The sequence below is a fragment of the Coccinella septempunctata genome, chromosome 8 (assembly GCF_907165205.1).
Source record: "Coccinella septempunctata chromosome 8, icCocSept1.1, whole genome shotgun sequence".
NCBI classification, from domain to species: domain Eukaryota; kingdom Metazoa; phylum Arthropoda; class Insecta; order Coleoptera; family Coccinellidae; genus Coccinella; species Coccinella septempunctata.
In genome coordinates this window covers 19554312-19677859 of record NC_058196.1, presented here as the reverse complement: position 1 = coordinate 19677859, position 123548 = coordinate 19554312, and the positions used below count along the sequence as shown (strand labels likewise).

Genomic DNA, 123548 nt, shown 5'->3' with positions numbered 1-123548 from the left:
ACAGGCACTTATGCTTTCATCAAATTCTGTATTCACATAATTGATTCAATTGCCTCGGGATCTAGTATATTGCTTAGTGACGATAGCCGGACTAAAAGTAAATCAGTACGAAAAGTGAATCAGTACGAAAACTACTTGCCTCCAAAAATAACCGACTTCTCGTTTGGAAATTAGTACGTAAAATGTAATTTTTTGTTCAGGTCGACGAAAAATGCTTTTATTTCACAAAACGTTCAAATATTTTTTAAATAGCATCAAACTTGGTTTCAACAGTTGGTTTTTTTTTTAATTTTTGTTATTTTTATGGTACGTAATGGTGATTATGAGAAAACTTGGAAACGTGGGATCTTGTCTTCGAAAAAGATTAATCAAATAAACGAAAAACTGTACTCGAAATTCATTTCATTCGATAAGAATGAAAAGGGGGTTACAGATTTCTTTAAAACAATAACAACTATAATATAACAGTCTTCTTCATGTTACCGGTCTCGCAGAAATTACAACGGTCAAGGAAAATTATATCGTTTGTAGCTCGCAAAAATATGGCTCATATTGTGAAACTCTATAAAAGCTCGCTACTGAAAGTCGAATCATAGGTATCATATAGTACCAAATTTGTCATAGAAATTCGAGGTGAATCCTTTCAAATCAATTGCAATGTTTTGTCTAATAGCTTCATTCGTTACGGTCCGTGGTCTTCCATTATTTGGATAATTTTGAACCAGTGCAAGACGTTGTGATCTTTTAGTAGTATACAGGGTTCTTCAAAATTCAGTGTAATAATTTCAGGAGTAGAAGTTTTTATAAACATATTTCCGCGGAGCGGAATGATGTGTTGAAAATTCGATTTTTTCTAGATTTTTCTAGTTCCCGCAGTTTTGAAAACGTGCATTAAGCTGAAGGTTTTAAATCATCGGACATGCCAAATAAAATTTAATGAGTATTCACAGGTTAATATTTTTTCCGCGGTCGTTTTCCCTTCAACTCCCCAGGATTTTTTTGACGTGAGCTACTTGTTTATTTATTCTCCAATTTTTTTTTCGATATGAATTTCTTGTTTGTTGTTTATGTGACATTTTTTCTTTTCTCTAACCGATTTCAAAACGAAAACGGAAGGTATGAATCTGCATTATTTTGTTTTCGATAATATGAATTTACAATTGAAGAAACCTATTGTAGTTTTCAACTAAAAATCCATGTCAACATTCGATAGTATTTGATCTACTCTATCGTGGTGTGACGTTTGATTCATTAGTGTTGGGACACCCTCGATATATGAATTAATCGAATCAAATGGACGAGTTCAGGAACATTTGCCAACCTTGTGAAAAACAAGAAAAACGCTTTCAATGGACGCGTATGTTTTTTTATTATACATTTTGTATTTGTGCCTTTCGGTTGCTTTCATCATTTTACAATTCATAGAATGTCCCCGGCTCTCAAATCCAACTGGTATAAAATAAAATTTATATTGAATTTTCAAGGTGAGTTTTGACAATATTCAGGAGTTTTTTTCGTGTTTTGTGGATTATATTTAAGGTTTCATCCGTAGACTAATAATTCAATCATTATTAGATTATGGGTTCATCACAGAACGCCTCAACTACTATTGTGTTCTGTGATGAAATGATAGTCTAATAATGATTAAATTATTAGTCCGTGGATGAGACCATAAATATAATCCACAAAACACGAAAAAAACGCCTGAATAATGTCAAAATTCACCTGGAAAATTCAATACGAATTTTCTTTTATATCACTTGAATTTGAGTGCCGGGGACCTTTCAAGGATTGTAAAATTATGAAAGCAACCGAAAGGCACAAATATAATTTTAAATAAATACGTTTCCATTGAAAGAGTTTTTTCTATAACCTATTTACAAGGTTGGCAAACGTTCCTGAACATTGGCTATTTTATAAAAAAGGAGAAAAATGATCGTCAGGCCAATACCTGCCTCTTTTCTGTTGACATAGACGTGAGTGTGCACCAATCAAACATCAACAGTATTCTTCTCTCATAGGATCTCTATTTCGATATAATTATTAGCAAAAAAGTCTTCAATCAACCCTGCCTCAAAAATAGTATCTTTTAAAAATTTAAATCAGGTTGGCCTTCTAGAGCCATGGTTGTGTCCTCCTTTGTAGATTCATTCTACCTTACAAATTTACCGGCCTATCCCAGTTGACGTTTATTATTTATTTATTCATTATTTTCGAATGAAATTTTCCCTGTGCTCCATTCGTGATGCCGCGTCATGACTTCTAATACCATAACCGATCATTTTTTCGAACGAAGTGTTACGGAGAAAAACTTTCTTCGGTTGATAACAAGAGATTGCCTGTGGACTTCGTGGAACGCAACTCTGCCATGAAATATATATGCCTTGACTCCGAAGACTCCTAAAGCCATGATTGTGTCTTCCCCTGTAGGTATGCTGCATTATAAAAAAATGTACCTTCCTATCCCAGTGGACATTTAAACTGTTTTAGGTCAACAACTAATATTTCCGTATACGACCTTCACTCTAACATACCATTTATCATCTTACTTTATATTTCTGTCTTTTAGGTTTGCAATAGTTACCTTGTTGTTGAAAATCCTCACTTCTTTACTAGTCGGTTAGATTGGTTTCACAATATTGAAAGCAAAATATAATTTCACTGTCAGAATGATTTACTCTGCAACAACTGGAAATATTCATTATATATAGTTATTGCCATAATGCCATATAAAAGTATCAGTTATAATACTGCTGATAATGCTGAGTCAGGATATGTGTAGATGCTTGCCTTCGTGCCATTTTGGCAGTGTCTGGTAAAGGTATTATATGCCAAGTCTTTACCTTGTGTAATTTTATAACATGAGTTTAAAAAAATTCGTCGTCAAGTAGGCTATGGAATTTTGTTGATGTTGATGTTCGATGACTGAACGTATGTCTTTCCTCGAATTACTCCTCCCAAATTGTGAACGATGACGACATTAACCTACACCTTTTGTATGGAAAGTGGAAAGGCATTTTTTAGGAAAAGTTACCTGAAATTTTCACCTATCGGCGGAAAAGCATTTCTTTCATTGAGTCAGATCACAAGTATCCGAACAATCTGAGGCGATAAAAATTTTAACCATATTTACATACACAAGACATGAATCTTGAATGGATCTTGCCGACCGTAGTATTATATTTTTTTTCTCTTAAAACTACCTATTTCAGTAATATGAACAAATCACAATAAGAATCTCAATATGTTTATTAATTCTACATAAATATCTAATAGATATGGTCATTACTGACATCCATGACTAAACTGAAGAACTGAATTACATGAAAATAACTTCTGCACAATTCATCAAAATTTAATTTAGCTATAAAAAGGCATGATGCTTTCTCCTTCAATACTTTCTACTGTTAAAGTTCTATGCAAGAAAATAGGTCCCACATTTTTTCTTTGACCGCATAACAAACAATTTTTTTTTTTATGCTACAAGGGTAGGTAAACAACCTTTTCAATTTTGTGATAACATGTCAATCTTTAAGGAAACAAAATGATGTTTCTTCGAAATCTTGTGCCATATGCAAACAGATACTTCAGCCATTTGAAATAAAACCTGAACAAAGGTTCGTGGAGCTTTCTGTCATCATATTTATTTGCTGAATAACTGGGGGGGAAACATGGCGTTCAGACAAGGAAATTCGATAGTCAACTACCGCGTGTGGAAACAGCGACATTCGTGCGTTTTGTTGCCAGATTGTGCAAAAACCATATCTTTAGAATCGATGTTATAAAAAAAAGTCCAGCTGCGTTTAGGAATTGGAATAGTACTTTTATCAGCGATTCAACGGTGGGTTGAAAACTTTCCTGTCATAACATCAATGGAAAACGACACAATAATAATAAGTGGTTCATTTTGGAACTTTTGGACTTGCTTACATTGGAGATTTAAAACAGTAGGTACATCTGTACTAGACTCACCTCAATTGAATTTGGATTCGAACTGCACTGAACTCTAAAATCTAAGGGAGATCGGCCACCGAATGCGAAGTTGAGCGAAGCTGAGAGTTTTCAATGCTAATATAATCGACAAGCTACGAATCGAGTGACGTAGCTCATCATTTAGCATTGAAAACTCTCAGCTTCGCTCAACTTCGCATTCGGTGGCCGATCTCCCTTAGAGTTCTTTACCTGTTGTAAAATTGCGAAGCAAACGACGCAATAATAAGTGGTTTATTTTTGTAATAACTTACAGTATTATAGTAGTACTTGCTTACATCGATGATTTACTATACTAGACTTAACTCAATTAAAATTGGGTTCGAAGGGAATTGAATTCCAAAATTTAGGAGTTTACTATTCTTTTCACTAACAAATAATGGAAAGACACAGTAATTGGTGTTGATAACAAAGAATAACGAGATTCAGGGATGAATCATGGTAATAGGGAGTTACATATTTAAGTTTAATATTGGCAAACTCAGATTACAGAGTTATATAATTAAGTTTAATATTGAACTATCTATTATGGGAATGCAGATAGCGAAGTTTTGATTAGGGATGACTATTCTAACGGAAACTTTACAAAAAACTTTGATTGTCCGATCAACGACTTGACAGTCACTCGATTTCTAAAACGAAATCACTGAAACCTGTTCATTTCTGAATATATTGAAGAAGTAGCAATTGAGAATATTTGAATGGACGTATGAATATCATAATTTAATGCGAGGAAGATATTCTGGATTATGACTGAATTATCGATTGAAATCAAATTGACGTCTATTCGCCAATCAAACGTTGATTCCCGGATCAAGCTTTATGAAACTTGGGGTAAGAGTTCACGTATATTCAACATAAGATCATTAATCTTTTAATTGAGCAATCCTGGGACTTCTTTTAAGCGGAACTTCCTCGGTTGCTATGTTTTATTCATCATGCTCAACTATGACAGGAGATTTTGATCGGCTGTTTATGTTGAATGTTAGGCAATTTGTTATCTTTTGCCAACAATTTCCTAAAAATTCCTCTTCAGAACTTTTATGGTTTTTTATTTGACTGTATTCCATATTCCTTGTATACAAGTATTTTATCAGTTTATATACTAATATAAATTCAATGACTGTACATTGGTTCTTCGTCCAACTTTGTCGCCTCTACATTCACCTCGTCCAATTTTTGGCTCGCGATATTTAATCCATTATAATCTAGGCCAATCGATTGAATTAGAATTATTTGAAGAGTTTCATTTGGAATCTTCGGTTTATCGTTTAATTTTTCACAACAATCTTGTAATAAATAGAAATTCGGAAAGATAGGGTTCCTTGAAGATGGTTTGTTTAACTATGAAAGGATCTGATGCTATGGTTGTTGTACTAGTGTATAACTTACAACCTCCATCTAAAGTTATTATACCAGTACCGTTGATAAACAACGATAAAGGTGAGTTTGGCAAACAGTTCAGTGTTATTGAGGTTTGCTGCGGTAGCGCAAATATCCAATTATTATTTGATGTGAGTTTATTCCATATTTCGTAGGAGGCTGGATGGACTCAAGTGTCGCAAGAAATATCTAACCTTCCATTTGCGCTATCAGCAGTAAGAAGCTGGGTTTCACAAATTGTCCTAGACTGAGTTAAATAAATAGGTTCTTCAGGAATACACATAATTTCATTTTCATCTGAAGATTTACAAAGTTTTATATCGTTGAATGTAGTATATGTGTTACGAAGAGCTAGATATTTGATTGATGGTGAAATAAAAATGAATCTTTCTTTCGAAGAATGCAGAATTGGAAGAGGAACGAGGTTATATAGTGAATATCTCATGCGTTTTACTAAGGGTATGCAAATTACGTAAAGGATTATATTACTTGACGCATGGTATTGGACTTCGATTATGTCCAGAAATCTATTAGCGTTATCATTGGACGGAGAGAAGGGGTAGACATTAGAGTCAGTGGCGGCCCGTCAGGGACGGCAGGGTCGGCACTGCCGACCCAAAATTTCGGAGCAGCAAAAATGCGAATACTCACTTGTGTAAAATAATAATGTATTAGAAATTCTCGAAACATTACATAGCTCTCAATAAATTTTATAAAAATATTAGGTATATGATATCTGATATCAATGGAATATGGAACTTCTTTGAAATACGCTGTTTCAATTTAAATCCCACATCTACTCGGTCCGTAGACAAAATACGCTCATCTCCAATCGAGCTATGAAGACAGCGCCGCAGATGCCTTCTCTAGCGACCGAGTGACCGACCGTTCGTTCTGTTCATTCAGGTACGGCATGCCGGATCTAGATTGTAAACATATCGAGAAGCGCTAATATCAATTAGTCAAATTGCTTCAAACTTGAATAATTTGTGTTGGAATTTCATTCGGATAACAATTAAAATTAGATAAGCCTCTTATTTAATGTTTTTTCCGCCAATATCCGATAGTTTCAGTTTCACATAATAAATTACAAGAGATCGCTGTTATTTAAAACGAATTTTTATCGTATTTGTTAATTTTTATAAACGTGAGTGCTGGATATATATAACTAATGAAATTCCGACAATTTTTTAAGAACTTTTCAAAGAATAAAGACCAAAACTATGATGAAAGTTGATATTGTTGGCTCAATACTTCGCACGGTGTAGGACATGTAGGTCCGGCAGACAGCGACCCTGCCGACCCTAGAATGCAGTGTTGCCAATGGTAATTTACGGAATAATCCGAAATATCTGACAAAAAATCCGAAAAAATCCGATGCTTCCGTAACTCAATCCGAAAAAAATCCGCTCGTTCATCGAACAATTAAATAATTAAGAAAACAGATAACACAATTTTCTATTCTCAATATTCCAATCATTTTTTCAATGTGAAAAATCTTCACTAGCCTTTTTGAGCTGCGAATATGTGTGGTAGCTGAATTTTGTTCCAGTAACGAATACGTTATTTATTTCGTTACCTAAACATAAACAAAGTAAAAACAACAACAAAGTAAAGTTGATTAAACAACCTAAATTTCAAAAAAATTCGTAATAGTTCCTGTAATCTGTTTATGTAGATATCGATATAAGTTTGTTCTAGCCACATAGTCATCCACGTATTGATGTTTTTTTGATTTCTTTTATCATTGTAGCCTGAGGAAGGCGGAATATAACGCCGAAACGTCGCTCTAGGAATCCAAAGTGTTTTCATCCAGTTCCTTAAACCGAGAAGTTATCAATTACTAAATTCTGGAAGGAACGAGAACTATCCACAAACATAAACAAAAATTTTTTCAAAAATCCCCATCGATCCCGCTTGTACAGTTTTTTATTTGAGGTCAAAGCTCGCACATTTTTGTAAACCTCAAGATTTTTTGCAGATCGTACAATTCTTTACAAAAAAATATTCTATTCGTGAGACGTATTTCAAATTACATGCTCACATTTTCGCTCCTTGTAGTGTACTTGACGTTTTTTTTAACGTGGTTTCTCCAGTTCCCAATAGGAATATTCCACGAAGCCTCTACTATTGATTTGAATTATTCAATCATCTAGTGGCCAAAGCCTCAATAATTGATTTGAATAATTCAATTCCTTCAGAAATTCTTTGAAACTGTATAATATAAAAAAAATCCGAAAATATCCGAAATATTTTTAAATCCGAAAAAAATCCGCGAGAGCTAGAAAAATCCGCAATTCGGATAAAAATCCGCCGATTGGCAACACTGCTAGAATGCCTCTCTTCGGTAACTCGAAGAATGATCGTTCGGGATATCTCGATTCTATCGTTTGCGCTCGAGGTGATATTAATTTCTCGCAATTCTCAATTTCGTTAGAATGCACTTTTGTTTTTCCAATTTTATTTTATGGATAAGCATTTTTAGAATATTTTTATTTGTTATATATATTTTCGGTTCTTATTTTCATATTTGTTCCGAAATGATGTTTATTTTTCAAGTGGTATGCAGGGCTAAAATAGTTATTTCTCAATCATTTTTTATTTTCCGGATAATCTTCAGAGATTATTGAAACAGAAACAAAAATTTTGGCGAAACTCCACTATGAAAAACTAACGCACCGAGTGCAGTACCCCATGGTGATGTGGAAACCTGCATTATACATAGGTATGGAAAATATTGAAAAAAATATATATATATATATATCTGCCGACCCACGACAAAAATGCTCGAGCCGCCACTGATTAGAGTATTTTATGTACGGGATTGTTTTTGACAATTCTGTCACTAACTGATATGGAGTCATCATTACAGGGTGTAATACATTTGATTTGGCGAACAATAATGAATTGATCAATGTGGAGAGTTCATTGTCTAATTCTGTGGTTAGGAGCATAAGTAGTTCAAAATGATCTTCAATTATTTGCTGAAGTTCTATTGTAAGTTCTGCGTAAAATTCTTTCTAAATTGATATTGAAGATATCTTTGGTAGCATTTAAATTATTGATAGTATGATTGAAATTCCACACCATAACCAACTAAAATCTTCTTGATAGATCATTAATTAACTGGTAAAGTAAGACACACTTGTTTTTATAATAATATACTTTTACTATCGATTTCGGCACTAGGCCATCATCAGGTCAGCTGAAATATAAATAATACATAGATAATAAAGTTAACAAGACGTCAAATAACGTAAAATTTTACAAGTGTTTTGTTCACATTAATATTCTCTGATAGACACGAAGCAATATATCACAAACTCACCGTCAATGAAACATGTACAATTAAAAGACATTAGATGTAATATAAAATTATAGTTTTCCTTTGAATATTCGTTTTCTACCCTTTCTTAGATGTTCTAGGTTAAGTCGGTATAATCTCTAATTCCCTAAGAACAACACCTCGACAGTTTTCAATTCTTCTTCTTGGTTTTATGTATTCACGTACACATGAACGCGTATATGGAGGCAGGTGGAAAAGACTATAAAGCAGGAGGGTGAATCATCTTGAATAGATTGACCGTCGGGAAATCTTTAATATAATTGAGGAGATATGCGTCTTTCTTGCATTTTAGAATTTCCAGTTATTCCAGGAGTGTTAATTTATGGAAATCACTATGCTGATGAAGTAAAGTTAGTTTATCTACTCCTATTGAACTATATATTCATTATTCAACTGCTTTTGAGCAATTAATAGTATTTGTAAACCAACAACGTGAGTTATAATAACTCACTACTATAACTCACTATAATAAATCGGAAAAGATTCTTGGAATTATTTACGAACCGAATATCAGGGTGGCTCTCTGCTTCTTCTACAAGCCGATTGGCCGAAAGGGAACAGTCCATTATTGTTATTGAGGGGAGGAATGTCACTTGAATAATTTTGACGTTTCGAATTTTAGTTGATACCTAATTATTGTGAGTATTTTGCTGGAAAGAATTAATTCAGATAATGAAGATGAAGAAGAATTATGTGCACCTCCAGAAATAAGACAAGCTGCTAATGTTGCCATACAATTTATTGCCCTAAAATTTGAACTAAAATTTTTATATGTTTTAGGTAAGTATTGAGATTTGTCAATAGAGTTCTTTCTCTGTACTTGTATCTCAGTATTTATTATTAAAGTCGTAGATAAAGTATAGTATTCAACTTGCGGTAATGGTCATAACTCACTTGATGAATTACAGCACTCGCCTACGGCTCGCGCTGCAAACTTCATCTGCGTGAGTTATGACCTACATTACCGCACGTTAAATAATATACTATTATCGAGAGAAGTAGAGTGTTTGCTCTCAAATAGATGGTTACCCATGGCCGAAGCAGGTCTATTCTTGATATGTTCGTTGAATCTGATCTTTGAAGCTCTAGTTGTCATACCGATATAGAAAGCAGGGCAGTTACCGCAGGTTATTTTATATATTCCGCTTTTTTGGGTTTTGTCTTTTTTGGGCTTATTATTGATAAGTACTCTTTCTAGTGTCCCATGTGAAGTATTAACTAGATTTAAGTTGAAGCCCTTTAGTAATGATTGTAGTTCTTGATAGATTTTTTTGTCCCATTTACCTCGCCTTTCTCTTGGTACATGAACCATGGCAAAACTGCCAAATATTCTCAGATAACTGATATCTGGCTTCCTGTTGAACCACATTCCATGTGGCGTTTTTTCACACTGTACTTCTATTTCTTATTTGAACTGCAGCGTTAACTGCCTCTGCCCAAAATCTTTTGTGTAGACCAGCGTCGTACAACATGCATCTGGCCTTTTCAACAATACTTCTGTTCATTCGCTCTGTCATCCCATTTTGTTCTGGTGTGTAGGCATTTGTTCTTTGGTGAATTATACCATTTGCTTCTAAAAAATTGTCAAAACATTCATTTACAAATTCACCTCCATTATCAGTTCTAAAAGTTTTTATTCTCAAATTCATTTGATTCTCAACTCGAGACTTGAAGATTCTGGAATACTTGAAAACTTCATTTTTGTTTTTTAAGAAATAAACAAATGACATTCTTGTGTAATCATCCATTAAAAGGAAAAATACTTGGATCCACCTATGGATATTGTATCCATCGGACCACACACATCTGCATGAACAACCTCCAAAGGAATTCTGGCTCTAGTTCCTACATGTTTAAGTGGTAGACGTGTCTGCTTACCTTCACAGCAAATCTTTGCTGTGGCAACAATTCCCTAAAGATTCTTCTTCAAAACATATGGCATATGCCCAATGGTTTTTTATTTGACTGTATTCCATATTTCTTATACAAGTATTTTATCAGTTTATATATTAAGTAAACTAAAATAAATTTAATGACTGTACATACAAGGTAGCTCACAAAACTATTTTTCATAATTAAGGATAATAGGGGTTCTTCCTCCAACTTTGTCACTTCTACATTCGTCTCGTCCAATTTTTGGCTCGTGATATTCAATTCATTAAAATCTAGGCTGAGTTAAATAAATAGGTTCTTCAGGAGTACACATAATTTCATTTTCATCTGAAGATTTACAAAAATTTATATCGTTGAATGTAGTATATGTGTTGCGAATTTCGAAAAGAGCTAGATATTTGATTGATGGTAAAATAAAAATGAAGCTTTCATTTGAAAAATGTAGAATTGGTAGAGGAACGAGGTTACATAGTGGATATCTCATGCTATTTACTAAGGGTATGCAAATTACGTAAACGATTCTATTACTTGACACATGGTATTTGACTTCGATTATGTCTAGAAATCTATTAGCGTTATCATTGGACAGAGAGAAGAGGTAGACGTTAGAGTTTTTCATGTAAGAGATTTTTTGACACTTCTGTTACTAATTGATATGGAGTCATTATTACAGGGTGTAATACATGTGATTTGGCGACCAATATTGAATTGATCAATGTGGAGAGTTCATGGTCTAATTCTGTGGTTAGGAGCATAAGTAGTTCAAAATGATCTTCAATTATTTGCTTCTATTGTAAGTTCTGCGTAAAATTCGTTATTCTTTCTAAATTGATATTAAAGATATCTTTGGTAGCATTTAAATTATTGATAGTATGATTGAAATTTGTTACAGTTGTTTTAACTATTTGGATTTGTTGTTTTGATAAATGAGCTATGTGATTCTCGTCAATATTTATGTTATTTATCGCTTCGTTATAAACTTTTGCATCGTCTTCGTTTAGTGTTTCGAATGCAGTTTTGAATGCTGACCCGATAATTTTGAACCAAGCTCTTTTCACGCGATGTCGGCGATTTTACAAATCTTTCAAAATTTGATCTTTTCTATACAAAGATGGTATCATATAATTTAACAGAACTAATTAGGTTTAACAGGCGATCGATCTTAAAAATTGATTTTTCGAACATAGAGTTTGTGTTTCCCTTTGAGAGTTGCTTAATTAATTCCAATTTTTCTTCGAATGTTTTCAAGTCTATACAGGGTGTGGCGTAATGAATGGATAATATGGAGCCTGCAGGTAGAGGACTCTATGGCGGTTCAGAAAAATATATTTTACGTTTAGTAAAAGTGCCTTGGTTTTCGAGATATTCGAGATTTTCGAAAATTCAAGAAAATCACACCCTTCGCCACTCTTTTTGCAGGCAAGACTCCAAATGAAGGAATTTTTTCAAACTGTTTTTTGGATAGTATTCCTGGATAGATGCGCTATCGAATGTAAATTATTATTTTTGAGGCGCATGAATAGTTTTTCATGAATAAAAGAATTAACTCAAATTTTCCGTTTTGCTTATTTTTTTTTCCCAAGTTCAACCCAGCGTGGTGTGAAAAATAATATGGTTACCTGAGTGCCAAAGCAAGAGAAAACATGCCTGTTTCACTGAGATTCTGAAATGGTATAACTCACTCTATTTTCAGCATTAAATACAAAATAAATTTCTATTACAATGAGTCAAGGCAGAGTTTGACGTAAGCCTTTTTCTTTAATTTTTAGCAACTGAAATGAGACTTGCAAGCAGAATAAAGCAATTATTCATAAGAAGTTGTAGAGCATCTAGTACAGCTCCTGATGCACACTTTGAACACTTTTTGTAAAACTCGATTCAATTAAACAATATTTTAAAATTGGTTTTTTCCCCCGTATTCTTTCATTATTAAGCCCTATAGTTATAAAGTTAATAGTTGTTAAGCGAATTTCAAGTAACGAAGTGAATTTTAGCACTTTTGTTAATTGAGAAAAAAAGCTGAAAATAAGGTAATTTTTATTACATTGAGTCCAGACCCTTGTTACAAAAATCCTGAAATTTAATGCATAACTTGAAATTAACTTGAAAATATTGATTTCACAACGTTGGGGTTCAATAATAAAAGAAAACGAGAAAAAATATCAATTTTAAAATATCGTTTCATTAAATAAAGTTTCACAAATCACAAATGATGCTTAAATTGGCCACCATGAGTTCTGGTACATGCTCTATAGTCTACACTTTCTAATGAATCATAGCTTTATTGCATAGATATCATTTTAAAATGAGTATCGTTTCATTGAATTAAATATTACATAAGATTCTCTAAGAGGCCACCATGAGCTTCAGTAAATGCTCTATACCTTCTCATGGACGATTGTTTCATTCTGCTTGCATTTCTCATTTTAGCTGATAAAAATTTCAGAAACACTGTTTACATTAAACTAGGCCTCAACTGATTGCAATAGGAATTTATTTTGTATTAAATGCTGAGAATTCAGAGAGTTATACCATTTCGGAATCTCAATGAAACTGGCATGTTTTTTCTTGCATTGGCTCTCAGGTAACCATATTATTTTTTACACCGCGCTAGGTTGGACTTATGAAAAAAAATTAGCAAAACGGAAAAGTTGAGTTAGATCTTTTTTTCATGAAGAACCATTCATGCGCCTCAAAAATAATGAATTACATTCGATAGGTCATCTATCCAGGAATACTATCCAAAAAACAGTTTGAAAAAATTCCTTCATTTGGAGTCTTGCCTGCAAAACGAGTGGCGAAGGGTGTAATTCGCTTGAATTTTCGAAAATCTCCAATATCTCGAAAACCAAGGCACTTTTACTAAACGTAAAATATATTTTTCTGAACCGCCATAGAGTCCTCTACCCCCAGGCTCAATATTATCCATTCATTACGCCACACCCTGTATATGTTACAAGATTCCATTTTGATTCGATGAAACGCCAATCCTTTATATGTTCGTAATAAATACCAGAGGACTTATGGATCTGTTGGATATGGACATGGTGCGTTCCCGTTTGGATTAAAACCAAACTATTATCCATCTGAAACAAAATGTTTAAGTCTATTAGTATGTACTTTTACTTTTCTTTTCCTTATTTGAATTATGACATTTACTGGATAATATACTTCTATTATTTTATAAGGATCAGTGTATTGTAATAATATTATGATAAATTAGTAGATAATAATATGAAAGATGTACTGTAGAGGTTCACAAAAATGTTTTGACTCACACTATCGCTATGATGAATCCTAGATGGCTCATACTTGTTTCCTTGGCTTCTAGTTTTCCTTCCTCTTGATCTCATAGCTATCAGTAGCTATACAATGAGTTCCTCGAAGAATGTTGGTTCGGCAGCAGAGAACTCTAGCTCCTCTTAAGGGCGACGCTGCAGCTGCTCTATCCATTCTGTCCCTCATGATGATTGGGATCTTTCGGGTCAGGGAGAACAGACCCAGGCCACCTAAGGATGTTGGGGTGTACAAGGCTTCGTCTACTATAGAGATAGGCAGCTTGAGAATCTTTTTGGCAGCTCTCTTGATCATTTGGTCTGCTTTCTTATACACGGCGGTAGACTGGAGGGAGTGAATATACCTTGGAATCAGGAAGCTTCGGAGTATGTCCCATTTCTGCTCGGGGAACAACAAGAAATTTGTCTGAAGAATGTAAACCTTAGCCTACGGAATGAAACATTTCCTGTATAGAATCATAGATTTTACTGTTTATCTCAAAAGTTAAGATAATTTATATTGTCTATTCTCTTCATGAATGATGCACCTTGACGAGCAATAGATCGTGATAGATCTTCTCTAGATTTACTCCTTTGCCGGGAAGGAGGTCTGTGTGATTCCGTGGATTTCTTGACCTGACGAGATTCAATACCTGGCTTCCTCCCTCTCCCTCTTGATACTGGATTGACTCTTTTATCTCCTGGATGAGAAGCATCTACAGAATCTTTTGAAGCAGCTGTCTTAGGTGTGGAACTATATCTATTATGATGTCTATGAGAGGTGCTGTCGTATGAGATACTGCATTCTTGAGGACAGCAATGAGTTGTAGTGGCCATCGGACTGGATCCTCCTTGCTCCACATGTCTTTGTATCTGACATAGATAACCTAGGATTACATCCTGTCTTCTGGATATTGACTCTAAGGTAGCTATTTCATGAGGGTGATCTCCAACGGTGCAAAAAGATCCAAAAAGGCAGATATCGTTGAAAAAGTGAGAGCATATCTCTCGACCGTTAAATAATGGCACCCCTTCTGTATTCTTTATTAGGATAGTTCCGCGTTTCTTGCCAGGTTCACATGTGCTGTATCGGGGAATTGCTCCTTGATACTTTTTCGCATCCAACTCTGCACACTGCTCTATTTGAGGACATCGAATAGAAGTGGCATCTTCATCTTGGATACTATGCGTAGTTTGTGGATTATCCATGTTGTGTTTGAGGTTACCTTTTGGTAACAGGATACTGGACTTCAACTTCTGCCTTCTGGTCGTATCACATTTGAACATTTTGAATCTCTTCGAAGTAATGGTTTTCAGATTTCATTAATATCAACGAAAATATCCCTTACTTAGAGATGTCCCACTTTTGACACCAGTTTTATGTTGTGGAACAGCGAAGAAAACGACAAAATAACAATAAGTGCTTTATTTTTGTGATAACTTACAGTATTATAGTAAGACTTGCTTATATCGATGATTTACTATACTAGACTTAACTCAATTGAAATTGGGTTCGAACTGACTCGAATTCTAAAGTTTAGGAGTTACATAGGTACTATTCTTAAATTAACTAACAAATAATGGAAAGACACAAAAATTGATTGTTGAAAAGTTTACAATGACTAAAAGTTTACGTATATTCAACATGTAAGGTAGGGTATAGGTACATAACAGAACTACCATTCTTAAATTTACTTAGATTGAAATTAACAGATAATAGAAAGACACAATGGTTGATGTTAATAGTAGAGAATAACGAGATTCGGGGATGAATCACGATAACAGGAAATTACGTATTTAGGTTAGATATTGGGAATCTCAGGTTACAGAGTTACATATTGAATTATTATGGGAAAAATGGATATCTTCTATTGTTCTCAAGTTATAAGTGAAAACTCATTTTTCGGCTGTATTTCGTAAAGTATCAGTGATATCGAAACACAAATGTTACATTCTCAGACACTTTTTCATGTAGAGTGCAGTGGCGTAGCAAAAAATTTTTTTCAGTCCGCCAATCCATAATACAAACCCTGTGTTATTCTTACTTATTCCAGTCCCATATTTCTTCTGATTCAGAATATATAACTTACGTCTTGTCTCTGATTGTTCTTCCAATAAAAAAACTCAAAAACTATACTCCATTCACTTTTATTGTAGCACTCGGTTGGCCATGGAAATTTGACACATTTCACTCTGTATTGTGGATTTTAGAATATCAGGGTATAACTATTTGAACGAGCGGACCTAAATTCTAAATAGCACTTCCTGAAACCTTGTTTTTTTTTCAATCACATTCGGCATTTTCGTAATAAAAATTGATATTAGTTGTGGCAACGGCAATATGACATTAACGACATTTCATGAGTGCCAACCTTACTCCGTTCTAGTTACAAAAACTTGAGAAAATTTTTTCATGGCCAACCGACTGCTAAAATAAATTTGAATGGAGTATAGATCAGTCTAGTTGGCAGGTCATTTCATTGATAATATGATAATGAGCGTTATGCTCCTAAATTGTGCCAGGTTATTGAATGAACAGGTTTTGCCTTCAGTGGATTTCCTTAGGTTCAATATTCAGATTTTCCAACAGCATTGTAGACTCCAATGAATAAACCTCATTGTTATTACTGATATAAGATTTTGGAGATCATTTTCATTCCGGATATTTGAAGAGATGAAAAATTTCCCAATATGAAATGAAATTTTATAAATCTGGATTCAACTGAAACTTTTCCAACTAGTAGATAATCTAAATACTATAACAGCCTCTTCAAACACTTTCACAAATAAGGCTGTGCCAGTTCTAGTATAGATAAATTGGTAAATATGAAGTATTCATGGAAATTCTCATAATTTCCTCATTTCCGAGCATCTTCTCGAATATCCGGAATGAAAGTGATGTCCAAAATCTGTCGTAACCTGACACAACATAGTTTGAAATTCATTATATATTATTTATCAATGAACATGACCTGCCAACTTTTTTTATTGGAATAACACTTAAAGATACTACATAGATATTAAATATTCTGAATCAGTACAAAATATGGGACTGGAATTTGTAAAAATAAAAATTAAAGTTACCACTATATGACTGAAGTGGCAGAATGAAAGAAATCTTTGACTCTGATTTATAGAATAATTCAAAATGAGTCTCTCCTGGGCCAAACCTCCTGAAGTTATTTAGGATAATGGAGCTTGGCCGGTAGCTGTATTCGTTATGCTGAAAATTGACACGAAGTTCACCATTCGCAATAAACTTCGGACAAAACACTCAAATGAATTAAACATGTACCTGATCAAACCATAAGCAATAGCATGATTCATAGCAGACACAAAATTCCTTGCAGCAACTTGCAAGAAATTTTGCCGACTTCGAATTCCGTGCTAGACTTGAATTTCATAACGAATTGTAACAGAGGACGCCATCTGTTCAGCTTCCGTGCCAAAGTTCACTTCGACCCGCTAATTGATCACGAATTAACTTTACTCGGGAAGCTTTTCTTCAGTATTGAATATAGTTTTAGTATTCTACTTTTCTCGGCTTCTTCAATTCGAATTTTAGTGCAGATAATGCTTCTTGAACATCATTTCGAGATATCATTCATAATGAACGAAAAAATTTCTTCGAATTTCAATATTTTTCTGTACGATCCAGTTGATTCCATGGGTCTGAAATTGATTTCATCAACACAAGGCAACTTCTTTCAAATAGATGTGTAAGTGAAATATGAAGAAGAAAACAAAAAAAGTACCAGTTGCTTCAATTCTCTGTAAGTTTTTCATTTCTGTCATCATATTTTAATTTTGTGGCCTTACAGGATTCTTCAAGTCTTGGTTCATTCAAAATGCTCAAATAAATGGTGTTATGGCATTAACTGACCATATCTACGAAAATCTGCCTAGGTGTTCGTCATCAGGTGTAGATTTATGCCACCCACCAAATTACCATGAGTGGTTCGAAGTACTAGTCATAAAAAATTGACATTAAATAGGCCACCATGATGTTTTTCGTTGTCATATCAATCATATCAGAAGCTTTAATAAAAGGGGCATTAATATGGTGAAGTTAGTGACCAATACCGAACAAGAATATTCCTTTTTAAAAGCATTGTCGAAATATAGGCCACTGAAGTATCTTGTAGGGTAATTATGGTTGAATAAAATCCTTAACTTTACTAGACATGCATTGAATCATTTGAAATGGTTTCAGAATCAGTTATTCTTACAGAGATCGAGCAATTTTCTGGACTGTTGGTTAGCCATCGAAAATTTCCATCTTGATATCCGTCAGCTGTTGGTGGGTCCAATAATGATCAAATTCAGAACTCCCGGAATTGATTCAAAGTGATCTTTTTTATTTTGGTGAAACTATAGTTTTCGATTCATTATGCTGCTGTCTTACATACTATTATGATCTTATTACTGAATATAAAACACAATATTGAAATGTTTCCAAATTCTGTCGAATTGTTGAAACCGAGAAAGTACCATATACTAATTTTAATTTATATGCTAGTGAAAGAGTATGAAGCAGTTTTCGAGTTATATTTAATAATCGATCTGATATCTGATTTCAAATCTGCTCTATACCTTTTTCAATTGTAATTGTAATCAAGAAAGTAGAAGATATATTTCAGAAAGTACAATTTTCGATTCAGATTAATAAATCCAAAATTCGGAAAAGTAATATACAGAATGATGAAATGATATTCAGAAACTCTAACTTGTTATTCAGATTACCATGCTTCAGCTTAACATTTCAAGGCATGCCCATTGGCCGATTAATACTACATACAATATATTGATGGCACTATGTAATGAAGAATTCGTTGTTCTGGTATTTCTTTCTCTCACTAGTCTCACTTATCAAAGCCTTCTTTGTTTCTGAACTACAAATGAAGCTTTCTGAAGAACAATTCACTAATCTGAATCTTGAGTTGCACTTTCACTGATCTGAATGCCATGTAGTAGTTTCTGAAATGCAATTAACAAACCTGAATTTGAACTTTTACATTTCATTAATATGCATTTCGAGTTATGCTTCCTGAATTACTTGTGAAGAAGGTGTAGAAATCCCCTATATTATCCGGTTCCAAATTATGGTTTTTCTAGTTGTGTTGAAATCGACAGATTCATTAAAACGAAATTTTATATCATTCAGTGTCTTCCGGTTCATTTCGTTTTTTTCATCTTTTGAGACCATGAATAATTGTCTCTTTCAGAAATAATTCAGCTCAAGTTATGCTTCAGCAATATCTATAATTGCCTTCGAATTATTTTTCAGTTGTTGATTGGTAGGTAACTTATTTTACTATTCCATTTATTCGATTACATTTTTTTTTATATTAACAAATGTTAATGAATGCTCATCATTCATTTTCGGAAGCATAATCATAATTGTTGGTTTATTAGGTTTGAGAAATAAGATTTTAATTAGAATTAACTAGTTTTATTCTTCTCTTACACCATACATCTACCATTTTTTACTATTACTACTGCGCAGACCTGATGGCTGTCTCAGGCCGGCAACATAAACATAAAAAATATATTTTTCTTCTTATTTATGTACTTCATTGTTTATAACAATAATTTCATCTATGTCATCTCCAATCTTTCGATTTCAATATCGTTCGTCCTAGCCAAATTTGAATACGATAATGAGCTTGCCTAGTATGTTCCATATAGGTTGACGCATTTGCTAGGGATGAAATCTTTATAGTTTCTTATACTGGGGTTGTGAATATTTTTTTATCCCAGTTCGTTAATTTCCAATTTTATCCACTTGTATTGTAGAGATTTCTCACTAATATTTCGGAAAAGGATAGTCAGTGGTACTTTTATTTTCTTGGTAGAAAATCTGCACTGATTCTTGTAGATCAGGATTCCTCTGTAGCAACACAATTATCTTTTTTTTTTCATTATTGTGCGTGGGATTAGTTGAATAACATCCGGCAAATGCGTATGCAAATAGAATGAATGGAAACACATATTGCTGTGATCTGGCGTTGAAGCAATTTAATAGTGTAATGAAAAGTCATTGCCAACTACAGCAATCAATTCCTATAGATTATTCAGTCGAATACCTTTTATTACCATGTCTACCTCAGCATCTTTCGCTGAATTCACCTCGACGTTATGATTATGATTAAAGGGCAGTCAGAACTTTCAACCTGTCTGATGGAACCTCTTGGATTTCCGTGAATATGTCCTAGAATATTTATTTGATTTTCTTCATTACCTGTTACTGTTTTCACACGATTCCCTTTTGGGTTAATGCTTCCACTACGGAGAAAATTGTTTTGATACCTCCTGAACTTTGATTTTGTTAAAGGTGGTAAATGTGGGTTTCTTTCGTTGAAAGTTCTGACTGCCCTTTCTGATATTTTGTTACATTCACCGAAAATGAAGAACATATTTAATACATCACTGTTACTGTAATTCTGATTTTGCATAGTGCCCGATTAATCAAACAAGTATAAATGACAGTTCTCAAAAATGCATTATAAATGAACAGACATAGCCTTCTTGAAAATTTCTATCCTAATAAATCTATGGTTAGACTAAGAAACCTTGATTTATTCCCGAAATTCGAATTTTATTCAATTACGGCGAAATTATTGATTTTAGAGGCATAGAATGTTGGGGACACTCTAAGTAGTTTTTGACGGGCAATCGATTGGAATTACAAAATTATAGGGTTGCCATTTGAAAAAAGTAAGATTTCATAGTTTTATTGAGGCTCAATTTGGGGCCCTTTTTCAGACACCCTGTATAATATTTCCTCATAAGCTATACAAGAAACAGTATCAGCGTACTTTCTTTTGTTCTACTTTCGCAAAAAGAAATTCTTATAATGAGGGATTTTGAAGATATGGACACTAATCTGTGACAACCTTTTTTTCAAAAAATTTGATAATCAGGTTATAATTCAAAAACCGCTTGAATGGTTGCACATATCATACATCAAATCAGTGTAAAATTAAACGAAGAATTCGAATATGTAATAATATACAGGGTGTTGCATTTGAAATAACGAAGTTACATTCGTTTCCGGTGAAACCGGAAGTAGATTCCGCTTGAAAATATTTTGCAATTAAAGTTCATGTTCTCTAAAACGAAAATCCAAAATCTTGAATCTGTATTACAATTCCTTCCTCGAAAACTTCTAATGAAACACTTAAAAAAATCACCCTGTATATATCTCTTAGCATCCATATTCTATTACATAAATCATATTGGCTAGAAATGATTGGTGTGGAGGACTTACATCCTTAGCTGTATTATTCTCAGAAACGCAAATTTTATTCTGGCCATCGAATAAACTTTTCACTTTGAATTTCGATGACAAGGTAATATACATTAAACTCTCTCCTATCATTGTTTCCATTTCCTTTTGTCCTGTTGAAAGGAACATTAATGAATCTTTTCGTTTATTTCGAAATTTTCCTATATCTTCTTAATCTCTTCTCAATAGGTGTTCTCAAATAATGAAATTATTACTATCCTAAGATATTGAAGAAATAACTTCGCCCGTGTCCATGTTTCTCCAAATTAAGAAGTTTTTCCGCGAATCACCAAGTTACATGAATCACCATTGAATCAATCATCGACAAGATATAGACATCAGCACTTTCAAGAAACTTCCTCAATTTTCAACTTTTTTTTCCTCCCTTAATTGCACGATACAACAAAAATGATTCTCTCAAAAGTGACCTGATGCATCTAATCCGATGAAATTGGTACTGAACCATTCGTTATCCAGCCATGTGTTTATGTTGAACTTGAAAATTCAATGAAATTTTGTCGAACGTTTTGGGTTGTATCTCAGCCATCTTGGAAATTTTATATACACAATAATCTCCCAGTATCCTGTTTATTTGTTTCGTCAACGGATCATCCTTTGTTGGAGGAAAGAGGAAAGAAACTTAAAGAGTCAGTATTATAAATAAAATACGATAGTTATCTATAATTTTAATTTTCAAAAAGTAAGATGATGAAAAATAGGTACTTCTGTCAACATTGTTTGCTCTCGGTTGCGCAGAATATACACGGTATATGCGGGGGCGATCAAAACCTTATTCCCCTGGTATATAAGTTCTTCACCTTGCCATAATCTCCCAGTATCCTGTTTATTTTTTTTTTTGTCAACGGATCATCCTTCGTTGGAGGAACCTGTGGAAATTATAAAAAATTAATAAATTCGGTTGAAAGTAGACCAAAGCGAAGTTATGATAATTTCCACAAATCACACTTATGCCAATACTTCTTAGTTAGTATCTTCGAAAAATGTTATAATATGATATTAACTGCCTCTACTATTCTATTGAGTTGTTGTTGGAAAAATTGAGGGAATAGGTTGAAGCGCATGTCAGAAATATTTCAATCAAACTGTGAAGGTAAGAGCGGGAACAAATATTGAATGACATATCAAGATTTTTTTATTGAACACAAAATGTTATGATATTATAAACTACGAGCTTTAACTCTCAGCTTTGTTCTTGCAATATGTCCAATGATTACGCTAGTTGAGATACTAGAAGAATAATAATTCATGACAGAAAATGAAGAGAAAATCAACAAACCAGACTATATAGAAAAAATAAAAATTCATAATTAAAATCACCTCGTTACGAAAACCGCCACGATGAGGTTTGAATGTTCTAATTATTAACGAGAGATTCGCGAAACCTTCCTGAAAAAATTGTACAATCGAAATGATCGTGTCCGTTTTATATAAACTCGCCTCAAATGACCAGTTCGTTGCTATTTAACCGATTATATCTCGCGATGTATCTGTTAGAAACTATGCTGTAAAGAGAATTCTCCATTCAAATCTATAATGTAATAATGTTACCGTAAGTAACCCCCAGCTCTGTTGAGGGGCACAATATACCTTGAGGTCGAAGTGGAATGCCCTACCAAACTATACGACTAAGAACCGTGAGTATTCATTCTTTCAAATGAAAATATTTTTATGAGTTCTACCTTCTTCGAAAAAAAGCCTCACCTTTGCAAAAACCCTATATTTAAATTCCAAAATTCAAAGGCGAATGTCGATTTTTTTGATAAAAGTAACTTTAAATAACATAAAATATTTTCGAATTATAAAAGTATGAATAAACGTGCAATAATGTTTGTCGCACCTACTAATCACAGTTGACAATTTATGCACAAGTAAGTAGCTGTACTGTGAGGCTTACACGCATGATTTTCACATTTATAACAAACTGCATGATATTTATTGTCATTGTTTGATCGACATATGTATTACCTACGGCATTTTCTCCAAGATTTTGTCGGTCTAAGATTCGGCAGAAGCAACTCCGAATTAGATGTGGTCATCTGAGTTGAATTCCTTTCCTTGGAGTGTCGTCGCATTTTAGACTTCGTTGATGAACAGAACTTGAAACTAACGTAACTAGTATCCTCAGGTCAAAGTTAAACAGACACTTCTTATGCTCGAACTGAGCTATGGATTCGTGTGTTTATCGTATGAAAAGTCACGGAGACCCCAACCTCTATTCGCACTGGCTGCAATTTAGCCATGAAATATTGATCCGATTCAATCCCCTCCAGGCGGGCAATTCTCGAATCAGGCGACTCGACAAAGTATACGCTAGTTACATCGTAACGCACAGAATTATCAAATAGCTATTAGAGAGTTGAAGTGCTGCCATGAACGTAAACGTTAACGTTATAATTGACATCTACGCATGCTCATTCGTCAGTTTTTAACGTTAACGTTAGCGTCAGCTTTACGGCCTACGTAAACTAGCGGTCTCCCACGTATCCCTTAAACATCGACGTACGTTAACCGAACGTTAAACGAGTAGCACCGATGACTTGCGAATGGCCGAATTTTGACTGTTGAATGCAATTCTCAACAACCTCAAACAGTCATTGTTTATATTTCCCATGTATTTTCTCATAATGAATGAAAGTTATAGGAAATCAGCATTGATTTCAAAGTTATCAAAAGGATTTAGTTATGAAACTTCGTTATCAGATTACATTCAGTAAGGAGATGGCTGAAACTCAACTGCGATTCTCTTTTCTCTAACACTTAAACATTTCATTGATAATAAAATACTTTCAAGTTGAAAATTCTCTTTATTATGCATATAATCATTAGAACATCAATATTTCAAATATTATTCCAGCTGTCGAGGCTCAATATTATAGATATTAGATAAAAGAGAGTTCCAGCAAAATGAAATCAAAATCCAAATTGATAGGTTATGTTTAACGTCTGACGTTTCATGATGGCAGCACTTCAACTCAAATTTCATTACAACACGTAAACTTTATATTTGACGTTATTTGTCACGTTAACGTTTACGTTCAGGCTAACGTTCTGTGCGCACTTCAACTCTCTAATCCCATATTTTCTTTAATTCAGTACGCCGCATAAAGTAAGTCAACGGATGTGTTCTGTGGTACGCCGATTCGCTTTGCGAACAACAGACGTGTGATGATGTGATGAATTGAGAAGTCTGGGAACACGTTCAGATCCCGTCAGAAATGATGCCAGCGGTACAATAATAATAAATAAATCCTTATTATTGTATTCATTGCCCCACCGTTTAGGTGTAATCATTCCTATTATGGTTATACATATGTTGTGGAACAGCGAAGAAACGGCACATAGTAATATAAGTGGTTTATTTTGTGGTAACTTACAGTATTTGGGTAAGACTTGCTTACATCGAAGATTTACAGTAGTAGACTTTAACTCAATCGAAATTGGGTTCGAACTGACTTGGTTTATAAAATCTAACAATTATATACTATTCTTAAATTTACTTAGGTTGAAACTACAAATAATGGAAAAGCACAGTAATTGACATTGATAATGGAGAGTAACGAGATTCGGGGATGAATCACGATAACAGGGAGTTACATATTTGAGTTTAATATTGGCAATCTTAGATTACAAGGTTATATCTCTAATTATTATATTGAACTATCTATTATGGGAATTGGGAATGCAGATAGTGAAGATTTGATTAGGGATGACTGTATCCTAATGGAAAGATTACAAGAATTTGGAATTCAACATGTAAGATAGAGTAGGTACATAACACCTCCCTCCATAAATTTAAAAGATCACTGATCTTTTAATTGAGCAATCCTTGGACTTCTTCTAAGTGGAATTTCCTCGGTTGCAATGTTTTCTTCGTCATATTGAACTCTGACAGGGGATTTTGATCTACTTTTTATGTTGAATGTTAGGCAATTTGTTATTTTTTGGCAACAATTCCCTAAAGATTCCTCTTCGAAGCTTTTATGACATATGCCCAATGGTTTTTTATCTGACTGTGTTCCATATTTTTTATATAAATATTTTATCAACTTATACATTAAATAAGCCAAAATACATTTGATGGCTGTACATACAAGGTAACTAATAACAGTACTTTTCATAACAATGATCCTTGTTGCTTCTACATTCATCTCGTCTAGTTTTTGGCTCGCGATATTTAATTCGTTGTAATCTAGACCGATTGATTGGATTGGGATTATATGAAGGGTTTCATTTGGAATTTTAGGTTTATCATTAAATTTTTCGCAACAATCTTGTAACAAATCGAAATTCGGAAAGATTGGTTCCTTGAAGATAGTTTGTTTAACCGTGATAGGATCTGACGCTATGGTTGTTGTACTAGTGTATAACTTACAACCTCCATCTAAAGTTATTATGCCAGTACCGTTGATAAACAACGATAAAGGTGAGTTCGGCAAACAGTTAAGCGTTATTGAGGTTTGCTGCGGTAGCGCAAAAATCCAACTATTATTTGACGTGAGTTTGTGCCATATTTCATAAGAGGCTGGAAGTACTCGGGTGTCGCAAGAAGGATCTAACTTTCCACTTGTGCTATCGGCTGTAAGAAGCTGGGTTTCACAAATTTTCCTGGACTGAGTTAAGTAAATGGGTTCCTCAGGAATACACATGATTTCATTTTCGTCTAAGGATTTACAATGGTTTACATCGTTAAATGTGGTATAGGTGTTGAGAATTTCGGAAAGAGCTAGAAATTTTATTGCCGGTAAAATAAAAACGAAACTTTCTTTTGAGGAATGTAGAATTGGCAGAGGAACGAGATTGTATAACGAATATTTCATGCTATTTACTAGGGGTATGGAAATTACATAAACGATTCTATTATCTGACACATGGTACTTAATTTCGATAATGTCTAGAAATCGGTTGGCGTTGTCTTTGGACAGAGAGTAGGGGTAGACATTAGCATTTTTTATGTACGTGATTGTTTTTGACAATTCCGCTACTAACTGGTACGGAGTCATTATTACGGGTGTAGTAAAATGTTTGAGTCTGTTAGTATGCACCTTGACCTTTCTTCTCTTTATCTGAATAGTGACATTAACTGGAGAATTTATTTCTATTATTTCATAAGGACCGGTGTACTGTTGACTTAATTTTTTAGATTTTCCTTTTTCACTTTTTTCATTTAATAATAGTACCTTTTCGCCTAGCTTGAATTCGGTATTTCTAGATTTTTTATCATAATATATTTTACTAGTTTCTTTGGATTTGAGTATATTATTCCTTGCGATTTCTTGAGATTTCTGAAGCTTTAATTTTAATTCGTCTACATAATTTTCATAAGTGTATTTGAAATCTACTGAGTTTGTGAGACTAGTTGGAATTTGGGGTTGTTTACCGAATAGTAATTCGTGTGGTGAAAATTTTGTTGATGAATGTGTGGTTGTATTGTATGAAAACATAGCGAAGTCAATCCAACAATCCCAGTCGGATTGATTCTCATTAATATAATGACGTAGATAATCTGCTAATGTTTGATGACTTCTTTCAAGAGCTCCGTTGCTTTGGGGGTGATAAGCTGTGCAATTTATTTGTTTTATTTTGAACAATTTTGAAACTTCGTTAAGGATATTCGACATGAAATCTTGGCCTTGATCAGTAACAATATATTTTGGAATACCAAATTTGCAAATGAAGTTTCTCACAAAGGTATCAGCGATGGTTTTTGCTTCATGATTGGCGATAGCATATGCTTGGGAATATTTTGATAGATCGTCTTGTAAGGTGAGTATGTATTTATTACCGTACTCTCAATGGAAGTGGACCAACAATATCTAAAAATATTTTTTCGATAGGATGAGAACTCGTTGTTGTTATTTCCATTGGCTTAATATTCTTTTTCTGCACTAATTTATTCTTTTGGCAAGATTCACAAGTTTTTACAAAGTTTTTGATATCAGTCTTCATACCATTCCATTTAAATTTTTGTTTTATTCTATTGTACGTCCTATGGAAACCTGAGTGTCCAGATGACGGGTTTGAATGATTTTCGATTAGAATTTGATGAATTTCTTCTTTATTTGGTTCATATAAGATATCGTGATGGATTATGAGGTGAATGTTGGTATTTCTAAAAACGTATCTAAGCATAGATCTGAGTTTGTTCCAACTTAGTTTATCATATGCAAAAGAGAGTCGTGGTAAGCTAATTTCTGTGATATTATTTTCAACGAGATATGATTTCAAGATATTTAAAGTATTGAATATGGTTTCATATGATATTGTTTCCCAATAGTTATCTTTGAAGAAGATATAAATTATTTTGTCAATTTGTACGATTTGATTGAATTTAGGTTCTTTGATTTTTAATTTATTTAAGTGAGAATATTTAGTTTCGATTTGAGATTGAAAATTTTCTTTAAATTGCAAATCCGTTGGAATGAATACACATATGGTGGATGATGAATCAGTGATTTTGTCATTTTTCTCTTCTATATTATTATTCGTTATTAAAGTTGTTTGAAATTTTTGAAGGAAATCCTGGTAATTTTCTGATTCTTGTTTGATATTCTGTACAACTGCGGTTGAATCGTTATGATAATTGTCGATAGGGTGTCTACTGAAAAAATCTGCGTTGTTGTTAACTTTTCCTGGCTTATACCTTATTTCGTATTCATACTCTTCGAGAGCGAGTCTCCATCTTACGAGTCGCGATCCTGGATCTTTAACATTGAATAACCAAGTAAGAGGTCTGTGATCAGTCAAAATAATAAATTTTCTTCCATAGAGGTAAGGTCGAAAATGTTTTATACTCCAAACGATGGCTAGTAGCTCTTTTTCTGTCGTGTTATAGTTTGATTCCGCCTTATTTAGTGACCTACTGGCGTAAGCGATTGGTAAATCATCCGGAATTTCTCCTTGGGATAGAACTGAACCTATTGCGTAATTACTTGCGTCTGTAGAGAGAATGAAGGTTTTGGAAAAATCAGGATACTGAAGTAGGGGTTCAGAGCACAACATATTTTTCAATGTCTCAAATGCAGATTGTTGTGTGCTAGTCCAATTGAATGTTTCATTTTTTCGTAATAGTTTCGTTAATGGAAGAGATAAATTACTGAAATTTTGAATGAATCTACGATAATAACCTGCTAGACCTAAGAAACTTTTTATTTCCTTTTCGTTTTTCGGAGTTTTGAATTCTGTGACAGCTTTTACCTTTTCGGGATCTGGTTTGACTCCGTTTTCTGTTATAACATGACCTAAGTACATTACTTCTTTCTTTCTTCTCTTTTTCTTTTTTTTCTTTCTTTTCTCTTTTCGAATTCTTAAGAATTCGCACTTGTCTGGTTGGATTTTTAAGTTAAATTTGTCTAGTCTGTCGAGTACTTCTCTGAGTCTTTTATCGTGATTTTCTAGAGTGTCTGCAAATATGATGATGTTATCAAGATAAACTAAACATCTAATGCCTTTAATGCCAACCAAAACGGTGTTCATCATTCGTTGAAATGATGCTGGCGCGTTTTTTAAACCAAATGGCATTCGCCTGAACTGATAATGACCGTTTTCCGTAGAAAATGCTGTTTTTTCTGCGTCTTCCTCTGAGATTTCAATTTGGTGAAAACCTGACGTAAGGTCAAGAGTTGTGAAGTATTTCGAATGTCCTAACTGATCTAAAGTATCCGCTATATTGGAAAGAGGGTATGAATCGCCTATGGTGATATCGTTGAGTTGGCGGTAATCTATGACAAGTCGCCATTTCTTTTCTTTCGATGCGTCTATTTTCTTTGGGACTATCCAAATAGGTGCGTTCCATGGGGAGTTTGAAGGTTCTATTATTTCTTGCTCGAGCATTTTAGTGATTTGTCGATTAACTTCTTCTTTATGAATTTGAGGATACCTGTATGTTTTAGCGTTTACTGGTTTATTTGAAGTAGTTTGAATTGAATGCTTTACAGCATTTGTACTAGATAATACGTCTCCTGGTAAATGGAAAAGGTGGTTATATTCATGACATATTTCGATAATTGATTCTTTCTCTTCTGAATTTAAGTGATCAAGTCTGAGAGATTCTGTGATTTTTGAAAGACGATTAGATTCGTGATTTTGTGTATTAGGCTCATGAGAGAGATGGAAAATATTTGAATCGTTCATTGTTTTATCAATAGGATCAAGGGTTATATCTAATTGTGAAATCTCGATAGAATGTTCGGTAGTGTTAAGTATAGAAGTAATGGCTTTATTATTTTCAACTTTAACGATGCTTGGACAGAGATAAACTCCTTCCAATATTTTGATTTTAGGAACGATGCCTTCAGAAATATTTTCGTTTGTTACGTTTATTTGAACTATGGTTTCGCATCTTGGTTTGATTATTAAGATATTGTTTTCTTTTGTTGGACATGGAGTTTGAAGATTTCGAGGTTTGGTTATGTGATTTAGTGGAATTTGAGAGTTTCCGAGAATAAGTGAATTAGCATGATAGTCGATTGCACATCGATTCTTCAAGTTAAAATCGTTCCCTAATATACCATCGAATTCTATAGGGAATGAATCTGGTATGATGTGAAAAACGTGTTCGTAGACTTTGTTATCGATATGGATGTTCATAAAGCAATATCCTAGAGTTTTCGTAGGGTTTGGTACTTCCCGATCAATACCTTTTAATAAAATTGGAGAATCTTCAAAAACGTTTACATGAGGTTTTAACTTTGATAATTTGATTAAGGAAATGTCTGCGCCGTTGTCAAGTAAGAAAGAGTTTTGATCTTGAATTAATTCTTCTATTGAAATTAGAACATAAGTTGTCGCAGAACAATTTATTGAGAGTACACGGCTCGAATTGTTTGGGCTTCTCTCGTTTGCCGCATCCCGAGAGCCCTGGGAGTTTAAAGAATTTTGGGAGTTCGCTGGATGAGTTCCGTTTTGAAAAGAGTTAGGTTGATTTTGTCTCTTGTTATTATATTGTCTTTTCCTACATTCACTTATAAGATGACCTGTATTCTTGCAATAAGCACAAATTTTTGTGGGGAAATTATTTGTATTCCTGAAACCTTGTGGATTAGGATTTTGTATATGTTTAACGGATGAAAATTGGTTTCGTTGATTATTAGCTTTATGTCTGCAGTTAAATGAAGTGTGACCAGGCTTATTACAGTAATCGCAGTGGCGAACCGATGCATTGTGTATATTTTGATACTTGGTAATTTCGATTTTTGATTTGAGTTCCTGTTCTTCTTGAAGAGCAGTGGCAATTGCCTTTTCTAAACTTTCAGGACGCTGTGATTTTACTAATAATGACAAGTTCGGTTGGAGACCTGTTAAGAAAACGCTTAAAGCAAGTGGTTTATTTTGTGGTAACTTACAGTATTTGGGTAAGACTTGCTTACATCGAAGATTTACAGTAGTAGACTTTAACTCAATCGAAATTGGGTTTAATATTGGCAATCTTAGATTACAAGGTTATATCTCTAATTATTATATTGAACTATCTATTATGGGAATTGGGAATGCAGATAGTGAAGATTTGATTAGGGATGACTGTATCCTAATGGAAAGATTACAAGAATTTGGAATTCAACATGTAAGATAGAGTAGGTACATAACACATAAGTTTCTATAGCTTACTGACATTTGGAAATGGGGGATTTTGGACGAACAACTGAAACTAGAGAATGTGCAATTGTATCAAGCTTCACATGTTTCTCTGCATTAATTTTGATGCGTTTCCAAACTTTCCGGATTCTCAGACACAATGCTTGCCATCTGGAAATATACTGAGTACAATTTTCACAACCTTAATCTTGCTTCTGTATGTCAGCTACGACTGTTTCATCAGCTACCCATAAAATATTAATTGATCGTTACTAAGAGAATCTGGATCGGAAATCCAATCGTTACTGAGTTCCATCATGCTCAATGACTCGTGGAGAAAAACTGGTTGCTTTCCACTATGTTGTTCTATGAAAATATCATCTTCATATCTTCATTTCTATTCGTTGATTGAAGTGTTGTTTTCCACCCATTACCTCCAGCAATTCTGTTGAATGTTTTAGCATTGTCCAACTATTCTCGATTCTCGCCTTCTCAATTTCTTCTATTCTATAGTTATATTTCTGGTTCTTTTCACAAAGTTCCTAAAATGATTATTCGAAGAAATAACTTTTCAAAAAGATTTATTTCAACACTTAAGTACAACAACTGAGCATTCTCTAGTCCAAGACCAAGAAGAAGACCGATTATGATTTCACAATATTTCCTATTTATACTGTGATGTTATTATAGTTATTTGGACTTTTATAGTTATTGGAATATGATATTGTCACATTAAACATTGAAAATGAAAGTATAATTATTATCTAGTAGAAATGTTGATAATTAGATATTAAGGGTCTGAAAGTACGTTGTAATCACTATCAGGTTTGGATATCGATGACTGGCGATAATGAAGTCGTTTGAAAGTTCATGACATTATGTGATGTCTCGATGTAATTCTTCCCCCTTTAAGACAAGAAATCCTCGTCTTGTGGAGCTGTTGGTAATTTTGGGTACACCGCTCTAAGCGTGAAGAGTTCTGCAATGGTTTCAACATCGTCATCCTTTAGGCCTAGAGTTTTTTCTCCATAGGGAAATGAGATATTTTCTCTTCATTTAATGAAAAATTCACCGGATACAGACAAGAATTGTATTCTGAAAAAAATACCTCGTAGAGCAGGACTTGAACCTACGACTCCACCAATTGAGCTACCTAGGGAGACATGAGGATCCATCTGCAATGTCTGGAAACCACTATCTTCAGAATGCATATGTTAATATTATTACTTCCGAAACGTGGCGTTCGAAAGCGATTGGAAATATTAGATAGGTGGAGGGGAGCAACATTCGTTTTTCAATGATCTTCGGGATTTACTATATCCATTACCAGGAGCGTCATCGACTATAGGATGTTGACCTCCAATCACTGAACAAATTAAGCCGATATTGTAAATGAAGATTGTTGAATGTCTGAAGATATTAATAGAATGAAAAAGTCACGGCGTACAGACAAGAATTGAATTATGAAAAAAGTATCTAACCGAGCAGGACTGGAACCTACGACCATGACCAATATGATATGAATATGATACCTGTCAGGGTAACTATAAATATAGAATTGTTGTTAGAAATGAGTGAATTTTTTGAAAGTATTAGAATACATTTTTGTAAACCTAAAATTTCTCTAATTATGGTCAGGTTGAACAAGTTCAATGTTGTAATCATGTTTCACATAAATTGTACTTCCAGGTCTGAGTGTTTTCAACATTGAACAACCTGACAATAATTATAAATATTTGCCAAAATTTAATCAAAATAGTATACTTTCCATATCAATAATGTATATTTATTCTTTCAGGTGCAAGTTGCTTGTCACAATAAGAAGAAAATACGAGATGTTTTTATAGGGTATCCAGGACATGTTCACGATGCTAGAGTTTTCAGGACTAGCCCTCTCGGTCAAAATTTGGCTGAGAATTGTAAGGATTATGTTCTCTTAGGTGATAGTGCCTACCCTTGTCTGAGAAATTTATAAACTCCTTACAAAGATAATGGAAATTTGACAAATGTTCAAAAATATATAATAAAAAACTTTGTCACTGCAGGGTTTTCATTGAACATACAATAGGGCTTCTCGAGCAAAAATTTCGTCAACTGTACCACCTGAAGAGCAGAAAAATTTCATTTGCCATTTTGCTAGAGCATGCTGCGTCCTGCATTATATGTGCATGGATGATCAGAACTTCAACCTTTGCCTCAACCAGTACCGAACAGTACAGAACACAAAAATTTCACATTAAAAAAAACTATATACATATATACAAACAAATTCAGCCTAATCCTTATTTTTTTAAAACTTTTCCTCTTCCCTCTGCTCCCTTCTAGTGTAAAATGACTTCAGGTCATTTTTGAGCTCTACCGGGATGTCATTCCTTTTCTGGTAGGAGCAGCTGGGAACACGCCTGCTCCTAGAAGTTTCAGCCAGTTGTGGGGCAGTTGGTAGTGAAGAAGTGGAGCGCTGATCGATAACAACATGTCTGTCTTTTTCAATCGAGAGGCAGGGAACTGCATCTGGATTACCATACTGTGCAGGAGGTTCCGTGAAGATTGTATCACTGGAGAGTAGAACGATTGGCCTGATATTCCTTCTTCTATGGAATATTTCATCCATCTCACTTTCAAACTCAAACGGCCTATTCCTCCCCCTGCCTGTTTAATTGTTGTTATCTTTGTTTATCACTTTGAATTCATTTTCACATTTGCTGCCGGTGATTATGATGTTATAATGATTAGGTACTCATTTCCCGGCCAACCAACTCCCACAACTTCTTCATTGACTTCTTCATGAATGACACAAATAATGTCTTGTGAAAATTAATACTTATGTTCGATTTTGGCCCAGAGTTGGATTATTTTCAACCTTAATTCCCTAATATTCGTCGCTCTTTCAATTTCTTGCCCATACACCATACTTTTCAGATATCCTCAAAGAAAGAAATCATTGGGAGATCTGGGAGGCCATTTGTAGGAAGGACACGGTCAGAAAATGTCGTCCTTAGATATTGTGTGACTACTCTTGCGTTGTGACTGGGACAGCCATCACAAATCATCGAAGTTAATTGGTAGCTGTCGGATTGACGGAATAATTTGATTGCGTAAAAGCTCCAAATATGAATGAATGAAACGATGACTCATCAGTGAATAAAATCTTTTTCAGAAATGAACTACTCTCATTCCCTTTTTCCATCATTCTTTCACAAAATTGCATTCTTTTGAAATGGTCTTCTAGAAAAATCTCTTGAGAAGTTTGCACCTTAAAGTATCGGTTACCATTTCTTTTCAAAATATTCAGAACATTTCTATCGCCCAAATCGACTCGTTAGGTAATTTTTCTACTAGAACAAGGTGCACTGGTTTCAACAGCAGCACACACATTCACTTATCTTGCTAGCCGATTTTCATTGATGGTCGTCTATAAATCTTGCAATGACGGCATCTTCTTAAACACCCACATTGCCCGAATTTCTTAACTAGTTTGGAAATAGCCGAAGCTACGGAAGGAATATCCGGTTCAATGCACTCATTTCATCAAATTTTCTGGTTATGTATAGTCGTGAATGACAGAAGTAATGGTTATGTGAGCAGCTCGAAGATTCCAACACGCATCCACTAATAAAACGAGCTACGTCTTTTTCCAGAGGAATGTATACGGCGGTTTCACAGTGTATGTGGATGCCCTACCTATATTTATAGCCAAGCTGCCTAGATAATCCGCAAACTTTCATTTCAATGCACTCATTTCATCATATTTTCTGGTTAGATATCGTTTAGAATGACGTAAAGTGATGGTTATACAAGAAGGCAAAGTTAATTCCCGCAATCTTCTGTGGGAAAAATTATTGTTTTTAATCTTCCAGGCTGCCTTCCACTCATGATCTTGTTGAGTTCAACACCTGCACTACTAGTACGGCATTCTCTTCAGAAGATACTTCCAGATTTCCACCAAACACTTCTGGTGTGGTTTTGCTCGTACACTATCTTCTTCCGCCACCCTGTATATAAATATACATCCGAAAAAAGTAGCACTATGAGATTTCGCATATTATAAAACTCCTGTGTGCCAAATTCAGCAATTCTCATATGACAGTATTCTGAGACAAAAGGAAGAGAATATTTTAATTCCACAATGATTCATAACCTAATTGAAATGAAAGAGACTCCACAAACAATACAACATATTCTACTATTTTGAAAACTGTTGAGAGGGTCCTTGTTGGTCTGGGTTAAAGAGACTCAATTCAACAAAATGCCGACGTTTCGATTTATTTAAAATCGTCTTCAGGGCTCTACAATAGATGGTACACATTAAGACGCTATTTAAAGAAGGAAGCATTAAAAATCAACAAGAAAAATATTAGAACAATTTGGAAGGAAACATATATAGAATGTTTTGTATACGAACAATCCACTAAAGCAAGCAAACATTAAGGAAGGGTAAGGGAAAAAAAAAGATCGAACAAATTAACATGTAGCTGTTAATTTGTTCGATCTTTTTTTTCCCCCTTGATGTTTGCTTGCTTTAGTGGATTGTTCGTATACAAAACTTTCTATATATGTTTCCTTCCAAATTGTTCTAATATTTTTCTTGTTGATTTTTAATGCTACCTTCTTTAAATAGCGTCTTAATGTGTACCATCTATTGTAGAGCCCTGAAGACGATTTGAAATAAATTCCACAAACATTTATCAGTTCATTTTAGGTGGTTTTACTGACATAAGTTGCACGAGAATTGGGTGTTTCCAAATGAGCTTTCAGGATTGAATCTCCACTGGCTACTCTAAAACGCAACAATTTTGTGAAATTACCTTCGTTATGGGTTTCATGAAAGATTTTCAATATTCCATAATCGTTGTGGCCACGAAAAGGAATATTCTGTCTCCCCAAAAAGATTATAGATTCGATAGGTTTCAACCTCTCTCTGTTTTCTCGTATTTGATCTCTTCTTCGGGAGTCCATAACATTCATTATATTTTTTTGTGGATTTTCGAATGCTTCAATAAAATCCGAAGCAAATTGGATCGAACTTTTATGATATCTGTGAGAATCGTGCATTGTCAAATCTCCATCCTTACCAAAAAGTTTGGAATATTTGTCGAGTGGAGAGGTGACCAATTTTTTCAAAGGTGTCGCTTTATTCATGCCACCAAACTTTGCAAAAACTGTGCAGTATTTACAGAATAATCCTTTCATTGATACAGAGTATGTGAGCCATTTGAACGTGTCGGAGTGCTTCTGTGAGAGATAACACTTGACTTCTGAACGTATCTAATGTGAACTGTGTGTGCTAATACCACTTGGCTCTTATGTGATTCACAGCTAATATACAATTTCAGAGAAACCATGAATACAAATAAGCGCAAGCAGTTCACATTATCTTCAGTGCTGTGTTGCACAATATGTGTATAGAAAGGAATATTCCAGAGCCAGAGTAGAAGATTCCGATGAAGATATTGATTTTGGGTTGAGTATCAATGGGACTCAAAATATCACTTCAAATAGTAGGGTGAATACTGATTTAGTAACAGGCCGTCGACTGCAACAGCAACTAATTAGAAATTATTTCAGAGTCAATAATCGATATGCAGTGTTATTATAAAATTTTATAGTGGAAAAAGAAATAAAAAAACTTTATTTTTAAATGTTATTTATTTTATTTGAGACGTTGCTCAACAGAGGCAGCAATTTTTTCGATGCTAGCTCCGAGTTGTTCGATGCTGGTTCCCATTTTTGCCATGTCTGCTCCCATCTGTTCCATGGCAGTTGTCTGTCGTTCCATGATACTTGTCTGTCGTTCAATGATTTCAACAGTTTTCTCATAGAACCACTGCTGCATTTTGGCTTGGTCTTGGCCAATCTGTATCAAGTTTTTGGTGGCCTCCACACTAGCTCTCAAATTTTTTCTCTCCCTCCTGGTTTTTCTGGTAACCGAAAAATATGAAAATAAATGAAATAATAATTGATCAATTTTATTATATAATCAGCACTATTGTTTCGAAAGTATGAATACCTGAGTCAAAACTGCTATTGTCTTCCGTCTCCACACTAATAGTTGTTTCACTATTAATGCCGCAATCCCCAGGTGAAATTGTGGGCACATCAGGGTCGACTGAAATCTATATGATTTGATATAAATATAATGCTAACACACACCCAATAGATTAAGATTCATAGAATACTGTGACAATTTGTATACACAATGTTCAAATATACTTACATTTACCACCTCCGACTCTAACGTATCCTGATGGCCCGCAATGGAAGTGGGGCACATCAATTCCACAATTTTCTCCTCCGTTGCAGTGAGACATTCTTTGAAAGCTTCACTGCCTCCTGTGCCCTGTCTGTGAGCCTTTATAGCAGCACTTTTAGATTTTGTTTTCGTGCGCAAATCATGCCATGTCTAGAATAGTGTGAATATGTAAATTAATAATTTCTTTTATACACATATGAATCTCTGATCTACAACTAAATATCTATATGTGAAACATTGTGTTTCTCTTCTCACCTTCCTCCATTGGCGCCAATCTTTTTCAGCACCACCAGGAATTGCATTGAGTATTATCGCCAGTTCCTTCCAGCAATTTTGAGCTTTTTTATACGTGAATTCTTGAGTGAATTTGCCACTCTTTAATTGCTCATTTTGTGTGATGTAATTCATGTAATCGATAAGAGCCGCTTTCTGCTGCTCGCTTATTTTACCTGTGCGTAATGGAGTCGTCATTTTAAAATCGTACTTGTTCACCCTTCACTACACAGTACACAAATAATTCTAACTATTCTCACCTTAGAATGTTATATTCAGAAATTCTCAGCAATACACGTGACGAGAAGTAATTAAAATGATTTTGCTCTTATTCTTCCCAAACCAAAGTTTTCTTAGCTTAAAGTGAACCATTTTTAATTCAAAATATAACCTGAGCGACATGCGCAGCTTCATTCAATTCAGAACAACCCACAATTTTGCGATGTTGCCAAAGTGTATCGTGCGAGTCGCCCATTTCCGTAACGTATACGTTGCCGATGGTTTCGAGAATAGATCCAATGGGTTCTATGCGCCATCATCCATGCGCCGCGGCTCGTATACTTTACGCAGCGCATGGACTCGAGAATCGAGCCCCTGGGATCTTGGTCTAGTCGAATATACACCTGCGCGGCGTTGGCAGAAACTGCCACAGTGCCACATTCGCTGTGCGGCTGCTCGGCTTGGCTCCCGGCGGATTTAAATAGTAGTCAGGCTTGTGCACGATAAGGATGCATACACGTACGGTTCCATAGGATTCGATTCAGAGATACATTGTTGTTAATCTATGTGCTATCGTTACACAGGTTTTTTTTCTGTTAACTAAATACAAATGAATTTGGTAGAAGCAATCACTTATTCCTGAATCAGAATATACAGGGTGTTCCTAAATTGAACGTACAAACGAAAAGGGGAGACTCCTTAAGTGAGTTTTAGAAAAAAAAGTCCCATAAACATGGGGTCGCAAACGTTTCGTTTTCGAGATACAGAGTGTTGAAGTTTGAATTTTTTTCAAGTTTTTTCTCATAGTATCTACACTTCAATTTAGGAACATCCTGTAAATATTAGTTTAGTTATATTTTCTCTTGTATAAATAGGAACATTTTAATTTTACTCTATAATCAGATCGTAGTGAAGGTTTTCATTTTTGCTACACCTATGACATCGGCATCTCAGATTGTTGTGAAGCTATTTTTTGTAGCATATGTTCGTTTCTACTCTGGTTTGTCTGAAGCTCCTTGAACAACTTTTTCACTTTCTGTGTCCAATGCTGAAGTGGCTTGTAGGAAAATAATTTTCCTTGCTTCTTTTTTCATTAGCTTCTACATTTTTAGCCATAACATACATATATAAATGGTTAGGCGTTACATATTATATTTCAATATAATCAAATAACAACAGTATACACAGTTTTTACAAGAATTTCCTTTACTTTCACTGCATATACTTTTTTGGTTCTCATTCTCTTCATCCCCGATTAAATGCTCGAATTCATTCGACAAATTTTTGAACGAGTCTTGAGGGATCATTTTGTACACATTACAATTGCTAACAAAATTATTCACTTCCTTCCTAATTTTAGCAGGAGTCGCATCCGATTTTACTTTATAATTTTGTTCGATATATAAATTGAACCTCCGTCAGGTAAACCATTACTTTGTATATCATTGAAAGATAAGGGTTGGAAAATAGCCATATCTGCACATAATTTTGAAGCTTTTTCGTAACGACTTTCCATAGAAGAAACGGAAGTATGCGTTATAGTGTAAACAGTTTCAATTTTTAATATTTCCTTTTCATCTTGAACTGCTTCATCAAAATACTTTTTGTCAAAAAACCTTTTCACCCTATGTTTTCTGACGATGGGAAAGTGGTCCTGAATATCAAAATTTAACCCTCGTTTTTCCATTTCACCATCAGCCCAAGATAAGGATTTTTCAAAAAAATTTCAAAGTCTCGCTATAGCTCTTTTAATTCAGTAATAGAAGTTCTAATCATGACAGAAGCTTTCAATAAATCTAAACCTACAGTCTGTAAATATTTCGAGAGGAAACCAGTTACAAAAAATATTTGTATGTAAACTTGAGCAGTAAAAATTGTTCCGTGTTTCAGAAATTGCGTCTTTAGATTTTCAGCAATTTTCAAGAATTGATTTCGGTATTTTTAGAAATGAAGACTAGGGTCTCAAGAACATCTGAATATAAAGGATAATAATAAAACATTTTCAGCAGCTGATGTTCCTTCGACCACCATCTTATTTGCCCAATGATACTCAATTTGCTTTTTTTACTGTCTTCAGAAATAGAATGCCATAATTATATCCATGCTCTTGTAGCTTTCACGGAAAAGAACTGCTTTTTAATTCAATGTGGTGAACCACAATGGAGTTTTAAATGAGGGTAACACCAAACATGGACATGTTGATCTTTTTCTCCTTCCATTTTTGTTGTAAATCACCGATACCATCCTTTTATATTTGCCGCTCCGTCCGTTGCGTCAGCATCTGCAGTGCAGAGCCTGTTTTCATGACATCATCTCATTGCTTCTGGAAATCGATTAAAGTTTCGAATCTCGTATATCTTGTGAGAATCCTAAAAAATATAATGTAGATCATAAACTGCAAGGTTCTCAAGACATTGCTCACAATTTTTATAACACTATACAGTGAGCAACCCTTTTAGGGATTTTGACCACTGCTTGAGCACTTCAGGCTTTTTTAGAGGCGGTAGATTTGGCATAGCTGACTTTGGACGAAGACTTCGATGAGGATACTTGAGGTGATCATGTAGAGCAATGTGGTATCTACTGGGGCATAATATAGGCAACGCTACATCGTAGCATCGATTTCGGAATCGGGGTCAACTGGCGATGAAATGCTCACCATTACAAAAGTCTCAGTTTTACGAAAACAGGTTATTAGAACGTATATCTTGTGAGAATCCTAAGAAATATAATGCAGATCATAAACGGCGAGGTTCTCAAGGCATTGCTCACAATTTTCATAACACTAATAGAGTGAGCTGTCTTTTAGTGCCTGCAACCCTTTTAGGGACTTTGACGACTGCTCGAGCACTTCAGGCTTTCTTAGAGGCGGTAGATTTGGTATCGCTGACTTTGGACGATCATATAGAGCAATGTGGTATCTACTGGGCAAAATATAGGCAACGCTACATCGTAGCATCGATTTCGTTATCGGGGTCAACTGGCGATGAAATGCTCACCATTACAAACGTCTCAGTTTTACGAAAATAGGTTATTAGAACGCACGGGTTGCTGGATAGATCTTCGGGCCGGTTTAGTAGCTCAAATAGGTGAGACAACATTGGAAGAGGCATCAGAAGAAACGACATTGGAGTAGGCGGCGTTTAAGTAAGTAACTCTTGATCGAAAAGGGGGCATCTTTGTCGCATCCTCGGGTAATTCCAACCACTCTGAAGAGCGACCGTGAGAATGAAGGAATTTCAGCATTTTCGACAACGGGATAGACTGAGAGAAGGAACCTATTAGATACTGCCACTTTTCACGAGTAGATTCATCTTGTTTTTTCGTGTTGCCATACAAAAAATTGAAATCGCAATACTGAACGGATTGTCCAAGAGTATTCAAGGTCTGCAACGCCTGGAGAGGATTGTCTTATAGTATAGACCGGGTCGTAGGGATGGTATGTCCCTAACTCTCCACTAAGTTCTCCAGCGGTCCCCTAAAGAAGCAGAAGAGCCTAAGAACATTGAAGGAGAAACCTTGCCTTCCCTAATCCAGGGCTCCCAAATAATTGTTGCATGTTTACTCGGGTGACGTATGTGTCATCAGCCATGAGAATTGGCTATTGCCCTCAGTAAGCAGATTGTCACGTCATACCAGCAGATATTCGTGGATCTGCTAATATTTTGGACAATGCGGAACACTACTCTGGTGCTCCCCACTTGTGACCATCGGTCTCTTTTTCCACTTGCTGATAATTCATACATTTCAACCGACTTGCTCCTTCAACGATAACATCTTCTAGGAATTATGTCTGTTACCTGGTAGAAAACCCTTATTTTAACCCTCGTATGGTTTGCAACTAAGTAAACATGGCCTAGAAATCCAAACTGAAGAAAACCAATATTATACTGTCCGACGTTTCGTTTATTTATAAGCTTCATCATGTCACGACGTTTCGTTTATTTATAAGCTTCATCATGTCACTAGAAAAGAACAAGAATAGGGTGGAGACAAACTGCAACTTTCTACTTACCCATTTAACTAACTTACTTAACATTTAACTAATAGCTTCAACTCGACTTGATTTTCTTAGTCTGTACTACTGCTAGTTCAAGTCGAGAGTTGAAACATTATCGAAATAAAAATACCTTTCATTCAAATTCTCAGGTTGATAGCCCATAGCAGCTGCAAAAAAAGTAAGGCGGTTGCATTCGGTGCGGTTATGCTGTTTTAACTTGCACCTTCAGCACTGGCGGGTGCCTAACTAAAACCCTATTGTAAACGGTTCGTACTGTGAGTACAGCAGCACCACTGTAATGCCCATCATCCAAAAGGTTCCTTCGGTCGCTAACGGATTTATTGATAAACTATCAGCTACACATTTCGAAGTCGTATTGCTGCAGAAATGTGGTCATGTGCAAAATCATCACAGGTGTAGCTGGGCATCGAAGTGGCTTTATTAGAGATTGGAGTGTTTGAGGAGGCTGATTTATTTGAGGTGAGTGAAGGAGAAGGTTTAGTTTGAGCAGTAACCTTCTGAGAGATTGTGTGCACTGTTGTGTGAGAGCGAGAGGTTTCTTGAGATGTCTCTGGTTGGACTCAGTCCATTCTAGAGCTCTGGAGCGAGATTGGAGGAACTCCATCAACTGAGCGAAGGAGGGAAATTCAGTATTAGAGGAGATGAGAGTTTTCCAATGAGTTCGAGAGGCGTGATCCGTATGGTTGATGATATGGAACACCAAGAGATTGTTGTTCTGCTCTAGATCTTCACCTAGAGCTTTTAAACTTTGAAGAGGATTAAATGTTGTCAATAAATTGACGAAGAGATAAAGCGGTGGAATTTTTCTGATTCGCCAATGAGAAAGAGAGCAGTTTGGCGTATTGAGAAGAGAGGAGCAACCTTTCATTCTCATATTTGTTCATTCTTCCAAGCTATGGGGAACGAGACTTCCGAAGGGAATACTAGAGATGGTGTCGAGAGGTTCATGAGAGAGACACGTCTGAAGGCAATGTAACCTTTCAATGTCAGAAATTGAGGTGCTATTAATTAAGAGAGATTGAAAAAGGTTTCGGAATGCAGGCTATTTTAAGAAAAATTGAAATAGAGAGTATTCCTCGAAGAAAATTGAGGATGCGAAATATTCGTGGTCGAGACAAGACTCGGGCCACGCTGACTCAAAATAAGAGTGTGTCTTTGAGAAGATCTTATGTAGTTCCTGGAGTAGAGTTGCTCTTGAGTGTGGGACAAGTCTTGCAAAGTCCATTTTGAGACGTAGGACAACTTGAAGAGGTGGAGGATCTGGATGATCGAGCAGGTGGGACCTTGAGTTGAGAATCATCCTCCTATGGAGATGGTGAAGATCTTCCTGGCTTTTGGGACATGACCTTTTGAGATGAATGTGATGTGAATGAATAATTATTCCAACTCAACCATTCGGCTCGAAGGACCAAATGTACAAATATTTCTCTGTTATTATCAAGCACTCAAGCACACAGCCAAAATATCCACAAATTTAAGTTGGCTACCTACGTCTGCAGAGAAAAAGGCTATGGAGATGCAGCAATATATATTAAGGAGGGAATTATATTCTAGGGGGCATATAACATCAACAAAATATCAAAAAGTGGTATACATACTAGAATGTGCGGAAACGAAATGTAAAATGAATGTAGTGAACCTTATTATTATAGATGTCTACAGGCCACCTTACAAGGAGAACATGAAAGAATTTTACGCAAGGTTCAAATTTAAAATCTACTACAAGTCAATCAAAAACTACTGTCAATCATATACTACCCTACACTATAGTAAGCTTCCGTTAAAAACATTTCTTTCACCATGTTCCCATACTCTCGTCTATTCAGTGCTCTCACTCTGTGGTAAATGATCACAGAATATTATGTCTTTATACATAATAGATTACTTGAATTTTGTGGTTCTATGCACTGAAATAGAGAGTGCCAGTATTTCTGGTGGAATAATTTTGATAATTTGACGGTTTGGTGAATCTATCTATATTATCCTTCATATAAATCAAAGCACTACACAGGGTGCAGTAAGAATGTTGTTCTCTTTAAAAATTGGTCGGCAGGAAGTGCGTATACACACTTCTCTGTGTTTAGAGAAGATTGACTTCTCTCAACCGCCTATGGGAAAGGAGAATTCCCCCATCAGAAGCCCAGTCACTTCCTCTTTGACACAGAGTGTATACGACAAAAAGGAAGAAAAAAAGAAAAATACAATATATACGATTCAAAAAACAAATTTTAGATCTTCAATAAGTCAATCATATACTACTCTACACTTTAGTAAGCTTCCTTCACAAACATTTTTTTTTCGCCATTTTCCCATACTGTCTATTCAGTGCCTTCACTCTGTGGTAAATGATTACAGAGTATTATGTCTTTATACATAATAGATGACTAAAATTTGGTGGCTCTATGCACTGAAATAGAGAGAGTGTCAGTATTTCTGGTGGAATAATTGTGATAATTTGACAGTTTGGTAAATCTATCTATATTATCTTTCATACAAAGCACTACACAGGGTGCAGTAAGAATGTTGTTATCTTTAGAAATTGGTCGGCATGAAGTGCGTGGGTGTATATGCAATACACACTTGTCTGTGTTTAGAGAAGATTGACTTCTCTCAACCGCCTATGGAAAAGGAGAATTCCCCCTCCTTTTTCATTTACTCTCTATTCATCAACTTTTCATCAGATGCCCAGTCACGTGACAAAAATGATTCAATAAACCCGATCTTCCAAAATCTTTTCAACAGAAGAAATTATAGTGTAGGCGATCTATAGTCGGTGGTAGGAATGATACGGCTGTCTTTCTTGTGTGCGTTGGCCAACGGCAGGTTGCGTAGCCCTTTAGACGTCACTGACACTTAGGTACCTCACATATTAATTTTTTTTTTTTTTCAATTCGGTTGTACACACATTTTCTTCAAGTGACAGGATTCTTGGCAGGCTAAGCCTTGAATCAACACACCCTTACGCCTCTATTTCAATAATTGGCTCCTCTTTGCACGAGGCTGCACAGGTTATCCTCTCCTCCATCCAAGGCTACCTGATCGCCGTGGATATAGTTCAGGAGTGAATTCACGACATTGGGGTGGTTCAATATTCCGAGTAGGTCTCGATCGGTAATGACACTCTCGTCGATGAGAGCGTGCGAAGTTATGGCATGGCGTCCGTTCTCTATGGCCACCGCATATATCTAGTAGAATGCTCCTCCTCCCAACTTCACTCCACTCCGAAATCGGCCAAAATTGGTCCAATTTCCACGGCACGTTTACGATCTTCAGATCTCGGTGGACCACGTGCTGATAGTAACATTCTGTGTCAGGCCTGTTGAGACATGCCTTATCACTAGGTAGAAGAACGAGTGTTCTTCCTTCGGACCCTCCATGTGGGAAAGCTCCCTAAATATTTGTCACACAGGGGCATCACCAGGTAGATGCGTCGAAGTTCCATCAGTGCCTCCACGACCAGCAGAATGTTGTAATGTTGAACGGCCAAGTGATTTCCGCCACCCTAGCGGTATCTTGGTTCATTTGGACCTCCTTGACGGACCACTGACCGCGCTTCTTTTGGCGCTTTCTTGCACGGTCGACGTGAAGTCTCCTTCCTCCAGGACGGCAACACCAACAGACGGGACAGGGTCATCAATGGTGGAGGTAGGGACACCAACGGAGGAGGCAGGAGCGGGCTTCTCAAGGCTTATTCAGTGCTTCGTCAGCAGCAGCTCTGCACAGGAGTGTTGGTCTTTCGGTTGTGGGGCCAGGCCGGTGGCGACATATCGTGCCACCAACCCTAGTGCTTACAGGTCCATCCCTTCACACTAAGACTCTACACGATGCTGTTCTGGCGCCCAATAAATGCTGGTTCCGACCAGATCGGTTAAGAGCTCTCGTCCTGGCTCCAGTGTACAGGCCAGTCCTAAATCGTCCACCGCTCCCGGTGACAGGCAGCTATTCCCTTCGCCACCTGACGCAATACGCGATAGAAGTCTGACACCGTCGCCTTTGGCCCTTTTTCCCAGATCAGGTCCAACAGGTCTCCTTGATATAGTGGCATCACCATATGCAGGTGCGGGGTTGACACCAAGGCCTCGGTCAGTCTCACCACATTTGGGTGGGTAATGCCCTCCAGGAGCTGTACCTCCCGAACCGCTTCCACGCTGAAGGGCACCATCTTTACGGCGACGGTCTGTTCCAAGCCCCTCTTCTGATTCTGGAAAATCTGGCTATCAGTGCCTCCATGCCGGGCAGAATGTTGGATATGTTGAACGGTCATGTAAAATCTTCCTCTCTAACGGTATCTCGGTTCATTTGGACCTTCTTGACGAACCATTGACCGCCCTCCTTGTTGCGCTTCCTTGCACTGTCGACGTGAAGTCTCCTTTCTCCAGGACTGCAACACCAATAGGCGGGACAAGGTCATCAATGGTGGAGGTAGGGACACCAACGGAGGAGGCAGGAGCGGGCTTCTCAAGGCTTATTCAGTGCTTCGTCAGCAGCAGCTCTGCACAGGAGTGTTGGTCTTTCGGTTGTGGGGCCAGGCCGGTGGCGACATATCGTGCCACCAACCCTAGTGCTTACAGGTCCATCCCTTCACACTAAGACTCTACACGATGCTGTTCTGGCGCCCAATAAATGCTGGTTCCGACCAGATCGGTTAGGAGCTCTCGTCCTGGCTCCAGTGTACAGGCCAGTCCTAAATCGTCCACCGCTCCCGGTGACAGGCAGCTATTCCCTTCGCCACCTGACGCAATACGCGATAGAAGTCTGACACCGTCGCCTTTGGCCCTTTTTCCCAGATCAGGTCCAACAGGTCTCCTTGATATAGTGGCATCACCATATGCAGGTGCGGGGTTGACACCAAGGCCTCGGTCAGTCTCACCACATTTGGGTGGGTAATGCCCTCAAGGAGCTGTACCTCCCGAACCGCTTCCACGCTGAAGGGCACCATCTTTACGGCGACAGTCTGTTCCAAGCCCCGCTTCTGATTCTGGAAAATCTGGCCATCAGTGCCTCCATGCCGGGCAGAATGTTGAATGTGTTGAACGGTCATGTAAAATCTTCCTCCCTAACGGTATCTCGGTTCATTTGGACCTTCTTGACGAACCATTGACCGCCCTCCTTGTTGCGCTTCCTTGCACGGTCGACGTGAAGTCTCCTTTCTCCAGGACGGCAACACCAACAGACGGGACAGGGTCATCAATGGTGGAGGTAGGGACACCAACGGAGGAGGCAGGAGCGGGCTTCTCAAGTCTTACTCAGTGTTGCGTCGGCAGCAGCTCCGCACCGGAGTGTTGGTATTGAGCTACTCAAGGTTTAATATCTTTGATGGCCACTAGCCATTCGCTTGACCGTTTTACCCTTTCGTCCTGCAATATTGACTCCCTGTGACAAACAGTAAATGGTCCAGAGACAATTTCGCAGTATAATCATTGATAGCGCTTGAGTTGAGAAAGAGAGATAAGAAGTTGTGGCTTCATCACACTGTGCGCTACATGGTAGTGGCATTTCCGGCGTCGAAGGTCTTAGAATTTCTTTCGCTGGGAGAATGCTTGGGTAGATGTTGCCACACCAGCGAAGAATTTTCCTGCAGTCGGCGAAGGTATCTCGGTTCTTTTGGACCTTTCTGTAGGTCCATTAACTGCCGTTTTGGTCTTATGAATTTCTTATTTTTAGGGAGAGAATCGACTGGTAAGAGTCTTATCATATTATGAATAGGTGTAGATTCTTTAGTGTCCTTTGAATTTGGATTGTTCTTCTTTTTTTTTTGAAGCAGGAAATCGAATATGCCAATATTCATTCCTGATCCTTCAGAACAGAGGATATGAATAGGAGTACTCCCATTATCCTTTGAGTTTACATCCGCACCATTTCCGACTAGTATTTTGGCTTGATCAATGGAAGTATTAAATCTGACTGTCCAATGGAGTGGAGTTTGCTCAGCTTCATCTTTAGACTCTACGTCTTTCCCATTTTCCAGGAGAGTTTTGATGATATCTATATTTATCCTTTGAAATTACATCCGCACCATTTCCGACTAGTATTTTGGCTTGATCAATGGAACTATTAAATCTGACTGTCCAATGCAGTGGAGTTTGCCCAGCTTCATCTTTAGACTCTACGTGTTTCCCATTTTCCAGGAGGGTTTTGATGATATATTTTCAAGTCAGCAAGTCAACTTCGTATAATTTCCATTCGACCTCAAATTTATATCTAACTCCGATCTACCGATAATATACTCTACGACGTGTTTCAATCTTCTACTGATGGCTACATGCAAGGCAGTACTTCCTCCTATTAATAGCTTCCACAAACATAAGGAAATTGATTATCAAGGCAGAATCTGTAACAAAATAATGTTAAGAAAACATTGAATTGATTTGGCCCACAATTAAACTAAAAAGAGATTTATGTGATTTTTACCTTTTACTTTCACCCATCTGAAGATGATATTGTGAGAGTGAAATCTAAAAAAAATTGATAATTACAATTTTTTCCGATGAAGCTTATTAAAATATTTTTTGTTTCATTATTTGTCACTGAGGGTATAAAGATTTCCGCAAAAAAGCCAAGATAGAAGATGGAGTACCTTTGAATCATTTTATATTCTACTACAAGATCTGGCCAAAGAAATCGGCAAGAGTTTATAATGGCTCATAATAAAATATGAGTTATTATTGCGTCAGCACCCATTCGTAATGTAGTAAAACACCTGGCGGCGACGAGCTTCGATGTCTGTAGTACTCTTCTTCTTCTACGTGCAGTGCCCCACTGGGCTGAAGTGAGGCCTAGTGACCCATTTTTAATCCGCTTCTAGTTGGAGCGACTAAAACTCTGAGACAAGCTGACAAAAATGTCACAAGTCGACAGAGAGGAGTCTCTCTCACCTTAGGAATCGTGGGTGTTGTGTTTCCTAGGTGTGTCATCCTTAGCTCTTCAAGGTTGCTACAGATGAACAGAATATGTTCAACCCTTTCATCAGTGCTCCTGTACCAACGGCACAGAGAACACCCAGTCAGTCCCATTCTATTTAAGTGTTTATTAAACGAATGGATATTCATTGCTCCAGTCACTAGACTCAGCTGTTTCCTCTCAAGAACCAAGAGTTTTTTGACCTCAGGTACAGAGGACGGTCTCTCAATGAGAAACCTTGACTGCCTGACTCGAGACCACTTCCCATATCCCCATTCAAAAGAAAATTTCCTGTCTAGACATCTATTAAAGAAGTTCTTGACAGATGTACGACAGATGGGCAGCGCCGGTACCGGACCAACAAGGGCTGAATGGGCTCCCAGCTCAGCAAGTTTTTCTGCCTTCTCGTTTCCGCGTTAGTCGGACACCAAGATAACTATCAAAATGTTCTAGAGCCCAGCTCTCGCAGAGCCTCTCTGCATTCTAACTAACCCTTTCCTCAGAAAGAGATTTCAGGGTTTCCCGACTGTCACAGCAAATATAGACAACCATGGCTGCCGTAGGGATGGATCTCAGAGTGCATGTAATGGTTAGACATGCGTACCTCTGACATCTAGTCAAAATGGTGCGGCTACAGTTATTCCCCATGAAAGTTCACCATACCAGAGATGCGTAAGAAGGACAGGCCTCACCGCTACAGCGTACAACCAGTGCATAATGTGTGGTTTGAAGCCCCATCCCTTACCAAGTATTCTACGAGTAGACTAAAAAATTACATTAGCCTTGCTAGATTGAGTTCAAATGTGTTTTTTCCACAATAGTTTGTGGTCCAGTGTCACACACCGAGATATCGGAGATGAAGTGAGCTCATTCCCAAACAAGCTTGATGTCGAGTGACACTCTCCTTCTAGTAAAAAGGGTCATCTCTGTTTTTACTTGGCTGTGACACTACAGTTTGTATGATACTAATATTTAATTTTTAAATTTTCTCTCAGTCCTAGTAGAAAAAGAGTCTGAATACCTCATGGTGTTACGGTTTTGGCGAAGTCCGACGGTACTCGGATTAGGCGGATAGTGCCGAACGGGAACCTGAAGCCGTAGCGGACTCGACAATAGCCCTTCGACGTACCAGATCACCACAGCCCATGAATGGCGGCTTCCAGATCTAGGCGAATCTTTTTGACTGCCCGTCGTTGGCCCTCTTGGCCACATTCCCTGGCACTGTTAACGCGGCCAAAGCCACCCTCCCCAGAATGGCCTCGAAACGGTACCTCTCCATCTTTAACGGTAATAAACATATCCCAGATAGTAACGGAAAACATTGTTCTGACTGGTCAGGGTGCCGCATCTCATAATCCGGTTTAGGGGTCCGGACATCCTGCGACGCACCGATAAACGGATTCATAACCCGTCGTGGGGCCGCGGACTGTACGCCTAGAGTAGGAATAAATATTGTGGGAAAAGTACCTACGAAACGGGGAGTAGAAAGATAAAACGTTAAAGCAGTTAAGGTGATGATCAGTTTCCGTATACTTTGTAATGAACCCCAGTTTTCTGAGGAAAATTAGAGTTCATTTTAGTGCATTCCTTTCGTTTTCATATTTCCGCCTCTGAAAATATTTAATTCTCAAATATTCAGTACGTTCATTCCGATAGGCAGAGTAAATGTAAAAAACCGTTTATCTGCGTTTAACGTTGTTTTTCTTGCATGCCGTTGAAGATTTCGACGTTTTTCATATGTTGATATGCGATAAACCGGAGCTGACGACGTTTTTCATTCTTGTCGCATTCTGGAATTTACAGATTTTTACCGTGAGGGGGGGATTTGCCTATAAAAGCAAATTTTCCCCCGCGACGGTCACTTTTGCTCTTTTACTTCAGTCTTTCACGTGGTGATTTCTACTTTTGATTCTGTTACTTCAGTCGTTTTTACTTCAGTTAGTTTAATGCTCCGTGCTTTCTACGATTCGCCGTTTAAGAATAATTTTTTGTTGCATCAGTGATATTATGAATTGATTTTTAGTTTTTTTTTCTTCCCTTTGATTATCCGCGAGTGCCTGAAACAAAGGAGGTAGGTCCCCGTCTGTACCGTTCAGTTTCTTTGTTAGACCTACACCGGTTACTTCTTTGACTTTAACACTGCTGTACTGTATCGCTTTCTGTTATATTTTATCGTTCTTTACCCTGTTTCGCGAGGCTGACTTTTCCCTTCGCTATCAGTCATGGCGCGCAAGCCGTTGGGGTACTGAAGGGAAAGTCCCGTCAACCCCCCTGTCCGCGTCATAAGTGTTGAATCCGAAATCCCTTCTTTTCTATCAGTCATGGCGCGTTATAGCCCTTGGGGTAGAGAATAAAAGATATTGCTCGTCGTCAGTGAAATCCCGTAGTTGCGCTAAAAATTGACCTTTTCTTCGCTTCGTCATGGTGCGTTATAGCCCTTGGGGTAGCGAATAAAAGTCTTGAATAGATCCGCCCTGGTTGTGTTTCATTTCTGGAGAAATACAATTACATCCCGATACCGTATAGCAAGTCCTTAGTATTCTTTTCGTCAGTTCTGGTTGGCGCATTTTATTGAACCTTTGATTTTTTTTTTTTTCACTGCACCCTGTATAAACTTTATAAAGTGCTCGTGACCGGATAGAATTTCCCGAATGTATGTTCGCTTATAGATCCGCTCATATTTCATGCCTAAACATATCTCCCTTGTACATAAAATCAGTTTCCGAAGGTGTGAATAAACTTTTACATAATTTGATTTTGACTACTTCGTTATCGCTACCACCCTAGATAACAGCGAACTCTGTCTCCGACTAGCAGCTACTCTGGTAGGTTTGCTATTCTTCCTAGTGAAAAGAATAGCTGGCGCTCGAGATAAGTATTCTCCGAGGTGACCACTTTACATACAACTTTTTCATTTCAACTGTTAACACGGTTCTTTCTGTTTGTTAATTTACCAAGTGGGGGTGCTGCAAGTCCGTCGAGCACAACGGGCATGCACTCTTCACTCGTCAGCATCCTGAGCGGTCAAGGAGTAGCCATCTTATTAAGTTGAGCTCCATATTGCAATCTGGCTCACACAATCACACAATTCGCTTTTAGCCATTGCTTTCGCTTCTGCCATTGAATTAATTTTACGATTATAATTTTGTCTCTGGAAAGATTCAATTGATTCAGATGGTAGTCATTTGCGACGAAATAAAGGCATTTTTTGACAGAATTAACTTTGGTGGTGATGAATTTAACATTTTCAACGAGTATTTATGAAAAAATTAGAAGAAACCTAGGCTAAGGCAATAATTGTTCTATTCTCGTTCAGTGTATAATATGTGTATATATTTTTCAACTTATATTATGTATTATGTATCTTATATTAATATCATGTCATATCATTGACTATGCAATTGTATGCGCGGAATGGTCTACCTCGATTTTTGCATATTATATTCTGACTCGGCGCAATGAAGTCAATATTGCCAGACTTAAGCCAGTCCAGGGAGAAGAAGAGTGCCGAGGACACGCCCCCTTTTGAACCACAGAATCTAAGTGATCACGGCCGTGAAAGGGATCAAGGGTGTCAGTTCGTTCCTGACCAGCCTTGTGAAATCAGTCATACCTGTACGTTGCAAGCACGCGCTTACGGTTCTCTACGAATCTTCCACACACTACAAGTGCTTCCTACACTACTCTACTGGTAAGTCTACTTGCAGTAGTGATACTTGAAGTGTTTTGTCAGTGATTTGATTTGACCATTACTAAATATTTGTAGTTCTCAGTGCATAGATCTCGATTGTTTTAATTAACCATAGGGTAGGTGCAAGCAAGATGGCTTACAATCTTTTGAAACCTGATAGTCATTCGGGGTAACTGTGCGCAATGCTTATATCTCGACTATGAAATGTATGAAAGAAGGGTTCATTTGGGTGAAGCAAGGGCGCAGAATCACCAAATTAGTTTTTTCATAGAACTGCGCCGTGTGACGTTTTGTTAACTTTTCATTTACAATCAATCAAATTTACTAGTTTTCTTATTAATTTTTAGCATCTCTGCAACTTCTGCAGGTCCAAGTGCCGACTCTGATAGTGTTAAACACTATTTTATTCGATCATGCGCATATTAATCTAAATCTATATTAATAAAAGAGGATCTATGGTTTACTTCAAAATGCTTTATTGTTCAAACGATCGCACCAAATTGGACAATTCTTTTTTTGTTGTGTTTATTATTGTTAGGGCAAGGTTTATATAACAAAATATTCCCAAAAAAAAATTGTACAGAACAGAAAAAAAGGCATTCCTTTTTCTTACGACCAATCGAGAAATCACGATGAGTTAGTTATTATTATCTACCCTAGAAATAATTTAAATGGCAAAACTAGGTTTGCCGGGTCAGCTAGTATATAATAAAATATTTTAGGTTCTGTTAGCTGCTCAACTCTATACGAACGTGAATTCACATTTTGGCTTACTGGGGAAAGTGTGCGCATAGATTCATTGTTGACATTGTTGATTTTATTGGTTGAAACTCGATCATTATTCTCCTATTTGCACAGAAAAACATGAAGAGCTACCAACAGAGAAATGTATCAAGTGTTGTGTTTACCGGAAATGATGTCACGAACAATAGGCTTGTTCGTAGAGTGGTTCAAAACGGTTGTGAACTGTACAGAACAAGCGCAAATGGATTTTCGTCCCCCTAAAATGAAATTGCGCTTGCTCTGTACGGTTCCCAACCGTTGTGATCCACTCTACGAACAAACATAAAGCACTGCTTGTAAAAAGGCGCTTCTGTATTGACAATAGGCAACATTTCTCTAATATTGTAACATTTTGATGACATTATTCTGTAATTTGTTTTGATTGTGTGTTTCATTAAGCGTTCACTCACCCCGTGAGGGTGCGCACGCTTAGCCACAATATATGGGGCATGCGAATGCATTCCGACCTCAATACCACCGACTTTCACTATTAAATTTTTTCCAGAAAAAAAACGTTTTTGTTTGTTCACTTTCCGATTTTTTTATAGATTAGAAAATGCTCTATATTATGAATATGTTTTAATTTTCCTAGCTTCAACATTTGAAGCAGGGTATGGTTTGAAAGTCAAAAGTGCTCACAGTTGCCTCGAATGACTCTATATCTTAACAGAAAAAGAATAAAGAGAACTTTTTATGTTGAATCTTCAGTCCATTAGGTTGACTACCAATTTCTGAAGATAGATATAAATAAAAGCAAATTGTAGACAAGAAAAAATTACGATAATCTGAAACATGCAAAGACCATCTTTTCCTACAGTGTACAGTGTACAGTGTAATATTTTTTGTAGTAAAAAAAACAGAAAAATTGATCCATCTTCCTAAAAAAACCACATAATATAAGAAATAAAACTTTTCATTCAATGCAACGAAAATATATTTTCAATATACTTAAGTTAACGAAGTGAAAACATATTCTAATGCAAACAATAACAGGAAAACTAATTTAGACAGATCAGAAAAAAAATCATCACATAATAAATTCTTGCATGATTAGATACTGACTTCGGTCTACACATAATTCACTAATAAATTGCTTGGCTTTTTTGGTGAACCCGAACACTCTCTCGGATTCAGATAGAACATAAAAAATGAAGATGACAAGTTTCCATATTTTTTTTTTCTTAGCGGAATAAGTTTCAAACTACTCGAAATAATTTGATGAAAATTTGATATGATTAATAGTATTGAGGACCTCTTATATCACCACACTCAAATTTCAATTAGCTTGTTCAGTTTACCAGGGGTGAACTGGGTTGTACATTTTAATGCTTACTTCTTTCATTATTTTTTTTTCGAAAACGGTTCATTTTATCGACACTGAACAAGAGTACCTTTTCTTCAGCTTAATGTTCAATGTATCCAAATTTGTTTTTTTTTAGCATTTTATCATAAAGGGTGTTAAAAGTGTAAGCATTAAAATGTACAACCTAGTCCGCCCCTGGTAAACTGAACAAGCAAATTTAAATTTGAGTACGGTAATTTAAGAAGTCCTCACTACTTTTAATCATATCAAATTTTCATTGAATTATATCTAGTAGTTTGAAATTAATTCCACTAAAATGAATACGATTTTTTTCACCGACCTAGCACAGGTCTTTCAAATCTGCATGATTACCCAATTTAAACATTCTTAATTTAACAGTTCGATATTCAAGATGACCGTTGACGCTTCCTTTCGAATCAGAAAATTGCCTCCTAGTCACGTCAATCAGTTGGCTCTGATTTTGGAGTTCTCGGAACAATGGAAGAAATTAATGGCTGTAATACCGACCAAATTGCAGGATGGTTTCGAATGTCATATATCTTGTGACAATCCTGCGAGATATAATGCAGATCACATACGGTAAGGTTTTCAATGTATTTTTTACAATCCGTATAACAAAAGATGTTTGAAGGTTGATTGAAGCTGCCTCTCAGAGGTTGAAAAAGACGCCAACTGAAATTCTTTTGGATGAGTGGGGATGTTCCGGAAAAGTACTTCCTTCTGTAGGGCATCTTCTACATTTACTTTTGAGTGTAGAGTTGTATAGAGCTGCAGATTATGTTTCTGTTAAAATTTTAAACAGAAGTTCAATAAAGAGGCCATTACTTGGTCCGGCTGCTAAGGTACCTCTTAGTATAAATGGAAATATTTCATATAGTATGACCAGATGTCATATGGATGAATCTGAGCCTGAAATTCCACTTATAAGCTGTTTGCTTGAATAATCAACTCAAGATTGTCAAGAATCTGTGATTTTGAACACTCAAGAAATAATGATAACGCATCTACTATATTATAATGATAATCAAGATGTTCCTTTACCAGATTTAAGCAGTTTAAATCGATCAGAAAATTCAGACACCTACCATATATGGGATCAGACTATCCTGACTATAATTTAGATGATTGATTTTTCTAGCAAACAGAGTATTAGTGGAATTTCAGACACAGATTCATTTATATCCCTTCTGGCTATACTATATCGAATATTTCCATCTTTAATGAAAAGTGCCTTGAAATAGTAATCAGCAGCTCTATATATCACTCAAAAATAAATGAAGAAGAACTCCTACTTGGCTCTGATTTTGGAATTTTCTGAGCAATGGAAGACCAATACCGGACTAATTGCAGGATAGTTTGGAATGTCGTATATTTTGTGAGAATCCTGCGGAATATAATGCAGATCTTTATATGGTAAGGTTTTCAATATATTTGTTACAATTCATTTCACATAAGACTTTTGAAGGTTGATCAAGACTGGCTCTCAGAAGTTGAAAAAGGCAGGGACAGAAATTCTTATGAATGAATGGGGTAGTTCAGGAAGAGTACTTTCTTCTGTCGGACATCTTCTACATTTACGCTCAAGTGCTGAGTTGTATAGAGCTACAGATTGTGCTTCTGTAAAAAAATTGAGTAGAAATTCAATTGGAAACTTAATTGTCCAATGTGTAATGTGTCCGTCACTTAAGCTGCTGCTCTTAGTATAAACGAAAAACCAGAACGAGAAGAAATATCCAACCCAAAGAAAATATGAACTTTAGCTCATTGAACAATAACCTGAATTGTGATTATGAATTGCCTTGTTTAACGTCAATAGTCATTACTCCAGATGTCAACAGATTAATACAGAATCCAATTAGCATTACTAACAATGCAGCTGTGAGCCTACCAGATCTCATAGCATTCTATGCCTGAAAAATCAATATATGACTGTCAAGAATCTAAGATTTTGATTACTTCAAGTATTCAAATCAACAAATAAAGACAAAGCATCATGTAAATAATAGTTAGGATGGTATGATACCAGATTTATGCAGTTGAAGTCGAACAAAAATCTCAGATATCATTGGCGATAATTGCTCAACTCATCTATCGGATATTAGCGGTCTAGTAAACAACACAAAGCAGAACATTGTCTTATTATGAATGTGCAGAAATAGCCAACACCAATTCAACATACTGGTCAAAAATTGCTAGTTGAATTCTGCTCAAAGTCGTGAGAATAAGGACAATTGCTAGTTTGGATGTATTATGCAGTTATTGGGATGAGGTAATGTATTTCTGAATGTAACATCAGGTGTTGTCAGGTTGGTTTCCTGTCACTCCCTAGATATCTTGAAAAGGAAGAGTTCTTTCTAATGTAGCTTAATTAAATATGATATTTATTAATTTATATGCTAATATACATAACATTCTTTCACATTTCAGGATGGATATAACGGGTAGGCTGACACATATATGGCACTACCACTGCATATGATTTTTAGTTGGCCCTAACCAGAGATATTACACACCAAGATAGAGCATAGTGAGAGAGAAAACGTCCTCGAAATATGATAGCTATATGTTTATAAATTTGATCAAAACCAAAGCAATAAACCACATGCAACGATTGATAGAAAGAATCGTGTTTTCCGAAGCTATCCGAATGATGATCAAAACCAAAACAGTAAACCACATGCAACGATTGGTTGAAAGCAGAATTGTGTTTTCCGATGCTATCCGAATTGAATGGTCGACATATTTAGATATTATTTAATCTAAATAAACAGACGTTTTTATTAGGCGATTTCTGTGAGAATGGTGGTAGACAATTATTATTGAACTGCAAAAATGGTGAATTGCTGTGTGGTTTGCAAAAAAATCGTCAGTAAAGGCAGTGGGAAATTCATTCACTGGTAAGTAAACAATAAACAAACTATGTTTGCATAGGAGTAGCTTGGGATATTGGTATTGTTCAACTCATCAACAAATAATTTTCCTCTCATTAGAATGCCCTGCTCGAAAAAGATTGTGGATGGACCAGTTAAAACTGAAAATTACAAAATCTTTCAAATGGGTATATGTTTGCCCTGACCATTTCTATGATGCAGATTTCATCCTTATATTAGGAACAAAATGTTTGAAAACTGAAGCTATTCAATCCAGGATTTCATCGCCTGATCCTGGTGAGTGTACTGAATATTTTGAATGTATTAAGTAAAATCAATCGTTCAAATAATGTTACTATAATGAATCTTGGATAATAAGAACACTAATATCTAATGTTTTGATTTCAGTTTCAGCTTCAGACAAAAGGCCTATGACTCCCAGGACTCATCAGATGTTGGTAGAGTTGGGGAGTTCTCAAAACTGAGTGGTTCTGAATTATCGAAAACTTCAAATACATAATGATACCAAGCCTGATAAGAAAAATACATTACAGAGTAAAAGGTTGGTCAAACGTCAGTACTTCAAATGGAAACATTAACCCTCTAATGCTTCTTTTTTAAAATTATTTCCGTATAGTTTCAAATTAGCTTATGTATAATCTACATCTTTTTTTCGCAAATAGTTACCTGATTTACATTAACACCTGTACTCACAAAATGAACCTATACTGAAGGCGGACATGGGCAGAATAATTTTTTATCCACTTATATGCAACCAGTCTAAAGGCGGACTTGGGTATTGGAGGGTTAATTATATTCTGAGCAAATTTTGAAATAAAACTTTGAATTTGTTGAATCTGACACTACGATTTTCAGCATCGGGAATAGACTTATATCCTATTCCACTGGAATAAAAAGGCAGCTGAATATGAAATGATGTGATTCATTGGCAGATAATGCAAACAAACTGTAGAGAAGATATTTTGAGGAATGTTACCTTTTTCTTGCATAAGATCAAACTGAATGAAATGATGCTGCAAGGTCATTTATTCTATTTCATATTTAAATACAACAAAATAGTGGTGATGATTATTTTGAGACTTATGGATTGTTATTACATTATTTTCTTTCAAAATTTCAATGATTAATATAATAATTTTTCTCTTGTAATAGTGTGATACCTCATATTCAATTGTGCAATATGGTTGAAAACAGAATAAATACTCGATTCAAATTCAGCAATGAATTTAGTAATGTTCAACGAAATAAAAGAATTATGCTTTCTAATCAGTCCCTATTGTTACTAATATTGCATATAAATGTTGAGCTACATGATTATTGTGATATGTTTTTATAGAGCTAGTATTAAGTTTTCAATCATTTAATAGAACATTAAAATTTAAGTATAATTTTAATCAAGATGCATTATTTATTTTGAGAATTGTCTAATACCGGGCATCAGATTTCCTCTGAAAATTCACTTTCATTACTTCTTACACTTGTGGCAGTCGGCTTTGTTTCACCCACATTGAAAGTTTGGCATATTAAAGTAACGCCACTGACATTGCCCTGTTTCCAAATCGCATATCTTATCTATGTTTACTCATATAATTTTTATTTCTAGGTATAATTTGGGAAGAGTTCTAAAGGCACTGGGAGAATACGACAAAGCAAGTAGTGCAATGGCGACGGCGCTTATTATGGAAGAAAAATCCAATCCAATTCCTTTATGTTTAGAATGAATACTTAAAATACAAAAGATAACTCCTATTTAAAAATAAATTAAATTTTTATTTTAAGTGACTTTGACTTTGATTATCTTTATTTTGAACCTGATAGATTTTACTCAATAACATCCATTATATTGAAAAATGTTAATCTTTATTCACATATTATATAAATTGATATCTATATTATATGACATGTAATGATAAATTTCATTGTCTGAATGAAATATAATTGTTGAACAGAATTTCTTTCAATCTCAAACAAACTCGCTGCAGTGACACGAATTTATAAATTTTCCTCCTTTCCATATCTTCTTGTTCCAAACGTATGAAAATATTGAATTTTTTCTACGTAAATATAGCTATAAAAATGGGTTAACATCACTTTGACGAAAGTGAGGTTGGCACTGATAGCTGACAGGAGTGAGTTGCAAGAATATATGAAAATGATGCGCAATTTAAGCTTGACGGAAATGTGTGGAAGGTCGCCAAAGTTGCAAAAAAAAACGTCACGTGTACATTCTAAATCTGAAGAATTCAAGAATAACGGAAAAAATATAATCTGACAGTTTCAGCAAGCCAAATTGGCCATAAAGGTAACTAATCAGTTTTTGTTATTTACCTCCTTTCCTGGGTTTTAGAATTGTTTTCGCATTTATAATAAACGTTGTAGAGCATAACATTTTCTACAAAAATGAGGATTAACTCAGATGCATACCACCCTCTGATATGAATTTCAACTAGTGTTACGATATGAATTGAACTAAATGGAGTACACTCCATCGAAGAAAAGCAGATGCTGACCATGGTTTCTGTCGCATTTGACCCCATCAGAGCAACATAACTTCTTCTCCGATGGAGAACGTTTAGAATTGATGGACTCTTATTCAATACTGGCAAGCGCTACTGAGTACTTACTATACATTAACCCGGAGCACCACGCAGTATGAAGCGATATCCGATTCAATCCCCTCCAGATAGAAAACGGATGGTATGTATGTGAATTAATCCTTATTATTATTGTATTCATTGCGTTTAGGCGTGATCTTTCTTGATTATTTTCTACAAATTTTGTCCGAAGCAATTTTTTTTACGTTTGAACGTTTTTAAGATATATGGCGATGAATGTACAGGATGGGCAAAATTGGTGATACCTGAACTACAACTTTTTAACCCAACGAGATAGAATGTACCATTCATGTTGTCTTTTTTCGATAAACTAATAATGCTATCAACTGCATTCCTCTTTTGTTATTGAGTTATAGGCCAAATTTGAATTTGGGCTATTTCAACATTGGTTATTATCTCCGTTTCTGTTGATGTTGAAATGAAGACACAATACAGACACTTTTTTGATAGCAGTCCTGTGGAGTACTATGATTTTTTCTTACAGGTTTATTTGCTGAGCTATAACATCAAGTTGTATTTTTTCTTAACCGTATTTTAAAATGACTTAGAAAGAATCGCCATTTTTTTACCGTTTCAGAAATATATTATACATCACCCTCAGTCTTTCTAAGTCATTTTAAACTACTGTTTTCATAAGAAAAAATACATCTTTATGTTATAGTTCAGCAAATATAACTGTTGGAAAAAGTCGTAGTACGCTACTGGATTGCTATCAAAAAAGTGCCTGTATAATGTTTTCATTTGAACATCCTATCTTAAACAACAACGGAGATAATGAACAAAGTTGAAATTTTAATTTTGATCGAAATCATAAGAAGATAGAGGAATGTATAGTTGATGGCATCACAAGTCTGTCGAAAATAAACGACCACAATGTGCCATGCATTTTCCTCTATCTTTTTGGGTTGAAAAAGTTGTAGTTCAGGTATCACCAATTTTGCCCACCCTGTACATATATAGAAAACTGCCAAAATCAATCAATTTGGGTTCAGTTGTAGAAAATGTATATTATTTTACTTGCGTTTTATCGATACTACAACCAAATCGGTCAGTTAAAGGTTGAAGAAAGGTACAAGTCCAAAAATAGCAATTTTCATCTGAGATGGTCAAAACGCTCTTATTTTGTAGCTCTATCGATTCAGCAAGAGAAGAGTATTTAGAGTATCATTAAGAAAGACACTACGGCTGTACGACCCGCCCACCACTTCCATTGCTCTAAACAATGTACCTATAACTACGAATGAGAAACTTCAATGTTTTTTGTGATTATCTCTTAATAGTTATTTTGGACTAGTACTGTTCATCAACTGACCGATTCAACCTTAATTATTCACAAAACTTGAATTCACTTTTTCTATATGAACTTCTCGTATGAGTAATACCATATTTTATGATTTTTTTCAGAGTGGTGTTACGTTCATAGGAAGTCCGGCAGGTTCCACTAAAGGTAAGCGCACATACAACGGCATCGGACGGACGGCATGGAAGGAACGGCACGGCAGCGGCGGAATTTTTATGAAGGTATCGCACATATAACATCGGAATCGCCGGACTCCGGAGGAATAGATTAGTTGCGGTGAGGAACCAGCGTTCGTTCTGGAGGAAGAAGAGTTTCAAAAGCGAAGGAATCGTAGACGAATGTGGATACATGACATATGTAAAAAAGGAAGGATTTTGGAGAATATGTTCATTTATTTCCGGACTTGATGAAGGACGAAAAAAAAATGGTTGCTATAATTTCTGTCACTTAAATTGTACAGGGTGGGCAAATTTCGATGTTTTTGCACTACAGCTTTTAAACCAGAGGAGATAGACAAAATCGGATACCCCATTCTCGTTCTCTTTTTCTGAGAAACTTACAATAGTTACTAGTGATTTTTAGCCACTTTCTTTTGTTTTTGAGTTATAAGCAAAAATTGGAAAAATGGCGATATCGAAATAAATTTATATCTCCGCTAATACTGATGATAGAGCTCTGAAATCGAAACATTATACAGGCACTTTTTTACGTAGAATCCAGTGGCGTGCTCGCCTTTTTAGCAGGATTTTTAATTACGAAGCTATGATCCAAAGTTTTGTTTTTTTAAATGGGAACACTAGTTTTCTGTGCAATTTTTTGAAAGCTTAATTTTTACTGATTTCAAAAATATATAACATCTTATGGTTTGTATCAATATAAATAATAGAAAATGGTCAAAAACCTTTTTTCTCAATATTTCTATGGTTTTAAATTTAGACGAGCACAGAAAAATAGAGTTTCCTATAACAAAAGCCGTCTCCTTCCAGCAATGTCATTCTTTCTATGCAGTTTACCAATTTTCACAAAATTTGAATCAGATATATTTAATAAATTTTCATAATAATGAAAAGACTTAAAGAAGGAGACAGTGGTAATCATACGATGCTATATGTTTCTGTGCTCATCAAAAGTTGAAACCATAGAAATATTGAGAAAAAAGGTTTTTGACCATTTTTTATCATTTATATTGATACAAACCATATGATGTTATATATTTTTGAAATCAGTAAAAATTAAGCTTTCCAAAAATTGCACAGAAAACTAGGGTTCCCATTTAAAAAACCATACTTTGGATCATAGCTTCGTAATTAAAATTCCTGCTAAAAAGGCGAGCACGCCACTGGATTCTACGTAAAAAAGTGCCTGTATAATGTTTCGATTTCAGAGCTCTATCATCAGTATAAGCGGAGATATAAATTTATTTCGATATCGCCATTTTTCCAATTTTTGCTTATAACTCGAAAACAAAAGAAAGTGGCCAAAAATCACTACTACTATTGTAAGTTTCTCGGAAAAAGAGAACGAGAATGGGGTATCAGATTTTGTCTATTTCCTCTGGTTTACTTTTAAATGGGTAATTTCGATGTTTTAGCAGCTTTCTGTAGTGCTAAAACATCGAAATTTGCCCACCCTCTACAATTCATTATAATTTTGTACGCGCAGTATTAAGTTCTCCTGAAAACTCATGCTTTTGCCGTGAATTCGTATTTCGTATGACTACCCGTACAAGCCGCTGCATGTAGAGACTTGTAAAATGACGCAGATGCCGCGGCAATCTCCGATTGGTATCGCACATATGTCGGGATCGGCCGGCACAGCAAGCATCGGTCGGAATTTAATTCTCGTTCCTCAATTCCGTCGGATGCGATGCGATGCGATGCCTGCCGTCCGCCCATATGTGCGTTGCTCCATTCAGTTCCATTGAAAGTAATTTATTCCGATCCATGCCGTCCGTCCGATGCCGTTGTATGTGCGCTTGCCTTAAGGATGAAGCCGTCATTGAAGCTTGCAATGATCATAAAATCGTCTTAGCTCACACCATCCTAAGGCTATTTCATCACTGATTTATTCGAAAATAAAATGAGACATTTATGTAGCATTTATCGTTTTGTCTTTCATTTCATAATAATGAATATGTGTGTATATTACATATAATTTTAATTATATTCTAATTAAAAGATAATTCTTCGTTATTATATCTTGAATCAATTATTATTAGAACCTACTGGTATGAAATGTATCTTCTTCCATATTGGCGCATCCAAAAAGCTAAACGCTTAAGGCCCGGGGGAACTGTCAGCAAGGGCCCTGACTCTCCGCTAGGAGACCGATCCTCACAAGATGAGGTGATGACAGGCCTGTGTGTGTTGAACCCAGGCCTAGAACCAGAGAACTGGGCGGTATTACACCACCAGGTTTCAGGGCCGGGCCGGACATAGACTTTCTCTGTTGATGAGAGCTCCATGTCTAGGCTAAAAGCCCTGGACATGATGCCCTATCATGGATTTGGAAGGGTCACCTTCCGGACCAGAGAGAAGGGCATGGGTGTCGACAAAGAGTCGGACACCCAAACCAAGAAAGAGGAAGGAGGGGTTAATCCCTCCTCCTCCACAGGAAGCCCTTTCCACCAAGGCTCTTCCCAAAGCTTATAAAACGGCTAGGAAAGGGCCAGTGGTGGGGAGGAAGAAGAAGAAGAAGAGAGTTGTGACATCCAGCGTTGGCGCAGCTCTATAGATGCCTGCAAGCTTATGTTCAGCATTCCAAGGCTGGATCCTACCTCCTTGGAAAACGCATCCTGGATGAAAGGATAGATATCGCCCTCATCCAGGAACCTTCGGTTACTTCCCAAGGCAGAATTTACGGCCTTAGTAACCTTACTGGCAAGGTAATATCACTTGGATCTGGGGAATTACCCAGACCCTGTATCTTTGTCAGGAACACTATTGACATTTTTGTCCTTACAGGATTCTGTTCCAGAGATGTTACTTCCATCCTGGTAAAACTGCCCATGGAAACGGGCACTAAAGAACTGGTTATCTGTTCTGCCCATTTCCCTGGTGGTACCATGATCTCCCGCCAAACGAAGTTCGAAAATTATAGTTGCCAGTAATATGTTTCTCGTTCCAACAATAATATTAAAGGTGAATATCGGCACAAGGAGCATGAAACTAAAACACCTATTCTCTCAGCGACGTTTCGGAAATTTTATTTCCTTCATCAGGCACATCAGAATATTCGTAAAAATTACATAAAGATTTCATAAAAATAGAAAACGAGATATGATACAAAACAAGTGATCTCTCAACAGGTAGGTACATTCAATCAAGCTAAAACAACAATGACTACAAATATTGTTTTAGCTTGATTGAATCTGACAAATGTTGTTTTAGCTTGATTGATCCGAATAAGAATATCTAACCAATAAAACTACATGGTCAAGAAATGGATATTCCTGAAGAATTTTGTTGGCATAACATAATACATGTTTTATAACGGTTCTCAGCTGAGTATTGGAAGCAGAATGTACTCTAATACCTAATTTTTAAATCTGATATTGCTACCTTTTGTTGTCTTCTCACTGCGAATGTATATAGGATATTTTGAAGATTACATTGAACCAACTAACATATCCTGTTTCCAATAAACAAAGATGAAGATACATAGGTACAATTTTTTTGATCAGTGAATTCTTTTGAATTTCATTAATTTCGTCGTTTTATTATCAATGAATAAAGCAGATTACTTAGTCTTCTTCATAATGTGAATTCTATTATATTGGAGGGGTTCGATATTTGCTGACTTGGCAGCTTTCAACAATATGCCGACCATATCAGAAATTCATTAAAATCTACAATGAATAATTTCAGAAATTTAGTTATAAGTAAACTATAGAAACAACCAATTGTTGAATTATAGTTATAGTTTCTAATAATTAAAAATGAATAAATTTTAATGCATATAATTCAGAAAATTAATATTTAATGGGCCACGATGACACATACATAACCTAAAATAAAATGCTGTTCATTTCAAATTGACGCTCAACTTAAATCCCCACCCCTTATCTTATCATTGAACTCTATGGGAACTCCATCATTCTTTTTCAGTAATACAAGCTAACCTAACCTAACCTAAAATAAAATGCAGGCTGTTCATTTCAAATTGACGCTTAAATTAAATCCCCACCCCTTATCTTATCATTGAACTCTATGGGAACTCCATCATTCTTTTTCAGTAATACAAGCTAACCTAACCTAACCTGAAATAAAATGCAGGCTGTTCATTTCAAATTGACGCTTAACTTAAATCCCCACCCCTTATCTTATCATTGAACTCTATGGGAACTCCATCATTCTTTTTCAGTAATACAAGCTAACCTAACCTAACCTAAAATAAAATGCAGGCTGTTCATTTCAAATTGACGCTTAACTTAAATCCCCACCCCTTATCTTATCATTGAACTCTATGGGAACTCCATCATTCTTTTTCAGTAATACAAGCTAACCTAACCTAACCTAAAATAAAATGCAGGCTGTTCATTTCAAATTGACGCTTAACTTAAATCCCCACCCCTTATCTTATCATTGAACTCTATGGGAACTCCATCATTCTTTTTCAGTAATACAAGCTCAAGAGGAATACCTTAAAAAAAAAGTAATAGCTGGCACAATTTCAAAACTGAACTTTGAAACTTGAAAACTTCAAGTTTAAACTTGCAGGTAAATCTCAAAGATCATCATTCAAATTACCCTCGAAATAATTCTTCAAAACTGCATCTAATATTGCATTACTGTAGCCACTTTTTTTAATTTCATTTAACACCATTTGCATATGTGAAATTTGGATATCTCTTCGTTTAATTTTTTGTTGCAATGTCTTCAATTTCCTTTTCAAATTACTTGCAGTTTGATAATTTTCTGCAGTTTGAGATGCATGATCTACAAATACTTTTTGTTTCGTTGACGTTGATGGTGAATTAATTAATAGATGACTATTTATATCATCACTAACTGAAAAGGTTGTTGGTGTTGCTACAGATATGGATGGTAAATCAATTTTTGGACAAATATTGGGGTCTTCACTAACTGCAGATGTATTCAGTCCAGCTGTAGATGGAGATGGTGCGTTAACATCTGGGAAATTAATATCCACATTCATTGGTTCTTCAATTACCTCAGTTTTAATCTAGAATATGAAAATTCAATATAAGTCCATGGAAAAGTGTTTTGATTTAAATTCAAGAGAAATATGATTTAGTCAGATCAAATGCCCTACTGAAAAAGGCGCATTTCAGCAAGGAAAACTTTTCATCTCCAGATATAACATCTTGTCCTCTATGAAAATGATCTTGAAAAGGAAGCAGACCTAATTTTGCTCAAATAATCTGAGTGAGGAGAAAGTTATTTGAAACAGATAATTTATATTAAAACTTACATGTACCGCTGAGGTTCTTGTTGGATGTCCTGCAATATTGAAAACACTCGGCACAGCATCAGTTTTCAAAAGCTTTTTTTTACCAAATGTTTGTTGATAATCTGATGGCAGGAAATGTTCTCCACATATTTTACTAAATTTTGACGGATGCCAATTTTTCCTTCCTATAGCATTGATCCAGAGTTGTAAAATATCAGGATGTTGGAGAGGGAACCTGAAACAATGAAGTTCAGTAAAAACTGATCAGGAAAGATTGTTTTATGTGATCCCAACACTACGAAGAAAATATATTATAATACTCACCTATGAAAAGGCAATGATTTTTTTATGTCACCTGCATTATGGCATCCGTTAACAGCACAATGCGAAACCATTTTTGTGATGAAATTCCTGTATGTTCTTATTCCACTAAATGTTTTTCTGTTACTGCAAAAACCACTTTTGTTGAATGGGAAACACATAGACTTGAAAAACACTCACCCAAAAACTATACTTAAGCTTTGAAAAAGCACAAAAAATTCTGTTCAACAGCTAACTTTACTTTTTCACAGTAGAAATTCGAAAGCACAGAACACAAATAGTAAAGAAGGACCCTTACAAACCGTTCCTGCCCTTTTATTCCCTCAGGTATCCCCACTTTTTTTCTTTTTCATTATCCATACTTCTAAGAAGGCAAACATCGGTAAATTCCAGGTACCCGAATGGATTCTCTATCTGTTCCACACCTTTAGTGCAAATACTACATTCATAAAATATATAGACATTTTTCGAGTTTCTTAGGAATGTAAATCGGAATTATATGGCTTCTGAACAAATTTTCTATATGATTCTTACTAGAATACTGGCAAAAAGACATTAAACAATGTAATAAAATTTATCTACGAAAATGACATTTAAAATTAGGTTATAATACTGTAAACAAAAACAGCGGTGTGAAGTTGGCTGACAGAATTCCGAAGATGCCCAAAGCGGCGATGGCCGCCAGTGGCGTACGTGAACAAAGATATATAAGGTTTGTTCGTAGAGTGGTTTGCAACAGTTGTGAACTGTACAGAGCAAGCGCAAATGGATTTTCGCTACCTTAAAATGGAATTGCGCTTGCTCTGTACAGTTCACAACCGTTGCAAACCATTCTACGAACAAACCTTATATATCTTTGTTCACGTACGCCACTGGCGGCCATCGGCGGCCACCAATTGGCGAATCCAAAAATCTAGACGCCCTCTGCCGACTGAATTCCGAAACTACTTTGTCAGTACTGCAAAGTCAAAACAAGTTTTGTTTCTTATGTTTTCTCTTATCTCACGTTGTCCAACAAAGTATTATAATAATTATTTAGAGAGGTTATATTGGGATTATTGTCTGGGTTTCTGCATAGAAATATTGATTCAGAAAAAATATTGGAAAAGGTATTCATACCAGAGTGCTTTCAACTGGCAGGAGTTAGGTTAAACGATTTTTCTTTGCGAGAGTTTTCTGCTAAATCCAATTTCATACTTTTCATACTTCCAAATGAATGCTTTTTCTCATCTGTAGAACTTGCTCCATGAGCTTAATCATATTTATGTCTCTTGATATTTCAGTATCAGAAATACCTCTATATCATAACATGGAATTGAAATATTTTAAAAAGAAACTTTAAAATTTCCACATAAAGGTTTACTTATCAAGATGTTTATTTTCTACCTCCTTCACAAACTCAGTATATGCTATCTCAACATTAATACCTAGGTTTACTTCAAGAAAGAATCTGTGAAATAATAGGAATTGGATCACCAATATGATCGCTCGATTTTATTCCACAATTCATCTCTTTCAAATGAAGTATTTCCAAAGAATGTTTGATCTTTGTTTACGAAACGAAATCAATCAATTCACTTCCGATAATTTAGATAAATATCTTGATTTACTAGAAAAACTCTGTTAGGCCGTACAAATCTCGAAGAGTACTGACAAACGTCAAAGTTTATTTACATTTCGCAGCGCCCTCAACGGTAATTGGATTCGCGAATTATATCCGTAGCAAAGATTATAGAGCCTAACCTAACCTAACTCTATAATCTTTGATCCGTAGATAGAGGATCTCTATCTACGATAATAATATCGATGTTTTCAAGGAATCGATGTTTATTGCACATCCCTACTACACAACATGTCAAAATCAGCTGCTCCACAAGATCAACATAAACTCTAGATTCAAACTTCAAGGAATTCAACTTGTTATATATGAATGTAGTATTCCGATATACATTTGATTCTTCATTCTGAAAATTCTCATTAGTAACATTAATAAAAATGACAACGAGAGGAACAAAAACCAATAATACTACCAGAATAGAAGTAGAAATTGAAAAAAATAGAGAGGAGGGTAACTGGTCAAAAGTTATTGAGTTAGCTGAACAACTGAAAGACAAAACACCAGAATTTGGTGAGTGATATTTGTAGCCCATTTATACTTAATTGAACTAACATTTCAAAATTGTAGTGTGCCTCTGCGATTTTCTTATCGGTGAGGGTAAGTTAGAAAATTACATTGAGGAATGGCCACCGATTGAAACGAATATTAGTAGAGCAAAAGTATCCTTAATTGAGGCCAAAAGATATCTTCATCAAGTTACCAATGATGCTGGAATAAAGGTATCCAATTACTGAGGTGCTCTTTCCATATACTGATACTTTTTGTAGGCAGGTGTTGCTATGGATGCTCATCTACTCTTAGGAAAATTGCAATATGCATGTGGTCAATATGCGGATGGTATAAAACATTTTGCGGCTGCTGATTTGTCTAACCTGTCTGAAAAAAAACTACCTCTGTAAGTCTAGAAATTGTCGTTGTCCATTAACATTTGTTTTGAAAATATCATTGGAAGAAATTTCAGAGCTCACAAAGAATATTCAATAATATAGGGACAGATCTTAAGATAGAGAAGATTGATTCATTTCAAAGAGTCTATTATATACTACAATGTTCGACATTTCCTACAAAGTTATTATTCATTATTTCCCTTCTCTCTAATGTGTGAATCAAACCTTGTAACATGGAAGCCATGTGAGGGCCAGTCCAGCTATTAGTAGATCTATGGTTTTATGCCAATTTAAAATTACATGTAAATGTTTCCTCATCAACACTTTCATGTACGATGGTTCAAATTTTGAACCACTCTTTTTGTGTACAGTACAGTTCAGTGGTGTAAAATTTAAACCACCATATTATTCAGTCTTATATCTAATAGGGACACGGGTTTAAATTATACATCTCTATAGCAACCCTTTATTGGGCTTTATACAGTAACATGACACCATTTGTTTTGACTGATTGATTTTCAGTTTTCTGCCAGCTTATTAACGAACAATCCAGATATGACTCAAATTAAAAAGTGAAAAAGTATGCGGAAAAACGAAATTCATTTAGTCCTACTCTATTTTTTTCTATCTTTCCAGTTTTGTGAATGAAATATTGATATACAGGGAATTGTTTCGAATCGAAACCTATTCATTAATTTTTTCAAGGTCGAACCTGAAATAAGAATTTCATTATTATTTTTATAGACTCCATAGTGGACAAAAAATTTACGGACCAAATATTAGAAAAATTTGAAGGTTGGTTCATAAGTTATGATAAATTTAATAAATGAGGAAAATCAATAAATCACCATGTATCTTGGTAAAAAAAGGAGGATGGATTTATAAAATAATATGAAGCATCTCGGTGTTCTCTATCTCCCTCTATCTCGTTTGTATGCACATTTTCCAATATTTCGAAAACAGATTATACCTAAAACTCTCTAACGGAATCGCCCTAGTACTATGAACTTTCAATGTTATTGTTAATAAGTTATTTGTTGCTGTGATATTAATTAGAATCGAGTGTGTATGTAAAAAAAAGAGAATTGTCAAAAATGAAACTCTTGTCCAGGCACGAAAACTTCTCCTCTTCAAATAATAAAAAAATCTAAATATCAGACTGTCATAACAGGCCCGTTGCCCTCAATCTAAAGGATAGGGTAGATCCCCGACAGTTTTTAAGTGTGAACGTCCTGTACTGCAACGGTCTCCTTTTGTGTTGTGTCGTATATATTTGATCTTTTGTTTATTTTCCTTACATCTTCTGCTATAAATCTATCTCAACTTTAGTGTGAGAATTTCGTATTTGTCTCCAATGTTTCGCAATGTTTTAAACCAGATGAGACAAAATCTGATACCCCATTCTCGTTCTCTTTTTCTGAGAAACTAAGAAGAGTAGTAGTCATTTTTGGCCACCTACTTTTTTTTTCGAGTTATAAGCGAATATTGGAATAATGGCGATTTCGAAATAAATTTATATCTCCGCCAATGATGATAGAGCTCTGAAATTGAAACATTATTCAGGCACTTATTTTAGTAGAATCCAGTGGCGTGCTTGCCTTTTAGCAGGATTTTTAATTACGAAGCTATGACCCAAAGTTATGTTTTTAAATGGAAACACAACATTTATGTTACATTTTTTGAAAGCTTAATTTTGACTGATCAGTATTAGCGGAGATATAAATTTATTTCGAAATCGCCATTTTTTTCAATTTTCGAAAACAAAGGAAGGTGGCCAGAAATGACTACTACTCTTGTTAGTTTCTCAGAAGAAGAGAACGACAATGAGGTATCAGATTTTGTCTATCTCCACTGGTTTAAAAGTTGTAGTGCTAAAACATCGAAATTTGCCCACCCTGTACAGTTTTCCATTATATGACGTGCATCCTCATCTTGTCCCATGTTGCATTTACATTTTTCATCTGTTTTTTCAGGTCATTTTAAATATGGCAACATATTGCAGTGTTCCGTTAGTTATTGTGTGGCTTTGAATGTCAGTATAAGAATTTCTGTTCCGATGTTCCTACAGTTTCTGTATAATTCTCATTCAGTTTCCCCTCATCCCTACATTTGCTGCCACTCATACAGTCATACATCATGTCCTGTTCCATAATTTTCTTTCTATGCATCTTTTCTGTATTACCTCTGCTTATGCAATTTTTTTAAGTGTCTCTGTGATGGTTGTCTCCTGCTTATTGTCTTGATCCTTGAGTTCTGTATTATTACCTCGTTCTTTGTTTTCTTTCCAATATTTGTATATAATTTGGGACTCTAGGAACCATGGCGTTATGCCTGCTAGTCTTGCAGTGATAAGGTTGATGTTCTCACATATGCTCTATTTGCTAGTAGGAATAACGGTCTTTGGGTTGCATCCAAGAAATAACCAATGTTGTAAGCGTCTATTCGTTAGTTTGTCGAGTATTCTTCCTAATGCCGAGAGTAGGCTTTTTGGTCTAAGTGTACCATCCTTTTTTAGTATCCATATCACCTTTGCTAGTTTCCATATTTTAGAAAATCGTCCATATTGCAGACATTTGTTGAATATATGCCTGATTGCGTGCCAGTTACCTTTATACCATGTTCCATCCCTGTACTTTTTCCTTTCTTAAGAACTGTTATTATTTTCCTAATCAGGGGTTCCCAACGTGTGCCTTTAAGGCACCGTTAACTGAAAATGTGTGGGAACTCCTGAATCTCTTTCCTATATATGTCCGGTTCAATGGTGTCATTATATGTGTATTTCTTGTGTTTAATTTTTCATGTCCTCAGTGTCTTGTAACTAGTCTTTTTGTGTAAAGTATTTGTTCATTAGATATGTGTTTCTGTCTGCGTCATCAATTGTACCCGTATATGTGCCGTCGTCTTTCATAATTTTCGTGTTCGTCCTTGTTTGCTTTATATCAGCAAATTTCCATAATCTGTCCAACGGATTACTCTCTTTTTCTGCACATGCTCTATTTACACCTGTTCTTCCTTTTTCTTTTACACATTTCTCATTCTTTCACATCTCAACTATGCTTTTTTTCGATTTTTTTCATTTAGTTCTTGTTGTTCTATTCTTCTGTATTGCCTCAACTTCTGGCTATCCGTAATCCAATCGGTTTCTTTCTAATATGATTGACACATATTTCTTTGCATATTTCTTGTAACAATAATGGAATGATCACGCCTAAACAGGGAGGCAATGAATACAATAATAAAGATAAATTCAGATGCATACCACCCGCCGATATGAATATCAACAAGTGTTACGATCTGAATTGAACTAGCCAATTTGCCATCGTCAAGGCCCCAAATGGAGTACGCTCCATCGAAGAAAAGCAGATGCTGACCATGGTTTCGGTCTCATTTGACCTCATCAGAGCAACATAGCATTTTTCTCCGATGGAAAACGTTTCTAATTGATGGAACTTTATTCAATATTGGCACGTACTACTGGGTACTATACATTTACCTAGAGCTCCACCCAATATGAAACGGTGTCCGATTCAATCCCCTCCAGAAAGAAACGAAGACAATAGCATATGTCCTATATTTTCTCTAATTCAGTACGCCGATTCGCTTTGCGAACGACAGACGTGTGACGATTTGAGAAGTCTGGGAACACGTTCAGATCACGGCAGAAATGATGCCAGCGGTACAATAATAATAGAATGATCACGCCTAAACAGGGAGGCAGTAGATACAATAATAAGGATAAATTCAGATGCCTACCACCCGCCGATATGAATATCAACAAGTGTTACGATCTGAATTGAACTAGCCAATTTGCCATCGTCAAGACCCCAAATGGAGTACGTTCCATCGAAGAAAAGCAGATGCTGCTTAATCGGACACCGTTTCATATTGGGTGGCGCTCTGGTTAAATGTATAGTACCCAGTAGCACTTGTCAATATTGAATAAAGTTCCATCAATTCCAAACGTTCTCCATCGCAGAAAAATGCTATGTTGCTCTGATGAGGTCAAATGAGACCGAAACCATGGTCAGCATCTGCTTTTCTTCGATGGAGCGTACTCCATTGGTTGATATTCATATCGGCGGGTGGTATGCATCTGAATTTATCCTTATTTCTTGTAACTTTTCTGCCTTTACTTCAAGATTGCCTTCATCCCCTTTCTCCATTTCCTCCATTTTTATTTTCCGTTTTAATTCCCTTTCAAATTTCTAGAACTGCATTCTTTTTTTCTTTGATCTCTATTTATTTTCTCATAACCTAGGAATTCAGCCGACTGACCAGGAATATCAAATATTTCAAGAGGGCAACGTTTGATTTCTATGTAAATGTAACGGCGTCGTGGTAAACTCTACTTTTCGAAAGGTTTAGGCATTGTTCGCGTTCTCTTTTCGGGCATTCCCAGGTCGGTCCAAAAATTTAAAAAAAAAACTCAACTATTCCCCACCTCTCGAAGAGGGTGCATGAAAAACTCCTCAATAATATCGACACATTGTCGCCAAAACATCGTAAGCCTCAATTAAATACTTGCCTTGTGCCTTATTATATTACGATATTTTGGCAAAAATGTGTCGACATATGAAAAGTTGTGTAATCTAAAATGAAAATTGATCTGTTCTAACATTTCTTTACAAAATAATTAATACTGATTATATGAATTTTGTGCGTTGCTTTTTATTGTAATTAGCTATTAATTAATGAAAGAAAAATAAAACGAAAAGAGCAGGCAGCACTCAAAAATACTTGAACATAGCAAAGTATTATTTTGTTCGTTATCTTCATTCCCATGGAGAAATTCCTTAATTCCTCATTTACTTTTGCATTCATTTCAAGGCGTAGCCTGAGGATAGTTGCTGAATCATATGCAATAAAGGGTCTTTGCCTCCAAAAAGATGAGGGTGCTGCTACTAAGTTCAAAAAAGCAGGGAAGGAAGAAGATATCAATAAATGTTTCAGCTTAGCTTCAGACCTGGGTTTACTTTACATGCAAAAAATTGAACAACAAAATCAGACTTCTGTGGTAACAACCCTGAACACAAGTAAGTAAATTCATATGGTTCCCTCCAGTATCTTCTCACCCTCTGATAGAAATGGCGAAAATCTGGTGCGAACGGCCTGCTCCCTCTTTTAGGTATTCCGGTTTAGAAAATTATCAAATGTGTTCTTTCGAGTTTATAGTCCCTCAACGTCACAAAGTGCGAAATTTTTGAATACTCTTTCGCTATTTTGACTTGGGGGACTTCCGTGAGGACCTTCTCTTCCGTTTTTTTATAATCCTCGTTATTTTACTATAAATTTTATAGCTCGTAACATTTATATCGATTGTTGTTATTCTGAATTAGTTCAGTTTAATAGATTATTTTCATAAGAATAAGAAAAAAAATTCTGGTGCCTGCGGGAAGAGGACCTTTTGTCGGTTCAGAAAAATATATTTTATATTTAGTAAAAGTCCTTGGTTTTCGAGATATTGGAGATTTTCGAAAATTCAAGAAAATTACTCCCTTCGCCACTCGTTTTGGATAGTATTCCTGGATAGATGCTCTATAGAATATTATTTATTATTTTTGGGGCGCATGAATAGTTTTTCATGAAAATAAGATCTAACTCAAATTTTCCGTTTTGCTTTTTTTTCCAAAGTGCAACCTAGCGTGGTGTGAAAAATAATATGGTTACCTGAGTGCCAATGCAATAAAAAACATGCCCGTTTCATTGAGATTCCGAAATGCTATAACTCTCTGTGTTTTCAGCATTTATTACAAAATAAATTCCTATTGTAATCAGTTGAGGCATAGTCTAATGTAAACCCTGTTTCTAAAATTTTTAGCAGCTAAAATGAGAAATGAAAGATGAATAAAGCAATCATCCATAAGAAGGTATCGAGCTAAAGCTGATGATGGCCCCTTAGAGCACCTTTTGTGAAATTTAATTCAATGAAACGATACTTATTTTAAAATTGTTGATATGCAATAAAGAAAGGATTCATTAGAAGGTGTAGACTGTAGAGCATGTATTAGAACTCATGGTGGCCAATTTAAACTTTTTAACTTCAAAATTGAAACTTTATTCGATGAAACGATATTTTAAAATTGTTATTTTGTCTCGTTTTCTTTCATTATTGAACCCCACCGTTGTGAAATCAATATTTTCAAGTTAATTTCAAGTAATGAAGTAAATTTCAGCATTTTTGTAACAAAGGTCTTGACTCAATGTAATAGGAATTAATTTTTACCTTTTTTTCTTAATTACAAATGTGCTGAAATTCACTTCATTATCTTTAAATTCGCTTAAACATTATTAACTTTATAACTATAGGGCTTGATAATAAAAGAATACGGGGGAAAATCAATCTTAAAATATCGTTTCATTGAATCAGGTTTTACAAATAGTGTTCAAAGTGGCCATCAGGAGCTCTACTAGATGCTTTACAACATCTAATGAATGATTGCTTTATTCTGCTTGCAAGTCCTGCTCAAAATTAAAGAAAAAGGTTTACATCAAACTCTGCCTTGACTCATTGTAATAGAAATTTATTTTGTATTTAATGCTGGAAATAGAGTGAGTTATACCATTTCAGAATCTCATTGAAACAGGCATGTTCTTTCTTGCTTTGGCACTCAGGTAACCATATTATTTTTCACACCACGCTAGGTTGAACTTTGAAAAAAAAATAAGCAAAAGTTAAAATTTGAGTTAGATCTTTTTTTTATGAAAAACTATTCATGCGCCCCAAAAATGATGAATTACATTAGATAGAGAATCTATCCAGGAATACTATCCAAAAAACAGTTTGAAAAAATTTCTTCATTAGGAGTCTTGCATGCAAAACGAGTGGCGAAGGGTGTAATTTTCTTGAATTTTCGAAAATCTCCAATATCTCGAAAACCAAAGGATTTTTACTATATAAATTATATTTTTATGAACCGCCTTAAGGTCCTTTACCCGCTGTCTCCATATTATCCATTCATTACGCCACACCCTGTATAGTCCATGCAAGAATATTTAACATCTGGGGTGGCTATTTAAAATCAAATTCAAGTTAGTTATAGCTCATAAGTTAGATTTTGTGTTGTAAAATTCAGGTTGGTATTGTGAATAAACGGTGATCTATAAACCTAATATGTATGTGAATCTATGCGCTGACCGACGATAATTTGAATTTTTTACTGTTCTTTATGTTCTCAATTCAATCGTAATAAACATAATTTTATCAATTTTGTAACTTGATAAATATGCTCTGAATTTGAAAGTTTCTTCTTTTCGAATACTTTTCTAGCTTATATTTATACAGTTTTTGACAAATACTTCAACAGTAGATTTTTGAGTTCAAAAGAAACACTTTTTTCCTTCACTATTTTTTCCGAATCGGCTCGATTTGAAAGATACAGGCTGTTGAAAAATCATAAAAAAATGTCCTATATCTCACAGACGGTTTTATCGGATGAACTGAATTTCGAAATATAGTTTTCAATTTATTTGATTAATCTTTTTCGAACACAAGATATCACCCAAGTCTTCCAGTTTTCTCATTATGACCATTACGTAACATAAAAATACCAAAAATCCAAAGAACCCAACCCTGAAACTAAGTTCTACGCTATCTAATGAATATTTGAACGTGTTCTTCATATTTTCTCGTATAATTCGCTAGTAATTTGATGTTCAAAAATTAAAAAATATCTGTGAAATTTGAAAAGTTGGATACTTTGGCTGTATACAAATCTGTTCAAAAGATCCACAGATGTGTAGTGTCACAGATTTAGCTAGTTAATCTGATGGTAATTTCGTTTTTCGAGCGGTGGCACAGTTCATTATGAAAACTTGAAATGGCTATATCTTTTTATCAGGGCCGAATCGGAAAAAAGATATGGGAAAAAAGTGTTTCTTTTGACCTCAAAAATCTACTGTTAAAATATATGTACGAGTCAAAGACTCGCCCTGTATAGTATCTTCCTTCGACAATGTTAAAATTTATGTAAGTTTGTTTATATTGTGAAAATTAGAGTGCAAATCAGAAATATTCATTGAAAGCCTAAAAAATGACAAAGATCATAACCGTGAGAAAAAATTGTGTAACTATTTTTACAGCCTTGAAAAAGAAAAATTTCAACGAAACATCGGCCTAATTAAATAAACTTGTACAATTGAACCTAGTCTTGTCTTATGCCTCTGAAACGCACAATAAATACGGTCATTTTATGGTTCAAATCGATTTTTCAGGTGGAACACATTCTCCACAACCAACGGGTATTCAAAAATCGCTGGGTGTTGTACTTGAGCAAGCCATGCAGAATGCACCCATGTTGCTTTTACAACAAGGAAAACTCGAGCAAGCTCTTGAAAGATATAGAACTACTTTATGTGCAGTAGAATGCTCAGGAATAACGGGTGTACGTTTGAAATTTATGTGTCAACTAGCTGAACTTTTACTCCAGGGCCAACTAGGAGAAAATTATGTATCCCCGCTAATGATGCCGCAAAAATCTTCTTTATGGAAACCTAAACATTATGCTTCTCTTAGCCAGGTGAATGAAAAACTATAAATCAGTTGCAGATGAAATGAAATATTGGTATTCGCATGAATTGTGCTTTTATTCAAAAAATTTTCAAGAAGCATGATAAACACGCTTGTTCTTGTTAGTACAGTTTTTTTTACTGTGTCATTCATGTGTATTAAAATAAAAACTTTACATTCAATTACTTTTTACAGTTCATTCCTAAAAATCAATGTGAAGAAGTGATCCTTCTTCTTTCTGTAGCTGAGTCTATGGCTGTCAAAAATGCTGTTTTGTCCCAATCTCCTGAGTTCAAAGAAGCTCGACTCAGTGCATATATAGAGGCCGTAAGGGTGTATGATTTATTAACAATAGCTACTGTTAGATGGGGTCAAGTAGCTCTTCTTCAAGAGGTATGTTATACTTTTGATATTGCATTTGGTTTTTGACATATACTCGCTTTAAAAATGAAATGAAGTAACTGATAAAAAATCATACAATTCAGAATAAAATATGAGTTTTCTTGAAAACTGTTGATTAGAAGAATATATTCAACGTTACAAATAAGTTTAAGACGATATCTTCATCTGAACAAAACGTTTCAGATCGAGTTAAGTGTTTAATTGTTTGATATCATGACCTTCAAAAGAAAACAAATGTCCGCCATCAACAAAATCGACCACTGTGGTGTATAAAGTCACTGTAAAACCAGTTACACTGACTCTAACGAGACAGCAGCGACAATTGTGATCTCGTTTTTCATCGTTTTTGCATAACATGGCGCATTCCGAATTACAGATGCTAGCATTGTAATCTGTCCTTTTAAGCCGCCATATTCTTGCAATAGTTCCAATTGTCGCCACTGTCTTGTTAGAGTCACTGTAGAACCGGTTGACCAACAATGACATGCATTGGACTTTGATATTTTGATACAATAGCATCTTCACGCACCTAACGATGCTCTTGTGATAACGAAACATGTGTCGTGGTTTATAAACTAATTTTTGTGAAAAGCGTATTATATATTTATTATCGTCCACTTCAATCCAACCTTTTGCTATGTTTAAATAATTCAAACTTCATTCGTTATAGTAATCTTTTGTTGCAGTCTCTTGAACGTTCCATGAAGTTTTCCTTCGAAGAATTATATCTTTGGAAACAAAATGCCCTGAGTCTTATTTCAATAGGAAAATACAGTTTGGGATTATCCGTACTAAAAGAAGTTATTCGTCTGGATCCCAAAGCTATAAATAACTATTTATTAGCTGCTAAAATATGTTACCAGTACTTAAATTTACCCCAAGAGGGCGTTAAATATGCGAGAGAAGCTGTCCTGAAAGATTTGGAAAATAATTCCGGTTTCCTTGGCCGGGCCTACTTGTATGTCGGCATTGGTTACCATCTATTAGCTGAGGCATCTTCTCTCAAAAAAGATAGAGATGAGTTGAGGCTGAAAGCATTGTCTCAATTGAGAAGGTAACATGAATTGCAAAACTTCAATGAGAAATATTACCTTTACAATTCCTTCTAGCGCAGTTGATTTGGAACCAAATGACCATCTTTGTCAGTATTATCTTGGGCTGCTGTTAGCTCTGACAGATCAACTAGCAGATGCTCAGCATCATGTTAGAATGGCATTAGATCTACATCCGGAACATTCCGCCACTCTGCATCTACTGGTTCTACTTTTATCTGCTGAACAGGAACATAAGCATGCTCTAGCAATAGTGAATAATGCTCTGGAAGAATATCCGGACTCGCTTAATCTCATGTATCTCAAGGCGCTCTTGGAGAAACATGAAGAAGGGCCAGAAGTAAGTTGAATAGATCGAATTTGTTAATGTACTCAGTTATATATCTCTCTTTCAGAAAGCACTCTGTAGTGCGAAACAGATGTTGGAATTGTGGAAAAATCTTTATGAAGGTCAAACAAACTCTGACATGCCTGAATGTGATCGGAAAAGTGACACTAGATCGATATTTCAGTTGTACCCTTCAGAAATGTCTGACAAAGATTCGAGTGAGTACATCTTTTCTGTTTATTAGATTTGTTTATACAAGCTGTATTCGGGTTCGGCTTTCGGACAGTCCGAGAATGGTTCTAGAACTGCGCAGAGGATTCGATACTAGGGCGAAACAGTTTTGCGCAGTTTTAGAACAATTCTTGGACCGTCTAAAAGTCGGAGCTACAATCTCTTTATAAATAATTGTACAGTTGGCGTTGAGTTTTTCTTTGCTGCTCCTTACTAAAGTGTATATAGAGTAGAGAGAAGGAGAACCGTAAAGAAAAAGTGTCCAAAAAACTTAGGAATAGGAGGCGCTGCAATCGCTGAGAGGTATCAATAAACGCGATTTCATTTTATTGCAGATTATGTGTCACCGCAGTTATTTCTGATGATTTTTCAAATATGTTGCTCCATATCATTGCATATGGTTTCATTGTGTTCGTAGCGAGGGCCTCAGGCCGAAGCCCGGATAGAGGGCCAGCGGCGAGGGCCATAGGCCCTAGCCGGGTCAACGAATAAACCCCTAAAGGAGGATATATCCAAAAAGTGAACCTACCAAATAGGTAGAACTATGGGCTTTCTAGTTCTTACTGATATTAAAGATGTGTTTGTTTAGTGGAACAAGACGTCCTATTTTGTTGGGAACTTCACTATAGTGTAGAGAATTCATTCAAGTAGGTTTTCGTGTAAAATTTGTTCCTACATGATATAGATTTTTTCCATAAATAAGTCGTGAATGAAGCCGTTGATTCCAGGCTTTTATGGAAGATGCTCGCTCAACAATAAGAGATAGAGGAAAATGTGCAATTTTGTAGAGCTTGATTGAAGTTCTATAAAAAGTCCGCGATAGCACATACAGGGTGGTCCAGAGTGCCGTCAAATTACACTAGAAATCTTGAGTAATGCAAGTAGTTGGAGAGCCGAAGAGGGAAATTCGGAATTTACTCGAGAGTGTCAGATTAATATAAAGGGACATACCTTGGACTCTGTAGAGTACCTCCACAAAAAATTAGACCTGTATATGGGGGGAATTGTCTAGGACAGTGTTAAAAAATCGAGGGTGTTATGATTTTTAATTAAAGAGTAGTGGACTGTATTAAAAGATAATTGAGTTGGAGATGGTATAAAAACATTTATTAAGTATCATTCACAACCATAAAATGAATATGTCACCTGCATGAAGCTAATACAGTAAAAAACAACTAATATTAACCATATATTGAAAATTGATTGCGAGAGCCTCCTTTTTCTATCAGAAAACGCGAAGGTTAGAATACTGAATTTTAAAGAGAAGACGCGAGAGTACAGAGAAATAGGCCCGAGGTGAAACTGCAATGTCTAAGTCTGATCATCAACGAGAAATCGATACATTAAATTTGAGTTGATCAATAATGTTAATGTAAGTATGAGCAGAACAAGAGTAGCACAAGTTAAATGAGAAGCACAGAATTAATGAATTTGAGAAGCACTAGAATATTAAAAATAATATGAAAAGGGCAATAAATTCTAATTAAATGAGAAGTTCGATAATAATTAATTAAATGAAAAGGAGAGTCATAATTAATATGAGAAGAACATAGTATAATGCATATACATTGAGATGATCTTGAAGAGTGCAAAAATTTATCAATGAATTCAGCATTTACAGAGACGAACTGCTTACAAGTAAGCACGATTAGAACGTTCATCAGAAAAATAGAAGAAACAATTGATAAATTAAGAGAAGTCATGAGAGTACTGAGTTGAATAAATCTCTAATCGTAGATTTTGAGATGTGCTGAAGGCTGAGAAAACTAACATGCATGTTGAGTCCGATGAATGAATATAGAAGAGCAACAATGAGAGTACATATTATAAAGAGTAGACCATACCAAGTGAGTAGACATGAGTGTTCGAGCAGACTTTCCAGGGTGGAGCCTAGGTCGAGGTGTATCGAGCATTATCACTGATCGCTTAACGAAACTTGAGGTGTGCATATCCTGTTCTGAGGAAAACAGCTACATCCAGGGTCCACCCTGGAGAAGATGAGGATTCATTCATCTGAAACTCAACACCATGAATTAGTCATATATCTAACGAGGTGATCATAAGAGTTGTTATAAAAATGATTAAACTGATTCTAATAATAAAGAATATTATGAGCAGACAATGAATCAGTAATCATTTTTATTGAGATGGACTTGAGAAGTTTCAATCCTGGTGCTACATACCCATTTTCATGTGAGAAGATCTAGAGAAGTCTGAAAATCTATATAAATCATGAAATATAATAAAATATATATTTCTGAGACGGCAATGGTTCGAGTTGTCTTGAGTGGACGTTTCAGGTGAGCGGTGCTAGCAAGGATTATGAATCTATTTCAAGATTCTACAATCTCTTGCACGATGGTCATGAAAATGGTGTAATTTATAATTTTGAGTAGTCTGAGTGTACTTTACCTTATGAGAAGAACAATTTAGCACCAGGATTGTGCGAGAAGACTTAAAAATTGAGAACAACTAAAAGAGGTGAACTTAAATTGAGGTGTTACAAAATCACATTGATAGCAGCGCGAAGTTAATTCAACGGAGCTAACAAAGAGAATCTTAAGAAAAATGTGTAAATGTGTGGTTTTTCACTCCTGAAAAACACTGAAAGTGGGGCCGCTGCGTCGTTCAACCAGCGCACCGCCGAATCGGAGTACCATACGCGGCCACCGGAGCTGGTCAGGAGCGTAGACTGAAGAGAGGTCCGAGGAGGGCTTCGCTCAATTTTTAACAGACAGCCTGTCAGAATAGTAAAAAAAACGATCATTGTACATACTCGAGCGTGTCAGATTAAGATATATGTGGTTAATTACATGTTGAAAAGTATATAGTCCCTTAATCTGACAATTTAAGCGTGTCCAAAATGAGTGGGAGGGCGCCAATGTTGCAAAAAAAGTCACGTGCACATTCTCGAGCGCGGTGGCTTTTTTCTTATTTTGAAGCTAATGATTCAAGAATAACGGAAAAAATATAATCTGACAGTTTTAGCAAGCCGAAACAATAAAAATTGGCCATAAAGGTCACAAAAATCAGTTTTTTTGAATTATCTCAGCTCCTGGACTTCAAATCGCTTTCAGAAAAATTCCTTGTTATCAACTTCTAACTGTCAGATTAAGAAAACCCCCTCTGATTAGTTTCAGATTAATGGGTCAACACGTCTGAGATTAACCATCTGTATGAAAATCTGACACGCTCGAGTATGTACAAGTAACGATTTTTTTTTGCATTTTCAAAGGACCGCTGTAATCTTGTGTCACATTTGAATTGTCAGTCCCTTGAAAAGTAGCTTCTTTTGGGTCCAATTAACATATCCTCAGAAAATATGACACGCTCTAAATTTATTTTTTTTACCATTTTCAACTCTCACGTACGGCCAGCCCCACCACGCAAAGTGTCATATTTATTTTATCAGAGACACGTAGTTCATATACAGTATCTTAATCTGACTCGCTAGAGTATGCACAGGGTGGGCAAAATTGGTGATTTACAACTTTCTCAACCTAACGAGATAGAGGAAAATGCATGGCACATTACGCTGGTCTTTTTTCGAGGAATTATAATGCCATCAACTTTATTACTGTATCTTCTTTTGTTTTCGAGTTATAGGTCAAAATTAAAATTTCAACTTTGGTCATTATCTTCGTTTCTGTTTGAGCTAGGATGAAATGAAAACTATAATTTTTTCCAACAGGTATGTTTGCTGAGCTATAACATAAAGATAAAAACAGTAGTTTAAAATGACTTAGAAACACTGGGGGCGATGTATGATATATTTCTGAAACGAAGAAAAAATGGCGATTCTTACTAAATCATTTTAAACTACTGTTTTCATGAGAAAAAACACAACTTTATGGTATAGCTCAGCAAATAAACCTGTAGGAAAAAATCATAGTACACTACTGGATTGCTATCAAAAAATGTCTCCATTTCAATATCCTAGTACAAGCCTATTTTGGCCTATAGCTCAAAAACAAAAGAAGATAGAGGAATGCAGTTGATGGCATTATTAGTTTCTCGAAAAAAGACGACATGAATGGTACATTCATTTTCCTCTATCTCGTTGGGTTAAAAAGTTGTAGTTCAGGTATCACCAATTTTGCCCACCCTGTACACTTGACGATTTTTATTACATCTTTGAGAACCTGCAAGACGCTTTCCCCACCGCTGAAAGTGCATACATCATAGAACCTTTTTTTCTTTCTAACATCAAATCTTCAAAATTCTCCACGACGCTCGAGTAAATCCCGATTTAGCATCGTCGCCTCCCCAACTATTACGCGAGCGAAGCCGTCGACTGGAGCTAGATCTCAAGTATTCACAATCGAAATCTAATTTCACTAAATTCAATTAAATTCGAAATCATCAAGTTTACTTCAGAAACCCTCTTCTTGTAGGTACGAAGTCGAGCTCCACACAATCTGGAAATCTAATAAAACGCATGTGGTTGCACGAATATGAGTAAAATACAGTGTTTGTTGCATCAAAGTTCCCATAAGCAGCGATTTTTTGAGTCATGGAGATTATTCTGAAACTAATTTCCTTTTTCTTTCGTTAAGCTAGAAATTCTATTATTTTTCAGGTTCACTTCGGCTACAGAATACATCGGCTTCTAGAATTGAACAGGCACTTAGTGAAGTAGCGAGTTCGATGAGCAGTTTCAATCCAAGGCCAGGTCCACATAGGGCGTGGATGCTACAGGTTGAAATATGGCTTCTTCTTGCCGAACTATATTTGGATCTCGATCAGCCTGGTGAAGTACAACAGTGTATAATGGAAGCTACTCAAATTCATCCACTAAGCCATCATATAATGCATACGGTTGGAAAATTGACAGGGGATAATTTGTGACATCTAATCATCATCCTAATAATTTTCCAGAAAGCTTTACTACACATGCATAAGGAACAATGGCCGGTAGCTCGTCAGTACCTACAGAATGCATTGGCAATAAATACTCAACACGTTTCTTCGCTACAGCAGTTAGGATTGATTTATCACCATTTGGAACTTCAAGGATTGGCGGAAACCACTTTGAGGGAAGCTGCGAAAATTGAACCGAAAAATCATGTGACTTGGTGAGTTCAAAACATTTTCATATGCTATTTGTATTTGATGAATTATGCCAACTTATGACGATAGTCAAGTGGTTCTAGCAGAGTCACTCTTTGAAAAGAGTTTATTTAGGAGAAAAATCTCTCCAGAACATTCATTCTCGATACATGATTGAAAAGTATTTTTGAACATCTCCACGGCATAAAGCAGCACAAACCTTGCACAATTTTTTTTTTTTTAATCGGGTAGTGCTGGGCCAACTTCACACACATCCTGGCAATGTATTTTGTGGATTAGGAAAATTCCCGGTATTAACCACAGCTGATAACTAAAAAATGTTGGTGCATCAGATTTCCTCTGAAAATTCACTTTCATTACTTCTTACACTTATGGCAGTCGGCTTTGTTTCACCCACATTGAAAGTTTGGCATATTAAAGTAACGTCCTTGACATTGGCCTGTTTCCCAATCGCATATCTCATCTATGTTTACTCATATAATTTTAATTTCTAGGTATAATTTGGGAAGAGTTCTAAAGGCACTTGGAGAATACGACAAAGCAAGTAGTGCAATGGCGACGGCGCTTATGGAAGAAAAATCCAATCCAATTCTTCCATTCAACTCTGTTTCTTTATGTTTAGAATGAATAGTGAAAATACAAAAGATAACTCCTATTTAAAAATAAATTAAATTTTTATTTTAAGTGAATTATATTATCTTTATTTTGAACCTGATAGATTTTACTCGATAACATCCATTGTATTGAAAAATGTTAATCTTTATTCACAAATTATATAAATTGATATCTATATTATATGACATTTAATGATAAATTTCATTGTCTGAATGAAATATAATTGTTGAACTGAATGTCTTTCAATCTCAAATAAACTGGGTGCAGTGACACGAATTTATAAAATTTCCTCCTTTCCATATCTTCTTGGTCTGCACTTGCATCTAGCCGGCCACGAAAGAATCCAAATGAAAGTTGACTAATCGGTCCGTATTCAGTTAAGAATTTCGGCGCTGCAGCTACTATGGAAAACGTACGAAAAAATTGAACTTTTTCTATGTAAATATAAACACAAAAATGGGTTAACATCACTTTGACGAAAGTGAGAGCTGACAGGAGTGAGTGGCAAGAATATATGAAAATGATGCCATAAAGAAAATCAAGGGTGTGTTCTGTGAATGATGCGCAATTTGAGCTTGTCGAAAATGTGTGGGAGGGCGCCAAAGTTGCAAAAAAAGTCACGTGCACATTCTCGAGCGCGGTGGCTTTTTCCTTAATTTGAAGCTAATGATTCAAGAATAACGGAAAAATATAATCTGACAGTTTCAGTAAGCCGAAACAATAAAAATTGGCCATAAAGGACACAAAAATATTATAAGTTTTTTTTAATTATCTCCTCTCCTGGGCTTCAAAATTGTTTTCGCTTTAATAATAAAATTTTTAGAGCATAATATTTTCTACAGAAATAAGGATTAATTCAGATGAATATCACCCGCTGATATGAATATCAACAAAGTGTTACGATCTGAATTGAACTAACCAATTTGCCATAGTCATGGCCCTAAATGGAAGAAAAACAGATGCTGACCATGGTTTCTGTCGCATTTGACCTCATCAGAGCTACATAACTTCTTCTCCGATGGAGAACGTTTAGAATTGATGGACTCTTATTAATACTGGCAAGCGCTACTGAATACTATCCATTTTAACACGGAGCGCCACCCAGTATGAAACGATATCCGATTCAATCCCCTCCAGATAGAAAACGGGTGGTATGCATCTGAATTAATCCTTATTATTATTGTATTCATTGCGTTTAGGCGTGATCTTTCTTGATTATTTTCTACAAATTTTGTCCGAAGCAATTTTTTTTACGTTTGAACGTTTTTGAGATATATATGGCGATGAATGTACATTAGACTGGATTTCTACCTTGACCTTGGCCTTGGTGGCTAAGCTCCTCGCTCTTATTACCCTCTAGCTCGAAAACGGTTGAGGGTATGAAAAATTGCTTCATACAAAAGTTGTAATAAAGAATTTTATTATCTACAACTTTCATATTGAGTGCAGAAACTAGGTACCAGAAGGGAGATATTTGAAAAAAATGCCTTGTTATTATCTTCAAACGTCCAGATTAAGAAAACCCCCCTCTGATTTGTATAAAAATCTGCATTTTCAATGGACCGCATTTTTTGGTTCCCTTAAAACTTCACTTTTAACTTAAAAATTTGTCAGTAGAACTGTTCGTGCAAAGATGTACATAGACCACGTTTCAGATTAGTTGTTCGTGCACTTTTCAAATTTGCAAACTGGTTTCGAAAATTGCAGCGGGTTTTTTTAAGGATTCAATCGTTCCATAATTTTTAGTTCACCCGGACCTGGATTAATTTAAGCTTCAATTAAGAAATCATTGCCTACTATAAATGAAATATTCAGGATGGTACGCTAGTTATGACCTTATATAGAAAGAAATAAGCAAATCTCTATTAGCCTTTTAAGTATTCCCGCGGTTTCCCAATGAAACTGTAAATATAGTTATTTTCCTGACAAGTGCGGAAAATGCACTTTCCCAAAAGTTAGGGACAATATTTTTTCTACAATCTCCAAGCGCTTGAAAAACAGGGTGGTCCAACGAAAATTTTATACCCCAATTTTCCGACTTTAAAATGAAAATGTGGAAAATCGCTCGGACCCTTTCTACTACACCAAGTACTACCTATATTTCAAGTGGAACGGTTTAGATTTTAGATAAGTATTTTCCGCACAAGTTCTCCATCATTAACTCGTTATTATAGGTATCGAACTTGACACACTTTCAACGCCTAAAAATTCAGAACATCAAAAAAGTTCCATTATTGGGAATGTTCTGATATTGAAACCTCCTTCAAACTTTCTCTGTCCATTTTTTCAAAATTAGTTGCAATATTGAAAAGGACGCTATAACACTAGACCTCTAATTGTGAAGAGATGAGCCAACTATCAAAACACTAAAAATGAGATAACAGAGTGCTTGTACCTAGCTAGTTTTGAGTGTATTCTTCCAGACATTATTTAATTATCAAATATATAATTTTTTGCCAATCTTGGCTGTAAAACAAATGAGATGGGTCAGCACCGAAGGAGAAAATTAACCACTACAAAAGGCTGCTGGGAGGGAATTATCATGGTAATTCCCTTGATTGAGGATTAATTTCATTAGTGTTGGTGCTCGAAGAGAGCTCATCAACTACTCTTCGAATAAATAAATAAATCCCACTTTCGTCCATTATCGCAAATGACGCGATAGACTGATTCTACCAGTTTTCAAGATTGACTTTGTATTTCCCCACTATCTTGAACTGGAATCCTCTGTTGTGTTGAGTAGTGAGTTTATCATAACGAGAAATGTGAATTCATGTGATCACGATTCTCCGTTTGAGTTCATATCTGGAATTGCAGTATTTGTGCACCGAGATTGAAGAAGTGCTTTAGTACATATGTTTTTGATTTCCGTGTTGTGTGACATCGATGTTAATTTATCTTCCGGTGACTATTATAATAGATGAAAGAGTGATATATTCTGTTCAAGTTCGTGCATTGTCTCCTAAGGAATTACTACTAATGAACTTCGGAGTACATGGAGACAGAAACTAGAGGTATTTATCCGTTCATATGCTATATAGTGATTCCACCCGAAAGCAAGCTATCCAAATCAAATTTCTTATTTGGTACTGTTGAAGCAGTCTATTTGAAAAGTAGACCGAATAACACGGATATGAATTGTGCAGAATTGGCATTGTTTTTTCTTCAAAACTTATCTGTTTCTTCTGTAACCCTTTGCTATTTATTTGTAAAGGTAACTGGAAACGGTAAACAACTTATTTCAATTTCAAAAAACATATTCCGTAAAAAAAACGCTTCTTCTTCGGTCCCAGAAGGCAAATGTTTTCAAAATGTTGTCTATTATCTTGTGGTCAAAAATATAACCCTTACGTTTCAGAAAACGTCAAATTGAAAATCTTGGCATGCTGTGGGTATTTTCACTTCCAATTTTTCTACATTCCGATGTGTTTTATACACAACCGACTTTGCATGTCCCCAGAGGCAAAAATCTAAAAGAAGTGTTAAGTGTGGGGAGCGTGGTGACCATTCAATAGATTCTTTTCTACCAAACATTTCACTTGAAGATGATCTGTGAACCATTGACTCACTAAGGTCCAATTGTACAGGGTGGGCAAAATTTGTGATACCTGAACAACAACTCTTTCAACTCAACGAGATAAAGGGAAATGCATTTTTTCGAGAAACTAATCAACTGCATTTCTTTATCTTCCTTTGTTTTCGAGTTGTAGGTCAAAATTGAAATTTCAACTTATCTCCGTTTCTGTTTAAGGTAGGATGTTGAAATGAAAACATTGCTATAAAGCAATCCAGTGGAGTACTATGATTTTTTCCAACAGGTATATATATGCTGAGCTCTAACATAAATATGTGTTTTTCCTTATGAAAAGAATAATTTAAAATGACTTAGAAAGACTGAGGGCGATGTATGATATATTTCTGGGACGGTAAAAAAATATCGATTTGTTTTAAGTAATTTTAAGCTGCATGTTTTCATAAGAAAAAACACAACTTTATGTTATAGCTCAGAAAACAATAAAGAACAGTACGTCTATACATACGTATAGATTGCTATAAAAAAGTGTCTGTATAATGTTTTCATTCAAACATCCTAGCACAAACAGAAACGGAGATAATAACCAAAGTTGAAATCGCCCAAATTTAAATTTTGGCCTATAACCCAAAAACAAAAGAAGGAAGTGGAATGCTGTTGATGGCATTAATTGTTTCTCGAAAAGAGACAACATAAATGGCACATTCATTTTCCTCTATCTCGTTTGGTTTAAAAGTTGTAGTTCCGGGTAGCACCAATTTTGCCCACCCTGTACTGTTCAATTGCAAGCTGAGTTTAAGTTTGAACCCAGATCAACTTCGACAATTCAATTCAATTTTGACAGGTTGAACAAGGTTCAATGTAGAACTGGCTCGAATTTGAACTGTACAACCGAGTCTAAATTTAAAATCGTATTCCCATCTTCATCCAGTTTATTTTGTAAATTTAGTGTTATCAACGGATCTACGTACACCTCATTACTTTTATCGAGTGAGGCAATAGTTCACTGATAATTTTCGACAGAAATGGATTGGTAGAAGATGGCCAATTTAATGGCCACCAAGCTCCTCAGTCTTGACATTTAAGGTTTTTTGACTCGTTTTTTGATCTGGGGACATTTGAAGTCGGTTGTGTTAAAACACATCCTCAAGATGTGATCAGTATGCCGAGAAATTCTACTTAGGTGACGCTTCCAAAACGCAATAGTCGAATTTGAAAATGGGTCTACAAAATAATGCACAAAATATTTTATTGTACAAAATTTTTAATGTTTTTCATGTCGTATTATAACTCTTTCTTTGGTAACTATTATACTCTTAGTACTAACAAAAAAGGTCAAGGATACGGCATTTTTGAAAAGCCAATAGAATTACACCTTCAAAATAAGGTGTCACTTAACCCCCTTTCCCACTCAAGATTTTAGTTTAAAGGCTGCTGTCATCACGCTCATAGGGTTGATACACATTGATTGCAACCAACCGTATAAAATGTTCCCCTACGAACAAAAGTTCAATTCATTTAGCATTTTTTTCTGATTTTGAATGGGGGCTGAGATATCATGGGTAGTAGAGTCATTCGGGGCAACTGTGCGCACTTTTGCCTTTCAAGCCATACCCTGTTTGAAATATTGAAGCTAGGAAAATTAAAACATATTCATAAGATAGAGAATTTTCTAATCTATAAGAAAACATCAAAAAGCAAACAAACAAAAACGTTTTCTTTCCGCAAAAAAGAATTTAATAGAGAAAGTCGGAGTGCGTTCACATGCCCCGTATTGCGGGTAAGTGTGCGCACCCTCACGGGGTAAGTGACCGCAGTGCTTTGTGAACCACACAATCAAAACAAATAATAAAATAATGTCATCAAAATGTTACAATATTAGAGAAATGCTGTTTATTGTCAATACAGAAGCGCCTTTTTACAAGCAGTGCATCATTGTTCGTGCCACAATTCTTGATGAACACAACACTTGATACATTCCCCTGTTGGTGGCTCTTCATATTTTTCTGAACAAATAGGACAATATTGATCGAGTCTTAACCAAGAAAATCAACAATGTCATAATTTATTCCTCACTGAACTAATGCCCATATAATGAATCTATGCGCACACTTACCCGCGCACACTTTCCCCAGTAAGCCAAAATTTGAATTGACGTTCTTATAGAGTTGAGCAGCTAAGAGAACCTAAAATTTTTTATTATATATTTAGATTAATATGCCCATGCTCGAATAAAATATTGTTTAACACTGAGGGACTCGGAACTTTGACCTGGCAGAATTTGCAGAGATGCTGAAAATTAACAAGAAAACTAGTGAATTTGATTGATTGCAAATAAAAAGTTAACAAAATGCCGCACGGCGCACTCCTATGAAAAACTAATCTGGGGATTCTGCGCCCTTGCTTCACCCAAATGAACCCCTCTTTCATACATTGCATAGTCGAGATATACGCACTGCGCACACTTACCCACTGCGCTCAGTTACCCCGAATGACTCTACCTTTTAAAATTGATGCGATGTTTACTATTTAATTCAGTTTCTGTCTTTTTTCCTTATAGGATAGTTACTAGTTATAACGTGTTCTAGTCCTGATAGTTGGGAACCCTTTTAATGGAACAAATAGAGAAAAGGTTTACACAATCTAAGTGCGTGTCTATCGGAATCCAACAAACACAAATATGCACGAAAAAAATAGAATTCTATAATAATTATATTTCCGAGATCACAAAATTGAATCCCGTGAGGAAAATGAACCAGAGCAATGATATATTTCTATCTCGATCACAAAAAAGGAAAGAAATGGAAAAGAGAATCGACAGAAAATTCACAACATACCCAATAAACACACACACGTGTATTATACGTTTATATGTGGTGGGGGCCGTTGATTCAAGGTTACTCGTTGAATTTTGTAACGTTATTTCGAAACCTAAATACTACCATAGGTTGATTTCACATATAATCAACGTTTATAATCAAGCTGGTTACTGAATCCACTAACATGAAACGTTGTTATTTTAGTGCACCCTCAACGTGTATTCAATAGGAAGTGAGAAACATTGAACTAACGTTGAATACGATACCATTCAACAACTCGTTACTGTAGTTACCAATATGTAACGTTTCTTTAGCGTACTTCCTCAACGTATATTCAATAGGAAATAAATAACATTACATCAACGTTGTATACGAAATCATTCAACAACTCGTTACTGTAGTCACCAATATGTAACGTTTCTTTAGCGTACTTCCTCAACGTATATTCAATAGGAAATAAATAACATTGCATCAACGTTGTATACGAAATCATTCAACAACTCGTTACTGTAGTCACCAATATGTAACGTTTCTTTAGCGTACTTCCTCAACGTATATTCAATAGGAAATAAATAACATTACATCAACGTTGTATACGAAATCATTCAACAACTCGTTACTGTAGTAACGAATATGAAACGTGGATATGTCGTGTTTTCTCAAAGTATATTCTATTAAAAGCAACGAACATCCCTTTTTGTAGCCACTATTACAGAACGTTTCCTTGTCTTGCCAAGTAGTATATATAGAAAAAAAATGAGTGTCCTGAATTTGGCATTGTAAGAGCAATAGCGATCACTTTTTTATAATGGATTGAGTATGTTCTACCAGTTACCATTAGTTATGAGATCTGCTTATAATTTGAATCAATTCAAGATACTGGTAATGGTAATAAAGAATATGTATTGAGCGGATGACTGTTGATGTAGATATATTGTAAATATAATGTTATGAACTTTGTAGCCTTAAGCTAATGGAATATTCACTACTACTATAATAAAAACTATAGGGTGCAGCAGTCTCGTTGGCAGCGATGTAGGGTAGGACGCCAGAGGTAGCAGGTTCGAATACCGGCGGTGATGCATGTTTGTCTCAATGAACCTAGTCTGGTGAGAGATATAATGTTGGCTGATGGGAACAATCACAAGACTAGTGAGTGGTGGGCAGAAAAGCAAATAAATTTTTATTTTAGAGTCAACATTTGAATTTCGTGTTGTAGCAACGTTACTTCAATCGAATGGCAACGTTATATTCTCGTAGAATTTCCAATCCAAAAAGATTGTCCGATACGTTACTGTACCACTAGAAGGAAACGTATTTCCTAACGACATTTTGCAGGTTTCTCAACGTAGCGTTACGTGAAGAACTCAACGTTACTTCCACGTATCTGTGTTTATTGGGTACTGCGCATTGAATTTAATGGCGGTTGCTATTTCTGCTCAGATCGATAAACATTTATCGTGGAAGATTGTGCAAGAAGAACATTTTCATTTATCTTGTTAACGTTCATCGTAAAAAACGATATCGCTACAACATGCTACATATGTGGAAAAGTTGTAGATTGTAGTTACTACTTTAGGCTAGAACCAGCGTCAGATACCAAGGATGTGTAGCAAATTCCTTAGAGGTTTTCGTTTCATGAATCGGCAGAATGTTAAATTGCACACGAATTGAAAGTCACCATTCTCATTTTTGCGATAAGGAGTAAGGCGTCCTTAACAACTAGGCTTGGATCAGAAAAATTTCAAAGTGATGTAATATCGGAAGAATTTAAAGAAAATACATATGCTTTTCTATCGAACGAAGGCATTGTGCATTACCTACCTAGTAAGTAGGTCATAAGAGTTAATATGGCTCTCTAATAACGAATACATACATATAGAATGTGTATAGATCAGTCTATACCTGAATATGTATTTCAACCCATGCTGTATAATAACTGAATGTATCACCATCCAATGCGCATATTTTGTATATCATTTGTTGAATGAACGAAAGATTTACACATTCTTCGTACGACAAGCGTTGAATAAATAATTAGAACAACACCGGAATTTTTATTAATCCAGCAACCAAGTTGCATCGAATTTTCTTTATGTGCACCACGCAAACTTTATGATGATTTGTATAGAAATGACAAAACTCAAACGAGAGTTACGCAAAAAAGTGATACTTTCGTTCATATAATCCATTCTCTATCTTCTAGGATAAGTGGATCCCGCCATATAAGTACAATCCCAATCTAATACTGTATGACCAATGACTAACGTTGAAGGTTCAAACTTCCAATAGAGGAGAGACCTTTCGCGCATGGTCGACAAAAACGTACTGTACCGATCGTACATCTACCTACCCTCGATGCCGCAATACAGAAACTGTGCAGTAACTGCATATCAAATACTACATCTTTAAAATGAAGAATTATCAATACAAAAACCGTACAGTAATTGTATGTCAAAAACTTCATTTTGAAAATGAATAATTATCAATACAGACACTGGTGCAGTGTGCAGTAACTGTATATTCAATACTGCATTTTAAAATGCAGAATTATCAATACAGAAACTTTGCAGTGATTGTTTATCAAAAACTGCATTTTTGAAATGCAGAGTTATCAATACAAAAAACTGTACAGTAACTGTATACCAAATACTGCATTTCTTGAATGCAGAATTATCAATACAGAAACTGTGGAGTCACTGTTTATCAAAAAAGGAATTTTTAAAATACAGAATTATCGACTACCTAAAGAAACTGTACAGTAACTGTTAATCAAATACTGAATTTTTCAATGCATAATTATCAATACAGAAACTGTGCAGTAAATATATATATCAAAAACTGTATATTTCAAAAGTAGTATCATCAATACAAAAACTGTGCCTCGAAATCCAACCCTGTATATTTTGATAAGTGTAACACAAAGCTGACATGTTGGAAATACCATGTATTCATAATCAATTTATCGGGAGATGAGTGTCTGTAATGTAATAGCATAGTTGTATCTTATATCTCATGTAGTCGTAATATAAAACTATAATTCACGTCGTTTTACTATGGACAAACGAACAGTTTGTCGGTTTAGAAAAACGTGATGCAAAAGCTCCGAATCATGTAGGTATCAGAAAAATGTTAAAATCGAACTTTCATATTGCTTTTCTTTTGAGACGGGAATGATAAATGAAACTTAACATTATCTTTTAAAAAAATAGTAACTACATTCTACAACACGATTTCATACTCGTTCCATTCCAATTCGGAATTATACAGCTTATAAAATATCCAACCAAAGAAAAGAACCAAAATCCATTAGAGAACTGTTATTTCCCAGAGCTTTCTCGGAAACCAAATGTGATAAGATAATGCATCATATCGAATTCATTCTGAATATGTAATCATAAAAGCCGAAAACGGTATATTATTTTATACTCTGAAAGTTTTAAGCTAACTCAAGGTCAACAACTATTGCGGATTCTATCTAACAATGTAGGAATATCCCGTACTTAATTGATTTCGTCAAATTTCAATGTTATGTGGGGGAAAAGACCCAGCAATCTATAAATAGTTTAATTAATGTCCCATTTCTTGTAAGTGCTTTTGAGGAAATTAATACTCTACACTAAATACGTTTCAGATATCTTGAAGTGATCCTGTATGCTCATTTTGAAGGTCTGAACGTTTTTGACAGAATTAGAAGAAATTTTTCTTTTTTTATAGGACCAGCCTGTATGTGAAATTCACGGGTTCTTTGTCTTCGTATAAATTAAACTATTTAAAGAATTGAAATTTGACGAACTCAATTCAGAATAGTCCTACTATTGAAGATTATTCAGTTTATAGCCATCGGTTTAAGACGTAAAGGGAGAAAGACTACCAGAATGTGGGGTGTAGCCAGAAAAATTGAACGATAAGTAAAAGTTACGAATATTGCAATACTTTCCACTTTCGTCGAAAAGATGGCAGCACTAAACGAACGTCGTTTTTCAATTTCACCAGGATACGAATTGTAGCCAATAGAGAGACTTTTCGAGAAATTTTTTCATGTGGAAATTCATAAAAGAGATAATTGCACCTCGGAAAGTTAATAACATGAATGAATGTTTGTTTTTCAATGAAAAATTTTTTTTTTTCCGATCGACGAAAAAAAAATATCTGACTTTCCGAGGTGACGAACTGATTGCATTGAATGACATATAATGAAAAACCCATATAAATTAGTGGTTTCTGACGTAAGATATTCATTTTCTCTTTTTGAACTGACAACTAAAATGGTGTAGATCCCTCTTAATAATGTTTTTATTTCAAGATCCTAACACAAACAGAAACGGAGATAATGACCAAACAAATTTTAATTCGCTCTATAATCGAAAACAAAAGAAGATAGAGGAATTCAGTTGATGGCAGTATTAGCTGTAATGTAAGAAATGTATTTTCCTCTATCTCGTTGGGTTGAAAAAGTTGTAGTTCAGGTATCACCAATTTTGCCCACCCTGTACAGGGCATTTTGTTTTTTGTTTTGACAGAAGTTTTGGTTAAGTTTCGTGACCTGACAGGCCGATGTTTATCTATCTGCGTGTTGAGATGCGCCTAATAAGAAAATCCCGTTCAATTAATGTAGAAGTTGTGAGTTGACTTGTTCTTTGTTAAGTGATATTTGTTACTTGGCTGCATAAACACTCTCATGTTAATTGATAATTGTTATTTGATATTTGTTATTTAAGTTGCATAAATCTATATTTAGCCGCGGCTAATTGAAATGAAAGTGATTAGCCGGCGCTCAGTTGCACTTGCACTCATGGGGGAGAGAATTCTCATATTCAGTCACGTTATTCTTTGGGAAGAAATGGTGGGAGAGGAGGAGAATGTGTTCTCTTCATTTTGCGTTTGGTTTTGTTCATACATATTTGTTCCACTCATTGATTTGCTGCCCTAGACAATTTTTTCCGAACCTGTATTGATGTGTAATACGTACACGCAAAATTGAAATATAGAAGCTTATAACAAAAACAAAACAAAAATGAATAACGAACTGGTTATTATGTCACTCTCGAGAATAGTATGACAATGGACAATACATATTCAGCATTCAGCAAATATTATTCGGCAATTATTATTTCACAAATCATAATATTGGGTGAATAGTTGTTATCCACTTATTTTTGGTTTGATCTCTTTTCGTTTTGATTAATCTGGAAAAAAAAACTTTATCCTGAATTCTTGCCAAGAATCTGGCTTTACTTTTTCCCAAAGCATAGAACGCATATTTTTTTCTAAATTCTTATTTATTCAGAGTTTGGGATAAAAACAGGAAATATCCCATAATATTATCCTCAATTACAATTAAATACAAATTATTTGAACATACGATGGTGCTCGAACCAGGCCCGGATCTACGATTTTTTCTGACCGGGGCAAATATTCATGATGGCCCCCCCCCCCCCCCCCTTCTAAGGTTCGTAGGAAAAATCTAATTGCATACTCGTCATCACTTTCAACCCGAGTTATTTCTTTCACTAGTTCGAGGTCGTATAGATTACGAATATGCAATTAGATTTTTCCTAAGATGAGTACTTTGGGAAAAAAATCACTCATATTTTTTTCCCATTGTTCCATCAAAAGATATTTTTTCTCATTGTTCCATTAAAAGTTATTCTTTTCCCAAAATACTCCCAAAAATTGCATAAATAAAAAAAAATTAAAAAGTTTGTATTTACAACAATGTCGTTTGCAACCCGCCATCGTCTATCGTTTTTACCCGCGCTTCATGAACGAAATTATTCCGAACAAAAATTAATTTTTTTAACTACATATATCGACCCGGATCATTTTACATATTAATTCAAGGTAGATCACGAATATGCAATTAGATTTTTGGAGGATCAGTATTTTGAGGAATAAATCACTTTTAGTGCAAAATATCGGAAATATTGGTCAACTTTGAGGAGCTGTAGAAGCTAGAAAAAAGGCACTAGTCATATGCTGTTTTTTTGGTGATGAATTGGTTCTTTGCAAATATAAAAATCCACATTTCATTCATCTATCTCGAACGGTTCAGACTTTATGAATTTTTCCGCGAAGGTCCAAAATTTCCGCTTTTCCATCGACCATAACTTGAAAAGTAATTTTTTTTAAAAATATCTGTTTGCATATTGGTGTTCTACGCCCTCGAATTAGTGTACAGAATGAATTCGGTTTTGATCGGAGACCAAAAATATTCTTCAGAAAACCGCCCACTTTGTATATATTTCATTTTGTGAAAACATTTAAAAAAAACTCAATTTCGTGAAACTTTTGTATAAAACATTTTTTTTGTACCTCTCTTAGTAACAAAGTTAAAGGGGGGCTCAAATTATGGTGAAAAACTCGGTACATCTATAGAAAATTTAAAAAAATTTCGATCTTACCAATTTCCACCAAAATTGGTGTTTCACTAAGGCATAGATTACGAATATGCAAACAGAATTATGCTGAAAGGATTAGTTTTTATGTTATGGTCTATAGAAAATCGGAAATTTTAGCCCTTAGTTCCAGATGAGAAGGCGATGAGTCGGCAATTCCCCAGGCAAAGAAATTACTGCTTGCGACGCAGTGTGAACATATCAGATCTTTCAACCTATTTCACCCAAGTGTGGCGGTCATTCGTAGATGACTGAATAATATGCAGTTAATTTATCCCTCATTGATTTTTAAGATTTTAGGCATAGTGATGGTTTATCATGTTTCCATTCTACAGTTTCCATTTTAGCACTAGGAAATTAATTTTTTCCGAGATAATTAAAAGTAAAAAAATTTTAACCCCTGGTTGATTTTGGCGCCCCCTTAGGCTGGCGCCCGGGGCAAGCGCCCCGCTTGCCCCCCCCCTAGATCCGGGCCTGGCTCGAACTGAACAGCCTATACAAAAATTAAATCATATAAAAATCTAAAATAATATACACAGTGTTAATTCGTTAGTTAACTAACGAATTTATCATTAAAAATTATCAAAAGTACAGTATTGAGTTTTACATATTTTATTTTATCAATTTTCATAAGGGTCATGTTCGAAAAGCAATAACTCTCAAATTATGTAACTTACAGAAATGATGTAGGTGTTGCTTTGTAGCTGATATCCTTGTTGAATGTTCTCGTATTGTTTTACTTCAATAAAAGGTGTTGATATTATCTTTCATCAACTTTTTTTTCATATCTGTAGGACCTTTAAATCCAAAGAAATCGCAGTATTAGAGAATACTGCATGAAATGTGCGTGCACCCCATCCTGCATAAACCACATTGTCCAAAGGAATGTTTTGAAGAAGTACAGGAAGTTCTTCTTGTACTACTTTCTCGTAGTCGTAGGCGAATTCGCGTAAATAGAGTGTGAAGTGATGCCACACGTCCAGGAAACATTTCTGCAAATCTTCTGGATGCTTTAAGAGAATTACCACCAGAAAGGCCGTAAATGAATATCGGTCATTTCTGCGTTTGTGTACACCGTCATCTTATGAGTATGTGATAAAAGTCTCAAAAGAATAAGCCAAATCAAAAAATAGTTGTATCTAAATCAAAGTTAATAAAAGCTACTCAGTTGTCATAATAAATTGCCACCCGCTTACTAGATAATAAATACATTTCATTGTAACAAAAACACTCAAAAACTGCCATCTGCCAAATTCCATTCTTCTAAATTTTTCGAAAGTGGATATATTGAATAAAAATAATTTTTTTACCTTATTTTGAAGGGCTGTAACTTGGAGGGAAAAGGGTGTTGATCAGAAAGTTATATGAAAGACCCCCCCTTTAATTTTTGCTATAGAATCACCCATTGAAATATTTCGCATCAATTAAAAAACACCGGCCTTTTACTTTGCTTGGAGTCTACGGCATATCCAATGACGAACTATATGCTGTTAAGGATGAATTCTTTGAAAAATTGAACGATGAAATAACAAAAATCGGGAACAATCGAGAGATAATAATTATGGGAGATCTAAACGGAAAACTGGCAGGAAAAGAGATAATAAAGTAGTGGGACCCTATGGGGAAACAAGTCGAAATGATAATGGAGAGAGACTTATTGAGCTCTGTGAGAGTCATGGGCTGAAAATAACGAACGGATTCTACAAACACAAAGAAATACATACCTACACATGGGTGCAGACAACTCGTAATTTAAGATCTATAATTGACTATGTTATAGTAAAACAGAATACGGCCCTGCAGATAAATGATGAACGAGTTTACAGAAGCGTTACATGCGGTTCAAACCATTATTTGGTGAAAAGTAGAATTCTCTTTCCATTTAGGCCATTGAAAAATACTAGGGGAGATAACGAAGAGCAGGCAGAAAAGGTTGTTTGTGTGAAATATAACTTGAACAGCCTAACACATGAGAGTACGAGAACACTGTATCAGAATAGATTGGACGAGAAACTGACAGATGAGCTCCGAGAGCAGGGTGTAGAGGAGGTATATGGGAATATCGTGGATAGCATCAAAAAAGCTGCTGAAGAAGCGCTTGGACTACAGAAGCCGAAAGAGAGTAATAAGCTCTGGTGGACGGAAGAAGTCGAAAACCTAATCAAAGAGAAAAAAAAAAGCCTATTTATTATGGCTAAGTTCCAAAAAACAGGAAGATAGGGACGAATATATAAACATAAAGAGGACAACCAGACGGGCAGTAACAACAGCCAAAAGAGAGATGTGGGACCGTAAATGCCAGGAAATCAACAGCTGTATCGGGGGAAGAAGATGTTCAGAGTCATGGAAATTTATAAACCAACTAAAAACCAATGAAAAAACACGAACAAATATCGAATCAATAACACTGAAACAATGGAAGAAACACTATGAAAACCTACTTACGGAAAAAAGAGATGAGTACAACAGACTCTCACCCTCGGGGGTAGTCATTGAGGGAGAGCATATAGTGGTGGAGAACGAATTCGTAAAGAGATGCATTAAAAAGTTAAAAAATGGACGATCTCCTGGCCCGGAAGGAATACCGGCAGAGCTTATAAAAAACGGTTCAGAGAAGTTATTCGAAGCACTTACATGGTGTATAAATCAGTATTTGAATGGTGCTGAGATACCCAAGGAATGGAAGAACGCATACATTACATCTATTCACAAAAAAGGAAATAAATTGGATTGTGCAAACTATAGGGGCATAGCAGTAACTAGCACGCTGTGTCGCCTATATGGAAGAATTATTAGGGATCTCATTGAGACCGAATATGAGGCGCTGGAGGAGGAAGAGCAATCAGGCTTTAGAGCTGGAAGATCCTGTAATGACAACATATTTTGCCTAAAACAAGTAATAGAGAAGAAATCGGCAATAAATCAGGAAACCCACCTTATGTTCATTGATCTACACAAAGCATATGACCGTTCCAATAAATAAACTATGGAAAGTATTGCAAGAAACAAATTTAAACCATACACTTATTGAAGCTTTAAAAAACATGTACAATGGAACAACATCACAAATAAAAGTGGGGAATAAATTATCAGAGAAGTTTGCTGTCAATAAAGGACTGCGTCAGGGTTGTGTATGTGATCGTGAGAAGGAAAGATCTGAAAGAGGTGTTGGTCACTAAACCCAGAGCAGATCTGGAGTGCTGGACTGATCATAGGCTGGTAATCTCGAAAATGAAAATCTCAATGCGCCCAAAATACCAACGCAAGCCGAAGTATCTGAGAGAGCGCCTTCAAATATCCAAACTACAAAACCCTTCTACAAAGGACAGATTCACAGCTGCCGTCAAAGATAGCCTAACACCACCGGATTATAACGACGACATTGAGACTCATTGGCTCCGTTTCAAGTCATCCCTTACAAATACAGCGAAGGAAATACTGGGCACGGAACGCTCCCGAAAATCCCCAGACTGGTTTGCAGACAGCGAAACTCATATCGCACCCCTTTTGGACGCAAAACACAAAGCGATGAAAACCGCAATTAACAAGCCTGGCGATGTTGCAGCCCAAATAGGTTTCATAAACATAAAACGCGAGGTCCGTCAAGAAATAAGAAAAATCAAGGACAGCTGGTGGAAAGAAAAAGCTAGAGAAATACAAGCTTACGCCGATAACCATGACTACAGGCGTTTTTTCGAAGCTATTAAAACTGTTTACGGTCCAAGCAGAAAAGCTAGCTTTCCTATAAGAGATGCTCATGGAGCTATTCTAACTGATGATGGAAAAATTCTCGAAAGATGGAAAGAGCATTACTCACAGGTCTTGAATCAAAATAACGACTCGGATTTATCCATTTTAGAACTGCTTCCCGCGTATAGTCCGATGACATCGCTTGATGACGAAATTTCAATGTCGGAAATCATAAGCGCGATTAAAAATATGAAAAATGATAAGTCCCCTGGTCTAGACGGCATTCCGGCGGAGATATTCAAAGCCTTGGATGAGGACATTGTCAATAGTCTCCTAATACTATTCCGCAAGATCTGGGAACAGGGAGATGTGCCACAAGACTTCAGAGACGCTTTAGTTATCAACCTCTATAAGAACAAAGGCGATACGTCGAATTGCAACAATTACAGGGGCATATCGTTGCTTAATGTGGCCGGTAAAATTCTCTCGAAGATTATGGCTAATCGTCTGGTTCCACTCTTAGAGAGGCTTTTACCTGAATCCCAGTGCGGCTTTCGACCAAATCGAGGTACGGTGGACCTAATTTTTACACTTCGACAGCTACAAGAAAAGGCCCGTGAACAACAATCAAGGATTTATACAGCCTTCATCGATTTAAGCAAGGCATTCGACTCGGTGAATCGGAGAGCGCTCTGGAAAATCATGGCACGTCTAGGAGTACCCGAAAAATTCCTAGCAGTGTGTAAAAGCCTTCATACCAACAACACCGCTAGAATACAGCATAATGGCTCTACAACCGACCATTTCTCAACCAACTCTGGAATAAAACAAGGCTGCGTATTAGCGCCTTTACTGTTCAATATTTTCGCCATAGCTGTATCGATAATTGCTGACATGAGCATGCCCGTAAGAGGTGTTGGGATAAGATTCAGATTTGATGGAGGCCTGTTTAACCTGAAGCGCCTCAGAGCAAAAACCCGTACCAAGTTTATCACGGAACTTCAATATGCAGACGACTGTTCACTCATCGCTAGCAGCTCAGAGGATCTACAGATAATGATGGACACCTATAAACATATATACGAAGCTTTAGGCCTTAGACTCAATATTGACAAGACCAAAATCCTGGTAAGTCCGCCAGAAAGCCTTCAAACAGATATCAGCCTGGACAATGAAACTCTAGAACAGGTTGAGCAGTTCAAATACTTGGGAAGCTTCATAAATACTAGGGCTAACCTTGACACGGAAATACACAACCGTATCAATTCGGCATCACGGGCATTCTGGAAGCTGAAGGACAGAGTGTTCCAAAATCACGACCTCAATCTGAAGACCAAGACAGCTGTTTACAGAGCAGTGGTCCTCCCAACGCTTCTTTACGGAAGCGAAAGCTGGACTCCCTACAGGCGACATATTAAACAGCTTGAACAGACGCAGCAACGTCATCTAAGACAGATAATGCACATCAGATGGTTCCACAAAGTTTCGAATGCAGAAGTCTTGCAGCGCGCGAGTTGTACAACAATTGAGACTCAAGTAACGAGGGCCCGACTCAGATGGAGCGGCCACATTCTGAGGATGCAAGACACAAGACTCCCCAAAATAGCTCTATACGGCGAACTCACTGAGGGAGCCCGGAAACCAGGAGGCCAGTTTAAGCGGTTTAAGGATACACTACATCAATCCCTAAAATCAGTTAATGCTAATCATAACTGGGAACAACTAGCGTTAGACAGGTCACAGTGGAGGTCTTTGGTCCACAGTTATAGTGGAGAATCGAGAAGGATACAGCGGCGGCCAGATCTGGTTGGAGACTATCCATGCCCTGAGTGTGGAAGGATCTGCAGGTCACGGTTGGGTCTCTTTAGTCACAGGAGGGCACACAGTCGCAACTAGCACTAAGAAGTTACAAGTCTGTTCGAATTTTTTTTTTTTTTTTTTTTTTCTTCTTCTTTTTGTAGATTTATTCCCGGTAACGGGATACAGCAATGAATGAATGAGCGTCAGGGTTGTTGCGTGTCGCCTACTTTATTCAAGATTTATATTGCCAAAGCCCTAAATCAATGGAAGCGTAAGTGCAAAGGTATGGGAATTGATCTTGGGGAGATATGCCTATATACTCTGCAATTTGCAGATGATCAGGTCATCATAGCCAACGATAAAGATGACATAGAGTATATGGTCAGAAAATTACAAGAAGAGTACCAACGATGGGGCTTAGAAATTAATATCCAGAAGACGAAATACCTTCCTATAGGAACTAACCTTTCGAATGTCCAACTAGAAAATGACGAGGCAATTGAAGCATGTGACGAATATTCCTATCTAGGAGTTATTTTCGATACTACAGGAAATAAAGAAGAGGATAACTCAGGCTAGAAAAACGATAGGATGCCTCAATGGAATATTTTGGTCTCAACAAATAGGTAAACAACGAAAATACAACATATATGAAACAATCATCAAAAGCGGACTTTTGTATGGAGCCGAGACTTGGCGAATAACAGAGAGGAACAGAAGGAAACTTGAAGCGGTGGAGATGGATGTATTCAGAAGATCCTTAGGAATATCTCGTAGAGACAGAGTTAGGAATGAAGAGGTTAAACTGCGAATGGGAATAGAAGGATCGTTAACAACGGAGATTGAGAGAAACCAGCTGATATGGTACGGGCACGTCCAGAGAATGCCGAACACAAGACTACCTTAGAGAGTGATGGAGTGGATACCGATGGGACGAAGGAAAAGGAGGAGACCAAGAAAGACATGGAAAGAGGGTGTATCGAGGGCTATGAGCGAGAGAAGCCTTACAGAAGATCAATGCAGTGACCGAAGGACGTGGAAATTGGGCATCGGACAACGTCGCAAGACGTTTTAAAACCGAATTATATATATATAAAAAACACCCTGTAGATGGGTATATTTGAGACAATAGTTTTCGTCTCAAACACTCATTTCCTGGTTCAGAGAATGGTTATAATACTCGTAGAGACGATCTTTTATTCCCTTCACACCGTTTGACACAAAATGCATATTATATGGGTATAAAGTTTTATAACACTTTATAACTTGATAAGTAGTTGAAACATGTCAGGTCTGAAGAACAAGTCGAGATGAAATTGAAGCAATTCCTGATAAATCTTGAACCCTACAGTATCGAAGAATTTATGATAGGTAATTTTAATAAGAAAAGAATATATTATTATTGCAGTTTTTAGTTCATCTTATGTTACTTCTGCTGTTGTAAAAGGAGCAATTGAACTGAATCTTTGAGTATTCAAGGGGGTTAATACTCAATGATTGAATTGAATTTGGTCACGCTGCTGCACAGCATTTTCTTACATCAAAAAGAGCGCAATATAAAATACTAATCGACCTGTCAGTACACATTTACAATACGAAAAAAAACACTGTCTATGATTTAGTGAATTTATTCCAAGTTCGCTCTGAAATTTCTCTTTACTACTTACGAACTAGCTAGCTAATTAATGATTATGCACAGTTTACCACTGAAAAATGGCGGAAAACATATCTAATCATTATCAGAGACCAAAACACAGAGGAAGCGGTTTGACGCGATAATCCCTGTGTACATTTGTTGTCTTTGGTCAACTCCAGTGGAATGTCAATCGCCAGTTTAATACGTAGATGATAAAACTAAAGAAACTGAAGTCCATCAGATATGATCTTTGCTAGAATGGGTTTTTTCAACCACTATACGTGTGTTCAGCTATCGCAATAGCTTAGGGTAGGTGAATGTATATCTTTCGGAACCCGACTGATAACTAATCAGAGATCCATATACATACAGGATGTTGAAAAAGTTTCAATATTTTGGGAGCTCTTTATAGACAAATTTTCGGTTTTCAAATTAACGTCTATAGCGCAACCAATTACGATATTCGATTTATTTTCATGAAAATAGGGATGGTCTTGATATCTTTCAACTTCCACTATCTCCTGTTTTGTTCCACGAGATCTTGTAGATTATTATTTTTGAAATCGCCACGTCGATGAATAGTGCTGTCTCTGAGTGTCCTCATCCTCATTCAGCAATATGAGGTCAGGTCTATTGTGAGTTATTTTTCGGTTATTACTATGTAACGGAATGGACTGAACAAAAATTGAACCTAATTGGCCATCACAATATCGGTAGCAAAAACACTATTTATAATTTCAGCCGTTTGAAGTGCTATTTCGCCTTTATCAGAGTAAAAATATGGAATGTACCGCATTTTCTCTTCGTTGGTTTTCATTTTCAACAACAGATGAGTAGATGCTGTATGGTTTCGGTCTGATTTGACCTCGTCACAGCAACACAACTCTCCGATGAAAAACGCTAATTAAATATCAGTACTATTTAAATACTAGTATTTTATTAGGGTCCGTCAATTCCAAGCGTTTTCTATCGGGGAAGGAGTTGTGTTGCTCTGACAAAGTCAAATGAAGCCGAAACCATGGTCAGCATCTACCCTTCTTCAGTGGAACATTCTCCCTTTCGCTGTCCTGACCCTAATGTTTTGATTCTCGTACCGTCTTTTGTTTATCTAGCTAGTTCTAGATTGATTTTTTTGTCTTATTTCTTGGTGAAAACTGTGGATCAAATGAAATGGATTTTCCGAAATTAAATTTTTTACTTCACTAAGGAAAATGGAAATGTGAGTATTAAAACTGGTGACATGTGATTTGTATTTTTAATTCTCCGAAGGGAATAAAATTCTCAGGGCTACTGACTACACCAGTGTAAATCAGTAATGCAGTGAGCATTTTACTATGTGCCTTCGGGAAAGATATATTTTTTTCTAATGTTTTTTTTGACATTTTGAGGGTTAAAGGAACTCTTGTTGGTTCAATTAGTACTTAATTTTGTACAGATTGTGAGAAATTTTTGTATGTGAGTCAAATAAACATTTAATTATTATTATTATTATATTGAGAAATGCAAAGGATTTATTGATTTCGATTTGGAAATCGAGTAACTGTTGAATTGTTGTTTGGAAAGTCAAAGTTTTATGAAATCCGCTGTGAGTGTTTTGTTCATTCATTATTCAATTTGTATATTGTGTCATGAAGGGACCATACCATGAAGAAATCATAAAAAAAGCATAAAGAAACTATACTGACGGCCTACATACAGGTTTTATACCTGTGTAAGGTTTTTTTTTCATCGTAGTTCTGAAAATTCTGTAAATAATATGTAAGTAACTGAAATTTGTATGCTATGATTGTATGAATATTGGTTCATTTTAATTTCTTATCTAAACTGTACAAATTTTACTGAGTTTATTAATTCAAAACAGTGTATTGCACAGAAATAACACCTTTGACGTATAGCAGATCACCTCATACTCTTGTGTCCTAGTCAGAGCTCTATTCGTTGCTATAATTTCAAATTTTTGTAAATTTTTTATAAATTGCAAATACACTGCGCAAAAAAATTAACGCACATTCTGAAAATCTCAATTTTAATGAAAGTTAACTCTACATTGACTTTATAACTCATTTTTTATATTCTCTCGGGAAGGTTTTGAACGAAACAAGACACATTAAATGGAAGAAAAATTCAGGATTTCATCGAATCTTATGTGAAAGAAGAGAAATGAACAATTTTCAAAATACTGAAATGCTGATAAGTGATTTAATACTTGGTATTTCCACCCCTTGCGTTAATTACAGCTCGGCAACGACGGTTCATACTCGAAATGAGTGATCTTAAAATGTTCTGATCTAATCCTTTCCAGATTTCTCCGAGTTGGATACCTAAGTCATTAAGAGTAGCTGGATGATTTTCTGAACTTCTCAGCCTTCTATTGAGATTGTCCCAAACCTGCTCAATCGGATTGAGATCTGGACTTCTTGCTGGCCATTCCATTCGAGAGACTTCAACCTCTTCAAGGTACTCCTGAACGATGCGTGCACGATGGGGTCTGGCATTATCGTACATAAAAATGAAATTTTCACCAATGTAAGGGGTAAATGTCACTACATTCAAGAATGTTCCTTATATACTCATCAGCATTCATAGCTCCATTATCAACGACCACTAGGTCTGTGCGAGCAGTCAAAGATATTCCACCCCATACCATAATAGATCCTCCCCCGAAACCAGTAGTATTCAGGAAATTGCACTGAGCATATCTTTCATGTGGACGTCTATATACAAGGGAACGTCGATCACAATGGTAGAGGCAGAATCTAGACTCATGTCTAGAATGTGAAGAGAACTCTTTCCCAATCGGCCTCTTCCCAATGGATATGCTCTCAAGCAAAATCCAAACGCGCCCTTCGTTGGCTGGGGTAAGAGCTGGGCCTTTTGCCGCGACACGAGGCCTTAAATCATATTCTCTGAGGCGATTTCTTATTGTCTGAGTGCTAATTTGCACCTCATGAGTTTGCTCAAGCTGGATCTGAAGGAGGCGAGCGGTTGCAAACCGTTGTCTCAACGAAGAAACTCTCAAGTAACGTTCTTGAATGGCAGTTGTTACCCATGGTCTACCCTGTCCTGGTCTTCGGACATTCATACCTGTCTCCCTGAATCGCTGCAACATTCTGGACACACTTGTATGGGAAACTCCAAACCTTTCTGCAATTCTTGTGTATGTCCACCCTTCTTCTCGCAAAACTACCGCTTGGGCACATTCCTCTTGGGTCAAATTGCGTGTTTCGCGTTGCATAGCGATCGAGTGTAGAAAATCGAACGGAAGAAAAACTATTGATCGAGAACAACTGATTTTAGAATGGAGCCAATACATTCAAAATCTGATATCATTTTTTTTTATTCCTATTGGGAAAAAACATATGTATTGAAGAAAACCGTTGAAAGTGGATAATGATCGTTAATTTTTTTGCGCTGTGTAAATATGTAGCACACCCGACAGCGTATTTCATTGATATCAATTGATTCCAAACAATTTTCAGATGAAAACTAACATCCTAGTCACAAAACAAAAGAATACTTTTGTTTTGTCGCCCAGGATGTTTGTTTTCTGGTATCAACAAAGTCTATATTGAAATTCAATACAAGGGATAGAATTCGAATTTAGAGCCCCTCAATTATAAAACAGAAAACTGTAAGTAAACAGTTTTCTGTATTGATAGTACGTTTTTAGCGCCATCTCATTGTCAAATGTGTTTTCACTGGCAAAAATGTAGTCGGTTTTTAGTACTAAAGATTGAGGGAGGAAACGCCCTTAATCTCTAGATTAAGGCCTATCTTTCTACTCTATAATATTTGGTTTCCAGGGTACTGGTGAAACTTTTCCACAGACGTTCATTCATGTCATTGTATTTTCCATTTTGGCCCTGAGAACTAATCGCGAAAGATTCGAAACGTTGGCCATGTTCTAATATAGATTCAATAATACTGTCCATATTCCTGCTAAAGAATTTTCATTCCCTATGTATAATGACTTAAGTTTCATCTTCCTTATCATTTTTAATGAAATACATTTGACTTCCCCTTTGGTTGATGTGAAGGGGAATATCATTGCTTATCTATAACGACTAATTTGCACCATATTCTGAATAAATTCCTGTGTTTTTCAACTAGCTTATTTTTATTTTCAGATTGCACAGCACCTATAAGCCATGCATTCAATATGGGTTGGCATAATGCTGATGATACTCCACATCTCGAGCCATACGCAAGCTTCAGTAGACGATATCTGTAAAAGGACGGAGAAATGCAACTGCATAAACGTTATATCTTCAGGAAACCTCGAGTTCCAATGTCCTCCATCAAGTTATGCAGACAATAAAATCATAATCCATGTTTATGGTCCTTCGAAAAAGATGAGAATAGATTGTGATCACATTCGAGTTTTCAACCAAAGCATATTGCCAGAAGCAAATTTCAGTTTGGTGAAGAAACTAGAATTTCAAGAGTGCCCACTTCCTGAAAACGGATTCGAAACTGTGATCAAATCATTTGGCCTAAACAATTTAGAATATCTCCGTTTTACGGAACATGCTCTCAAGAAACCGCTAGTCAGTGACGATTTCAAGGAATTGAATAGTTTGAAATCTTTAGAATTAAAAAAGAATAATATCACCGTTTTCGATGGACGTATCTTCCAAAATATTCCCAAACTATCCGACTTGATGATTGACGAGAATAAACTCGTTTTGGACGAAAACATATTCGAAAAAGCCACAAACTTGTTGATTCTGAGCATCAATAGCAATAATATAGACCACATTCCGAAAAAAACGTTCGAAAATTTACATAAATTGGAAAAATTATTTCTCTGGCAGAATAGTTTAAAAATTCTAGAGAAAGGAGTCTTCGACAGCTTAATCAATCTCAAAATGCTGGAACTGTCTCTCAATAAGATCGAGATTTTGGAAGATGGGATTTTCGATAATTCGCAAAATTTATTGAAATTAAGTTTAAGAAGGAATAATCTGGGAAATATTTCGAGGAGAATATTCGAAAATTGTCGTTCCTTAGAACTGATTAATATTGATGAAAATCGGAATATCAACTTTGTGGACGATGTCTTCTCGAATTTCACACATTTGAAGAATGTGAATTCAGCCTATAATGAATTAGAGGTACTTTCAGAAAGTTTATTCTGGGGATCAACGAACATTGAAAGGATAACATTGAACAATAATCGATTGAAAAAATTACCGATCAGAATATTCCAAAACTTGAATAATTTGAGAGTTCTCAATTTGGAAAGTAACCAACTAGAGAAAATAGACGCACAAACGTTCAGAGATTTGGAAAATCTAGAATACCTCTATCTGCAACACAACCAATTGAAGAATATCGATGAAAAACTTTTGCTAAATATGAAAAACTTAAAGGAAATCAATCTTAGCTATAACAAGATTTTCCGATTGCCCACACAATGCCTTTCGAGGAATAAAAATTTGGTTAAATTCAGCATGAGCCACAATGAATTTGATTTCGAGGAGATGAAAAGTTTCAGTAGTAATACGCCGTTTTCAAGTTTTTCCAGCACTAACCTGAAGGAAGTGGATTTAAGTTACAATAATATCACAAGATATCCCTATAATCTGAATGGAATAGCAACAATTGAGAAGATAAAATTGCATCACAATATGATTGGGGAGATTACTGTAAGTATTCTTTCAATATAAACTGTTCGATAAAAGTTAAGGATATTGAAGTGATTTGTGCTTTCTTTTCAGAAATACTCCGTATACTTCAGAAATACGTATATGTATACTCCAGTCACATTTATTTTAACAGTCGGTTGGCCATGAAATAATTTTCTCAAATGTAACTAGAACGGAGTACGGTTGTCATAACGCTGTTTCCATAACTAATATCAATTTTATTACGAAAATGCCGAAAGTGATTTATTGAAAAAGAGACAAGATAGGGTTTCAGAAAGGTTCGGTCATTCAAATAGTTATACCCTGATATTCTAAAATCTACAATACGTCAGACGGTAGCGAACATATTCAATGTAAGAGAATTTATATAATGTTTCACCTTAATCTAAAAGACTCATATTTTAGCTGAATATTTCCACAATAAGAAATATTGTGAATGGAGGATGACAAAGAATTTCCTTCTATTTGGAGACCCAAAAAAGTGGTGGCATTTGAGAATTTTCTATTAGAGTGAATTATTGCGAAAAGTTTACTACAGGATTTTCTATGAATGTCATTGTAGAATAACTTTCCGAAAATTGATTTTTCTATTTCTCATTTGACTTGCCCTTTACATTGTAAATGCCTTAAGGTACCAATGAATACCTAATTATTATATCAATGTATTAAGATGAACAGCCACAAATACGCGCCAGTTGTCCTGTTAATTGTTTATTCATGTGAAATTTTTGTTCAAAGGTGGAGTTCATCTTGACTTGAAACTTCCTTTAATTCCTTCTACTTATATTGATGCAAGATGATTTTTGTTGAAGAATTTGACATTCTTGTAATTATCTGTTAATTCCTTCGGGAGATACCCATTTCATCTTCGGGTTAATATTTTTGAAATCTACAACTGGTGTAACGTATTCAAACTTTAGCCAAAGAAGATAACGAACATTAACTCTCTTCAAGCTAGTGCATATTATGATATTATACTGATCTCTTGTATTTTCCATGCAAATAACTGAATTTGGTATGCCTTTAATAAGTTTGTATAAACTTCAATTATGTTCGTCACATATTTTCCGAAGGGATTCGACATTATTGTAATAAAATACGTAATAACAGAAACTTTTACGTAGAACGGGCAACATAGCGTTGATTTAAAACCCAAAAATGTTTTGACAAGCGTCATAATCACACATTTTCGTACTATACAGAGTGAAACGTGTCAAATTTCCATGGCCAACCGAGTACTAAAATAAAAGTGTGTTCTCATTTGAGAAAGCATGGAGGTATGGTGTTTCACTACTTTCAGATCAACCTATAAAATTAGGTAATTTTTGCTATGAGCTAAGACGTAACGTTTCCGCCAAAGTTTGAATCATTAACCTAGTCCAAAATTTTTAAGAGTTATAGCACTGTTCACTCACCCAATAAGTAGAGTTTTTCAGGTTAGAAGGATAAGGATTCAAAAAATTTATGTTTTCAAAATTACAATGATACAGTATTTGGAAAAGTATGGAATTAACGACATACCGAAATTTTGAACATTTTAAAATTCACAGTTCAGCTTACCCTCACTGCAAAGTTTGTAGCAATTTATCGAGTTCATCGATAAATGCTTGACATCTTCCCTGTTTGATTTCCACCAAGTAACTTTTAATCCTGCTAAATCTCTTGCCCAAGTTGAGGAAAAAGACCTAAAAATTTGACTCTTAAGAGACTTTTATTTGAAACATTCTCCTAAGATTCTTCGTTTTAGATTTATTAGCGAAAAATGAGATTTTGACGATTTCGAAAAGTTCTCATAACTTTTTTTTCTTTGAAGTTACAGATCTGAAACTTGAACCTTCTTATGCAGTTTTATACGTAGAATCTACCAACAAAGCATTTTTTTCCAATTAAAAAATAACACAATCAATAAAAGTGTGCATTTTAAAAAACGAAAGTCCGCCTAATGATTCGAAATGAAAAAATATTTTGAGCTCGTCAGTGGATTCTACATAAAAAAGTGCCTGCAGAAGGTTCAAGTTCTAGGTCTGTAAGTTCAAAGACAAAAAAGTTTCTGAGAACTTTTCTAAATCGTCAAAATCTCAGTTTTTGCTAATACCTCAAAAACGAAGGATCGTAGGAGCTAGGCTACGGTTATTACCATTCTTTGTTTCTTTGAAGAAGAGCTCGGAAATGTGTCATCGGTCTTCTTCTACCTCTTATAGTTCTCGAGATCCCCTCAGTAGACTTTAACGCCCTCTATCTTTTTCCACAGCAATATTTTATTGAGGTATATTTGGTCCTATCGCCATATTTTGGCCCTTAGCCTATGTCCCAATAGTTATGAATCACCCTGTGTATCTTTATTTTGACAAAAAATGTTCAAATTGTTGAAGCCTAACAGATCACTTGTGCTAATATAAAATCGATATTTCATAGTTTGTTCAACTATTTATTCGTAGTATAACATGAATGGTCATAACATGCTCTCTTATGATCAAACATTTTTGCAATACCTGCAGGAGTAATGTTTCAATTTTTCATGTTTCAGCTTGATTTACTTTCCACCATGAATGCTAAGCCTGTCACTATAGATCTCAGTTTCAATAACATATCTTTGATTGAGTTCATGGATCTCAATCAACGTGCAAGAGATTTTGATCATTCTCGTGTGGATATCGAAATATCCAATAATCCAATCTTCTGTGACTGCAATGCTTTCAACCTTGCAAGATATGTTCAGGACAAAAAACATCCCTTCAAAGATTATTTAGTACTGAACTATAACGAAATCGAATGTGCTGGACCTCGACATCTGTTTAAACAGTCTCTGGAAGAGGTATCTTTAAGAGAACTCATTTGTAATATAGACAACAATTGTACTTCGAATGAGTTCTGCAACTGTTTATACCAGTCGTCAGATAAGACTTTGGTTGTTGATTGCTCCGGAAGGAGCTTAAGAGATGTTCCAGAGTTAAGGGACTTGTCCCATTATCCCGAGTTCAACGAGATCGAGGTCCACCTCGAGTATAATTTGTTAGAAAGATGCCCCAACGAAGTTGATGGTTACCAGAATACCTCCAGATGGTATTTGAAAGGAAATGCCATAAGAAATATAACCTGGATTCCAGAGACCCTCAAGGTAAGTGAAAGAATAATGTTATTTTTTCAGCCTATTCTCCTGATTTCCTAAAACTTTTTAGGGTGTGACATTAATTGTCAAACAAACTCCCCCCCAAAGATACCAACAATTCAATTTTTTTCTAGTACAAACATTGAACGATCGTTCGGTGTAAAGCCCCCCTCCAAACAAAATCTTGGCTGCGCCACTAATTGAAGTTATATTAATGTACTCTACACTCTAGTCAGTCTTCATACTCTTCATATAGGTAGAGATTCAATTATCTCTTCTTTGGCTTCCAGAATAAAGATGTGCCGGCCACGTGTATATTGCTTCAGGTGGATTTTGCCAATTATTTGGTGCCTTTTCACAAGAGCTATATTCTCTGCATGCGGATATACTAAAAGGGTATTTTTGCGACATGGGCCTTTACGCAACATGGTCAAACATGATGATGAATCATTGGTGATCGACTTCACCCCTCACTTTTGAGTGATGTAACAAATATTTTTTTTTCCTAAAGAACTGTGGTGGTACACATTTGATTTCAAAATGGGGAATAACATTCCAACTAGTTTATACGTAACTTATTGAAGTTTAGGTGAGAATAACTGTCGTAGTTATTGCCAAATATATAATTGAAGTTGAACAATTGAAAAACTGTTTATTCGAGATAGTACGAATCTTTTTTTTGTGAGAAAACTAACCATCCAGAATTGTATCCAAGGCACACAGTTTTTTCCCGGCAATTTAGGGTCTTGTCTATGAGTGCTGCCATGAGTATGCCAGTAAACGGTGTTGGGATAAGATTCAGATTTGATGGAAGCCTGTTTAACCTGAAGCGCCTCAGAGCAAAAACCCCTACCAAGTTTATCACTGAACTTCAATATGCAGACGACTGTTCACTTATCGCTAGCAGCTCAGAGGATCTACAGATAATGTTGGACACCTATAAACATATATAAGCTTTAGACCTTAGACTCAATATCGACAAAACCAAAATCCTGTTAAGTCCGCCAGAAAGCCTTCAAACAGATATCAGCCTGGAGAATGAAACTCTAGAACAGGTCGAGCAGTTCAAATACTTGGGAAGCTTCATAAATACTAGGGGTAACCTAGACACGGAAATACAAAACCTTATCAATTAGGCATCACGGGCATTCTGGAAGCTGAAGGACAGAGTGTTTCAAAATCACGACCTCAATCTGAAGACCAAGACAGCTGTTTACAAAGCAGTGGTCCTCCCAACGCTTCTTTACGGAAGCGAAAGCTGGACGCCCTACAGGCGACATATTAAACAGCTTGAACAAACGCAACAACGTCATCTAAGACAGATAATGCACATCAGATGGTTCCACAAAGTTTCGAATGCAGAAGTCTTGCAATGCGCGAGTTGTACAACAATTGAGACTCAAGTAATGAGGGCCCAACTCAGATGAAGCGACCACATTCTGAGGATGCAAGACACAAGACTCCCCAAAATAGCTCTATATGGCGAATTCAATGAGGGAGCCTGGAAACCAGGAGACCAATATAAGCGGTTTAAGGATACACTACATCAATCCCTAAAATCAGTTAATGCCAAACATAACTGGGAACAACTGGGGTTAGACAGGTCACAGTGGAGGTCTTTGGTACACAGTTATAATGGAGACTCGAGAAGGATCTGGTTGGTGACTATCCATGCCCGGAATGTGGTAGGATCTGTAGGTCACGATTGGGTCTCTACATTCATATGAGATCACACAGTCGCAATTAGCCCTGAAAAATTATAAGTCTGTTCCCACTTTTTTTTTCTTTTTCTCTTCTTTTTCTTTTTTCCCTTTCTTGGTCTTTTTGTAGATTCATTCCCGGCAACGGGGTTTAGCAATAAATGAATGAATGAATGTCTATGAGTTACGCGATAAAGTATGCGGGAAAACACGGTTGACCCACTTCACCCCGCTATATCCACTTCACCCCTTTTGACGGTATGTTACTGGTCAACTGGGACGTGAATTTTCAGATGCAGTTGATAGAAACTTCTTTTTTCAATTGACTTTAGACAATACAGAGACGGAAAATGATGTATCTACCTGATGTTGCCAGAACGTCAAAATTTTCACTGATTGAAGAAATAATCAAGAGGTGTACTACACACAATAGGTACACAAAAAAAGAATGAAGAATTTCGGTTTTGAAAATTCGCTCGGCTGCTTTAACTGCGTTCCGTTTTATTTGATTAGTTTTGGTGGAAAATTCTTGAAATTATGAGGTATCGGTACAAAGCCGGAAAAATGTGAAAAAAAATTTCTTTTTCGTTTCCGAATGCCATATTGTTGGCTTTGCCAAATGAACTACATTTTTCATGAAATATTATTGAAAATCACATCTCCATAGGATGTCTGAAGCGGGATAAACATGTCATTTAAATTTGAATGGGGTGTAATTTCCTCTTAAGCGACTATTTATAGGTCGTTGCGATAATATTGTTTACTCAAATAGAATTCGACTCTATATTCAAATTAAACCATACAGAATGTGACGCCATCGTCAACCAACGATGACGTCAGAGGGTATTATATTGAAAGTCATGTCAGCGTAAACTTCTCCGCTTATTGTTCACTCAACAGTGAAATTTTTTCAACCGGAGGCTGAACACCAGATCTTAAAACTAGGTCGTTACTCAGGACAGTTTTCTCGTTTATGTTGATCACTCATTTGAAGCTTTATTAAAGAATATGAATAACTTACTGCCTACGTATTTTACAACTCACCGACTCACAAAATCAGCTTGAGTGTACCCACCTTATCCATTGAAGTAAGAGAACTCTATAAAACCTAATTAATACTGTTTTCAGGTGTTAGATCTTGGGGAAAACCACCTAGAAGGCATCGATGCACTCACACTGAAAGTGTTGAATGAATCAAAACTAAATAATATTCTTCTTGGAAACAATCCATGGAGATGCGACTGTGGAATAAAGGATTTTTTAATATATTTGAGAGATCACATCGAGCAGGTGAGTTATTGTTTTTATACATTATATGTCAGGTAGGTACTATTTCTTGTCTAAATTTTTGCTCTCAATAAAAAAAAAATTTTTGCACATTTTTTGAATGATCAATAAATAAAAATTTAATTTGTCATTTATTTCAATCCATTCCAGAATTCCATTCAAAATAACCTTGAGGAAATAAAATTAAAATTCGGAAATAATGTCCATGTGTTCTATGGGTATAGAGTCAAATGTGATAAAATTGCAATATTTCATTCCACGTATTAATTCAATCATAGAATAGATGAGGATATATTTTCCGGATTTCGGTTTTAAATTTCCTTAGGGCAATTTCGAATAAAACTGCATGAAACGAAAAGGGTCATTGGTATTTAACATATTTTCACTCCTAAGCGTTTAGGCACAATAATATCAGCCTTCGAAATTCCACAGTCCACCTGATAACAATTTTTTTTTTTTGTACGAACTTTGAAAGAAACATATGAATTGGGAATTGATTGAGCAATTTTTCTGAATAAATTATGCAACAAACACGTGGCAGTTTTTGGGGAATGAAAAATCAATAGTCAGAAATGGTCTACTGTAGCATCAAATGTTAAAAACCAGTAAAATCTGCAAAAAAATTATTCTGGAAAATGATTTTTCCGTAATAACTTTCCATGCCCATTTTCGATAATTTTTTTGAAAGCACATTAGGATAGCCCGTGAAAAATACAATCATCCTGATAGTTCACTCTTTAATTTTGCTCAGTGAATAAGTCAAAACATCCATCAGTGCTTCGCTTACGTGAAAGAACTTCAAACAAATAGAAATCATTCAGATTCTGAACTGAACTATCTCAATCAATAGGGTCCTCTAACGATTTGGCAAAATCAGCTGACCGTTCGTTTCCGTGGGGCACACAAAGCATTACATTGAACTGTCCATGATTAGGAGATCTAACGTCGGAACAAATTTTTTTCCAACCCAACATGCACAAAATACAATAAAACACCACCTAAACTCGGCCGAAACGGCATGGGAATCAATTATTGAGGAAAAAGCTCATGTGCCCCACGGCAACGAACGTCAGCTGATTTTGACAAATCGTTGGAGTACCCTATGATCATAGACATTGAAACATGGACTGTGCCTTCCCTGTGCATAGATAGAATCTATACATGAAATACGGTCAAAAAAGTGACAAAGAGAAACTGAACATCGGTCATGCAGTTGTATTTTTCTACAATTTTGATTGGTCCGCACTCACCTCTATGTGAACAGAAAAGGGTAATGTGGCCTGACGTTCATTTCTCTCTTTCTATGAAATAGCCAATTTCATGCTGGCATTGCTCAGTCCATGTCTCTATGTCTATGCCTATGATATTCCAAGGAATAAATGCTATATTTCCGATTTGTCTTTCAGTTATTCGAGCCCTTCTGATTGATTTTTTGTTTCAGATCGATTTGTCTAATATAACATGCAACACAACGAAAAACCGCTTAGTGGACTTAAGTGACAGAGATCTCTGCCCGATAGAAGCCGATATTGTTCTCACCATCACCGTTTTCGCTCTGTTTTGTTTATTCATCATAACATCTACTTTGTCCCTATATTTCCTCTATCAAAAGGAAATCCTAATTTGGCTCTATGGACGCGGATATTGTCTATGGCTAGTCAAAGAAGATGAATTGGACGAGAATAAAGTTTATGATGCTTTCATTAGTTTTTCCAGCAAAGATGAGGACTTTGTCATAGAAAATATAGTGTCGGTTCTAGAAACGGGAGAAGAACCTTATAAATTATGCATTCACTTCAGGGATTGGATTCCTGGTGAATTGATCCAAACTCAAATAATGAATTCTGTTAACAATTCGAGAAGGACAATTGTTGTCCTTTCAGCAAATTTTTTAGAGAGCGTTTGGGGTATCATAGAATTCAAAACAGCACATAATGAAGCCATGCGTGAGGGTAGAGCAAGAGTAATAATAATCATTTATGGTGACATTGATATGGAAGCACTAGACGATGACTTGAAAGCATATTTGAAAACGAACACGTATATAATGTGGGGTGATTCGTGGTTCTGGGATAAATTGAAGTACGCGCTTCCCAAAAGAGGTGGCCGTAAAGCCATATCAATGAAACATGCCAATATGATGCAATACATTGAAGATAAATTCAAATTGATAGACAAGCAGACAGTCGATAGTGTTTCGACTCCTGTCATACTCACTCCCAAAAGCCTAGAAGAAAATCCCCTGGCACGTTGACATAGATTGATTTTTACTGTGACGTGATTTTGACAACGCTAAATTCGACATAATTATGTCAGATGAAGTTACTCCAACGATTTGTCAAATTGAACGTTTGTTGCCGTGGGACACACAAGCTTTTGTGCATGTTTTTGGAAAGAATTTTCTTCCAGATGTTAGATTAGAGTGATTATACTAAAATTTTTCAGAAATGATAATAAAAAGTTTTGTGTGCCCCACGGTAACCAACGGTCAGCTGATTTTGACAAATCGTTAGAGTACCCTATACTCCTTGACGAAAAAAAGGGTTTCTTTAGGTTGTATTCCGCAAATTCTGACATACGTATTTAATATTAAGAAATTCTGAAGAATTATTATCAGAATGCAACTTCGAGTGAAACAAAAAAAAAGAATTTATTACAACCAAAATTCGATCTTTATAATTCCCAATATGCATATAAAAATATTCAAATACTTGTTAAATTATATCTATACATTGAACTGTGATAAAAATAATTGTGAAGTGGGTAGTTACTAGGTCAGTAATCAAAAGGATGTCCAATGGAGGTCAAAAAGATAAACGAAATGAAAAAAGAAATCAAAAAATGGATATCTTTAGGTGTACAAAAGTTTGTTTATGTGTGAATTAATTTCACTTTTTTAGTATAATTCTCACACGATACTGACAAGCAACCGCAAACCTCGTTCAAAATCAATACATTATCATCAAAATTCGAATTTTTTCTCTGCACAAGAAGAATTTGTGCACTGGTTTTCAGGCCTGGATATACATTTTGAATTTATTTAATTGTATAACCTATGTTAACTAGGTATAGTTGAATAAAAATATATTTTTTTAATTTTGTGTACTTCTGTTTTTAAATATGAAAAAAACAATATATAGTACATACCACAGAATATCAAAAATTTTTGTAAATATGTAAATTTTGTTTTTTTCCCTGTCCATCAGATTTTTTATGATGTTTTAATTGTTATTATTCATATATGTATTATTGAAGTTTTTGATAGGATAATGATAAGACTTTTTATTATGAAGTAAAGGATATTTGAAAATAAATGACATTGATTTATATGAGCCATATTATTTTACAAGAATAAATGCTGTGATTTACAGAATTCAAAAAAACGAATTTCAATTCCATTTCAACTACCTTTCCTGAAACAAAATGAATTCAAATAAATCTAGCCTCATACTAATTGATTTTCCGGAGATCATCACTACACGAATTATTCGGCGCATATGCAATATCTCCCATATGTAGATAACGTAAAAGGTTATTTAATAACACTCAATTCAGTTTAAATCGTATAAAAATGTTCATGATGGAGGTACAAATATTTTATTCAGGACAACAAATCCGGTCATACGAAAATGAGTTTTGTTATATGCAAAATCTCATAGTGCATCAAAAGATAGCGTAAATGTGTGTTGCCGGCTATTTACGCTTTGCATTTTTCAAAAAACTTATATGTGGAAGGTATAGGGATGAGTTCTCCAAAAAAAACTGATAAATATTAAAAGAGAGGAAACTACTGTTATTTTCAGAAAATTGTGACACTTCAAATGATCAAATCACAGATCTTTCAATACCTAACTAATAATTATGATTCTTTAAATCATATAGATGAATCTACCTCAAAAATTGTTTTTAGTTTCCTTACGTAAATTATAATACCGATGTTAAGTATCACAATACGAAAAATTATATGAAAATATAAAGTAGAAATTGAAATAAAAAAATGCATATACATAGACAAAAAAATAACTTTCTTCTACAGTCAGTTTTTCGTATTAACGAATATACCTACAAAAAAAGAACTCAAAGGAACACATACACTTTTCCATACACCTTCATTTTTCTCGATAACGTAGGCAACTGAATTTAATATCAGATGCCGCATTATGAAGAAGGGCCAGAAAAAAGGAAACACAAACTGGCTGACAACACATAAAAACTTTCAAACCCTCTCAAGTTTTGTCCCTTATTTTATCTATTAAATTGAAATACGAAGTATTCAAATTTTCAATATCCGATCATTTATTCAAAGTATCTCTCCTTCTTGATACTTAACATTTCGTGTAGTAGTCTCCTGTTTAGAACGCTTTGGGTACACAAAATTTTGGTTTCATCGAAATTGAAAGAATGCGCCAAAGCTGTGTCGGCTTCCTTATTTTTAGTCGGATTCACGATATTAGCAGCATCTCTCCTATGTTCAGCCAACCTTGTTTTTAAATATCTAACCGTCTGTCCTATAAACACACCTTCGCACTCTGAACATGGGTTCCTATATATAACATTAAAACGAAGTTCTTTAGGTTCAATGCTTTTAAGTTTCGAAAAAAGTGTTTCGTTGTATTTTCAGGTTTGAAACAAATACTGAACTCATCACTTTTCAGGACATTACCAATTTTCAAAGAAGATAGAGGGATGCGGTTTCGGCCATTAGGTATTCATGTTTCGAAAATCGATATCGAAAACGTGCCACTCAATTTTTCTCTAGCTCTCATGGTTACAGAGCGACTGTGTGCAATCCTGTGACTGAAGAGACCCAACCTTGACCTACAGATCCTTCCACACTCCAGGCTTGGATAGTCACCAACCAGATCTTCTCGAGTCTCCATTATAACTGTGCACCAAAGACCTCCAATGTGACCTGTCTAACGCTAAATGTTCCCAGTTATGATTGGCATTAACTGTTTTTAGGGATATGTGTATTCTTAAACCGCTTATACTGGCCTCCTGGTTTCCGGTTTCCATCTGTCAATTCGCCATACAGAGCTATTTTGGGGAGTCTTGTGTCTTGCATCCTCAGAATGTGGCCGCTCCACCTGAGTCGGGCCCTCGTTACTTGAGTCTCAATTTTGTACTACTCGCGCGTTGCAAGACTTCTGCATTCGAAATTTTGTGGAACCATCTGATGTTCATAATCTGTCTTAGATGACGTTGTTGCGTTTGTTCAAGCTGTTTAATATGTGGCCTGTAGGGCGTCCAGCTTTCGCTTCCGTAAAGAAGCGTTGGAGGACGACTGCTTTGTAAACAGCTGTCTTGGTCGTCAGATTGAGGTCGTGATTTTGAAACACTATGACCTTTAGCTTCCAGAATGTCCGTGATGCCGAATTGATACGGTTGTGTATTTTCGTGTCTAGGTTACCCCTAGTATTTATGAAGCTTCCCAAGTATTTGAACTGCTCGACCTGTTCCAGAGTTTCATTCTCCAGGCTGATATGTGTTTGAAGGCTTTCTGGCGGACTTACTAGGATTTTGGTTTTGTCGATATTGAGTCTAAGGTAACGTGACCAGACGTCCCGTTTTGAACGGGACTGTCCCTTTTTTTGATTGCTCGTCCCGGTGTCCCCGAACTGAACTCCGGGACGCAAAATTGTCCCGTTTTCGAAAACCGCCCTAAGATTAAAAAGCTGGCCGGTAAATATCTGGAGCAGTGGACTTGTTTCCTTACCAAAGAAATGGAGATATTTTATTGGGTAGATTTAAAAAAATTACCTTCCTGGAAGATGTTCAAAAATCTGTGGATATATTAATTGAGAAGGAATATATTGACTCTAATAAAGATTCAGAAGTTTTTGACGGATTTTCATTGATTTCAAACTATTTACATCACAGAGCAAAAAATAATGGAATGGAATAATTTAAATCCGAGTTTAAATCTTTCCACGGAAACTCGTTGGGTGGAAGTATCCAAACATTTTCACACCAACAATCTTCGGCATGAAAACTTAAGTATATTAATTGAATTGAACTTTCTATGATGAAAAAATTGTGGACATCTGAAAATACCCAGTTACAAATTCCCTTAGATTAGGAAAGGGAGTCTTGTCTTTAAGCAAACTCCAGTTCTAAAGACGATGTTGATAACTAAGGTGAATATAGAAAAAACGTGCCAAGAGTTCCACTCTTACAAAATCATCACAAGCTGTATTGAAAGAAATTTGTTCCCTTGATAAATATAAATACAACTAAACATTTGGGAGATGTTTTTATTTGTAAAACCTAATAGTTTATTTTCTGTGAATAAATGAATTAATTTTTTTTTCATTGAATACCCGTCATATATACATATACATATATTGACCGAAATAAACCAGTGTGTCCCGTTTTGAGTCAGAAAATAAATGGTCACGTTAGTCTAAGGCCTAAAGCTTCGTATATATGTTTATAGGTGTCCAGCATTATTTGT

General features: G+C 35.7%; 6 protein-coding genes and 1 long non-coding RNA gene across 10 annotated transcripts; 4 read left to right on the top strand and 3 right to left on the bottom strand.

Annotated features, from left to right (window-relative positions):
- Nucleotides 1-24151: 24151 nt before the first annotated feature.
- Nucleotides 24152-26972, bottom strand: LOC123318665. The gene has a single exon (XM_044905350.1). It carries the CDS (start codon nt 26812-26814, stop codon nt 24997-24999), a length of 1818 nt encoding a protein of 605 aa, XP_044761285.1. The 5' UTR covers nt 26815-26972; the 3' UTR covers nt 24152-24996.
- Nucleotides 26973-36286: 9314 nt separating this feature from the next.
- On the bottom strand, nt 36287-37709 carry LOC123319167. The gene is made up of 3 exons (XM_044906027.1): nt 36981-37709; nt 36774-36879; nt 36287-36691 (listed from the first exon to the last, which is right to left on the bottom strand). The coding sequence occupies exons 1-3, from the start codon at nt 37035-37037 to the stop codon at nt 36417-36419; spliced, it is 438 nt and encodes a 145-aa protein (XP_044761962.1). The 5' UTR covers nt 37038-37709; the 3' UTR covers nt 36287-36416.
- Nucleotides 37710-51589: 13880 nt separating this feature from the next.
- On the top strand, nt 51590-57046 carry LOC123319405 (protein Tube-like). Its single transcript, XM_044906340.1, has 5 exons — nt 51590-52120; nt 54606-54806; nt 54859-55640; nt 55693-56496; nt 56655-57046. Exons 1-3 carry the CDS (start codon nt 51888-51890, stop codon nt 55169-55171), a joined length of 747 nt encoding a protein of 248 aa, XP_044762275.1. The 5' UTR covers nt 51590-51887; the 3' UTR covers nt 55172-55640; nt 55693-56496; nt 56655-57046.
- A 1-nt stretch (nt 57047) lies between these two features.
- LOC123319406 lies at nt 57048-59069 on the top strand. Of its 2 annotated transcripts, XR_006538471.1 has the most exons (5): nt 57048-57124; nt 57218-57394; nt 57506-57659; nt 57974-58179; nt 58722-59069. It is a non-coding gene; the product is annotated as an uncharacterized LOC123319406 (long non-coding RNA). The 2 variants fall into 2 exon arrangements; XR_006538470.1 differs by having other exon boundaries at nt 57974-59069.
- Nucleotides 59070-65316: 6247 nt separating this feature from the next.
- LOC123318921 (THAP domain-containing protein 1-like) lies at nt 65317-67371 on the bottom strand. 3 transcript variants are annotated; one of them, XM_044905705.1, is made up of 4 exons: nt 66947-67371; nt 66770-66892; nt 66467-66680; nt 65317-66217 (listed from the first exon to the last, which is right to left on the bottom strand). In XM_044905705.1, the coding sequence occupies exons 2-4, from the start codon at nt 66838-66840 to the stop codon at nt 65759-65761; spliced, it is 744 nt and encodes a 247-aa protein (XP_044761640.1). In that variant the 5' UTR covers nt 66841-66892; nt 66947-67371; the 3' UTR covers nt 65317-65758. The 3 variants fall into 3 exon arrangements, with proteins under 3 accessions (XP_044761640.1, XP_044761641.1, XP_044761642.1); XM_044905706.1 differs by having other exon boundaries at nt 66770-66896; nt 66954-67371; XM_044905707.1 differs by having other exon boundaries at nt 67065-67371.
- A 1237-nt stretch (nt 67372-68608) lies between these two features.
- On the top strand, nt 68609-85745 carry LOC123319056 (tetratricopeptide repeat protein 7B). The gene is made up of 12 exons (XM_044905901.1): nt 68609-68894; nt 68952-69103; nt 69152-69279; nt 74099-74304; nt 77483-77787; nt 77973-78170; nt 78866-79233; nt 79289-79571; nt 79627-79777; nt 84370-84608; nt 84669-84865; nt 85355-85745. The coding sequence occupies exons 1-12, from the start codon at nt 68762-68764 to the stop codon at nt 85485-85487; spliced, it is 2493 nt and encodes an 830-aa protein (XP_044761836.1). The 5' UTR covers nt 68609-68761; the 3' UTR covers nt 85488-85745.
- A 2412-nt stretch (nt 85746-88157) lies between these two features.
- Nucleotides 88158-120476, top strand: LOC123318633 (protein toll-like). Its single transcript, XM_044905306.1, has 5 exons — nt 88158-88489; nt 109478-110998; nt 113526-114116; nt 116936-117097; nt 118536-120476. Exons 2-5 carry the CDS (start codon nt 109499-109501, stop codon nt 119346-119348), a joined length of 3066 nt encoding a protein of 1021 aa, XP_044761241.1. The 5' UTR covers nt 88158-88489; nt 109478-109498; the 3' UTR covers nt 119349-120476.
- Nucleotides 120477-123548: the final 3072 nt, after the last annotated feature.

What these genes read in the sequence shown, in the direction of transcription:
- LOC123318665 (XM_044905350.1), bottom strand. Translation starts at nt 26,814, where the DNA reads ATGTCGAATATCCTTAACGAAGTTTCAAAATTGTTCAAAATAAAACAA.
- LOC123319167 (XM_044906027.1), bottom strand. Translation starts at nt 37,037, where the DNA reads ATGTGCCCCACTTCCATTGCGGGCCATCAGGATACGTTAGAGTCGGAG. An exon ending in TAGAGTCGGAGGTGGTAAAT is followed by an intron (nt 36,880 to 36,980) that starts GTAAGTATATTT and finishes CAAATCATATAG; the next exon opens with ATTTCAGTCGACCCTGATGT. An exon ending in CAATAGCAGTTTTGACTCAG is followed by an intron (nt 36,692 to 36,773) that starts GTATTCATACTT and finishes CATATTTTTCGG; the next exon opens with TTACCAGAAAAACCAGGAGG.
- LOC123319405 (XM_044906340.1), top strand. Translation starts at nt 51,888, where the DNA reads ATGAAGTCAATATTGCCAGACTTAAGCCAGTCCAGGGAGAAGAAGAGT. An exon ending in CTTCCTACACTACTCTACTG is followed by an intron (nt 52,121 to 54,605) that starts GTAAGTCTACTT and finishes TTAATTTAACAG; the next exon opens with TTCGATATTCAAGATGACCG. An exon ending in TATAATGCAGATCACATACG is followed by an intron (nt 54,807 to 54,858) that starts GTAAGGTTTTCA and finishes AGATGTTTGAAG; the next exon opens with GTTGATTGAAGCTGCCTCTC.
- LOC123318921 (XM_044905705.1), bottom strand. Translation starts at nt 66,840, where the DNA reads ATGGTTTCGCATTGTGCTGTTAACGGATGCCATAATGCAGGTGACATA. An exon ending in AAATCATTGCCTTTTCATAG is followed by an intron (nt 66,681 to 66,769) that starts GTGAGTATTATA and finishes TCATTGTTTCAG; the next exon opens with GTTCCCTCTCCAACATCCTG. An exon ending in CAAGAACCTCAGCGGTACAT is followed by an intron (nt 66,218 to 66,466) that starts GTAAGTTTTAAT and finishes TTCATATTCTAG; the next exon opens with ATTAAAACTGAGGTAATTGA.
- LOC123319056 (XM_044905901.1), top strand. Translation starts at nt 68,762, where the DNA reads ATGACAACGAGAGGAACAAAAACCAATAATACTACCAGAATAGAAGTA. An exon ending in AACATGAAGAAGGGCCAGAA is followed by an intron (nt 79,572 to 79,626) that starts GTAAGTTGAATA and finishes TCTCTCTTTCAG; the next exon opens with AAAGCACTCTGTAGTGCGAA. An exon ending in AATGTCTGACAAAGATTCGA is followed by an intron (nt 79,778 to 84,369) that starts GTGAGTACATCT and finishes ATTATTTTTCAG; the next exon opens with GTTCACTTCGGCTACAGAAT.
- LOC123318633 (XM_044905306.1), top strand. Translation starts at nt 109,499, where the DNA reads ATGCATTCAATATGGGTTGGCATAATGCTGATGATACTCCACATCTCG. An exon ending in ATATGATTGGGGAGATTACT is followed by an intron (nt 110,999 to 113,525) that starts GTAAGTATTCTT and finishes TTCATGTTTCAG; the next exon opens with CTTGATTTACTTTCCACCAT. An exon ending in TGAGAGATCACATCGAGCAG is followed by an intron (nt 117,098 to 118,535) that starts GTGAGTTATTGT and finishes TTTTTGTTTCAG; the next exon opens with ATCGATTTGTCTAATATAAC.